Genomic DNA, 144,179 nt, shown 5'->3' with positions numbered 1-144,179 from the left:
CTCCTCAGATCAGCACGAAGTCTTTTCTTTACTCTCGCTGGAACGAGGGACGGACGACGACAATTTCATGGGGACTTCCTAATGAATCGCTTTGGGGCGCTTGCTCTATGGATCGAGCGCCTGTGGATCGGATCTCTACCCGTTTTCTGTGGATTACAAACCATCAGATGCAACCTGTCATGGAGGAGAGCGAGGGCTTGACCACCTTTCATCGCGGCAACCCAGGAATCCATTGAACGCGATTCCTGGACTCCTCGTATTTTCGGGTGATGCTCCCAAGGAACCACCGCGGCACAGCACTGGGGCCCGTCCAAAGGACACCGGACTAAACCTGGAATTGGGAGGGGTATCCGTGCACATCAGCTTCCCAATCGAACCCCCCTGATCCCGGCCAGCGACCGTACGACCTGAGGTGCCTCTCGGGAGCCACCGGTGGCTCACGGGCGCGGCTCTACGGTGTCTCGACGTCCTCCGGCTTCCAGACGACGCATCAAGAGTCCGAAGAAAGCCTGCACTCCCCAGCCGGATCTGTTGTTCCCTCTCTCCATCCGAAGGAGACCTGGGATGAGGAAGTGGGGCATGACTTGCGAGATGCCGCAAGAAGCATGGACCCGCGGAACGCCAGCTATGGGAGGAGGAACGAGGCACAAAGCTACAGTTGCAGCAAGAAGCTGGCGAAAACTCTGCAGAGGGACCGAGAACGGCAACGCAAAGAAGTCCAGCCTCGAGGTTGGACCGCAAGCTAAGAGACGGCTTCCAATCGACAATATGCCTGCAGAATCTGTCAGTCCATGATAAAGTCCTGGGAACACTCCAGACTGGATTTACAACGGCAAACGCCAAAAGCTGTTGCCCAAAGGCTCTCTTGGCAGCAATAAAGTGAGAGCTTCTACTGGAAGCCCTTTAAACGGGATCGAACTGGCTAAATCAGTGGACCGAGAAAAAGCTGCTTTGCATGCGCATTCAGGATGCATTGACCTCGCATAAAGGAGAGTGGAGCTGGCTGCGTTGGAGAGGGAACTAAGGAGGCAGCAGACCAGGAAGCCCCAAGTTGGAGTCTATGCTGTTACTGATCTACGCCCGGTGCCAGGGGGGGCCATGCCGCATCTGGGTCCTAAGCCACCCAAACGCCAGCTGCACCGGCCAGCGCCCTGATTCCGGCCCCCCCCCGTTACAACAGCTGCCTGCCCAACCTGCTCAACCTGCGTGCAACCACCTTCCCAGCAGGCTTAAGATGCCGTTGAACGGGCGCTACATCGCCGCCCGATACCAGCCCTCCGTTTTGATGGGACTTGGCTTCCAAACCTTCCCTTTACCGCTTCATTTTGCAACTCAATGCCCACTTGGAAGACTAAGTGATGATTTATACCGGTCTGAGCGCCGAAAAAATACGTCGATGGACATCGGCTCAGTCCTGAATTGAGGGGCAGCAGCCGACTGGTTCGATGGACTCTTTTTGGATTTGCAGGATGAAGACTCTACGCACAGTGCCCGTGATTCCTCCAAGCCTTAAGAGCGCTTTCCAAGATCCAGGCGCAGAATGAAGCTTATCCGCATCCATCAAAACCATCCAGCAAGGCAACCGCCTGCTTGCAAGAATTTGCCCGTTCAGAATTTTGCGTAGCAGCGGCGCTGCTGCTCGACTTCCTCCTGAGTGGCCTGAACGCGATGAGGAAAATGCGAATAGCACTTCTCTCGGATGCTGTGGACGGCAAGCTACGTGGAAACGGTGTTTTCAGTTCGACCGTTCCTGCTGTATCTATTGCAGATTGGATCCAGTTGCAGGGTCCCAAGTGGCGCCTCGCTTGGAATAATGCGCTTCGTGCCGGAGGCCGCCCACAGCCAAAAAAAAAAACCACTTACTGTGTCCACCAAGTCGCTTCCCAGCCGCCCCTACCGAAACCTACCTCTGAACATGCCGTCGCCGAGGCTGGGATTGTGGGTCTTTACCATGCGGAGGGCCAGAGTCATCTAGCCGCCTAACTGTCCCAAGAAACAAAACCAACCGCTCCAGCTCCGGCCACAAGACTCCGTCCCCTCGCTTTTCAAAACCCACCATCGCAGGTCAGGGCCGCCTCTGCTACAGGCTCGTCTAAAGCGGGGTCATCGAAGGCGACCCAGAGGAGGGGAAGCAGCTGTTTGCCTTTCTTCAGCCCCTCTATGGACATGTGGGCCCGACTCCTGACGCTGGGTGAGTGAAGGCAGCGCTCCCATTACTGTTCAAGCATTTCTGGCCAACCCGCTAAACACACTGCATTATAGGCCTCGGCCCTTGTGGATCTTCCGGCTGCTCCCCACTGCTTGTCATGCGGCCCCAGGTGGTGCAGAGGAGCCAGGGTCTGGGACCAAATTCCCCTGGCTAAGCCCATACCATTCACCCAAATGGGACCAGCCGGCCTTCGGGAAGCGAAGGACCGGCCCAGTACAAAAACACAGCCGGTTCTCCTCCTCATTGCGCCGACTCATTGGGGAGAAAAATTAGATTTTATTTTACGCCAGTGGCCAAAGCACTCCATAGTTTTGGGCATGCGCCTTGGTTATTTGTTACATGAACCAAAGTTCATTTGGAAAGAACGGATCCTAGAATTCACTGAGCCCCTCCCCTGGGTGAACACACATGAATTGGGGAGAAAACCCAACGCCTCCTGACACACACCCCTCCCCTGAAAGCTTCAACTTCAGCGATTGCTCCGATCTCTATTGGCATCCCACCCGCATATCATGCCCAGTCTTAGCCAGAGTTTTTCAGGAGCGAGGAATGCGATCAGTTGCCACCCCACAGAGACACTGACTGTAAAATTGTTATACAACCAGGGGCGCTAACTACCCAAAGGTAGAATTCTACCGCGATGAGTCCCAATGAGGAGAAGGAACTTCGTGCCTCTCTTGGACAAAGAACCTTGCCACAGCGCGCTGGTTCTATACGGTATGGGCTACCACCAAACACACACACGCCAAGTCTCCCCGGGTTTTGTTTGTAAAAAAGAAAGATGGGTCTTTACGGCTTTGCACAGATTATCGAGGTCTCAATGCGGTCTCCCTGTCCAATAAATATCCTTTGCCTTTGATCAAGGACCTTTTAGATGCACTCGGCAAAGGACGCATTTTTACTAAAGTGGACTTGAGAGAAGCTTACTACAGAGTCAGAATTGCTGAAGGCTATGAACACCTGACTGCGTTTAACACAAAGTTTGGACAGTTTGAATACTTAATAATGCCATTCGGGTTAAGTGGGGCCCCCGGGGCTTTTATGGCCCTTATCAACGAAGTTCTCCATGATTTATTGTACAAGGGAGTTGTTGTATACTGTGCATTCCACAGCCCGGGCGATGGGCCAGCTTCTTCGGCGGAGACATTATCTTTGCGCGGGAGATGAGGACTCCGTTCCCATGGGAAGCAGGAAGGGGGGATGGGGTGAATGGTGTTATAACCTGTGCCTCTGGCGGGAAGAGTCATTCCTGCCACTACGTGTATGTGAGCTTTCTAAGATGTCTTAATAAACGGACTTTTACACCCAAAAAGCCTTTTATTTCTGCTTCTATGGAATTCCTTACAGTACACTTGTATACGGCTATGTGGCATATTGGATTTAGAAATGAAAATACTACCCAAGAAAATCCAGGCTGAACTAGCCTCAGGTTAAAGGAAGCTGGTTCTCATGAACTGTGAGAAGAAGCTAAATTAGTCTGACAAAAGAGGCAATTGTTGCTGAGGGTATCCAAAGAGATGAGCTTACACTCTTAACAGCATAGCTCATGGGGCAAGATGAAATCAATTAGCAGGAGAAAAGAAAAATCTGTTGTATTGTTAAGGAAAGAAAGGTCTCCCAGATCCTAGTCTGACACTTTAATCACTCTACTGAATTAAATGGATTCATTAGCCTGAATCACTATTTACAAAGCAAATCCTTATGCATTTAGAATTCTAGAGCTGAAAGGGGCTATACAGGCTATCTAGTCCAACCTCCTGTTCGATCCAGGATAGGCCTAGAGAATCCCTGACAAGTGTTTGTCCATCTGCTGCTTGAATTCAGTCAGCAAGGGGGAGTTCACTACCTCTCTAGGCAGATGATTCCACCGCTGAACTACTCTTTCTGTCAATCCTCCCATTTGGTACCTTTCTTCCTGTAATTGATACCAGTTACTGCTAGTGCTGTGCTCTGCTGCCAACAGGAACACCTCTGTGCTCTCCTCTAATTGATAGCCTTTCAAATACTGAAAGAGAGCAATCAGTTTGGGTAGTTCTGTATGTGTAGCTGAGTCCTCAAACAGCCTTGCTGTCTCTTCTTGTTCAGAGGCTGAGAGCAAGAGACACTTGGCTTTGACATACAATGTGTGGTTTTGGTTGCCAAGGCGTTGCCTTGGTGCTTTCAGAGTATTCTTTACTGAGCAAGTTGTTAAAGCTCAAGAAAGTGCACAGCAGGGAACACACTTCCAGAGGTTCTCGCTGTGAAATCTTATGGCAAACTAGAGTTGCCAGCAGGCTTGGAGAAAAACATCCTTTGTGCTGTTAAAGGCAATGTGTATGTGACATGTCTCTGAAGATGCTAGCCATTGATGCTGTTAAAATGTTAGGAGTGAAAACTACCAGACCACAGCCACGCAGCCTGAAAAATCCCACAACAGTACAAAAAAAAAAGTACCGTCTCTTTAATAGAAGATGAATGTGTAGACACTGGCAATTAAAGCTTTCCATGGCTTGGAGAGAAATAACATCACTGGGTAAATGACACCCCGTTAAACCTCTGTTAAAGGCAGAACATTTTTTCTCCAGGCTGTTGGCAACTTAATAGCAAATCAGTCTAGAGAGGAATACTATGAGTTCTTATCAGCTGTGGATCAAAGATGGCGGACCTTGCACAGAGCATGGAGCCAGACACTTAAACGACTGCCTCTCAATCCACTGCAGTGCACAAGCATTGCTCATGTTTTGGAGATGTATGTTAAAAAAAAAAATTCCCGGGTCATGCATAATGGCACTTTTTTGCTGGTTAATTAGCCATCTCTCAAGAGTGTTTTCCCATCTAATTGCTGCTCTTCACATGTCTGGCTCAAGATCAAGAATGCCTGCCAAGCCAAGCTGCTGAGAGGTAATAGCCAGTTTAAAGGCTCAATTATGCACAGACGCCTTTTATACCTTGGGCCTCGCTAAAGTCAATAGAGCACTATGAATCAGCCAAGTTTGCGAGATCAGACCCCTGCCTTGTCAAGTCTTCTCCTGAATGCAGCGCTCTACTGACATGCTGGTAGCCTCATTAGTTTCTAGGAAAAATCAAAAGGCAGCAGTTACAGAACTCCTTTCTAAAAGGACTCAGCAAAATGTCGCAAAACAGTAAGCCAAGCTCTGAAGTTCCACACCAGAGCGGATGCTCTGAACAGGGCAAGATTAAGACATGCAGAAGCCCTGAACTACATCAAATATAAGGAGCCCCAGAGCATTACCAAAAACAGCTATTAAGTAATTTTTAGTTAGGTTGTTTTTTTAACGTAGAGGTCCCTCATAACCTGAGGTTTTACACTGTAGCTCACTTTGATTGTATTTGACAATACAAGGCCGCACTGAAAGGGATGTGATGGCATTGGGACAATGCCGATTTCCCAACCATCCCCTCCCTGCACTGTCCAGCTGAATTGCAGCAGGCAGACAGCGGGCAACCTGGCAATTGGTGTGTAGATGTCATGTTGAGTGCAGACCTAACTGCCTTAGACGATGTCATGTTGAGTGCAAAATGGGCTTTTAGATGCACCAGAAGCTACAAGCAGAGCAGCAAAAGGGGATTTACCCTTTTGAAAATGTAAAACCTGGAACTTAAACTAGAGGTTTCCTGAAAACCAGGAGCAAACGTTGGTAGCCCATACATAAACATTAGGTGGGGCTGAGAGAGTTCTGAGAGAACTGTTACTGGCCCAAGGTCACCCAGCAGGCTTCATGTGTAGGACCAGGGCAACAAATCCAGTTCACCAGGTAAGAGTCCACCATGCATGTGGAGGAGTGGAAAATCAATTCACATTAGAGTCCGCTGCTCCTAACCGCTACACCAGGGGTAGGGAACCTTTAACACTCAAAGAGCCGTTTGGACCCGTTTTCCATGGGAAAAGAAAACACTTGGAGCCGCAAATAATTTTTGACATTTAAAATAAAGATAATACTGTATATATTGGGGTTTTTTTACCTTTTACTCCGCTCATTCTGAGAAGCGCATGGATGTGTCCGCCCTGCTGCCTGCAGGGCGGGCAAGGATGGGGCCAGTGGCTCGGCCTTGCCGGCCGGCGGGAAAGCACCCGCCCTGCTCCAATGGGGCGGGCGAGAGGGGAAGCCCGCAGTGCAACCCAGCCGGCTGCGGGCAGTTGGTGCGCGGGCAAGGATGGGGCCAGCGGCTCAGCTCGTGGAGCCGCAGTGCAAGGGCAGAAGAGCCGCATGCGGCTCTCGAGCCGCAGGTTCCCTACCCCTGCGCTACACCATGCTCACTACCACCTGGTTAGTATGAATGAAGCATTTACCAATTTGTTTTAAAATGTGCACATCCATTGAAAAGAATGAAATCCGCATGCTTAGACATGACCATAAAATGTGTCCTTTTGCATTTAACCTAAGCATGATCAACAATGGGCCAAGAAGGAAATAAAAAAGAATTTTGTTGTTCTGCTGCATCTGAAGCATGAATATACTTCAGCAAATGTAATGCTGTTATCTACATTCAAAAGTCCCACTGTTCTGCATTGGTAAACACTTGTATGATATAGTGGGGATGTGGAATAGTATGGCATAGCCCAATCTCACAGACTATGCAGGGTTGATACTTGGATATGAGACCACCAAGGAAGACCACAAAGGAAGGCAATGCCAAACCACCTCTGCTTCTCCCTTGTCTTGGATTGTCATTAAGTTGGTTGTGACTTGATGGTACACACATCCATACCTAGGACGTAGCTTCTTTATTGTGACAACCAAAACGACAGGCAGAAAATTAATCACAACTCACAACAATTCAGTTTTTTTTTACAATCCCATAGGACTAAAAATGTAAGCTAGCTAGTAATGACTAGCTGCTGTAATTATGATGGGAGTGTGGGAAGAGAAATGAATGGGATGAAACGTGTGTTAACGTGCAATTAGCGACCCTTCTGCTAAAATTGCTACTCTCAGATCATACCGGAAGGTTCAGCTTCATGTTCTGACAAGGATGTTGCTAATACCAAGATCTACACACATAAAAACACCCATCAAAATTATTGGTATGCTAAATTATAGCGTAAAAGACAGCAAAAGTTCCGCAACGTTATCCTAGCAGATGGGGGTGATTTATATGAAAGGATGTGAGACATAAAAAAACCTCCGAACAAGATGACTCTGCTTACAATGTTGTAATTTGTTTGCCACATACGTACAAGCGCCGTCCAAAGACATCCTCAGCAGGGTCTATGATGTGGCTTCTTAAGAAGCACTAAGTGGTCAGGCTCTGAAGAGATCTTTCCATAATATTATATACAGAGTGCTTAGTAAAACAAACAAAAATACATGAAGCCTAAAAATAGAGGCTCACTGGGGATTCCTTTCCACACATTTCAACTTGAGCAGGACACTAATTTTTATGGACCCGTTTCCCTGGGAGAGTCTCACACTCTGGGCACATGAAAGGTAGTATAAGGAAAAAAGGATTGTAAGATAAGAAAGGCTGTTGTGCTTTTCCATTTGTGACGATAGTGAATTATGATGATGGTGTCCTACCATATGTGGGGAGAAGGGTGGGAAGAAAGATATTGAGGCTGCTGGGGAAAAGAGATGGACCAAAAAGCACAAGCCAGGTGTTGAGTTGACTCTTCCACCATACACCACCTGTAGTAGGATAGCCAGTTCTGAATTGGGAAATTCCTGGAGGTTTGGGGGCAGAACTTGGGAAGGGCAGTGTATGGGGAGGGAAGGAAGGTTAGTAGAGATGTGATGATGTAGTGACCAATCTCAGAAGCAGTGATTCTTTTGGGGGAACTGATCTTTAGAGTTTAGAGATCAATTTTAATTCTAGGAGACCTCCAACTCCTCTGAAGATCCTCTGAAGATGCCAGCCACAGATGCAGATGAAACATCAGGAGAAAATGCTACTAGAACAGTGATGGCGAACCTTTTTGAGACCGAGTGCCCAAACTGCAACCCCAAACCCACTTATTTATTGCAAAGTGCCAATATGGCAATTTGACCCGAATACTTAGGTTTTAGTTTTGAAGAAATGGTTGGCTCCGAGGCATGTGTTACTCGGGAGTAAGCTTGGTGGTAGTCGGTGGCTTTGCTTTGAAGCGACTGTGCAACTCTTCCAATGGGTGAATCACGACCCTAGGAGGGTTTACTCAGAAGCAAGCCCCATTGCCAGCAACCGAGCTTACTCCCAGGTAAAGGATCACGCTTTAGTGCTTCGCATGAAAATCAGTGAGGTTTAACAGGGTTACCTACACTGCTTCCCCAAAACTAGGTCTTAGGTTTAATGCTAATAATCAAGCCCAGCAACCCACGCCAGCCTAGATGTGTGTGTGTGTGTGTGGGGGGGGGACTCTGTTTCCGCGTGCCCACAGAGAGGGCTCTGAGTGCCACCTCTGGCACCCATGCCATAGGTTCGCCACCACTGTACTAGAACATGGCCATACAGCCCGGAAACCACACAACACCCCAACTCCAAACTCCTTCCCCCCGCCCCCGTGTTAACATTAGCATATGACTAGGCAAGATACCAGGGTGCTTCAGAAGTGAAGCAGCCACCAGTACCAGCACCCCTCCGCCACAGGAGCCTATGCCAGCATGGGTGGGGCATTTCTGTGGGCATTTTGGGGGGAAGTTTCAGGCTGGGAAGATGTACACCTCCAAAAAGGACAGCATAAATCACATGCTGCTATGGGCTTCCCTGGGAAAGAAAGGAGTTTCTCCTTCTCCCATCAGTGCCTGTGGCATCAATTGCCTCTTTGGAGGTAGCACAGCAGTAACATCCCCAGATGCTGTTCTACAGCACTCCCCTTTTGGACTGGGTAGTAACTGTTATTGGTAGACTTTGGGGTAGATCCTGATTGGTGATGGGAAGCTGGGCTCTGATAGGCTGAAATATTCATCCTATCAAAAGAAGGGCACAAGCATATGTGTGAAAAGTGACCTAAGGCAGATGTTAAGATTGACAAAAATATGTTGATGTTATCAAAGAGAAGCAAAACACTCCTTCCTGGCTTGATCATAGAATTCCAGAAACCACAACACTAAAATCTGAAGAGGTTTGATTGTCTTGCAAAACCAGCGTTATTTATTTTTTTTGCAAAACTCCTGCTGTTGTCCCCAAGCAGTGAAACAACATCGTTTCCTCTCCTGTACAACTCAGGTTAGGCTATGAGGTTGACTGGTCGATGAAACCTAGCAAGTTTCCATGAGTAAATCCTAGCAAATCCAGAGTAAGGATTTGAATGTGAGGCTCCTGAATCTTAGTCTCTGACTAAGTATGCAGATGCAACTTTTTTGTTTCTTAATAAAACTAATTAAAATCCAAATGTTTTACATGTCCTGATTTTAATATGTTCTAAATAATGTGTTCTAACACATTTCTTTTCAATAGTAGTTATTTATTGTCAGTCAAAATGTACTAAAATACCTATAATTTCTGGAGAAAAATAGGGCAATTGCATTTAGACTCCTAAATCATCATCAGCTTGAGATAAAGGATTCCAGCCTGTGGTCTGATGGAAGTAGATCTAAGCCAGTCTGACAATTAAATATTTTAAACGGCTTCTTGATACAGGCTGTGAACATTGTTAATATCCCATGTTTATTACAGGAAACAAAACTTAACCACCTGTCCTTTCTGTTGTATTCTCCAGCAACACCAAGAGATGGCAGCATAGTCATATCTGACCCCAGAACCAACAGATTCCAAATTATTCATTTAAAACAGTTTGGGGTTTTTTCCATATTAATCACTTTTGGTCCCTGTAACACATAAATTCAACAGTGCATTACGCAGCCACAGAATACTGCATTAGTATATTGTAAATATCCCTCAAATAATAATCCTAGGGAGGGCTGATGCTTTTCCCATCCCCCCTTCCCCGCCACTATCTGCATAGTTTCTTCCCCAGGACCTTACCAAAGAAATTGGTGTTATCAATTACATAACTTTACAGCCCCATGACAATCAGTCATTTATTGCTGGTGATTCCTAATCCTTCCATCCACATACCTACCTAATTCTTGCAGAGAATAATAAATTAGTCACTGATTCTGCATTTACGTAGTTATTATCTCTTTGAAAGATGCCACGATTACTGGCAGAGCTTAAGGGAGCAGACTATTCAACAATGGATTCTGTTCTCTGCCTCATATCTTGTCAATACTGTGGACCCAATGGGTGGCTCTGTCACCCTGGGGAAGGGCTCCTTTCTCCGGTGGAAGATCTCTCACTTTGCACAATAGAACCATTTGGATCTACCATGTGCGCACAAGGCACTTCTTACTCAGGCGAGGGAGAGGCGTTCCTGCAGTTTCCATGTATTCCCAATTCACACTAGCCCCCCTGCTTTGCAGCTCTCGCTGCCTCTAAACTCAGTACCCTGATCCCCAGCAACAGGTCCCAGGACTGCACAAACACAGGGAAAGATGGCAGTGATTCTGTAGGCTCCACTCCATTTCTTATTCTTTGGATCCCACCTATTATTTTTTAATTTGTTTTATGACCATAAGCACCCAGTTCTCCAATAACTGTGATGCACTTTTTCATCCTAGCCAGTGTGGTGGAGGTGTTAGAAGGCTGGGCTGGGAGTTCTGGGTTCAAATCCCTACTCTGGCGTGAAACTCTCTAAGAGTTGTCTGGTCAGTCATTCTCTCTCCATCTGACCTATATTGCAGCATTGATGCAGATGGGGAATTGAGAATCAGGGATGCTGCCTGGAGCTCCTTGCTGGTAGAGCAGGATAAAAAATGTACCAGACGGATGAAACCAGATCTTAGGAAAGACTCTCCTAGGAAAGACTCTCTTATGAAAGGCTCTATTGGCTCCTGAGCTGGTGTGAATATGGGGCTCATGTTTGGAAAGTAATACATGTTCGATCACTAGGCCTATTTCAGTGTAAGTATATTTTTTCAGTGATCCTAAACTACTTCATTATCACAATAGCTATAACAGAATCACACCAGTTCTATTCACATTTTATGGAAGGGAAACGAAGGCTGAGCAAATATATCTGAAAAGCCATGGTGTAACCTCTGTCTTAAGAACAGCTACATTTAAGTCAAGTAGGGCTGTAGAGACCAACAGAATTATTGGGGTATGAGCTTCTGAGAATCAAAGCCCCCTTCATCTGATACCAGCTATGGCAAGCATTTAATATAATCTGAAAAGACTAAGTTTGACCAGTAGATGGCTCAAGGCACTGATTTGGGTTTTGACTGCTTAGGGAGATAAGAAACATTCTTCTGAACTGGAACTATTCAATTGAACAAGCTGCTAATTCCTTAAGAATATCTAATTCTTATCAGGAGTTTTTATCTGGGCTGCTCAGATTGCCTCTGATGACCACTGATTTTCCTCCTTGTACCTGTGTCTTAATTTTGTATGTATTTTCACCCTGCATTTGTTTAGTTAGCCCAGGCTAGTTTGATCTTATCAGATCTTGGAAGCTAAGTAAGGTTGGCCCTGGTCAGTATTTGAATGGGAAACCACCAAGGAATGCCAGGTTCCCCACGCAGAGGAAGGCAAGATCCCTTCCTCTGCAGGAAAGGACATCAATACAGTGAGGACTGTCTAGCACAGGGGTAGGGAACCTGCGGCTCTCCAGATGTTCAGGAACTACAATTCCCATCAGCCCCTACCAGCATGGCCAATTGGCCATGCTGGTAGGGGCTGATGGGAATTGTAGTTCCTGAACATCTGGAGAGCCGCAGGTTCCCTACCCCTGTTCTAATACCATGTGACTAGAGAAGAGGCCCCAGACAGACAGCAACATACCTTGCTCTCTAAGACTGTTTATTCCCTTGGGGTCTTTTCCTCAGTGAATGTACGTTCCATTCTCATCAGATTCTTGGGTGTGCACACATTTTTTCCATTCCACAGATCAGAGAATCCCCTCAGTTGCCAAAAGTGGGTAAAGTGGGATTTGCTTTCACAGAGAAAACAAAGGAGATGGGTTTTCTCGCTCCTTCCTGCCTTCCCCCACCCACCCAGCATCTCTTCCAGCCATGCTGTTCTTTTTATTTTCATGCTGCTGGTCTACCAGAAATTCAGTGGGCCAGTGAACGTGTCATGGTATTTTGAATTATCAATAGACTAATGATGGCTCCTCTCCTCAAAAAAAAAAAAAAGATGCATGCAACCACCCCAGAGAAAGGTTACACAGAAAAGAAGGGAAGCGGCAGGTGGGTAAAATGAAGGATTGGATTGGTGCTGCCATAAGCACTTGGCAGCAGGGGACTTCTCCTTTAAATGGAAAACCTTGGGAAAACACCTCTGCAAAGCATACAGCCATGCCACAAGCACTAAGTGCACAAAAGCCCTAAGCTAAGCTTCTGCTCTGGCCTTCTGCCTTCTCCACTTCTGCAGTTTCAGGCTGAAGGTGGTTGTGGGGTTCCTGGAAACAGCCAAATCTATTTTTGGGGTTCCTTGGTAGTCCCAGTCTCTGGCAGTGATTTCTACTCAGGGGTCACCTGTGCTTGTTGCCAGGCAGCCATAGCTGACTGCATGTCTCCTGACAGCTCCTGAGTGTTGGAGGGCCTAGGGACTTCAGGGTCTGCCAGGGGTTTGACCTCCAAGGGATCATCTACCACATAAAAGGTAAAATCAGAATCATGCCCATTATTTGCCTATGAAACACTACACTTGATCTTAGCCAAAAGGCCGAGAAGCAGCCTATGAAACACAACCTTCTATAATGACAGTGACAAACTCTCTTATATAGACACTAAAGAACACATATAGTGAACATACATAGAAAGGAGTGAGATCATGCCCATGATCACCCCTGTTTTGCCCCTCCAAGTGACTCTGTTGGAGGTGCCCTGTCCTCGGCTGGGACAGAAAGGGGGAGGCACAAGCCAGTTCAACAGTTCTTATTATGTCTTTATTAACAGAAAGAAACAAGACTCTAACTCCTCCCTGGTTCTAACTAATGGGAGTACTTGCTTGTCTTCAGGATGATAGAAGCTGCAGACTGTGTCCTTTTCTGGCTGCTTTCAGATGGATCACCATCTCTTGCTTCCTCACGGCTCTGTTGGTCTTGGTCTTTGCTCTAACTGCTACTAAACTTGGCTTGTTCTCTTTAAACCACCATATAGTCATATGGACTCCTCTTTGGACCACCATATGGACTTCAGGAATATTAACAGACTCCAGCTTCCCTTAGCACCTCATTGAGACTGACTGACTAAACTAAAACTGGGGTTGCTGGTAAGGAAAAGGAAATTGCCTACTGGGAAAAGTCTTAAAGGGGCAGGGACTAACTAAGGTGGGATTCAGGGGGTTCCGAAGGTTCTTTAGAACCTGTTGTTAAAATTTAAAATATCACTTTTTAATACTTAAAATATTTTTATTAAATATTAATATTTCAATACTTAAAATAAAAAGTGATACTAAAAATATTTTTAATACTTTTTAACAGTCATTATTTGAATCCCACCACCATCGGAACCTGTTGTTAAAATGTTTGAATCCCCCCACTGCCTCCCATAGAAGATTTAACAATAAGGCAAAACCACACTGACTGTGAGGAAACTAACTCTTAAAGGGGAAATAACCAAAGGCTCTGTGGGGGCATGACAACCCCTACTCTCTGATGTCCACAAATGGAGTCGTATGTCTGCTGAGAGCATTACCAACACTGACGCAGACACTTCCGTGTGACTATTAACACTGCAAATGAAGGGTTCTCATTTAACATACAGAACATACACAAAGTGTAGAATTTGTGTATGTAGGACTCTCTATGGATGTTCAGACGAATATGCAGATGTTGGGGATAGAACCAGCAGCAACAACCCTTCTCCTTGCTATGCAAGCACCGTGCATGTGCTTTTGAGTGTCTGCACAGCACTTAAATACTTTTCTAAAAAGTATCCATTCCTTGCTTTTGCTCCAGATGTTCATGTATTAAGTTTGGGTGAACAAATCTGGGGACAAAAGGGAGAGGGATGGTAGGAGCAAAAAAAAAGCAAATTGGGTCTTAGAAGGAAACGTTTATTCCTAAACAATGCTGATCCTCAACATATTGTTCTCTGCTGATACTTTCATAATCTGTCATTTGGTTTTATGATTTACTTATGCTAGACAAGCTACTGATTAATCATTCAACACCTCCTTAGGTGTGCATAATTTTTGTTGTCGTGAATTGTTGCCTGGAAACCCGGAATGAGTCAATGCCATTCAAAGAAGCTGGCAAAGCGGACACTCAGTCATGCTTGTGTAGGCCCACAGTGGGCGGCTCCAAGAAAACTCACCTTTAGTACTGGCAAGGGAACGAAGCTCCATCAATGAAGCTCCATCAATGGGGCAATAAGAGTTAGTCATAAAAATAAATTGCGCCCAGATGTGCAGAGGTTCCGTCTGGTGAATAACCACAGGACATGTCTTGGAATTAAAATGGGCCGCAGCCCTTTATTGAGGCAGCAGCTGGGCAAGCAAGAGGAGCGCATCTGTTTTGTGGCTGGTCAGCACCCCTGGCTGACCCCAGCATCACATCCCCAATCCATATTGGGGAGGACAGGAGGTACTGGGCGGTACTGGGAGGTATTGGGGAGGACAGGAGGTACTCAGCCACACCCGATCAGGGCGGGTGTGGATGAGCTGCACAGCCAGCCCAGGGCACACATGCTCACTTCTCCGGAGCTCACCATGTGCCCCCTGTCGCAAGTACAGCCCAGTTGATTCTGGGGCTGTTATATATGTAGGAAGGTCAAATTTAATCTTTCTCCATGGAAATCGGACTTTGACAGCTTTTCTCTCCACTGTCCAGAATCTGGCATGCTGTTTCTGTTTTGCTTTTTTGGTCCCCTTTACTAATAGTCATGGATAGACCTAAACTTCCTGACACTCCCACTCTCCTTCTCCATGTGATATGGGAACTTGTCAGGCTGTCTGTCTTGTGTGTATGTGTGTTTATGTTCACGTGTGTGTGTGTGCGTGTGCGTGTGTGTGTGTGTGTATGCAAACTTAAATAACAAAATTTCCATTTTCATTTTTTTTCCTTATTCCATGGGCTTGGACAAGGAACAGATGAGTGCATTAATTCTTAGGAACACTGCTGTATGCACAGAACATTAAAGAAAACAGAACACTCCAGATTGCATGTGTTAGAGCCCCTAGGACTATGGTGGCGAAACTTTGGATCTCCAGATGCTATGGACTACAATTCCCATCAGCCCCTGCCAGCATGGTCAATTGGCCATGCTGGCAGGGCTGATGGGAATTGTAGTCCATAACATCTGGAGTGGCAAAGGTTCGCCACCACTGCCCTAGGAGCACCCAAGGACCTTCTGCCTATCAGCGGTGATATAAATGATATTGCTGCTGAAGAACTGGACAGTGACTATCCAGTGCAACATAAGTTTATCAGGTGCCTGCTGGCCACCAGTAGGGAACAGGTGGGTAGAGTTGCCAGCTTCATGTTGGGAAACTCCTGGCAATTTTGGAGATGTGCAGTCAGGGGAGGACAGCAGAGGCGGAGCAAGGAAAAACTGCGCCCAGGGCGTGCATACACCCTGTGCCTCTGCCACAGCATCAGCCCCCATGCCCCCAGAATGCCCCCGCCATGCCCCCTTGATGGCCCGGCCATGCCTCCACCACTGCTCCACCCAGGGTGTCACACACACACACAAGTGGGCACTGCACCACTGGAGGACAGGGACCTCTGTGTGGTGCAATGCCATAGAGTCCACCTTCTGAAGCATTCATTTTCTCCAGGGGAGTTGATCTCTGTAGTCAGGAGATGAGCTGTAATTCCAGGGTCCCACATGGAGGCTGGCATCTCTCTTTTACAAAAGGTCCCAAGAAGCACCGAGCATCAGTTGAACTATAACAAGGCAGAACGTAAAGACACTGGCCATACTTTCGGGCAGTTTATCCAAGCTTAGACGATGCTGGACAAAAGAACAGGATCAAGTTATCCTCACCCAGAGACAGCCAAAATACCCTCCCTCTTGGCTGTTGCCATGTTCATCTGGTCCTGTCATTCCACACAAAGAGCTGGCCAGGAGCTTCTGCTGTTGATTTGGCTGCATGGATGCCATGCCACAGGCTCTGCCTATTTGATCCAAAACAGCTGTTTGGAGACTGCACATCTCCAAACCAATGAGTAAGAGGTTTCAAAGGAACTCCGTGGCCCTTTCCCCAGCAGCTGCATAAGCCTCTTCTGCAGGGAATGCCAATGGATCTAAAAGTTTTCCCTGTCCTTTTTTTAGTCTTCAGCACCAGCTTCTAGAGCCTCTCTAAACGTCACCATTGAGATGGCAGCGCAAGAGTTGGTGTACTGAGGAGGCAGAAGGGCTAGAGCCTGGTCTTTTGGCAATCTTGCCTAAAGTGCCTAAAGTTTCACTCTTCTTCCCAGAGCTCAGAGCAGCATACGGGGGTTTATGTCCATAGATGGGAATAAGCACTAACCTAAGCACTAACCAGACTACAAACATATGCTGTAGTCCATAAATATAAGGACATATCTGGTCACTTAAATGAGAACTGTCACTCAAATGATACCCAGAAGTTCCTGGGTGTGGCTCTGCCCTCAGAGACTACAGGGTTTCATTTGAAAAGGGAAGAAAAGTTGGTGCTACAGATATGCCCCTCAAGGATGAGCAGCAGTAATTAAGACTACAGGGACTAGAGAGGCTAAGCACAGAAACATAATACCAAACATATTACCTCATTTGTGAAGTTGCTATGGATTGAGTCAGATCATTGGCCTATCAAGGTAAGTGTTTCCTCCTCTGATCGACATCACTCTCCAGGGTTTCAAGCTGAGGTCTTTCTTATCACCTGCTACCTGGTCTTTTAAAACTGGAAATGCCAGAGATTGAACTTGGGACCCTCTGCATTCAAAGAGGCTGTGCTACTACTAAGCCATGTTCCGTCCCTCAATAAAGTTGCCTTGCAGTGGGTCAGACCCATTCATCTATCAAGGTCAGTGCTGTCTGTTCTGTCAGTGGCTTCCAAGGTCTCATTCGGAAGCCTTCCACATCTCTGGTAGAGCATCTGCTTGGCATGCAGAAAGTCCTTGGTTCAATCCCCGCCATCTCCAGTTAAACTGGGCAGGTAATGTAAAAGACCTCCACTTGAGACCCTGGAGAACTGCCGCCAGTCTCAGTGAACAGTATTGACCTTGGTGGACCAAGGTGTTCATGTGTGATTCTTTTAAGTTGAAGGACTGGACCCGGGACCGTGCAGATGCAGAGCAGATGCTCTCCCATTTAATCAACTCCCACTCCCAAAGTATATCCTGTTCTGACACACTTAACCACCACGACTTTCTGTTACATATAGCGTCCGCTTTACTTAATGCATACTTCACACTGATAATAGGATTCACTCCCTTCCTTATTTCCCACATTCTGCAGTAAATCTTATATCTTTATCCGCACCCATAATGCCTGACAAGCTTTATTCTATGATTTTCCAGGGGAGGGATTTCTTCAGGAATATGTAATTGCTCACATTTGCCTTAGTCATTCCTATCATTAGTTATCCTTCTTTTCCCTTCCCTCTCTCACACACATACGCACAGTCTCCCCCTTTCTGCTGTCTAAATTTAGGCAGAGGGGGGACAGAGGAAGAAAAAAAGAGAGAAGAAATTGTGTAATGGGGTGCTGTGTGGTTTCCGGGCTGTATGGCCGTGTTCTAGCAGCATTCTCTCCTGATATTTCGCCTGCATCTGTGGCTGGCATCTTCAGAGGATCCAGTGATTCCGGCCGTGAAAGGCTTCGACAATAAACTGTGCAATGTTTTGTATATTCATAGAAGAGGCCTCCCAGCTGTTAGCCCTCTTCTTCCATTAAAAGTGTAATTTCATCCATACTACACATTTGTTCTTAACTGAACTGGCACAATATATAGTGTGAAAATAATCTTTAGAAGGACTCTAAGTATAGTGCTAAAAAGACTGGCAGTTCTCGTTTGAGTGATCTCATAGATGTATGTCACATCGCCAAAGAACAGAAATGTCCTTGAATTTATGGTCTGCACTTTGTAGTCACACCTTTATCATGGAAGAACAATTGCCTTTCTCCCTTACCTCCTTATACATAGTATATGTGCAAAAATGAATTTTCCTTTGGATGTTTAAATAGACCAAAACCTTCATCTTGAGTTTTCAAACATTTTTCTCTTGCTTGGCAGAAAAAGAGAGAAGTCAATTGTTTACTAAGCTCACCCACCATTATTTTAGAAACGCAAATGATACGACCTACCTAAGTGCAACAAGATAGTCAAGTAACACCCATAGACACACATACCCTTCAGCTAGAAAGGCGACACTCAGCAGAGAACAGGGATCTGAAAGACTTAAGGTACTAGAAAAACTTCAGGGAAAAATTTGTAATAAGCCATAACTAGGGATAGCAAGAATAGCACAGGTTCCCTAGCTTACAGGTAAAGTTAACTTTCAAGCTTGCTGAGGCACTGGATGATGAAGAGAGTTTTTCTAAACCAGCCCTTTCACGTGCTTCTGCAGCTGTATGGGGTTGGGGTTTCTCTTGGCAGGAAGTAGCAACCATTAGGTCCTTAAGCCAAGGCAAGAGAGATAAGATACAATGCCTCCCAGCACAGTTTGATGTTCAGGCTAGGACAAGCGAAATAAAACAGAAGCTCGGTAGCACCTTAAAGATAAACAAAGCCCATGGTAGTGCTGATTGAATGGAGAGCCAGGGTGGGGCTGCCCAAAAAACTATTGGCAGCCATAGCAGATTACCTCATGGGAGTAACCCAAACTAAATTGGAGGGGAAATTCTGATTGATTGCCTCACTTAAAATATTACAAGAATGTCATGATCAAAAGCATATTCATTGTTAAGTGGTTCGTAACAACCTGATTAGTCCAAACCACAATGGATTTCAGAAGAGGTGTCAGAATTTTCAGATCAAAATACGTATGTGGCAGAACCACATTGTGACTGCATTTCCTTTTCAAACAGTGTCTGGGCAGCTCTTCCATCCTCCTCCATTTTGCATGTTAAGGCTGCCAACTCTGACTTGGGAAATTCCCGGAAATTTGGGGCTGTGCCCAAGGAGGGCAAAGTTTGAGGAGGGGAGGGAACTATGGAGCTCACCCTCCCAAGCTGCCGTTTCCTTCCAAGGAAGTGATCTCTGTAGACTGGAACTCCACTGTAATTCCAAAAGCCCTCCAAGCTTTGCATGGAAACTGGTAACCCTATTTGCTGTGCACAGGCCTTTTGTGACACAAGCAAAATCCTGGCAGAACAGTCTCCCTCCCTCTCTAGACAAGCCCTCTCTCAGGGCTGCTGTACCGCTCCAGTAGAAGCACAATGTGCGGAGGTGCTAATTGCTCAACTAATTGTCAGGTGGAGAGTCAAGAATAAAGATGATGTAAGGAAATGGTGCAGAGGAATGTAAACAATACCATTGTCACCTGAAGCAGGATAAAGCTGCTACTGCTGCCTATGAAGGTAACCTAAGGCCTGTAACACCTGAGAACAGGCTTAATTGCGATGGTGCTATGATCTCTGAAACAAAGGCCGTTTCCGCACGGCCATCGAGGCGCCTCCACACCGGCAAGAATTCTGCCGGCGTGGAGGCGGAGGCCGTTCGCATGCAAGCATGCGGACGGCCTCTGGAGAGGCCGGCAGGCGGCTCCGCATGGAGCCGCCTCTTCCCCCCTCCCCGTCCCATTTACCTCTCGTGTCGCCGTCCTGCGGGCCTCCTCAGCCCCGCCCACGCTGCCCTCCGACCTCCAGGGGTCGGAGGACAGCGAGGGAGGGACTTAGGAGGCCAGCAGGACGGCGACACGAGAGGTAAATGGGAAAGGGAAGGGGAAACAGCGTGTTCCCGGCGGTGCGGTTCGCACCGCGCCGCCGGGAAGACGCTTTCCCCTCAACAACAACCCTTTAAAGGGTTGTTGTTTAGGGCGGCCTGACGCCGCCCTGGGGGAGGGGGAGCGCAGTCAGGTCGGTGCTGCTGCGTTGCAGCAGCGCCGCCTGTGCGAACGGCGGCCTGGGGGCGGCGTTTTTACCGCCCCCAGGCCGTCGTTTTTGGCCCGTGCGGAAAGGGCCAAAGACTCAACTTTCTCCAATAAAATAGGGACATGTTTCAAAGGTTTGAGGTGCTGGCAAGCTTGTGAGGAAGTTTTTAGAACATCAGTTATTAAGTTCACCAGCTGATCACTGGCAACCGGCAGGAGGGGGAGCTATGAGGAGGTCGGGGGAGGAAGGGGTAATAATGCCATGCCAATCACACATTATCACATCATCGTCATCCTGTCAATATGTCACTCTAGAATTTGGGCAAAACTCTGTGGTAACCATGGAGTTTGGTCTGAATGCTAGAGTACTGCATTGATGTCTGGCTGGTAATATAACATGACATCGCTTCCAGGTATTTGCCAGAAGTGAAATCACACTCCTCATGCAACACCATTTTTAAAAACGTCCATTCATCAGGAATATAACCATTTTGTGTGCCTTTGGTTGATTCACATACTTTGTTGCAGTAAATCTTACAATAACCCTGTAAGGTAGGTCAGGCTGATTATCCCCATGGTGCAGAAGTGGGGTGAAGAAAGGGTTGCCAACTCTGTCTTCAGAAATTCCTGGAGATTTGGGAGTGGTGTTTGGGGATGGCAGAGAAGGATGGGAGCTCAAAGAGATGTGATGCTAGACCAGGGGTAGGGAACCTGCGGCTCTCCAGATGTTCAGGAACTACAATTCCCATCAGCCCCTACCAGCATGGCCAATTGGCCATGCTGACAGAGGCTGATGGGAATTGTAGTTCCTGAACATCTGGAGAGCCGCAGGTTCCCTACCCCTGTATTAGAAGATCAAGCTCCACCATGAGGTTCTTCAGGTTGCTGGACATGGTGCTGTTGCAAGTACCCGTAGACTTCAGTCCACTGCTACAGATGTTGGCTCCAGTTCTTGTAGATAACATCTGTTCAGCTCTGTCTGATATTTTTTCCACACCTTGCTCCTTGGTGCAACTGGGACAAACAGAAAGATGTTGAAGTCATATCCATCCTTGTGCATCATAAATGTCTGGGTAGGGGCAGGCACATAAGGGTGCCTAAGGAAACCAGACCCCATTACAAACCAATGGTAATGTTTCTTAATAATTGTAAATATATCTTTGATAGACTTTAATTGTTGGGAAATTTCTCTGTTGAAGCACCTTCAGGGCTTGGAGGAGATAACCCCTCTAGAGGAAGAGAAGAGGAAGAATTGAGTTTGCTGTTGCAGGCCAAGCCCAATCTATAGTAGCCCAACTGTAATAATCCATTGCTCCAATCTTGCAACAGTATGTTTTGTACATAGCGCTTATTGGGAGATTAAAGAGCTGGGTCTAATCTTTTTTTTCAATGTTCCGGTTTAAATTTCTCCAGTGTTTGTATGCCATTGTAGAATGAAGTGATAACTCTGGATTTCCTCCCCCCAACTATTATCTTTGGTTATGATGAAGTCTGTGGGACTTTCTCATAAGCCCCTTCACAATGGAGACTGGGGTGAAGATGGAGATATTGTGGGGGAGGGAGAAACATTGGCCAATGGCATGAAGTCACTTCTGGGAAATCCTGGAAGTGTCTATGAACTGGCTGAAACTCTATCGTAAAACAATAGACTTTTCAGTGACTACTGGAGAGGAAAACTATTTCCATGTTTTCCTAGCAGTGATGCCACACTGATGGCCATTATTTTATTTCATTTTTATTTTACTACCGCTTTAAGTGGTGGTAGGAAATGCTAGCTGATAACCCTGGGCTGACAACCCGGCAGCAGGTTGTTTTTACATACCTGCTAGCCAACTTTTTTGCCTGAAGAACACAACTAGTTGTTGGTGCTCATTTCATTGTGGAGCAGCACTCAAGCTAGACTTTCCATCACTGATTTACAACAACATCAATGAACATTTAGAGCAACACGAGGGCGGAAGTTTGTACAAACTTAATCTAGGACAGAAATTGGAAAGGCAAGGTCTGTGTGTGCGTGTGTGTGTGTTTAGGGTGTTTCTGCTTAAAACAGTATAAATATACAGCAAGAGAGAAAGTGTCATGCAGAAATATCATAAACAATAAATTTTATGTAAGAACACCAAATGAGAAAGACAAACTGAAAATACATATTTGGTCCCTACTTCATGTACTTTGGCCAATCGCCATGGCAGGCTTCCTTTTCCAGAGGTATGCTATGTGCAATTCTGAATGAGAACTAAAAAGAAAATTCCCTGATGTTTCCAAACCCAGAGGCTAAAGCGGAAACATGGATTTTGGGAAACATGTGTAGGGGAAGAGGGGAGGGAAGCCAAAATGTATGAACATTTTCAGATAAGGAACAGAACTATGCCATCATAAACAAAGTCAGTTTTGTATAGGGAGCAGTGATACATGCTATGAGAGCCAAAGCAATGTTTTGTTTAGAGAGACCTTCCCCCCAGTTTAGAACTGAGATCCTAATTTCACTGATTGGAATGATAAATGAAAATGTTACTTCACTGGGATCTGCCACAGAAATGTGGAAGCAATTTCAGTAAAGAAAAAAAAAGCATTTTGATGTTCCAATGGGCCTCAGCAAAGCAGAAAATCACAACAGATAAGTTTGCAGCAGGCATCAGCTGTGTGGCTGCTTGGCTGCTAAGTGGCATTGCTTGCAGATCAACAGGTCACTGCTGACTTTTGACCTGTTGCAGGAGGAAGGCGGGACACTACTTGTTCATATAGTACATATTCAATAAATCTAATTCTCAGTACAATACCACTGAGCAGCAGTGGCGTAGTGGTTAAGAGCAGGTGTACTCTAATCTGGAGGAACTGGGTTTGATTCCCAGGCTGCCACTTGAGCTGTGGAGGCTTATCTGGGGAATTCAGATTAGCCTGTACACTCCAACACATGCCAGCTGGGTGACCTTGGGCTAGTCTGACACAGCTCTACAGAGCTCTCTCAGCCCCATCTACCTCACAGGGAGTTAGTTGTGAAGGGGGAAGGGAAAGGAGTTTGTAAGCCCCTTTGGGCCTCCTACAGGAGAGAAAGGGGGGGGGGATATAAATCCAACTCTTCTTCTTAGGCTCATTCCGCACATGCAGAATAATGCACTTTCAAACTGCTTTCAATGCTCTTTGAAGCTGTGCGGAATGGCAAAATCCACTTGCAAACAGTTGTGAAAGTGGTTTGAAAACGCATTATTTTGCATGTGCGGAAGGGGCCTAACTCTTCATCTGTGGGTACTTATACCCCAAAATTGGAGCCAATGTACACATGTTTTTACAAACTTGAGAAAAGATCCAGAGTTGCAAAAAACCCTGAAATCTTTACCAAAAAATCCAAACAAAACATTTTATGGCTTAATTCCCCACCCCCCCACCAAATAATAGAATAGTTGGTGTAGTTTTACAAAATGCGGGAGACAGATGTTCCAAACCCCATTTTCATGTGAAGCTTAAAGGGCGACCTTATGCCGGTCACCTCTCACTCAGCCTAACCTATTTCACAAGGTTGCTGTAATTTTCAAATAGGCCTGCGAGCCTCAAGGTGGGGCCTGGAGAAATCCCAGAATTACAACTCGTCTCCAGACTAGAGATCAGTTCCCTTGGATTGTGGAGGTGAACTTTAAGCCATCACTGCCTGCTTACATCCCCACCCTACCTCTTCAAAACCTGCTTTCTTTAGGCTTCACCCTCAAATCAGGAATGTTCCAACCCACAGTTTATTTATTTTATTAGACGTCTATGCCACCCCTCCCCTTTTGGGCAGGCCTGAGCTCAAAAGAGGGAGGCAGTCCTGTGAATACAGTCCTGAGCTTCTTGGGTGAAGGGTAGGATTAAAATAAAATCCAATAGATATTGACTAGGCAAGAGTAGAGGACCAGATTCTCATCACTACAGGGCTGGTATTCATAGTGAATATGCAACATATGATCTACTGTGGGGCCCGGAAAGGGCTCTGAGCACAAGGAAGCAGGTTAGGCTCCCAGCCTCCGGCAAATAGTTCCTAGTAGTGCAAGTCTTGAGGCTGTGACACCCACCCAAAGGTGCCCAGCTGCCGATGCTGCAAAGTACTCAGTGGCTTGACTGTGAAAGTTTAATTACTGGGCTTATTTTCTCTATGAGCCACAGCCCTTTGTTAGGAAACATGGGGATCTAAAGGCTGTCTCATGTGTCAGGGCAAAGAAGATGCAAGACTTGGGTGTGAGGGGAGGTGGGAGGTTTCGGTCTCAGGCGGAAGCAAAGCTGTCAAGTGGTGTTATTTCCTTTAAAACATATGATTATTTCCCTAACCTGTGCAAGCCTGGTGCTGGTCTTTGAGTTCTATGGAGATAATGAATAGGTCTTCAAAAGGAGCCAATCCCCAAAGATCTTTTAAACATTTCAGGCTCTTGTATGCTCCGAAGATAAGCAAGCCAAGGCTTCTGTTAAGATGGTTCTCATTTGCTGATCTATCTTTCTTTCCCAGACTAGCTCTTGGAACAGGCAACATTTCAGGTTTCAGCAGAAACAGGCAAAGTCTTGCTTTTAGCCTACAACTGCTTTGAGTCTGTAACTAAAAATGTTCTAAATAAATAAACTCTCATCAAGGTCCATACATTATTCCATAGATTATTTCCATAGATTATTAGATTATCATGTTTAAAGGAGAGAAAATGTTGCCCACATTAAGTCTCAGTGAGAAAGGCAGACTATAAATTAAGTGTATATGTATATGTTTGTCTATCTGTCTGTCTGTTTCTGTTTCTGTCTCTGTCTCTGTCTCTATCTCTCTATCTCTATCATCTCTATCTCTATCTCTATATGTATGTATGTATATCTATATCTATAGATATACATAGACAGAGAGAGAGAGAGAGAGAGAGAGAGAGAGAGAGAGAGAGAGAGAGAGAGAATATCCTTTTACGTATTTGATCATGCTCATAACTAACCACAGCTATGTTACTGGCACAGGTTAATATTGCTTTTTTCCTTTTAAGCGAAGAGATTTGTACCCTTGGAATATAAGAACATAAGTTCATAAGAAAGAGCCTGCTGGATAGCAGAATCCGTCTAGTCCAGCGCTCTGCTACTCGCAGTGGGCCACCAGATGCCTTTGGGAGCTCACATGCAGGATGTGAAAGCAACGGCCTTCTGCTGCTGCTGCTCCTGAGCGCCTGGTCTGCTAAGGCATTTGCAATCTCAGATCAAAGAGGATCAAGATTGGTAGCCATAGATCAACTTCTCTTCCATATATCTGTCCAAGCCCCTTTTAAAGCTTTCCAGGTTACTGGCCAATACCACCTCCTGTGGCAGCATATTCCAAACACCAATCACACGTTAAGAAATGTTTTATTAATCGAATTCTCCTCTCTAGTTCTAGTATTGTGAGAAAGAGAGAAAATTTTCTCTGTCGACATTTTCTACCCCATGCATAATTTCATAGACTTCAATCATATCCGCCCTCAGACATCTCCTCTCCAAACTAAAGAGTCCGAGCCTCTCCCCATAAGGAAAGGGGCTCCAGTCCCTCAATCATCCTCATTGCCCTGCTCTGCACTTTTTCTATCTCTTCGATATCCTTTTTGAGATGTGGTGACCAGAACTGAACACAGTACTCCAAGTGCGGTTGCACCACTGCTTTATATAAGGGCATGGCAATCTTTGCTGTTTTATTATCAGTTCCTTTCCTAATTATCCCCAGCATAGAGTTTGCCTTTTTTATAGCTGCAATGCATTGAGTTATTTCCATGGAACTATCAACTAAGACGCCCATAGCAACTACATAGTACATACATAGCACCTACTTAGAACAATTATTTTCAAGCTTTGATCATATGAAATGGTCCATTTAACACACTATCATTGACTTTGACTCTCCAGGACCTCCTGTATTCCTAGGAAGCTTAAGGTTCCTTAGAAAGTCATTAAGATGTCCTCTAGTTTTTGTATTATGGTGGATTCAGTTGGTATACTGGGCGAGAACCTTGCCCTCTAATATGGTCTTCCCATGAAATGTGCTGTGTACTCTAGGATGTATTCTCAAGTCATTCAGGGCAACCATGAGACTCAATTGGTTGAGGCAGGGTTCTGTGTTGCTCTCCTTTTGTTTGTACAATGCACAGGTCTGCCCAGTTTAGGAAGAGGGCTGGGAAGAAGAAGAAGAGGAAGAAGAAGAGTTTGGATTTATATCCCCCCTTTCTCTCCTGTAGGAGACTCAAAGGGGCTTACAATCTCCTTGCCCTTCCCCCCTCACAACAAACACCCTGTGAGGTAGGTGGGGCTGAGAGAGCTCCGAGAAGCTGTGACTAGCCCAAGGTCACCCAGCTGGCGTGTGCGGGAGTGTACAGGCTAATCTGAATTCCCCAGAGAAGCCTCCACAACTCAAGCGGCAGAGCTGGGAATCAAACCCGGTTCCTCCCAATCAGAGTGCACCTGCTGTTAGCCACTGCTCTTAGCCACTACGCCACTGCTGCTCCAGGAAGAGGATGAAGAGAGGGCAAGCATGGTGCAGTAGTTAGAAGTTCAGATGAGGATCCAGGAGACTGATATTTGAGTGGCTCACTTTGCTATAGAATCATAGAATCATAGAGTTGGAAGAGACCACATGGGCCATCAAGTCCAACCCCTGCAATGCCGTGGAAGTTTGCTAGGTGACCCCGGGGCTGTCATTCTGCTCCAGCCAAAATTTCCTCACAGAACTGTTGCAAGGATCCAATGGAGGAGGCAAGAACAATGTAATCCACTTCGGGTCTCTGTTGATGAGAAAAGTGAGGTTCAAATGACGTAAATAAAATTAAAAGATTATCTCTAGATTTTATTCAAAGAGCACGGGATACAGGGTACAGGGGAATCAAATAATGTGTTGCTTGGGTTGACAAAATATCTTGAAGCAGCCCTGAGCTTCCCTCCATGCCCAGAACCAGACAAAGAGGTTCTCTGGAGAACTAGAAATATATGAACAAAAAAGTGTCTTTGCATGTATGTTGTGAATGATTCCCCCCCACCCCCCACCCCCCAACCACACATACTTTTGAAGTGATGTATGTCCTGAGCAGGCATTTACCATTTGAAAAAATATGTACCAGAAACAAGCAACCTTATAAAGAATTACTGTTTAAAAATGCAGTTATAAGTTCTGAAAATCAAAGTTGATGAGAATAAGATTTGGCTTTCAAAAAAAGAAACAGGATTCTCAGCTCTATCATGGGCCTCCCGTGGACATTTGACACTAATTCCTAACCCTGTGGAATTTGTTTAAAATGAAAAATAAAAGAAAGAAAGCCCATACCAGGGGTAGCCTTCTATTATCAGAACCTGTTTCTTTTGCATCAGACAAAACTTTAAAGAAAAAGTTGTTTCCCGCATACTGATATTAAACTATCTGCATTAACATATTTACCCTGTTGTGCTCTGATGGGGATGATGCTCCCAGATAGACTGCAAATCACCTCACACACCTCCAGCAGCTTTGACAAGAGATGAGAATGGGAGCTCAGTGGGAGGCTTCAGTTGCAATCTGTAGGCATTTGCAAGACTTTAAGAGAGATTAATGGCTGTCAGTAATAAAATTCCTTCATGATACCCAGCCATCATATTTAATAACATATCAAACCATCAAAAAAATCTCCTTTTTCTCCAGCCAGTTAAGAAATGTGTTAAATTTGCCTTTCATCACAGAACAGATTTGTAAGGTGAAGCTGAGGGGTAAGAGAAAATAAAGCCAATGAAGAAGCAACATAACCAAGGAAAAGATGTTCTTGTTTTTTCTGGGCTCACAGGACGCCATGTTTGTCCACAATTTATGCCAACTATCTGAATACAAGGTCTCTTGTAATCTGCAGGATTACGATTTCAACCAAAATAAGTATATCCACTATTGAGCAAAAGAATTAAAGTTAACAATGAAGAATATAAACTGAGAGCGTTTGTGCATGAGGTAGCAATAACTTTGCAATGTCCAATAGACAGAAAAAGGTAATTATTAAAACTCCTAGATGGATTTCTCCACAAGAGGTGGTCACTTTGTGCAGGCTGGGGTGGCAGGACTCAGGGGTGCAGACCGACTTTCAAAAGCACGGGTTGTGTGGGGTCATGCGGTGGGGGGGGGTATGGGAGTGGTGCCCGGAGAAGAAGTTGTCTCCGAGCGCCATTTCCCCCTGATACACCTCTGCCAACAGCAAGTGAATGGCTGCAGCAGGGGATAGTTGGATTAGGCAGGCTCCATCAGCAAGCTGGCTAGCACATGAGGATAATCCTCCTCCTGAGGGGAATCCTCCACCAGACAGCTTACAGCTCACATCTGTTTCCAAGCTCTGTCTGTTAACTTCTCTTTCAGTCAACTGTCAGTTCTTAAATGTCAGAGTTCTAATTACTGCTCTCAGAATTCTGTTTGAAGTTCCTGCCAATCAAAAGGGGGAATTCTATTACCAGGACAACTTTTTAGAATCCAGCTGTCCATCACCTGCCCTTAAGCAATAAAAAACGCCATCCTTTATAATACAGAGTACAGCACAGTGTACAACTTAACCGCTAGAAAAATAGTAGCACTAATAAAAACCCACACATAATAAGCCAGAGCCCTAAGCAAAATGTTCAAGGAACAAATGTTGTTTAGCAGCAAACCCATTTTGCAGCCCTGCCAGGTATTGCTTCCCACTCAGCCTCTGACAATGCTGGCATATAAAGTCTGTCATGATCATTACAATGTCCAGGTAGGATACCAGAGGAGGAATTCCTTCTTATGCCCTGATTTGAGACTATTTAGGGCTTCTCAAACAATTTAGGACAGTTTAATGTTGACTATCCAATGGCAGGTCAGTCAGCGGACTTTGGGGGGAATCTTTGATATTTCTCCACTACAGTTTCTTTCCTACCCTTTCGCCGAAGTCTGAAATTATGCCTCCGCTTATCAGCCAAACACATATCCAAATATTTGAAACTGCAGGAACTGGACATTATGAGGATTGTATGTGGTTCCCTACCTCTGGTTTCCCTTGTAACAATAATCTGGGGTTGGAGGAGGAGAAAACTGCAAGGAAGAATTGTTCAGGGGAAGGGGAAAGGTCAATTAGTTTCCAACCTGCTGGTTGGTTGCATCTCCTCCCTCCCCGGCGCCCCTATACTTTAAATAATTGTTTAATTCGCTGGGCTCTAAGAAAGAAGGTTAGCTCAGCTAAAGCACCACTGCCCAAAAAACCCAACTGGTGTAAGAGGAACTAATGTTTTCCATTAAAATGTTCATGCGTTTTCTATTAAAGAGACCAGACACTTTTCTCAAGGTCTGTTGGCAGCCTTACTAGGTGATCAGGAGAACCAAGCTAAGAAAATTTGTTGGTACTGTGATGAATGTTTTGAGAATATAATAGGACGGAGATGTGAGTGTGATGTTTTGCAGAAATTTACTAGACAACAAAATAAAGTTACACTAAATATAGGAACAGCAGACTCTATACTAGGCAAGCGCTCAGTATGGGTGTCTGTGTAGTCTGTGTGTGCCTGCCTCTTCTCTTTTGCTAGAAAAAGGAAACAGAGATCTTTCCAGAAGCTCATGTAATTCTAGGCATGTGAATTCAGTACTCTATCTACATGACTACAATTAACTCTTCTTGAGTGAATGAAGCCGGCACTTGTACCATCCTAACAAAATTGGCTCACAACCACATTGGTTCTGAATGCTGCAAAGTTTCTTCCCCCCCCCCCCCCCCACACACAAATCAGGTCTTTCCCAGAAAATGAATGGATGGTGCCTATGTGATTTCAGAAAAAAAAACTTGAAGGTCACCTAATCCCTAATGAACCTACCAAAACATTACAGTCATCTTCAGAGACTCTGCTTTGCAAGCCCCTTTCTTCAGAGATCAGGCTTGCAGCAATACAGGAGAGGGCCTTCTTGGTCATAGCACCGATGTTTTGGAACTCTATCCCAAGTGGGATGCATCTGTCCCCTTCTATTGCCATCTTCCACCAGCAGCCGAAGACTTTTCTGTTTCATTTGGCATTCCCTTGCTCCTTCTTAACCAATATTTATTGGTTTATATGAATCACAACTGTTTTGGATATATTTTTAACTTTGGGGGAAAACGTGATTTTAATGGTTTATTATGCAATGGTACCATGGGTGTTTTGAATTGTTAGCTGCCTTGGTGGTCCTGGTAAGGATGGAAAGGCAGGATACAAACTTTGTTTTAAAAAACACTTAAATACAAGAATGAACTGCCCTTCCTCTTCTTGGAATGTTCCCTTGCTGCTCACCTCAGTTTTTACCCACAAAGAAGAGAAGATTTGCTTGTGAGTAATCTTGTATTGTGCCTGAGGTAATGAAGCTTCACAACAAGCATGCATCATCTCAGGAGGCAGAGGAGTGGGAGAAAACACTACTCCTTGGCTACCTTCACTCTTGTCAGGAAAACTGTCAGGTTCCTGCATTTTTTCCAAGTGGGACAAAGATGTGTCTTGTTTTGACATCTCTGTACTTCTGTATACCATGTTGTAAAGATCTTATCATTCGTATTTCCCATTTATGTTTACAATTTCATACTTAAAAGGTGGCTTTATATACCTCTATGCATTAATTGTGCTGTTGTGCTTTCCCCCACCCCCCTTTTTTGCATTTGTGGTTTCAGGGCAGTGAAGGTCGTCCCACAGACTTGCATGTATTACTCTCATTACAGATGACAATCTCTTTGCTACACTATCAATAGGCATGGCCTCTATTTTGGCAGCTAAGCAGACACCACTCCTACAAGCTGACCTCTAGCACCAGTTGGTTCGCCGGAGGCTGTTACCTCCCTCTTTTAATTAGAGCGCTGAGAAGTTGCTGTGGTTTCTATGGGATGGCGTACATTGCAAACATGTGCACACTTAAGCCCATGTCTAGGTTTGGCACACTTTAAGGAGGGACAGCACATTTCATAGAGAAAAAAAAAATCTCTTTCCAAGATTCTCACAGTTGTTAACTGTCGTTCAGTGCCACCTCTCTGAGTATCTCAGTTTCTTTCTTTGACAATCTCATTTTCAGCACTCTTTCATTTAGTTTTTCTTGGTCCTTAAACCCCATTGATTATGGTGAACCACTTTAAAATTTCTGGTGCTCTCCAAGGCTTCTAAAATGGGTGGTCCTGACCTCACGCTTGCAAGAATAAAAGTTCATAAAGGGAGCGGTTTAGTGGGGCCTCCTGGCATGCTCTTAGCACAAGACCTGAGGCGAGTTTAATCGGGCAGTATGATCAAGACAATCATATAATGATTTATTTATTTATTTATTATTTATATTTATATACCGCCCTCCACGAAGGTTCAGGGCGGTGTCCATCAACACTAAAACAGTTTAAAACATCAAATACATAATTTACAATAAAATAATATATAAAATACTAAAACTACAGATGGCTTCAGCCCCTCCTTCCCCCTTTATGTACCCACGGGAGGCCAGATGTTCTTATGGCGGAGTTCTTATGGCGGATCCCAAGATATTTCCTTCTTCTTAGCCTGGAATTAAGGGGATGGACACTCAAACATGATCTGAGGCCACCTGTCCATTTTTCACACCCACACACCCACACAACCCGCATCATACCGCCATTAACAGCAACCTGACCTGCAGCAATTGTGGTGGTGGCATGTCATCAAGTTGAAGTTGACTTATGGCAACCCCATAGGGTTTTCAAAACAAGACACGAATTGGGATGGTTTTCATCACTGCCAGTCAGTTTTGCAGTAACAATCTCATCCATTGCTTAACCTCTCAAATTAGTTTCCCCTATCAAAATAATACCTTTAAGAAAGCTAGCTAGGAAAGGGTAGGAAAAGGTGCTCATGAAAACCCGGAGCTGTTTCCTCCTTGACAGAGCTTGTCTTTACCTATCTAATTCATCCGGCTTGGACTGAATTGTAATTCTTTACCATTCCTTTTGTTTATAATGAGGTGAAAGATTACGACAACTGAGGTGTGGATGGATAATTATTTATGCCTTCACAAGGGATTCAGCTTGATGAACACCTTTTCCCAAGCGTCAAGGAGAGAGAGAGAGAGAGAGAGGTGTCATATAAGCAAAGTCACATGTCTATCCAGCCCAACTGAAAGCCTAGGGAAAACTCCTTCCCTTTGTGGTTATGAGTCAGAACCTTGAGAGAAACTCATTAGCCAGTAGAAAGGATACTCAGGTCCCTTTGTCAATCTCAAACAAAGTGAATGAGGAGTATTGCAGACGTAAAGAAAACAACTGAGTCCTACTGAATGTACTGTAAGTACAGTTTCCCTGAATAGTGCCGTTTGTGTTAAATGTGTGTGCGATAATTGCTTATCTGAAATGCGAGCTTGTCTGTACATTTGTCGGCAAATCTTAGCAATATTTGCAAGGTTGTGTAGGAGAGCATCCTGAGTTCAGCGCCATCCTAAGCAGAGTTCCACCCTTCTTAGTCCATTGACTGCCATGAACTTAGCTGCAACTCTGCATAGGATGGTAGCCAGCCAGTGGCAAAGATAATGCAGATAATGTGATAAAAAGGTGTAAGATCACAGGGGATGTTTTCAACTGTCAAAATGTACAAAGGTAGAGTGAGAAAATGAGAAACCCCAAAACAGAGGGGGAGTGAGACATGCACTGACTCGAAGAGCAATTGAAACACAGAAGCTGTGATTGCAGATTATTAGGCAACACTTCAGTGGTGATTTTTGCAGCAGAGGTCAGAGGGGTTGTGCAAGTTCATGGGCAAAAAGGAACCAGAATTTAGCTCTGCCATATTTTTCTACTTTTCCTCAGAAGCTCCTAAAGCAGGATACAAAGCTGCTTTGTTTTTCTCCTCATGGGAGGATGAGATAGGTTTTAGCCGATGGTGACTGTCCCGCAGTCCCCTCAGCTTTAAAGCTGGTAAAGAATGAAACCCCAGATCTCCTCAGTCCTAATCTGAAATAACACCACACTGGCTCTCTTGATGCAGTCAGATAGAAATCAGAAAGAATCCAAAAGAGCATCACTAGAAAAGTAAATGGCTCCCACAGGGATGTCTGATGGAGACAGACATAGCGAGTTTCAGAGAAAGTTGAGTGTGGAAGGATACAGTGACAGTTTTCTAAGATATTAGATGGCCGAAAGGAAAAGAAATCATACCCACACATGGTAAGATAGGAAGTCATGAGTTTAAGTAATTAAAAGCTGAAGCGAAGGATAAATGTTTGTTTCCGAATTAGAGGGTTGGACTAGGATCTGAGATGGCTGGATTTGAATACTTCACTTGACCACGGATCCTGCCTACAGGTGGAAATCCTCCAGAATTACACTTCATCTCCAGACTGATCACTCCCAGTGGAAAACAATTGATGTTTTTTTGGGGGGTGGGGTGGACTGAATGGCAATGTATGCCATTGAGGTCTCTGTCCTCCCCAGGCTTCCCCACAAATCTGCAGGAGCTTCCCAACCTGGATCTGGAAGCCCTACCACACATGCTGAGAGCCAGTGTGGTGTAGCGGTTAAAAGTGGTGGACTCTGATCTGGAGAACGGGGTTTGATTCCGCACTCCTCCACATGAGCAGCAGACTCTTATCTGGGGAACTGAATTTGTTTTCCCATTCCTACACAAGAGGCCCTGCTGGGCGACCTTGGGCTAGTCACAGTTCTTTAAGAACTCTCTCAGCCCCCCTCCCCCAACCTCACAGGGCATCTGTTGTTGGAAAGGGAAGGGAGGGGAAGGAGTTTGTAAACCTCTTGCAGTCTCTTACAGGAGGCAAAGGGGTTTATACATCCAAACTCCTTCCATTCCCTACCAGTGTCCTGGGGAGTCCCGGCAACTATACTGCCAGGTGACCTTATGCCCATCACAATCTTTCAGTCTGATAGGGTTGCTGTTATGAGGATTAAACGGTGGAGGGGGGAACTGTTGTATTTCTATGGAGGTAAAGGGTTAATGCTGGAAGCAGTAGTGGTTGTAAGAACTGTGTTTATTAGAACACAACAGCCAGCTAACTGAGCAGGCCACAGCTAGCCTCAGTAACTCTAACTCCTCCTCTAGTTATGGTTGCAAAACCTGAGCCTCTCATTTCTAGAGAGCCTTTGGAAGTTGTCATTAAAGCAACATTAGTAATATATTACAGGAACCAGGTGAAATGCCATTTGAATCCATGACCAAGGAGCAAAAAAGGTAAAGGCTGGGTCATCACTGACCTTTTGAGTGATGGCACATCACAGTGTTTAAGTTTCTGGGCCAGTCAGAACCTTATCTCAAAGGCTTGCTATTGTGAGAACAAATGGTGGGCTGGAGACTATGTTATAAACCACTTTGTGTGCTGTTTGGGGAGAAAAGCTGGGTATATATATATATATAAATAAATTAAGGTAATGTTGTGTAAAACAGGTAGGGAACAAATAAGGTTGATAGAGCCTTTGATATATATTTATAAAAGCTCTAAAAAGCATTTAACTCAAGCCCATCTTCCAAATAATACACAAGGGTATCATGCTTGGACATTGATCAATACACAACTTAGCTAGTGACTTCGTTGAATATCCTTTTCTGGATCTTTCTTACATAAAAAGGGTGCCTTTAAAGCCAGTAGTATCCTGTCTGTGGACAATGGATTAGATGTGTAAGATGTTAGAAGAACACTGAGAAATTGGAAATGAGGACAATGGGAATAGTGGGATTTCTGCTGCTGGACCATAAACATAATAATCCTAGATTTATCCTTGCATTTTGGTGGTGCTGTCTTGGGTAAAGCACACTGTCTCTACCGCTCAAACTCGTGTGATTGGACTTAATTGCCACTTTTACAGCTCCCATTGTTTATAATAAGTTTGCTGATTGTGAAAGTTTCTCGAGGCATAGGTTGTTTATTAGTCACCGTGATGTAATTTCTGCATGGCAAGCATACCTTCAAGTTTCTTTAAAAATTCCAGCAAGTATGTTGTGCAAAGGGTTGCTTGAGCTGCTACATATACTTCTCAGTTTGTTTGGGATGAGATGCTGCATTGTAGAGCTAATTTGAACAACTTTATATTTGCATTCATAGGGCAACTTTTACACTGTGAGGCAACATTTTAGGCTGTTTGGGTTGTATCACACTTTATTACTTTTTCAACTACCATTTTCACGGTTGTACTTTTTGGTGTTATTTTATTTGTTTCCACTGTTTTTACTTGTTATTGTTTCTGGGGTTTTAGTATACTGGATGGTATTTAATTTTACTTATTTATTCTTGGCATACATTTATTTACTACCTGACTGGCATTGTATTCATGATGGTTTATGAGAAATGACTGCCAGCTATGTAATATGAATGCAAGAGGAAACAGAGAAAGGAAAAAAAGCAAATGAATTCTTAGATAACCTATCAATCACATTTCTAGCCTTCCACAGGTGCCAGATCTCCCACCCCCCTGCTGGCACCCCCTACCATGGCACAGCTGGGCAATGGTGGTAGTGGAAATTCTGGAAGAAATGGGGGCGGGATTGGCATCTCAGCCAATGCAATGATGTCACTTCTGGTGTGACATGAAATGACATAAACATAATGGTAATGCTCCACCATTTGTCTCAAAATTTATGATTAAACTATAGAGTTCTGGACAAATATTATACCCCTACCAAATGACATTACTTCTGGGTCAGTGACATCACAGTTTCACTGGATAGCACCCCATGGAGGTCTGCTGGCAACCCCATAAACTGGGGCATTATATTTGGTTTTGCACACATCATTGCTGCTTTCCTCCAGTTTATCCTAAAACAACACAGTAAACCTGGTTATTCTGAGAGAGTGTGACTGGCTCAAAGTCACCTAGAAAACTTTGTACAGGTGTTTCCAGGCCTATTTTGACAGCTTAACCACTATGGTGTTGACAAGTGCAATCAAGTCCCAATTGGAATTGCCTTATGACAACTCATATGGTTTTCAAGGCAAGAGACTAGCTAGGATGGTTACCTTCCTTGATGGCCTCTTATCCAAACCTGGTTTAGTTTTTGCTACCTGACAAGAACAACTGGACTGGGCCATTACACACATATAATGTTACAGCAGTTCTATAATGATCAGATGAAATGTCTGCTACAGTAAATGCTTCTGGGAGTAGGAAGCCAGACTATGGTTGATGTAAGGAAGCATGTGTGATGGAGCAGACCCGCTGATTTAAACACTGAAGAAAACCCCTGGCTGAGACTGTGGTGCCCACGACATACAAAAGTCCAACATGAGTTCTGGGCTCTTTTCAATTCCTGTACTGTAGTAGTGCACTGCCGACCCAGCAGTGCCGTAGTAGAACGTTGGGACGCCAACGGACCCCGCGGCGTGTCTTTGCCGTCGTGATCGCGACTTCTAATTCCTCATCCCCCCTATGAGTCAATGGTCATGACCAGTTCGGCTCAATTCCACTGGCGAGGGGACAATGTGGTCTTGCTCCCTCAGGTGAGGATGAATCAGACGCTGTGACGCCTTCCTCTCCGATCGTGAAGCTAGATGAGATCATGCATCACATGGATGATCTCCCCGCTGGTTCTCCGCCTCCCGAACTCCTCCCCGTCCTCCCTCCTACACTCTGCTAAATAGGAGCACAATACAAAGGTGCCAGGAACCCGCGATTGAGCACTCATTAGGAACACTTTGACTCTGCCCGGGTTCGCTGGCGACTCTCCACTAGATGTTATCTCCGCTGGCTCCTCGTCTTTCGTTCTCTTACGCTGACCAAGGTAATCGACCATAAGGCTGGTGCCAAACCCGAATCTCGAACCTTCCAATTCCTGCTCAATTGGCCGCTTGAAGGGCTACATAATACCGGAAGTCCGGGCTGGATCGGCTATTCCAGGGGCACTTTCAGCTGCATCGCATTTCGTCCCTTCTGGATCGGCGCGATCCAGAGGTATCATCGCCATTCTAGTACACTCCTCATTCGACGGAACACTTCTAGAGTATGGAGCTTTTGCAAAAGCAGGGCTTTGGTGACAAGCACGCTTGATCTAACTGAAAGCTGCTTAGCGAAATGGCGGCAGGTAGTCCCCTTTAGAAGAGAAGGCTGGAGCTGCGCGCAAATTATTATAGAGGATTGAAGCCTCAGTGTCCATGGTACCCAGAGGGGATATTGAATCTTAAGGGACTGGGGCACGATCACGACTCTTCGCGACAGATGTTCGCTTCCGATGTCGCCTAGCTACTGACGTGGAGACAAATGCTCGTTGCATACCAGCCTGCAGGTGACCTACGGCCCCTTGCTGTAGGCCGCCCTCCTTCGATCTTTCACCTTCTTCAATTCCAACCCCCCGAATTTTCCTATCCACTAAATTGGACGCCTTGGTCCTCCTTCTGCCCCGCTACCTTCACCCAATTCAAACCCTTCCCACAAGCTCAGCCCATCTCTTGCCTCACCTTTGTCTTCGGGAAGCTAATTGTGACCTCCGGCTAGCTTTATCAGAATGGATGCTGGTTTCTAAAACCTCTCAGAGAACGCATAGCCAATTTATCTGTAGAAGAGCTGAAACTCTGAATGGAAGATGACGGCGTCAGAGTATTCTTGCACAGTGCCCCAACCACTTGGCACAGATACTGAGAGGGGAGGATGGCGCCCTCCGCGGGCGCTGCTCCAAAGTACCGCCCCCTAAGCTATAAATATCCTTTACTGTAGCCCGTAGCGAATGCGACGAGGGAGTCACTTCAGCCCTCGTATTTGAGAGGTACGCTGGAGGCTAATGCGAAGAAACTCACCTAATGGTCTCCAGTGATAAGACTGGAAGACCACCTTCGTGATGCTCCTGAGCCCTGCGCTACTTCAGTGGTCTGGGAAAGTGAGTTCCACTCAGCAGCTTCAAGCTCAACAGAAAGCAGCCACCTCTGGCGGCGCCACACCGCCAGCTTCAGCTTTTACGGCTTCGATGCTTTGCGGCTAATCCTAACGGTCAGATTGTCCTGCCTGAGGCCACTCCTTACGGTCGCCTCTGAGTGTCTGGTTAAGGCACGGTCAAAGTCCCCTGCAAATGGCCGCCAGCCAACCTAGAGTTTCTTCCTCCATCCGCAAAAGTTCCCAAGAGCCCTATGCCGATCTTCCAGGGAATAGGTCCCAGAAGCGCCAAGAGGCAGGTAGATAGCCAGGAGGCTCCAAACGAGCTCCTCTGGCCGCAAAGAGAACGCTTCCAATGGAGAGCCGAGCAATCACGGGCTGGGCAAAAAATCCTGAACTGGCCGCATATGCTTAAGGCTTGGCCAGGATATCGGGTCCCTCCTCGGGCCACTAAGCTAGCCTCGCCAGAGCACTTCCACCGGGCGGAGACAGTCTCAGGATGACTGCTTTAATCATGCAGACCCGACACTGACTCCGGGCGGGCGTAGGTAGCCCGCGGGGCCTTACAACCCCGGCGCGGAGGAGGGTCCCCAAGAGGAGAAGGCACACCTAAACCCGGGTGCCCATCGCTAGCTGCCAGAAGGGTTTCCATTGGAGAAACGACTCGCCTGGCTGAAACTCCCCTCGCCTCGGCTGTTCTTGGTGACCAAGGAGGAGAGTACTAGAGCTCCACCTAAACGCTGCGCCCCTGCCAAAACCATCACTCTTCCGTGGCATCTCGGGCCAAGCATGCAATTCCAGCCCATCTCCTTTAAGTCTCCCCACGCAGGTTCTTGTCGCCTCTAAATTCCAGTATGACGCAGCCCATCCCTACCGACAATTCGCTAGTGCTGCCAAAGGCCTTCTTGCCATGAACAGGGACTGTCTATCGGCCCCCGGAGCGATCAACTCTAATGCACCAAGCGACCCATCCACCTCCAGGTCTGGGACAACATCCCACAGGAGCTGCCTCGCTGGAGCCAGCTGCGCTTTGCCGCTGATTCTTCTTGCCCCATGCTTCGCCCGCTGCCGCACTTTGCAATAAAGGCTTTAAGCTCCCTGTGCAGCCAACATGGCGCATTTCCTTTACACCAATCACGCAGCGTGGAGACGCTTTCTATCGGGAGCCTCCCAGCCCATTCCTGGAGCTTCCGCCATATAGAAGGGATGTAAGTTCAAGGGCTCTGGTGGACACCGCGCGCTGATGTTAGCCAAGGCTGTCACCAGAGCAGCCGAAAGTGGGTCTCACCCAGTGGCCGTAATCGCAGTGGCTTCTTCAGCCCGCGCACATCTGGGGTGGGGGAAGATAAAACCACAGGACGGAGGCCCCGTGCCCGCTCACGGTCAACAGCCCAGGACTCGAAGCGTAGCTCCACAGTCCGCCCCATCACTTTGGACATCCATGTCAATCTCTGGGGAAGGGACTCATATGAGTCAGGCTGGGTCAAAACGACTTCTGGTTTGGGATCGCAGCCGCTACAGGTCGCTGATCCTGTAATCTTGCCCTTCGGGAAATTATTTTCTAATTCCTCGCGAGAAAATCTTGTTTCCTCTCCTCCTCTTTTCCTTCTGTTTTTCTCGACTAGTAGCAAGGGAGGGCCACCTGGCTGACTGGGTCTCTCCCTTGGATTAGTAATCTGGGCCTGTCTCTGATACCGTAGGCATCATGCTCGTGACAGGCCCTCTAGTTTAAAAAAGGGGCTGCCGCCATTATGCCCCCTAATACCTACAAGTGCCAAGCGTAGCCCACAGATCCTTCCTTATGATTTGGGTGGGTGGTGTTTGCTCACGCTGCCGCCAAGCCGCCTCTTTAAGGAGCGGTCTCAGCGGGCGCATGCACCCCCCCGATAATTCGGATCACAAAAATCCTAGCACCATCCCGCCTCCTGCATTAGGGCCACCATGTGTCACGTAAGTGCAACTCCCCTTGCAAAGAAACCCTCCCTTCCTTTTCCTTTTGTGTGTAGTGAGGAAATTTGCCTCTAATTGCCGGATTGTTTCATTCCCTGGATGCACCTATCCCCCCCCAAAAAGGTATTTTCCAAAGCCCCTTTGTGTTGCTGATTAAGCATGCATACCCACAATCCCCAGGACTCGGGCTTCTGTTCCTCTCTCGCAGGCTCTGGACTCCTTCGACGCGACCCTTGACACGCCAATTCTGAAGCCACACCCTTACCAGGGTCGCCACCTCCTGCCCTCCCTAGTCAAACAACAACTAAAGAAAGAGGGAAAGGAAGCGCCCCTTGGTGAGGGTTGTATTGTGCAACCTTTCACAGGCTGCAAAATGCCTTCTTCCTTCCCATATTAAATTCCAAACACTACCCTCGATCCCAATCTCGGCCCATCCGGGCTTCTAGAACTGAGCCTTGGCGTGGATTCGCCCGCCTCAGAATCCCAAAGGGTGTGTGCTCTCTCAGTCCTCTTTCCTACAGGTAGTTCCCGTGAATTCCGGGACATTCACCATAACAGGTACAACCCATGGAATGGCTACTTGTGAGGAAACTAACCCCTATCCCGGAGATGGAACGATGATCTCCTCTAGAGGATCCCGGGCCCCAGCTTATCTCAATAGGAACGGCGGCACGCCAACGCCTAAAAGACCTCAATGACCTTGGGATACCGCCAAGGCGCACTCACCAGCCAGGTTCTGAGCGCCACAAGCGCGCCAGCAAGACTCACCCCGAGACACCGGTGAACCTCTGTGCCGCCTCTTTGGCGTATCACCACCAACTTCAGCCTGGCCACTTCACCATCCTTTGCCTGCTCTAAGGCTGCCTCCTGTCAGATGGCGATCGCCACCCCTGGCAAGCTTTCACCAGACCAACATCTGGGAGCAGCCTTGCCGCCGCTGCCAACGCCTTCATCTTTCTGCCTGGGCCAGTACCTAGAGTCGGAGCCTGCTAAGCCTTCCTTTGCCTGCTCCCCTGCCTTCCGTAGCACCCGAGACTCCTAGCGGAGTCTGCTGGAGCCTCCTCTCATGAATGCCTTCTATCCATCAGATATTCTTATGAGCCGCCGACTGGGGACTCCACCGTCTAAACCTCTCGCTGGCGCCTTCCTTTGGTTTCCAAGACTGTCGCTAACCACACGAAGTCTAACACTCATGCCTCGTGATCACCGGGCGCAGAGCTGAACGGGAACCGGACCTGGCCTATCTACGGCCGTTCGGCTAGTTGGAACTGCACAATTACATGGAGGATATCTCCCCATGTTCGAAACATCCTGCTCCCCAGGGGCTGGTTCTTGGACTCATGGGAGAGGACGCTTAACTACATTCCCCGCCTCGACTTCTGCTCGGAACTCTTTGCTGCCTCAGTCGCTTCACCATTGTCCTACCCTCAGGCTCCACCCCGGGAGCTCGGACGCCGCCGCCGGGCCCGCTTCTGCTCTTCGGACTCCCTCCTGTCGGAGCTGCACGCACGCTTCTCCGCCAGCGAGTTCGCCTCCCTCGCAACTTCCCTAGTGGGAGCCCCCGGACTCGCCTCCTACAATGCTAAGCACTATTGGCCGGGCTGGCTCTGTGCCCTTTAAGTCCATCAACTCCTACCTCCACCACCGGGCTTCCGATGCCCTGGCCTCCGAAAGCAGCACAGGATCCTGGCTCAAGCCGCACTTCTAGACAATCGTGGCCAGCTATTGATTACTTGTTGTTGCGCCATACACCACCAAGGTTGTGAGAATGTACATATTATGTGTGTTGTTTTAATCTTTCTGATAATTCCCAATTGATTCCACATGAAAGTGCGTGGGAGCTGCAAGAAGCTGTATCTAATCTGAAGTACATGATGTTTTGCCTCTATTGCGGTCAGCCCCTCTGGAGCTGGCTTCGCCGGAGGATGTATCGAGCTGGTATTGTACAGTCCTGTACTGGTTTAATTGTGTGCCTTTATTATCGGATCTCTCGTTTCGCTTCAACGCGGTCTCACATTGCCTGTAACGCGGTGTAAGAAGCCCCTCGACTCTCTTTACCCTCGCAATCCAAGTTCTAATGTTAAGCATGGGCAACTTCTGGTCAAATGGACTAAACGGGCGGAGGAGTACAAGCCGCCCCTTTAAATCGCCTCTCTACGCTTCGCCCCCCCCCGCTTTCTGCAAAATGTAAAAAAGGAGGAGATGTAGTAGGCGTACTGCCGCACTCCAGCAGCCGTAGTAGAACGTTAGACGCTTAACGACCTTAAGTGCCTTGCCGGTCGTGATCGCACTTCTAATCACCTTCATCCCCCCCCCATGAGTCACGGTCATGTAACTGTTCAATGGCTCAATCACCGGGCGCAGGGACAAATGGTCTAAGTGCCTCTGTGGGTGAGGGATTTTCAGGCTCAGACGCTGCATCGCCCTTCTCCTCGCGACGTAGCCAGATGAGCATCATGCATGACCATGGATGATCTCCTCACCTCCCGCTTCTCCGAATTCTCGTCCCTCTCCTACACGCCTCTGGCAATAGGATAATACGTGCTGTGCCAGGAACCGGGCAGACGTAGACTCGCTTAGTGAACATCGGACCTCCTCGGGTTCCCGGGCCAGTTGGCGACCATCTCCACCAGATGTTATCTCCGCGTCTCGTCTCGTTCTTACGCTGACCGCGTGGGTCGACTACACTGTACATGTGGTGCTTGACGTGGATAGTGGTAGTTCTACTGGTGGAGAAGAAGGTTTATTCTTACCTATCACACGATTTTCTTGATGCGAAATGGTCCTGGAGTGTGTGATTTGGTCACCTGGGGAAGCCTGTGTTCCCTAGGACATGCAAATTTCCCCCGAAGACCAAATAGAGCCTTCCTAGGGTTATTTCAGGTGCTAGATACATGGAAATTGTGAAGTGCTCATAATGCCTGTCTGCTGCATAGGGTGGAGATTTCAGACACAACCCCCATGTGTATGTGTGAATCAGGACCTATCACCATCCCTCCAAAGCAGTTAATGTATTATATTGTTTTATGAAGAGAACAGACAATAAATATTTTAAGCAATCTATCAATCATTAAGTATGCAACCAATAGATAGATTGATTTTAAAAATCTGAAGTTCATGAATACTAGAAAGTGAAAAAGGTAAAGAGCCATGGAAATAAATGGATCCATGGATTGTGCCTCACCAAAGGCCAGACTAGTCAGGGCCATGACAAATCCATATATGTATATCTGAATTTTCCCCAATCATTTGAAACATATGGGTAATGCCTGGTGTAAAAGACAAAAGAAGAGCACAGGGAGAATGGACAACTCTCCCCAAATCTGTCTCCAAGATTATTTCCCCCTCTGCTTGGCTGATGCCAGAAGTCACCTTGGCCGGTGTATTGGAATACACTGGTTCTAGTGAAACCCAACTTAAATCAGTTGATTTACCTAGATTTTAGTACAGGGTAACCTTAGAAGAGAAGAAGAAGAAGAGTTTCGATTTATACCCCACCTTTCTCTCCTTTAAGGAAACTCAAGGTGGCTTACAAACTCCTTTCCCTTCCTATCCCCACAACAAACACCTTGGCTGTTTCTACACAGGCGGAAAACAGCACCCTAGGGATGGTAAAAACACCATCCCTGTGGCGCTGTTTGCACAGCAGATGTTGCTGAATTGCAGCAGCACCATGCTCGCCCCCCCCAAGTGGCGCGAAGATGCTGCTTTTAACCCTTGCTGGGGGGGTTTGAGTTTTTTTTAAAATGCCGGCTTCCATTCAGTGCCAAGTGAATGGCACCGGGTGGAAGCCTGTGTTTTTCCCATGGCCTTCCCAAATGGCTCTTACCTCCTGTCACCTTCCATTGCGTTGTGAAGGCCAGGGGACATGCCTCCTTGCCTCTGACCCCAGAGCCATCGCTCTGGCCTTGGGGGCGTGTCCCCTGGCCTCCATGACGCAACGGAAGGTGACAGGAGGTAAGAGCCATTTGGGAGCAGTGTAGCCTGTGCAAAGGCTGTGCCGTCAGCTGTGCACCCAGCGGGACCGCCCATGCGAACGGTCCTGGGGGGTGCATTGCATAAACTATACCAATACACCTCCACTCAGCTGGCTGTGCAGAAATGGCCCTTGTGAGGTAGGTGGGGCTGAGAGAGTTCTGAGAGAACTGTGACTTGCCCAAGGTCAACCAGCAGGAATGTAGGAGTGCAGAAACACATCTGGTTTACCAGATAAGCTTCTGCCACTCAGGTGGAGGAGTGGGGAATTCAACCTGGTTCTCCAGATTAGAATCCACCTGCTCTTAACCACTACACCAAGAAGGAAGGAGATTTTGAAAGAAACTTATTTGTTTCCTACTTGGATCCGGTGAAGTGAACTTTAACTCTCAAGATTGCTTATACTTCAAAAATCTTGCTGGTCTCTAAGATAATACTGGATTTGAATCTGAATGTTCTACTACAGACCAACGCAGCTGTTCTCTAAAGCACTGGCTCTAGTAGCTCACAGTTTGAAACAGTTCCTTTTTGTGTACATTTAAGCATGCATAACTGATGTGTTTTTCTTTGTTATTGTTTCTTAGGGAGAAAAATGAAGCCCATTATTCTTCTGTTCATCTTTGTAATTGGGGTCCTAGCTAACAATGCTTTCCCTCCCAATGCTGGAAATCAATACTACGATAACAATTGTGACGACCTTCCACATGCCCTAGACAGGAACCATCCAAACCAACCCAATCTAGGAAGAAGCCAAACACCAAATGAGATTGTTGGCCGCACTAATTCCAACTTTGCATTCAAGTTCTTGAAGATAGCTGCTTCCAATGGAGACCAGAGGGACAATTCAGGCAAGAAGAATCTAGTCTTCTCTCCCATGTGTATCTCGTCTGCATTTGCCATGCTGGCTTTGGGAGCCAGGTCAGAAACTTTAGATCAGATCCTCACAGGACTGAACTTTAAACCAACAGAGATTGCAGAACAAAACATACATGAAGGTTTCCATGATCTTATCTACATGTTAAACAATGGGAGCTCTGGCCTCCACATAGAAATGGGGAGTTGCCTGTTTGTACAAAACAAGCTGCACCCACAACCAAATTTCTTGTATGGCCTCAGAAATATCTACAGAGGAGATATCTACATGGAAAATTTTAGGAACGCAGCAGAAACTATACAACATGTCAACAGTTATGTTGAAAAGAAAACCCATGGGAAGATTTCTAAGCTTGTCGATCGAGTTGATCCAGTTACTGAAATACTAATGGTTAGTTTTTTCTACATGAAAGGTAAGAGATGAGACTGAGACTTCAATCTCATTTGTTGTGTCCTAAGTGGAAATAATTTTAGATTTCTGTTGCAAGCCAGTTACTGAAATTTTTATTCAAAATATATCTTTTCACAACATTTATTATTCATGGTAAACAGAAACTGATTGACCCATTATTCTGATCTGAACATTCCCATTTCAATTTCACTCCTTCCTTGCATGAACCGAGCATTTCTAAGGATCTGTAATCTTTTCTTTTTGTGCCATTACTTCTTTCCTTGCACCAAAACGTCCCCCTGAAATGTACTGAACTGTCAGTGTTTTTGCGTGTCAGTATATCAACACTGTACATGTGTATTATTCATATACATGATATATACTTTGTCTGTGGATGTGTGTGCTATCAAGTCACAGATTACTTATGGAGACCCTGTAGGGTTTTCAAGGCAAGAGACTTCAGATATATATATATATATATATAAAACACAGTATAATTGTTTATGAAAACCGTAATGGTTGTAAAAAATGTCAACAAGTCTACAAAACCCACAGTGGAAACTGAAACTGTTAACAAAAATATATACCCCAAAATAGTCCTACCACAGCGCACCTCTTTTTTTCTGTTTGGATAGTCCATTGATTTTATTCCCAGTAATATCATGACTGCAATATTTCAGTAGAAATGCTAAAGAAGTGGACTTCTAGAGTTAGCAATCCCTTTACTCATAATTAGCAACAAGCAAATAAATGTTTAGAAACACCATGAACATAAATTCCTTGAGAAACTTGCATAATTTCTCTGTTCTTGTCTTTGCAATCCCTCAGTGCAAGTTCTATACCTGAACTGCAGCCTAGCTCACCTGAACTTTTGCTGAAAAACAGTTGTTTTTACAGAAAATAAAAGAAGTACTGTATTGAGATTTGGGCTTAAGGTGATGAGGTTTTTTTGTAAACGTAGCCTGTCCTCTTAAGTTAAGATAACTTGTGAGATTCCCTTATATTTCACAAAAGTGATTGGAATTCTCTCAAATAAGACTTGCAAAGCAAGTATAGCAGTTTCTTGTTTCAGTCAACTCAAAGAGGTGAATAAAGTCTTTAAATTTTTTTAAAAAATATGAACATCAGACAAATTGGCACCAACCACATTTTTTCACCCAGTCTTATGCAGTTTCCAGCTTACTACAGTCCACATTCTACATAGCTTATGTACAGCGATCCTAAGCATGACATAGGGCTTTTCATGCAGTTTCATGTTTCTCCTGTCTAATGTCCCGTTTCTTCAGGATGGACAATTCAGTTCCACATGAGTTTTGCTCCCTCTGGTGGTCAATACAACATCACACAGCTTTTAATAGAGCATAAAAAAACCCCTTCCATTTAAATCTCCGGGAAGATACACTTCATTTAAAGCAGTGTGATGCCAAATTACTTCTAGAGGGACCAAAACAAATACAGTACTGAACCCGTGACCTCCAAAGAAACAGGAAGTTAGACATGAGGAACATGAAAATTCAGGAAAGCCCTTGTTTATTGGCCTGTGCAGAGTGGGCCCAACACTCTAACCACCATACCACACTGGCCATTTTTCTTACTGTAATTAGGGATACTCAAACACCCACCAATTTAGCTCACATATCCTGACCACCAGTTGTGAACAGGCAACCAATTTTTAATGGTCTGTACATCTATTTGTCAATGTGTTCACAGCAGTTCAGAGGGCTGGTTCACACACTTCCTTCCTAATAGTGCAGAGCAGTCAGATTGAGTTGTGTTCCCTCTGTCTTTTTTGAATCACTGCTCTGCTTGAAAGCCAATTGTTTAAAATCAGCCACAAATCATATAAACCACCTACAAAAATAGTGTATATTTAAAATTATTTAGCATTTGTTTAAGTATTTGTTAGCAACAGTAATTGCTACTGATCTGTTTTGGTTGGCAGCATTTTCATCCATGTATAGCTTTTTTTCTGGGTGTGGGGGAGACTGAGTTATTCTGTGCCAAACTAAACAGCCTTTGGAATATTCTGTGCCAAGCCAAACACACCCAGCTCTCCTCTATTGACATCCGATCAACGCAGTCAACAGTCAAACATTTTTGATGCAAAATTCACAGTGTTGCTAACTGGGATTAGGGTGAGAGGGGAAATCACATTTTAATATAAAAAAAACCCTGCACATTTCTATGTCTGAAATGCTATAGATCAATCTACTGTGTTATTTTTTTACTTACATGACATTACTTATAAAGAGAAACTTATTATTTATTTAATGCATTTTTTAACCTTTTTCCAAAGTGACATACATTGTTTTTCTTTCCTTATTTTCATTCTCACAACAACCCTTGGGTTAAGTTCAGCTGAAAGGTAATCCCCTGAGTTGCTTGGGAACACAGGGATTTGAATATGGGTTTTTCCCAGTCCCAACACTGGCAACCCGTGGGCGGCAGTTGGGAACAGGGCAGCGGTGGGATTCAAAAATTTTAGTAACAGGTTCCGATGGTGGTGGGATTCAAACAGTGGCATAGCGCCAATGGGGCTGGGTGTGGCATGACGGGGGTGTGGCCAGGCATTTTGGGGGCGGGGCATTCCTGGGCGGGACAGTGGCAGGGACACAGGGCGTTCACGCCCCTGGTGCAGTTCCCCTTCGCCCCGCCTCTAGATTCAAATAATGACTGTTTAAAATATTTTAAAAGCAATATACCGAAAGGTACTGTATTATTTCTTTTTTTATATAATTATATTGATTGATTTTAAATAATAACATAGGGAGAGAAACCAAAAACTGTTTACAATTGTTAACATATTACAAACATATCTAATTTTCTATCTCTCTCAAACACCCCCCCCCCACTAAAACATCCTATATTGCAGTGATGGTGAACCTTTTCGAGACCGAGTGCCCAAACTGCAACCCAAAACCCACTTATTTATCACAAAGTGCCAACACAGCAATTGAACCTGAATACTGAGGTTTTAGTTTAGAAAAACCGTTTGGCTCCAAGGTGTGCGTTACTCGGGAGTAAGCTTGGTGGTAGTCGGTGGCTTTGCTTTGAAGCAACCGTGCAACTCTTCCCACGGGTAAATCAAGACCCTAGGAGGGTTTACTCAGAAGCAAGCCCCATTGCCAGCAACCGAGCTTACTCCCAGGTAAAGGATCACGCTTTAGTTCTTTGCATGAAAATCAGTGGGGTTTAACAGCGCTTAACAGGGTTACCTACACTGCTTCCCCAAAACTAGATCTTAGGTTTAATGCTAATAATCAAGCCCAGCGGCCCAGGCCAGCCTAGATGGGGAGGGGAGGCAACTCTGTTTGTGCGTGCCCACAGAGAGGGCTCTGAGTGCCACCTCTGGCACCCGTGCCATAGGTTCGCCATCACTGCTATATTGCCTCCCTCCTTCCCATATTTCGCTCCCTCCCTACTTTCTACTTCCCCTTCAGATTCCTATAACTACTTTATATATTCCACTTGAAAGAAAACTAACAGAGGGAGGGATCCAAAATCCTTAATCTAAAAGAGTAGTTTAAACTCCTCTCTTTCCAATATAAATTTCAAGGGAAAAAAAAGAAAATGAAAAATCTTTACCTGTAATACTTTCCCAACCTTTATACCAATGAACAAAAAAAATAGAATTACTATATATTGTATTATTTCATACAGTTCATACACACGTGAGGGGGGTGCCAGGGGGGCTGGGGGCTGCAGGGGGTCCTGGGGGGCAATTTTGCATTTCCCACTTGACGAGATTTGTTGTACCCAGGGACAGAGATTACCCCCTTGTCCCTAGTGGAGTTAATTATTAATAAATGGTTCTCCGAACTGAGAAAATTTTAGTAACCAGTTCTACCAAATAGGTGCGAATAGGCTGCATCCCACCTCTGGAACAGGGATATGGAAACTGCCAATGAAACGATGGCATGACATCACTTCTGGCACAAACCTGGAAGTGATGACATTGTGTCAGAATGATGTTTTAGTATTCTACTGAAACTCTGTGGTTTTACCATAAAGTTTTAGTGGAATACTAGAGCATTGCCCCAACTATGGCATCACAACTGCATTTATGCCAGAAGTGACAGCACACCATTGGAAAGATGGTAGTTTTCCCTACCCCATTTCCCCCCGATATCTTACCAAGTGGCAGTGGGGGACTGAGGCTGCCTTGCTAGAGGTCTGCCACTGGAGTGGGAGCCTTGGGAATCCTAAATCCAATACAATGATCACTCTGGCTCTCAAAAACTTTGAAAAAATGTAACCCCTCCCCTGCAGTCTGAAGTGTACCATCCATTCTACTACCTCAGCACGTTGCTGCCTCATTCTGCTGCATGTGTTGACCAGGACTACATTTTGTTTGATAAAGTGATGCAAGAACGAGGCCTATGTGGAGACCTGTGAACAATTAACTGGATGGCTTAATAAATAGTTGAACAAATACCACTTCCTGTCCATTTCCGGTTTGCAAATTTGAATGGCACAGGGTTGGGAAAAAAAACAAACCTGAATTACATCCACGTGGCTCTGGGGTTGCCAGATCCAGGCTGAGAAACTCCTGAAGATTTTGGGATGGAGACTGGGGAGGTCAGGGCCCTCAGTGGGTATAATGCTATAGAGTCCACCTTTCAAAATATCCATTTTCTCCAAGGGAATTGATCTCTGTAGTCGGGAGATGAGCTATAATTCTGGGGGATCGCCAAGTCTCACCTGGAGGCTGCCATCCTTACATGTCTTTCATTTTTTTTAAATGGTAGTTAAATAGATGTATGTCACCTCCCACATTTTTGTCAACATCTCGATTCTTTTAGCTACCTCCCATTGTAACACAGGAGTGGAAATGATTCTGCTGGCTAGAGAGGGCAAGAAAGGCTTGGTACTTTGAACTTCTTTACATTGTTTGAATTATTATAGTCACAATGCAGCCACTTTGAAGTTCCAAAGTATTAATTATTTCCCAGGACACCTCCAGTCGGTAGGAAGGCATGGGTGACCCTGTATTACAGATGAGGAAACAAAGGGTGTATCATGGGATTAACCAGCTTGCCCAAGATTTTCCAGTGACTCATGGTGAGAACTGGGATCCAAGCTTGTGAGCCTACAGTTCTCCATTCAGGGATTAAACAATAACACTGGTTTCCTAACAGGCATGAGAGGATTGTTTTGTTGGCTAATTGTTATCTGTGTGTCTGGAGGTGTCTTGGATTTCCTTGGATTACCAGTGCCTAAATCTTTTCCCACTCTTCCTCATAGAATCATAGAGTTGGAAGAGACCACAAGGGCCATCAAGTCCAACCCCCTGCCATGCAGGAATACACAATCAAAGTACTCCTGAAAGATGGTCATCCAGCCTCTGTTTAAAAACCTCCAAAAGGAAACTCTATCACACTCTGAGGCAGTTTATGCCACTGTCGAACAGCCCTAACTGTCAGGAACTTCTTCCTAAGGTTTAGGTGGAATCTCTTTTCTTGCACCTTGAATCCATTACTCCTTGTCTTAGTCTCTGAGGCAACAGAAAACAAACTTGCTCCCTCTTCAACCTGCCATCCCTTCAACTATTTAAACATGGCTATCATGTCACCCCTTAAACTTCTCTTCTCCAGGCTAAACATACATCAGCATATGTAGTTACCTGCCTTGTCCATTTTGTCCTCTAAAATGGCCTGACTGAGAAATGGTGACTGATTGAAGGTAACACAGTGAGCTTTATAGCTAGGATAGGTTTTGAGGCCAGGTCTCCTTAGTAAAGAACTCTAACTCTGTACTGCACAACTATAATGAAAGTTAATCCCCTCTGACTTTTATACCACTGCTTATCAAAAAATCAACTCAGGGCCACCTACATCATGCAGTCTTAAACTGTCCACTTCTTCCAAGCAGTCACTCAATACTATACAAATACGCTCTGTCCCTGGCACATCTAAATTGAAAGCCTGTTATAATTCTTTCAATAGCATTTAGACTGGCAAAACAATCAAAACAAATGAATACCATAAAATGCTCATAACCACTAACAGAGAACTGTACACTTTTGACAGCCCATGAATATAATGGTTCCTTCTGAATGTAACAGCTGGAAGGGTTAACAAACAGTAAACAGACCCTTTGAGTCTAGGCTTCTCTGTCTGCTGTTAGGCCTGTTACCGTATCCAATTCTTTTTTCTTCCACAAAGAAAGCTTCACTTCTACATAACATTATGCTTGCACATTAACGTTATGCTTGAAAATAGTGAAAGTGCTCATTTTGCCAATTCACATCACTGTGGTGCAAAACCAAAAATGATATCATTGTACTGAGGAAACACTCTAGGATTTGGGGTGCTGTGTGGTTCCGGGCTGTATGGCCGTGTTCTAGCAGCATTCAGATCCTCTGAAGATGCCAGCCACAGATGCAGGCGAAACGTCAGGAGAGAATGCTGCTAGAACACAGAGAGAATGCTGCTAGAACACGGCTATACAGCCCGGAAACCACACAGCACCCCAGTGATTCCGGCCGTGAAAGCCTTCGACAATACTCTAGGATTTGTTCCAAACTGTATGGTTTAATCATAGAATTTTGGTGAATGTTACAGAAATGCCCTGATTTTCTGCTGGAAGTAGTGATATGTATCTCCAAGATGCTGGCAAACCTATCCCAGTGCCCCTATTTCTTCTCTGTTTCTCTCAGTGCGCTGGCAATTCTTTCTCAACATTATTCACTTTGGTCTAGGAACCATAATCAACCTCAAACTTAGGCCCTTTCCGCACACGTGCGGAAACAAGCCTCCACCAGCATAATTTATGCCGGTGGAGGCTCAGGGACCGTTCGCACGCTAGCGTGCGAGCGACCCCCAATTCCCCCCCAGCTGGAGAGGTGGCTCCGCACAGAGCCGCCTTTCAATCAGCCCCCTCCACTGACCATCATGTCCAGCATCGCTCTGGAGGGCTGCAGGGACCCACCCATGCTGCCCTCCAGCCTCCAGGGGTTGAAGGACAGCGTGCACAGGTCTCTGCAGCCCTCCAGAGTGGTGCTGGACATGATGGTCAATGGAGGCGACAGGGAAAGTGGTGTCTTCCCAGCGGTGCGGTTCACACCGCGCCGATGGGAAGACACCACTTTGCAAAAACCTTGCTCGTTGAGCGAGATTAAAAGCAGTGGCTTTACGCCGCTCCTGTGTGGCCAGGACGCCACTGCTGCAATGCAGCAGCGGCTCCTGTGCGAACAGCAGCCCAGGGATGGGGTTTTTGCCGTCCCTGAGCCGCTGTATATCGCCTGTGTGGAAAGGACCTCTGTACAGTGGCTCCTTGAAGGAAAGGTGGGATAAAATGTACTAAATAAATCAATATTATCACTATAGCCTGATTAATTCTGTATCAGGGATGCAACATTGTCTCAGATTGCAGTTTGAGCACACAATTACTTGCATGTAGGAAAAAAATCAGAGTTCTCCTCTGTCATTCAACCTTTCTGTGTGCAGGGCTTTTTTGTGTGTGAGAGGGAATATAAAGTAGCATTCAGCCATGTGAGCTTGCCTTGCAGTCTTAGGCCTGTCAACATTTGGCAGGCATCCCTTTAATTATAAAGAGACTCAGGAGCATAGAAATATTTTTGGGATTCAATGAACTATGCTTAAATAAACAGCTACATTAAGCAGAACAAATTGTCCAAGACAGTATTTAAGGAACCAATTCAGTTCTCAGTTCTTTTTTAATTCCTAGAAAAAAAATTAGTTCCTCATGTTCTTTAATTGCTAGGTAAGGTATTCATGTGTGTGCAAATTTTCAAAGTTTGTGAAGGAAGTCAAGGGATCCTTCATCTGTATTTTCGCCTGTGTTTTTCTTTCTTTTTCTGCTATGTTAGAGTCAGACCCTGTTGAGAAATGGAAGAGAAAGTTTATTCCATTTGGCTGTGAACAGGACAGAAAATATAGCTTGGTCTGCTTCTATGTAAATATAATATATGTTCAGGACAACACGAGCAGCTGCTACCCACATTAAAACAAAAAAATAGCTGAAAGTGTGATTCTTGAAAAACTCAGATGTGTGTGTGTGGGGGGGAAATGCGGAGTGAACTGGGGTTAGCAGCAGGAGCCATGCGAAGTCCCCCCCCCCCAACACGGTTTTTTTCCGTGTTGGGTTTATTGGCCCATGTGGAAAGGGCCTATATGTTGCTGTTTTTAAGGAGTTGAGTTTAGGTTTGCCAGCTGGCTTTGGGCAATACTGGAGATTTTGGGGTTTGAGACTGAGGAGGATGGGGTTTGGAGAGGGGAACGGCTTCAGTGGATATAATGCCACACAGTCTGCATTCCAAAGCGGCCATTTTCTTCAGGTGAACTGATCTCTGTAGCCTGGAGATCAGCTGTAATCCTAGGAGAGTTTCAGTCACAACCCTGAAGCTGGCAACCCTAGTTGGGTCTGGGTTCTCTGCAGCCACACAGCAGCTGTGGGAAACGGTTTCTAAAAAGGGGGGGGGAGCGGGAGGATCCCAAACAGTCTCAGAATGGTACTATGGAAGGAATGGAAGGAACCCCGTTTCTCCCTCAAGATGTATTTCCATGAGAAAATTACACAGGGTTGGGGGAGTTACTTCACCTATTTTGCTGCTCAGTTGCTCCACATGGAACAGCAGAGTCAATGGAAAATCTCTCTCCAGCGTGGATTTCACATGAGAAAACAGCCAGGGGGAGTTTGGAGTCCTTTCTCTCTCTACTCCCCACCCCCGCAGCATGATACTGACCCCATTTGGCCTCTCCTTTTTTAAAAGAAGCTGTTTCCCAAAGCTGCTGCATGCTTGCAGAAAAGCTCAGCTAGGTCTGTGCAATCCAAACTCTACTCTTTCAAAGCAGTGATGTATAGTCTGGTCCTAAGACCCCAGCTTTTGGAAGGTTCTAGAAAGACTACATTTGGGTTGTGGAGCAGCAGCATGCTTCTGGGAGAGGAAGGGTCTATTTATACTTGTACCCGAACCCATTTTTAAAAATCTGAAATCAACAATATGCATTCACTCAGATGTGGTTTTTAACGCCTAGTGTAGCAGCTACTGTGAGTGATTTTCTATCCCTTACGCTCCTGACTCAAGCAATCTTACAGTTCTTTTCTGGCCAAGTTCAGTGATGGGTAAACCATCTACTGACAATGTTCTGGCTCAGGAGAAGGGTGTGAGGCATGAGTAGTTAGTAAAATGTGAAAGCACCAGGTCATTACTGACTCATGTAGTAATGTCACATCCCAATGTTTCCTAGGCAGATTATGTTTACGGGGTGACTCGGTAGCTGTTTGCCCAATAGGGCCTCCGATTGACTGTGCATATTAAAAGGCTCCTGTTAAAGAGAGCTTCTGCCTGAGTGAGATCCGGGCCTGCAAGACCTATTAAACTTTCTCAGGGTCTTCAAGACAGAGCTGCTCTGCAAAGCCCATGGTTGGCATCTCCAATGGTATCAGATTGGTTGGCTTCCACTTCCCTTTTCCCCTTTCCCATCCTCCTTTCCTTTTCCTTGTCTTTCTCTTTTGCTTTACTTTATGCTTAGTTTAGTAGTCTTATTCATATTGTTAATTCATCCGCCCCTGCTGAATTATTAAGGTACTGGGACTTTGAATGGCAAATGTTGTTTTTAACGGTTGTAAGCCTCTCCGAACCTGTCTAACTGGGAAGGATGGCCTATGAGATGGGATCTGGAGTTTTCCCAGAATTACAAATGACAAATATCTGTCCACCTGGAGCAAATGGCTGTTCTGGAGGGTTGACTTTATGGTATTACATCCAGCTGAGGGCTTTTCCTCCACCCCTCCCCAAATATCACCTTCCTCAGACTTCACAACAAAATCTCCACAAATGTCCCAACCCTAGTCAGTCCTGACCCCAATGAGTCCTCCCTAAATGGTCAAAATAACATGCATGTCCATCCCGGAAACCCCCGCCCCCGGTGGTTGACTAACAGTAGCCACTCAAGGAGTCAGTTGTTTAAAGCTACCAAGACTCCATTATTATTTGGTTTTTTAAACCCCCAATGTATTTTTTTAGATTCTACATTTTTCTGATAACCTGGGGCCCTTTTCAGGTTTGCAGAAAGATCTGTCTTGCCCATTCACAGCTCCAATCACTGGATTTAAGTAACCAAAGATTTGGGCAACTTAAATATCAATATATAGATGACCTAACCTTTCTCCCTGGCATTTTTTGGCTGGGTCTATCTCCTATGACATTTTGGGGTTGTTTGCACCACCCTTTGTCAGAATTCCATGGGAGCCCGCAGCCATGAAAATGTTGGGGATCTCTGCTGTAGGGACCTCTGCTGTAGGCTAACAATGATTCTCTGAATTAATGTATATAAGAATAGGGTTGGAAGGGAAGGCTGCATTACATAGGCATCTTCCACACATGCAGAATAAAGCACTTTCAATCCACTTTCAATGCACTTTGCAGCTGGATTTTACTGTGCGGAATTGCAAAATCCACTTGCAAACAGTTGTGAAAGTGGATTGAAAGTGCATTATTCTGCATGTGCGGAAGTGGCCATAGTCCGATCTTATCGGATCTCAAAAGTTAAGCAGGGTCAGTAACTGGAAGGGAAACCTTGCTGGGGTTTCCATAAGTCAGCTGTGACTTGACAGAACATTATATACACATACTCAAGAATAGGGTTGTTTTCATTAATATCATTTGGCTATGCCTTCTTAAAATCTTCACTAATGATTTCTTTCTTCTGCAAGGCAACTGGAAGAAGCCTTTTAATCCAAAGTACACTGAGCTGCGTGAGTTCTACGTTGATCCTTACACTGTTATGAAAGTGCCAACAATGTTCCAGATGGGCATGTTTGAAAACGGCCGTGATGACCAGAGGGCTTGCACCATTTTGAAAATGCCCTACGAAGGACATGCTGATGCATATATTATCCTGCCTGACAAAGGACAAATGGACAGGGTGGTCAGGAGCTTGTCAAATGAAGCTGTGCAAGCTTGGAAGCGCATACTCCACAAGAGGTAAAAAAAGATTTTTTTTAGATGCTTTGGTGTGAAGCAACTTAATTGCACAACACCGGGGAACCTGGGGAATGAACCTCTGAAGGACAAGGATTTACTTTATCAGATGTACAAAGTGAACAGACACGCATTTGTAAAGGCCTGTTCCTTAATAAATATATTGCTCTTTTTGGAGTTTCTGTACATAGAACTTCCATTTAACATTTCAGGACTAACCATTCTTCATAGACCTATCTGTAGTGAATGTGTCTAATCACCATATTTAATCGAATAGTAAATAAAAGTCACATGACAGGGTCACTGACAGACAAGGCGGGAGTCTATAAATATTTACCCGATTTGCAAAACATTTTAAATGAATAAAAAAGAAGAAAAGGAGGAACCTCCAAAAAAAATACTCAATGAGAACTGAAAATGCTCCAGAAGGGATAGAATGTTGACAGCAACTGAACATCATTTAAAGGGGGAGTGTGGGAAGAAAAATTAGCCTTGTCAAGGGCCACCTACAGGCAAGAGAAGGGTCTGGGGTTATTATAGGAAGAAAGCAGATGCACTCTCCTAGTACCTCATCCCCTTTCAGTCGCTGTCCAGGGTCAGAGTGTGCATCCTGCTCATTTATTTAACCATAGGGTTCCCTGGGAAAGAGAAAGAGGAAAATCCCAATGTGAATTAGTCCTCTGACTGGAATCAAGGCTGGTTGTTCTCTTTCTGGGGTTAGACCAACACATTATTACAAATTTAAATTTCCTTTGTAAATATTTTTGAGATTTTTATTACCATCCAAACATTCATTTCCCTGAAGGTCTTGATGCACTCTGAAGACAGGAATACGCCACCTGGTCAATGCCTGTTGAAGTGTGTACTGTTGAAGTTTGTACTGTATACTGTGTTTCAATGTGTTTGTATTGTATTTAAGCCAACCACTGTTATATTCGTGACCTGAAATTACCAAACTTCTCATCAGTGGCATATAAGACTGGTTAGCAGAAGTGGGGAGAGGATAGTTCCTTTTCTCCAGTGCTCTCCCGTCATCCAGTCTGTAACTATCTACCAAATTGTAGTATTTATTTATTTGGATATTTTTAGCCTGCTTTCCCTTTGCTGAGCATGGACTCAAAACATATGACAAAACAATAACGAACCATACAACGTCTACCAGTCACCAAGAGACTAATCTGAGGCAGCGAAGAAAGTAGCAAAAGCTGTGTCCTTGATGCCACACTCTCTCCCCCAAACTTTGTTCCTTCCAGCAGGCAGCTTCTCTTTCATCTTCCAGAGGCTGATGAGAAGGAGAAGAGCAGGTGATAAAAGCTCTGCCCCTGGAGGCAATAGTTTATCTCCAGGCACTTGGGAAGTGATGCCGGTTAAAGTAGGATTGTCTGCACTATGGTGATATTAGGGGAAATCAGCAGGAAGTCTGAGATGCTGCAAAGTTTCCAGAATGGATCATCAGAAGAATCTGACCTGCAGATGATTTCTCAGTTGGGAGTCAGCTCCTGATTCCCTCCCCCCACAAAAAAATCCTTTTTTGGGGTACAGAGTAATATTTCCCCAGCAGAATGTTAGAAGCTGATTCCCAACTCATCCCTCCAGCTGGGAATCAGTTTCTGCTGTCTGCAAACAATCAAATAGCCTTTCTGTTAACTGGCTGCCTACTCATCTCTGGTGAACACAATGTGACCTGAACTCACGTTTGTGCAAGCAACCCTCATTTATACTTCCCCCAGAATGAGATGGGGAGAAGATAGTCAAATGCTGAGGTGACGGAACAGTACTAGAGTGAGAGAGGTGCTGTTTGATTGCTAGACCACGTTTTCAAAAGTCCTGCAAATGGAAAACTGAGGTTCTGACCTGTCTTTAACCCGCTGTGCTATTTCCTATATGTTTAAATATGTTGGGAAACATCAAAAATATGACCTGCATTTCAAAGTAGTGCAACCTATTCAATCATCTCCTTCTGTTGTCTGCACAGACAAAGTCTGATGAACGTTATACTTCTAGAGGACTAACACATCCTTTTCTCTCTTCCAAATAGCTCTGTAGATGTGTATATGCCAAAATCTAAAGTTTATGGGGAGCTGAATCTGAAAGACATAATGTATTCCATCGGTATAGTAGATGTCTTCACTGAAAAAGCAGATCTGTCTGGAATCACAGGGCAGCCACAGCACAGGGTTAATGGCGTAAGTGATGTCATTTTTTTTCTTGTGCAGAAGAATTTGTGTGCATATGTTTTTATAATACATATTAACAGGTTCTAAACAAATGACAATTTGCCCTTGTTGGAAAGTGTTATCAAAGTGCATATCTCTGTTCTGGCCTTCTGCTGGCTTCATGCCCTCATCGTCTTCTCTAAAAGAATCCCTTAGCCATTTCTAGTTGTTCCCAGGAATTCCTGGAGGGAGAGAAATGACCATTCAACCATTTTAATGTAGCTATGGACAATGCTAAATGTATTCTTGAAAAGTAAATGGCTCTAAAGGTAGGCATATAGGTGCACCGTTTTGGTATGAATGGGAAGATATGCCTACCTTCTGCAGAAATGCACATCTGACTGCACAACTCAGAGCCAGCATGGTTAGTGGCTTGAGAATCAGTTAAGGATTTGGGAGAGCCAGGTTCGAATCTCCACTCTGCCATGGAAGCTTGTCGGGTAATCTTGGGCCAGTCACATACTCTTGGACTAAGATGCTTCACAGGGTTGTAGATTCCTGGAGATGTTGAGGGAGAGTAGGATTTGGGCAGGGGAGGGACCTCAGTGCCATAGAGTCCATTTTCCAAAGTTGCAATTTTCTCTGGAAGAACTGAGCTCTATTGCCTAGAGATCAGTTGTCATCCCAGGAGATCTCCAGCCACTATCTGGAGATTGGCACCCCTAGGTTGTGTGAGTATATATTGGAGGAGGGGAGAATGTTGTAAGCATTCAGTAGGTTCGCACCACTTTGGCAGAACCAGTTGTTAAAATGGTGCTTGTAAACAACCACTTGCTAAATTATTTGAATCCCACCACCGGAACCAGTTGTTAAATTATTTAAATCCCACCACTGTGTAAGCCTCTTTGGGTTCCCCATGAGGGAGAAAGGGGGGGCATAAATGAGGTAAACAGAAACATTGGCACATCAAAAAAAGCTCAGCCTCATGTAAAAGTAGTAGCTGGATGCATGTTACATGCACATCCAGAAGAACTAAGGTCTGTGTGAAATAGCAAACCTTGAAACTATATAATGAACCATATAAGTAAGTGAACCATATAAGCAAGTGCTTTTCAGACCACCAAGAATGATCAATATCCTACTTTTTCACTGTTTTGCAAGTTGCAGGAGTCCCTTGAGAACTGGCAGACCTGCACAGATTGGGCTGCAGGTTATGTTTCTCTTATTGCTTTGCATATTTTTTTTTTCTGGCATGGACATGCTTGTTATATCCACATTGGCAAAATCTGAAAATGATAACGTATGCATCAGAAATGGTCTACTTGTTCAGTGAAACACCAGGACACAACTCCCTTTTCAGATGTTATATATATGCATATAGTGACCGTCTCACCCCATATGTCCCGGGTCGTACCCTCCGCTCCGCGGAGGCGAACTTGCTGGTGGTCCCCTGCCCCTCTATGATGCGGCTGGCCTCCACACGGGCCAGGGCGTTTACTGCCCTGCCCCCTGCCTGGTGGAACGCTCTTCCTCCAGCAGTTAGGGCCAGTGGTGGGATTCAAAAATTTTAACAACAGGTTCCGATGGTGGTGGGATTCAAACAGTCGCGGTGAGTGCCAAACCCGGAGACAGGGGTGTGGGGCACAACATGGCGAGGGCATGGTCTGGGCGTTCTGGGGGAAGGGATTTCCAGAGCAGGGTCTGCAGCAGGGGCACTGGGCAAAATCTCCCACTCCACCTCCCCAATGCCACCTAGTGTAGACAGACAGTTTTGCAGTAAAACGGAGCCAAGCACTGAGCAAAAAAAACTCCTCTCCCCATCCCCATGCTTTTCACCAGGGTAGAAAAAAAGATTTGCCCACAGGAAACCAAGCACTGGCCAAATTCTGCACTTTCCCATTCCCATGCCACCAGGGTGGTGAAAACACGGCTCCACAGAAAACCAAGCACTGGCCAAATTCTGCACTCTCTCCATTCCCATGCCACCAGGGTAGAAAAATTTTGCCCACAGAAACCAAGCACCCGGCCAATTCTCTGCAATCTCCGACCTCGCCACTGGTAGAAAGATTTCGCTCCACAGAAACCACCTGCACCTCTCCATTCCTGCCAATGGGTAGAAAGATTTGCCCACGAAAACCAAGCACTGGCTAAATTCCTGCACTCCCCATCCCCATGCCACCAGGGTAGAAAGATTTTGCCCACAGAAAGCAAACACAGGCCAAATTCTGCCCTCCCCATCCCCATGCCACCAGGATAGAAAGACGGTCTACAGGTGAAACCAAACCACGGCCAAATTCCGCCCTCCCCATCCCCACGCCACTGCAGAACGCGAACGTGCTGGCCACTTTACCTACCGAGGAACGGCTGAATCTGTTCCCGTGATCCACCGGCAGGAACCCGGCCCCGCCGGAGCCGCGGCGGCCTCCGCCACCGTTCTCATGGTTCGAGCCGAGCCGGCTGCCCCAGCAGGAAGTGGCGGGAAGACCACGGGCCGCTGGCTGCCGCACCTCCTGCCCGTCTCACGTTTGCGGGCGGCGCCGGCCGGCCAGGACGCAGCCGGCCGACCACCTGCCCCGGTCGCCAGCCAGGTCGGGATCCACCCTCGCCACGACCTCTTCGGCCTCAGGAACTGGCGTCGCCAGGCCGCCGGCTTCCTCCCCGGCTCCCCACCAGGTCCCGGCGGCCGGCCAGCCACCCCCATTCGGCCTTGCAGGGCGTGACCTCGCCTGTCGCCGGCCGGCGCCGTGGCGCCACCTGCCCGATCCCGGCCCCGGCGGCCGGCCAGGCCGAGCCGGGCGCCACCTCGGGCCGCAGGCGGGCGGGCCCGCTGCCGGCCAGGGCCGTGGCCTGGCCGCCCCGGCGTCCGCCTGGCGGGCAAGCCCCATGGTCAGCTGGCCGATCCCATCTCATCTTTGTTCACTGCAGGACCCCATGATCCTCACTCCATGCTGACAAGTCCTGTCTGGCAGCTGGCTGAAGGCTGGTTTGCTCTGATTTTGTTCATTAGGTATGATCTGCCCAGAAGCTGAGCTGAATCCTGGATGAGCCATGAGCCTAGTCTGAGCCGACGAGCCCACGAGTGAGCTCCCACGAGCCCCATGAGCCCAAGATGAGCTGATGATGAGCCGAGCCGAGGCCGAGGACGACCAAGGAGGAGGAAAGGAGGAAGGAAGGAAGAAAGGAAGGAGGAGGAAAGGAGAAGGAGGAGTGAAAGAGGAAAGGAGGAAAAGAGGAAAGGAAAGGAGGAAGGAAAGGAGGAAAGGACAGGACAGGAGGAGGAAAGGAGGATGAGGAAAGGAAAGGAGGAAAGGAAGGAAAGAAGGAAGGAGGAAAAGGAAAGGAAAGGAGGAAGGAAAGATGAAGGAAGGAGGAAAAGGAGGAAAGGAAGAAGGAGAGGAGGAAGGAAAGGAGGAAGAAAAGGAAAGGAAGGAAAGGAGGAAAGGAAGGAGAGGAAGGAAAGGAAAGGAAAGGAAGGAGGAAGGAAAGAGGAAAGGAAAGGAAAGGAGGAGGAGGAAGGAGGAAAGAGGAAGGAGTGGAGGAAGGAAAGGAAAGGAAAGGAGGAGGAAAGGAAGGAAGGAAGGAAGGAAAGGAAGGAAAGGAAGGGAAAGGAAAGGAGCGGATGCCACTTGCCTGCCCGCCGCTTCCCCACTTGTTTCCTCTCACTCTGCTCACCGGCTTCCGCTCGCCACCCGCTTACTCCTCGCTTCTTTAATTTCCGGAAGGGGCAGCCACGCAGGGGAGCCCTGCACGTTAGGCCGCTGGAAGAGCAGCTTTCTGCGCTAGCCATGAGCCAGCTGGTTCCCGCACTTCTGGCTAGGCCGTGCCGCGGTCTTTACTCTTTCCTGTCCCTGCTCTCCTGCTGCTTGCGGGCGGGAGCGCTCTCCTGGCGGCTGGCTAGGACCGGAAAGCCAGAGCTGGCTCCATCTTCGGGCCAAATTGCCGTTCTGCAGGAAGCTGGGCAGATTTGCTCCACAGAAACCAAACACTGGCCAAATTCTAGCACTCCCCATCCCCATGCCACAAGGGTAGAACGCTTTAACAAAGCAGGGTGGGGCGCATCTGCTAAGTGGAGGGAGGGGATTAATCTCATTAACAGACTTTGCTGGGTCAGTTGGAAGTTGAAGTTAATCATTAACCGGGCAGTTTGCAGGAACTGAGGAAGTATTTGGACTCAAAGGAGTTGGAAGTTAATTCTTTAACAAACTGCTCGGGCTTAACTGAAGACAATGTAATAAATCCTCGTTCTTAATCGAACCAAAAGTGCGTAACTGGCTGCATCCCACTTTCTGGTTAGGCCCCTGCGGGACCTTGGGGAGTCTCCAGAGGGCCTGTAAAAACTGGAGCTTGTTCCACCGGCTTTTGGGGGGACCCCGCCGCTTGATTCCGCGGCCCTTCTATTGGTTCCTGTTTACTGGCTGTGCACCTGACCACATCTTGACCATCTGCCAGCCCCCTCCCAGAATTCATCCACTCCCAGGTCTTGATCGCCAGGGTGTGATGCCAGACGCCCCTTATTATTAATTATTAATTATTTATTGTGGATTGCTGCTGCTATAGTTTTAAGATTTGTAATTTAACTGGGGTTATTCGATTTGTTTTATTATGGTTGTTCTTGTTTTGTTGTACACCGCCCTGAGCCCTTCGGGGGTAGGGCGGTTTATCAAATCGAATAAATAATAATAATAATAATAATAATAATAATAATAATAATAATAATAATAATAATAATAATAAGGAGACCAGAGTCATGGCAACAAACCTCATTCCAGACTTATGATTATTCACTATACTTCAGGCACAGTCCTGCAGTTCATATTCATTGTGTACACATACAGACTGTTTAATGCATTTGGGAACACATCCGTTTGACTTGCCGGAACGCTGGCCTTACAGAAGTCAGCTTTGACCAGCAGCAACTCTGGCTGAGGTCATTCACATCAACTCCTTCCCAATCTTTGAAACTGGAGATGCACATGCCTCTTTATTATTGATGGTGGAAATAAGAGTTTCCCCACCCCTTGCATAGAGCAAGCAATTTTTTTCACTAAATTAAGAGTCTGAAAGAGCGCTAAAGTGAAATCAAATCTGATGGGGGAGGAGATGACTTAAAGCATTTGAAGAGGCGATGCTTTGCTCTGATCTTCCTAATATGTTCTACATTCACTAATCAAACCATGAGTTTCTTTTTGCATATTTAGGAACTTCAACTTTTCAGATGCATACTGGCTTGAAAAGCTCCAAACTTGTTGATAATATTTCTTTTGATTTGGAAGCCTTCATACAGCTGAACAATTTGGCTATAAGACAATTGCATTCCTTTCACTACATTATTGCAACCCTCATTGTGCCAAATGAAGGACACTGTTTGAGTGGTTTTAAAATACTTTTTTCCATACAATGCGTTTTACTTTTAGCCATTTTATAATAACCAATCTGAGGGGAGCAATACAGTACACTGCAAGGGTTAGAGGCATATAGGGGGGAAATGGTGCCCGGAGACAACTCCTTCTCCAGATGCCCTCCCCTGCGCCCCTGCACTCGTGGGTTGGGGGCACTGTTGCAACCACATCTCCGTGCAGACAGCAGATAGAGGACCAGAGTTTTGAACTTCAGACAGCAAATAGAGGACCAGAGTTTTGAACAGTTCCTTATGCACAAAAATGCACTGTGCTTACGAAATCAGCCTGCGAGAACATGCTGACTTTGAACTTTTCCTTCTGTTCTCCCAGTTCTCTGACTTTTTAATCTCTCGGACCTGTTTACTTTTGTTATTGTTTCAAGCCAAACTAAGAGTTACTGCAGCAAATCCATGATCCAGTTTTTCGGAATTTTACAGGCAGTTCCTGAGGCCCCTGGTCCAGTTCAGAGTTGCGGTTCAGGGGGAAAGAGAATGTAATCCTTGCTCACCGTGCTGTTGTCCTCAAAGAAAATGGAGTCCAGCAGCACATTTAAGACCAATGAAGTTTTAATCCTAGTAAAAGCTCCCGAGTGCATACACAGTTCTTCAAACCCGTAAATACAAGGACAAGTCCCCATGTCAATCACAAACATATGCATGAACCTCAGAGATCATCCCCTTCCCCAAATAAGCAGGTGATTTACTTCAGGCATATGGCCAGGGAAAGAATGAGCCCATCCCATTGCCCCAGTTCAGGTCACAACCCCAGATAGTTGTTTCAAGCATTTGAAAAAAATGTAGGAGATTCACGGAGCCACTGACTTCACTGAAGTCAATGTTTGTTTGTTTGATTTATTCCAGTCAACTAACCCAGAGAAGCAACAGTGTACAAGTTACAAGTGCAGTACAAAATTAATGAACTAAATAATAAAATAAGTTTGATAAAGTAGTAAAATGAATAAACTGTTAAAGCAAGAAGTCAGCCCCTAAGGTTCTCTGGTTTTTATTTCTGAATACCTCTGTCAAAAGTTGTGCTATTGCCAATGTGATCCTGAAGGTTTTTTTTTAATCTTCAAACAGATAGCAAATGCAAGACTGTACTGAACTTCCTGCTAGATTTTTCAAACAGGGGAGAATCCTTTGTTGCCGCTTGCAATAGTAAAAACTTGCAAAATAAAATAATGTGCTGCAGGATTCCCATGTCCTGGAAATTGCAGGAACACAGTCTAAGAGAATAAACCTATATCCTCACCACAAAGATTTTTTTAAATGGGAATACGTTTAACCTTGCTTTTGTAAACAGCATAGGGCAATGAAAAACAGTCAAGGTCTTCAGATAATTAGCACAGCAAAAATGAGACTCATCGTTTATATGAAAAAACTCCAGTTACAAGGAGGGACTTCTGCTTAGGATAGCACTGCCCATCCCAGATCTCCTGCAGCCATGACTTATGTGGTCCTTACCTGTTCTGCCCCCGCAAGTAACTCTGTTGGAGGTGCCCTGTTATCTGCTGGGACAGAAAGGTCAAGACACAAGCCAGTCTTAACAGTTCTAATAATGGCTTTATTAACAGAGAAAAACAAGACTCCTCCCTGGCTCTAACTAACGGGAGTACTTGCTTGTCTTCAGGATGATAGGAGCTGCAGACTGTCCTTTTCTGGCTGCTTACAGATGGATCACTGTCTCTTGCTTCCTCACAGCTCTGTTGGTCTTGGTCTTTGCTCTAGCTGCTGATTAACTTGGCTTGCCCTCTTTAGACCACCATATGAACTTATGGACTCCTCTTTGGACCACCATATGGACACATGAACGTCAAGAATTTTAACGGACCCCAGCTTCCCTTAGCACCTCTTTGAGACTGACTGACTAACTAAAAACAGGCAATGCTGGGTAAAAAGAGGAAATGGCATACTGGGAAAAGTCTTAAAGGGGCAGGGACTAACTAAAATACCCTCCCATGGAGACTTAACAATAAGCAAAACCATACTGACTGTGGAGAAACTAAATCTTAAAGGGGAAATAACCAAAGGCTCTGTGGGGGCATGACATTACCAATGAAGGAGTCAAAGACAAGCAATGATCCATGTCAGCTAGGGTTGCTAACCTGGTGGCTGGAGATCTCTTGCTATTACAAGTGATCTCCGGGCAACAGAGATTGGTTCACCTGGAGAAAATGGCCACTTTGGAAGGTGGCCTCTGTGGTATCATACTCTTCTGAGGTCCCTCCTCTTGTTAAACCCCACCCTCCTCAGGCGCCACACTCCAAATCTCTATGTATTTTCCAACCCAGAGCTGGCAACCGTAACCAACCTACTTTCTCATGCCTTTTTGTTCTTATTACCATATCTCTTTTAGGGACATTATAGATGTGATTTAGATTCACAATCAAATGGACTCTTTCTTTTCTCTCTCGCTCTCTTTTTACAACTTGTGAAAGTGACTAGAAATTACTGGCGGTAAGCCCTTTCTTCTCAAGGGGAACAGAAACCGAACTTCTTTTGTAAGCGTATAGACCGGCATGCTTACATTTCCGCCTCTTGTATATAGAATGACTGTTGAACTTTCTTTTTCATCCTAGGCCATTCATAAGGCTGTGATGGTGATAGATGAGAGGGGAACAGAAGCATCAGCAGCCTCTGCGATGGACTTGGTACCCATGTCTATGCCGATCAGATTTGAAGTCAACAGGCCTTTTTTGGCAATGATCGTTGAAAGAAAAACTGCCTGCATTATCTTCATGGGGAAGATCTCAAACCCTGCTGAGAACTGAATAAGCAAAAAGAAAATGCACATGACTATTCAGCTACAAGCTATTTCCTAATCGATTTGGCCTGATCCACACACACTGGATTGACTTTTCACCTTTTCTGCATAGCTTCCATGGTTAAACTATAGAATTGGATAGTATGAAAGAGGAAAGGGGTGGGGGAGTGAGCTGTGGGTAAAACTTGTTAAAAACTTGGAAGACTTCTCATTCATAATACTTCCTGGTGTAGTGGCAACAGGTCTGTTCTGGATACTGTTCATGTTTATTGCCTTTACTCAGCACATTGCTCAGTGCAGTGGCAGAGCTGCAAGGGGATGGGGCTGGGTGCGCGGTGCACTGGGCGCATGCCTGGGGGCGGAAAATCACCCCAGGCCCCTCTCCCTTCCCCCTGCTCCCCCCACAGCGCCCCCTTGTGGCGCCCCCCTTCCCACATTTACCTTAGTTCCTTTCCTTTTCCTACAACTTTTTCAGCCTGAAAAAAGGCCTGTTCACAGTACAGGCTAAAAACAGCCTGAGGAACTACAGTTCCCAGGAGACCTTGGGGCTCACAAGGTCTCCTGGGAAGTATAGTTCCCATCAGGCCGTTTTTAAGCCTGAATTGTGAATAGGCCTTTTTTTTCAGGCTGAAAAAGTTGTAGGAAAAGGAAAGGAACTACGAATAAGGGGGGAAGGGGGGTGCCACAGGGGGCGGGGGGCCATGGGGGGCAGAAAATATAGACTGCGCACCGGGCGCAGTTTGGCTCATCTACACCTCTGGCTCAGTGCAAGGTTTGCCTCTAGCCAGATATCAAATGCTCCTGCTATTGACTTGTGTTGGCTTGGAGGTACACAACACTGTAGTGGTAATTTGTGCATAAAGCAGGCACACTGAGCTGTTGCCCTGGGGAGGAAATTTCAAGGCAAAGGCCATGCACAATATTGCCTTGAAGAATACCTTTTATACATCTGCACTGAATGTGTTTCCATAGCACTAGTCCCTGGCGCTAGATGTACTTCCTGCTGAATGTAAATAGCTGCTGAGTGAGATCTCTTTTTAGAATATTTATAAAATGTCTAAAGCTGCAATCCTGAGCACATTCACAAGTGAGTAATTCCCACTGAACTTACTGAGACTTACTTCTGAGTAAATCTGGTTCAGCTCACAGTGCACATTGTCTGCCTCCTTATTTAGTTTTCCTCTACTCTTCTTGATTGGTGTTTTGTTGCTCTTGGGTTTAGAAGCTAGCAGTAGGCCCCAGTCTCTGTTTTTGCCAGTCTTTCTACAAATGGGAACTGTGGATTATGGAATACAGCCTTTGTTTTTGAAGTCTGGCAGATACTAAATTAAGAAAAAGAGAACATTAATAAAGATTTAATTAATAGACCCTCAAAGTCCCTTACTTCCTAGTTTGACTCTTCAACCACTACCCCATGTTGGCTCTCTTTTATATATGTTGCTTGGTGATTAATTACAATGGTATAAACTCAAACAATTCAGACTGCTGAGGGAGAAAGCCAATGGCATCTGAATGAAACTGCCCAACCCCAACAAATGTTGGAGAAAACCAGGATACAACCAGGTGAGAAGACATGACAGTGTAACAGATTCTGAACTTGGTACATCTGTGACTTATTCTAAATCCTGAAGTTTTGTTTTCTGAATCCAAAAATAAACAAGCAAAGATTCATGCAGCAACTTTCTTGAGGGCCAACCAAAATGACACCCAAATACAAGGTATTACATAGATTTTGTTTTCTGTTTTCCAAATACCTGGAACGAAGCTATCTACCCTGACAGACACTCCAGTACTCAAGATTCTTGTTTGCTTGTGGTAATTATGTGGGCAGCGTGTCTGTTTATTATTATTATTATTATTATTATTATTATTATTATTATTATTAGTAGTAGTAGTAGTAGTAGTAGTAGTAGTAGTAGTAGTAGTATTAGTATTATTATTAGTATTAGTATTAGTATTAGTATTAGTATTTCAATTTCTATACCACCCGATCCCCAAAGGGCTCCGGGCGGTGAACAACATAATATATAAACAATAAGCAGGAGCAAATCCGGTAAAATACAAACATAGGCTCCGTCAATAAAACATCTTAAAATACATAAAAACAGCGGCTAACAATTAGCAAATTAAACAAGAGGCGTCCAGGCTCAATTTAAAAACCCACCCCAAGAAGGGGGGGACGGTAGGCCCCTCAATATGAGGAGCTCTGTTGTACCAGTGCCAAAGCAGGAGCAGTGGGTTCATATCAGCGGCTGGACACTCCAGCGTCCCGGTGGAACAACACAGTCTTATACAGGCTCTGGGCGGAACTCACTCGCTGTCCTGCAGGGCCCGGATGCTGGTGGGAGGGTGTTCCATTCGCGCTGTGGCCAGCGCTGTGCGGAAAGTCCTGGCCCGTGTGGAGGCTAGCCAGACCATTGAGGGGCCGGGGACCACTAGTAAATTGGCCTCTGCTGATCGCAGAGGCCGAAAGTAGGGACATAGGGTGATGCGCTGTCCCCGGCGTGTACAAGTGGTCCCAGACCGCTGTGAATGCTCCTTTAAAGGTCAGAATCCACACCTTGAAGATGATTCGGAATTCAAACGGGAGCCAAATGCAGCTGGCGCAACACAGGCTGGATATGCTCTCTAAAGGCGCCTCCCTGTGAGCAGGCGCGCAAGAGCTGCATTTTGGACCAGCTTTAGTTTCCCGAATCAAACGCGAAGCGGGAAGGCCCACAGAGCGAAGTTAGCCAATATGTCTAAAGCTCTGAGGTGACCGCTGTATTGGATCACGGTGGCTAGGTCCGCTTAGAGAGTGAAGGGGGCCAACCGGGCCGGGCCTGACGAAGATGGAAAAACGAGTCTGGGTTGTAAGCGGCCACCTGTCTCCCATTGAAAGAGACAAAATCCAGGTGGACCCCCCAGACTGTGGAGCCGAGGGAGGCCGGGCGCCTACGAGGCCCCTCCCACACTGGCGGGTTGGAAATCCCGAGCCTCTGCCTCACGGCCCAGCCATAGGATCTCAGTCTTCGATGGATTCAGTTTCAGCCTGCTCTGCTGCACAACCAACCAGCTACCGCTTCCAAACAATGCTGTAGAGCCGCAGGGGCAGCAACTGGCTCCCCTCTCCATCAACAGAATGAGCTGAGTGTCATCGGCATATTGATGACAGATCAGGCCCAAAACTCCGCACTCAGCTGAGCAAGTGGTCGCATATAGATGTTAAATAATAGCGGGGATAGTAGTGACTCCTGGGCACCCGGCAATAAAGTGGGCACTTCCGAGAGGCTTCATCCTCAAGCATCATTAATTCTGCTGGCTCTGGGGTCTGAGAAACGAGGCAATCCACTGAAGGTCAGTACCCCGTACTCCCGCAAACACGGCTAGGCGGTGGGTCAAAAGGTCGCGGATCGACCATATCAAACGCCATGTAAGATCTAATAAAACCAGCAGCGCTCGATCCGCCTCGGTCAAGCTGCATAATGGAGTGTATCTCCGTGATGGCGACAAGAGCAGTCTCCGCCCCGTGCCCAGCACGGAAGCCGGACTGGAAGGGGTCGAAGGCCGATGCGTCATCCAGGAAGCCCTGAAGCTGCTCCAACACCACTCTCTCAATTACCTTCCCCAGAAATGAAAGATTCGAAACGGGGCGGTAATTGGCCAGATCGCCAGGATCTAATGATGGTCTTTTCAAGAGTGGGCGGACCACTGCCTCCTTCAACTCATCCGGAAAGACTCCTTGCTCAAGGGGGCCATTGATGATGTTCAACAGATGGGGTCGTAGCTCCGCCTGGCAAGCTTTAATGAGCCAGGAGGGGCACGGATCCAGAGGACAGGTAGTAAGTCTAACAGCAGCCAAGGCCCTGTCGACAGCGGCTTCGGAGAGCAGGGAGAACTGGGCCAAACTTGAGACGAAGGCAGGAAGAGGTTTAGTTGTGAAGATAAAGTTACTTACCATGGCTGTAAAGGCTAAATCAAAAGGCTGTTCTGCTGACCGTATTGAAACCAGGCATGTGTGGCATGGCTTTGGCTCGAAAACTGCTCCTTAAGGGGTGGCTTCGGCCAGAGACGCCGGCCGCGGCTTTCTTTTTTGTTAGCCTGGGGTCCTTAATAGATTTAGAAGCGATGATAGTGCTTAAATTACAATGAGCCGCTCCCGGGCAGCTCTTTTAACCTAGGGCCCCGAAAGGGGGCCCGGTTTTTAATATGGGGGGGGGGCAGCCAGCCAACTGGCCCTCCCGCCTTTGGATGTTAAAAGGTAGAATTCACCTGAAAGGTCTAGCACCAATACCTGATATGCTGTGGGAATAAGATTGGGGTTAGGAAGACCACACTGCAAGGGGCCCATGGGTTGAATGCATGCATTTACTGCTCTCAAGTCCTGGAGAAGTCGCCAGCGACCACTCTTTTTCTAGATGACAAAAACGGGCATGTTCCATGGTGAGGTGGAAATTTCTATGTGGCCGGCTGCGGAAGGGAAGGGAAGGGAAGGGAAGGGAAGGGAAGGGAAGGGGGCCCGGCATCTGGACATGGCCCACCCACCCTAGCGGAGGGAGGGGAAGGGAAGGGAGGGGTGGCATGCAAGGGAGGGGAGGGAGTGAGGGATGGCATGCAAGGGAGGGAAGGGAAGGGGATGGGGCCCGGCATTGACAGGGTGGACAACAAGCTACTAGGAGATCTGTACACTTTCACCTAAACAAGTCAGGGGTGTTGCGGCTTAAATAGAGATTGCATTGTCTGAATATAAAACCGAACATGCCTCCATACTCTGTTGAAGTAAAGCATCTCGTAGCATTAAAGGCACATTTCATCAAAAACAATTTAACATATAAGACAGTATGGTGTACTGATTAGAGAAGGGTTTGACAATGAAATCCATATGGGCACCATGGCACCTGCCAGTACTTCCCCTAGCTCCCACTGTACTTTTTAGAAGGTGGTCAAGACCCCTGTGAGGAAGGGCTTCTAATGGGTTGCCCCCATTCAAGTAGGAATCACAACAATCAAGAGGACTGGTAAGTATGCAGACTTTTCTTTGTCAATGTAAGGGGCTTTCCTCACAGCAGAGGCAACCTAGGTTGGACTCGTGTCTGCGGAAATTGTTACCTGAGCTTGACTCTTCTGTTATTCCACACAGCACCCGGGTTGTCTCTCCGGACCCGAGTTCAGGGGGCGGGGTTACCTCCTCACATCTTTCGCTCCTCATTCCCAATTGGCTGCTGTTCTATGGTGGGAAATGTGTGTGTGCGTCCCTTTTCTTTTCGTTTTGCCACGTAGGAGCTACGTTTTGACAATGTCACAAAGCGCTGATTTCCCGCCTGTCACAAACTGGCGGGAATCTACATTTTTGCGAGCCTTCTCTGTTGGAGCAGAATGAGCAGAGCAGAGCCGTTGCTTCATGCACAAGAAGGTTTTTTTTTAAGGCGTGCTTTTCGCCGCCGTGAGTCTCCCGTTCTGTGCATGGCCAAAATAGTGCACTGTGATTGGCTGGCCGGGAGAGTCGAGGCAAGGGAGATTCCGCAATCTGGCTTCGGCTTGAGTGCAACCTGAGTTCAGCAAAAGTTGTACCTCCCAGTCGAGCTCAAAAATTTGACAGTGAAAGGGGGGGAGCAGAGACAGACACAAGTCAAACTCTACGGCTGTGCGGAGTACCCGGGTTGTACCTACGTCAAACTAAGGTCGAATCGTACAGTGCGGAAGGCCTCTAAGTTTCCATTACCCATTTTGGGTTTCCTTCTTTTATATTCTTCAGCCCCTTCTTTTTCTCTCTTCCTACCCCCAGGTTTTTCTTTGTTGCTTTTTATTGTCTGTGAAACAGAACAATTGCTTCATTAAGAGATTAATTTTTGAATTACAATGACAAGGAAAGCATTCAGACTCATTTGAGTGAGCTCCACCCACTTATCAGCTCAAAGGCAGATGTCATTCTGAGAGTGTCGTATTAGAATTAAACAAGGCGTGTCTCTCACTGTGTGCAATGAACCCAAGAGCATCATGGTGTTGTTTCCTAACAGTACACAACACAATCAGGATCCTTGCTACTGGGCCTCCCATCATGTTAGCAGTAGCTAGGATTACCAATATCATGTTGGGAAATTCCTGGAGATTTGGGGTTGGAGCCTGAGGAGGGGAGAGTTTTCAGAGGAGAGGGTATAATGCCATAGGATCCACCCTCCATTTTCTCTTAGGGGAACTGATATTTGTAGGCTGGAGATCACTTGTAAATCCAGGAGAACTCCAGGCCTCACCTGGAGGTTGGCAACCTGCACAGTACCTCTGAAGACAGTAACGTATGGAGATGATGGAGAGTTGTTGTTGGGCTGTTGTGCCTGTCTGCACCCCGATCACATTTTTTCTGTCCCTTGTGGAGGCAGTGGAAACAGATACGGATAAAATACCTCTGTGAGGGTATCAATTCCCAAAGACATTTGTTGTACAGATGCTAGACCAGGGGTAGGGAACCTGCGGCTCTCCAGATGTTCAGGAACTACAATTCCCATCAGCCCCTACCAGCATGGCCAATTGGCCATGCTGACAGAGGCTGATGGGAATTGTAGTTCCTGAACATCTGGAGAGCCGCAGGTTCCCTACCCCTGTGCTAGACAGTTACATGCACTCCGCTTGAGTCCCATTTCAACAGGACTGTAACCCACTCTGTGCATAGGCAGAAGGTGTGCTTATGAAACTATGGACATCAGGTGAGAAACCTTGACTGATATTTGTTATTTATCTTCTTGGATCAGTATTTACAATCTGTGTAATGTTTAACAAGGCCTGTCCTTTTAGCATCTTTTTAAAAGAGGCTTGGAGAGGGGCGGGCTCTGGGAGCATGCCCCTAAGGGCCTCTGCAGGTGAGCCTGACACCCCAGATGGATGGGCCTCAAATGAATGGGGCAGATGCCCCGTGGCCCAGGAACTCTGTCTCCCTAATAAATGGGGTGAAGACGGGATCAGCCAGGAAGGCTGGGCGAAGCTGGGCGATAAAGAGGAGTGCATCAACTCAGCCGATCAGCCAGGAAGGCTGATTGGCTGAGTTGATGCACTCCTCTTTATCGCCCAGCTTCGCTTTTAATAATTATGTAAATAAAAAGGGCTGCGGCCCTATTTTAATCCAAGCCATGTCTGTGATTATTTGAGCAGCCTCTGCACATCTGGCTGTAAATAATGTTCAGATGAGAGAATAATCTTGAAAACATGGGTACTAGCAATGGTGTGTCAGCACCTAGAGACTCCCTAAGATTTGTCCAAGGAAAGGTAGTTCATCCTAAATGAGAAGACAGCAAGGTTAAAGTTAACCAGAAGGAAATTCACAGCCAAGTGGAGAAAGTACTTTGGCTGCACCTGAAGCAGATGGAATGCACATTAAGAATGCATGCCATGTAGGAAAAGGAAGGAGAAGATCTTAGGAAAAAATATTTCAAAAATAGGAAAGTCCATCTCTCTTTCTGTTGGAGAAATAGAACCTATGGTGGATAAAATTTATCATGTAAGGTCAGCATCAGCTAAAAACAAGAATCTGGTCAAGATTATGGGTTGTATTTGACATTAAGATCACTTGAAGAGGAGATCCTCTGCATGTACTAAAAAGATGGAGTTTCAAGATCAGGATCTTGAAAGAATTGGTCTGAGAAATATTATTGAAAAGAAAGAAATACAAATTTCTTACAGATGCTTTGGATAGAAGATAATACCTTTTTGATGATTATTGACAGATTTCACTTTTAACAGGACCTACCAGATGATCATGGATATCCAAGATGCAAGAAAGTTCTTCAATAAGAAAAAAGGACTTCAGACAATCTGAAAGGAATACTTACTTCCTTTTCTTACTATCTTTTGTCAGAGCAGGAGAGAATAATAGAGCACCAAAGGATTAAATTGAGAATTAGGAAAGGTAGGAGGGTTAGTTAAAAAAGTAAGATAGATATTTAAGATTAAGGGATTTGGAATAATTATACATGCAGGAAAGGTTTGATAATGGTTTGATATAACACAGGGGCATCTTGGTTCTCCAAGAGAATTGGCCACATCTCTACCTAATTTCCTAGTGACATCTCCACATGGATAAAAAAATCTTCACAATGAGGCTACACAGAACTATAGTACAGTCCTTCTAGGGCAGTGGTGGCGAACCTTTGGCACTCCAGATGTTATGGACTACAACTCCCATCAGCTCCTGCCAACATGGCCAATTGTTCATGCTGGCAGGGGCTGATGGGAATTGTAGTCCATAACATCTGGAGTGCCAAAGGTTCGCCACCACGGTTCTAGGGCCTCCAATGATGTCTGCATGTCTATAGACCAGTGGTGGCGAACCTATGGCATGGGTGCCAGAGGTGGCACTCAGAGCCCTCTCTGTGGGCACTCACAGAGTGCCTCCCCCCCACATCTAGGCTGGCCTAGGCTGCTGGGCTCGATTATTAGCATTAAACCTAAGACCTAGTTTTGGGAAAGCAGTGTAGGTAACCCTGTTAAGCGCTGTTAAACCCCACTGATTTTCATGAGAAGAACTAAAGCGCGATCCTTTACCTGGGAGTAAGCTTGGTTGCTGGCAATGGGGATTGCTTCTGAGTAAACCCTCCTAGGGTCGTGATTCACCCATTTGAAGAGTTACACAGTTGCTTCACCAAGCTTACTCCCAAGTAATGTGCGCCTCGGAGCCAATCATTTTTTCTAAACTAAAACCTCAGTATTCAGGTGAAATTGCCATGTTGGCACTTTGCGATAATTAAGTGGGTTTTGGTTTGCAATTTGGGCACTCGGTCTCGAAAAGGTTCGCCATCACTGCTATAGACATAGGAGGAAAAAAACCTTTTGATACAAAAAGGGAGATGGAGATAAGTGCAAGGAGAAGCCAGGGTTGGGGGAGGGAGGGAAGCAGAAACTATAGGGCTATCTGAGCAAAAAAGGAGAGCCAATAGCATGATTGGGGCAAGTGACTAGGAGACTGGCTAAAGGGAACAAAGAAAGAGATCAGGAAGGTAAGTAATGGGATTGGAAACCATGGTGTCTGAGTGAAAAGTGAAGCAGCTCTGGATGAACTATAGGTATAGTCTAGCTAGTTGCTATTATGTTTCATGTTTTTGGTGAATGTTTTAGGCAGAATCGAAAAATTTGCCCGTATACCCATTCCCAATCAATATTTAAATAATTGCTTCAAAAGAGTTATCTTAGAATTGCTCCAAGGAGCAGCAGAATTGCTCTAAGGAGCAGCAGTGGCGTAGGAAGTTAAGAGCTCGTGTATCTAATCTGGAGGAACTGGGTTTGATTCCCCGCTCTGCCACCTGAGCTGTGGAGGCTTATCTGGGGAATTCAGATTAGCCTGTACACTCCCACACACGCCAGCTGGGTGACCTTGGGCTAGTCACAGCTTCTCGGAGCTCTCTCAGCCCCACCTACCTCACAGGGTGTTTGTTGTGAGGGGGGAAGGGCAAGGAGATTGTCAGCCCCTTTGAGTCTCCTGCAGGAGAGAAAGGGGGGATATAAATCCAAACTCCTCCTCCTCCTCTTCTTCTTCTTCTTCTTCTTCTTCTTCTTCTTCTTCTTCTTCTTCTTCTTCTTCTTCTTCTTCTTCTTCTTCTAAAATAACTTTATTTGCTTTTGGTGTTCATATCTACCACTGTTTTATTTCTTCTTCCTTTAGAACTTTGTGTTCTTTGCAGCCAGTGGAGATCAAAAAGTCCTCTTTTGCATCCCTTGGAATGCAAGGGGATATCGCCCACATGAGGAACTGCTGAATGGTAGGATAGATGGCAAAAAAACAAATAGCCTCTGCTTTTTGTTCGAAAGTCTGCCTGCCTTCCCTGTAAACTATGCTTCACAGAAACAAGCATAACGTTGTATAAGATTTTATAGTTTTCAAGGGCGAAGGGTGATGGAAACAGTAATCTGCTCTGCAATACCTGGGTGTTGATCATTTGGAAGTCCTGTAATGCAGGTGAAACAGAAAACAACTGGATTTCTTCAGAGATTATTTCTTTCAGCATTAACAGGAGAACCTGCAAAGACTGGGAAACAATTCAGACTGGTTTGAATGAGCGCCACCCACTTATAAGCTCCAATAAAGGTTTCACTTAAAATATTGTGCCATAACTCAATGATCCACTCCCTTTGTGACTGAGTGATCAACAAACTGAAGATTATTATGTCGTATCCTAGGAAAGCCCAACACAACATCCGTCTTTTAGGGTTAGGAGCCATGTGACTTCACCCCCCACCATGTTATCTGAAGAAGACATCGTTGATACACCCATCAGTTTGGCTCATGGTCTGTTTCACAGGTGTGAACAGGGAGCTGGTTCTTCATCAATCAGTCAGGTTGTTTGCGAGAACCATAAGCTTCTTTGTCAGGTTCCTTTTCATGCATTCAGACAGTACAATAATGCAATCAGCAGCATTTCAGCCATGCATGTTAGCCCAATTCTGCCCCCCACCGCACCCCACCCCATAGACCTGTTGTCACTGTACTTAGCAGCCAATCATATGAATAAATAGAGGGCAAATTAATCAGTTATCCAGCAGTTATACAAACTTTTTGAAAAGTCTTATTGCTTGGTATTTGTTGAAGTCTGCGTCATTGATGTTATTTTGTACATGCACATTTTTGCACAACTTTATGAGAGGTGTAGCTCCCCACCTGTCATTCAGTTAACTGATCCAGTGTCCCCAGAGGGAATCATTGATATCATCTATTGTGTTGACACAAAACCACCTACCGGTACTACTCAAGGGAATGAAATTCCACCACCACAGCTACTGCAAAACCACAAAGCTGATCGAAAGCTGTTTGACTCCGACAGCAGCAAGACAAGTAAAGTGACAACTGTATTGTCGAAGGCTTTCACAGCTGGAATCACTGGGGTGTTGTGTGGTTTCCGGGCTGTACAGCTGTGTTCTAGTAGCATTTTCTCCTGCTGTTTCACCTGCATCTGATCCTCTGAAGATGCCAGCCACAGTTGCAGGTGAAATGTCAGGAGAAAATGCTACTAGAACACGGCCATACAACCCAGAAACCACACAACACCCCAAAGTTACAACAGATGCTAGGTTTTATTTTTTATTTTATTATCATATTTATATACCGCCCCATCCCCTGAGGGCTCTGGGCAATGAACAACAAATTAATATTACATAAACAATAAATAATTAATATAAATAACATCAGTAAAACATAAAATTACAGCGTTTTACAAAAACCACTTGGCGTCCAGTATTAAAACTATCAATAAAACCCTCCCAAAGAGGGGGACGGTAGGTCTAGATGTCACAGCTCCCAGAGTGTTAAAAAGGGAGAGGCAAAGGGGGTGCTCACCATCGATGGCTGGCCTCCCCAAAAGCCCGGTGGAACAACTCGGTCTTACAGGCCCTGCGGAACTCTCCAAGATCCTGCAGGGCCCGGACAGTTGAAGGAAGAGTGTTCCACCAGGCAGGGGCCAGGGCCGTAAAAGCCCTGGCCCAGGTGGAGGCCAGCCGTATCATTGAGGGGCTGGGAACCACCAGTAAATTGGCCTCTGCTAAACGCAGAGGCCGTGTAGGGACATATGGGGTACGGCGGTCCCAAAGGTACGAGGTTCCCAATCCCCAATCAGGAAAGGGAAATTCCTCGCTTTACCGCCCCTCCCTCTGATGCCATTAAGCCAGCCTGCAGGGGAACTTACTAGAAGAAGACTTTTACATACTTCTCTGTCTTCAGCTATTTCGCAATGTGACTTCTGGCATGCACAGGAAGTGATATCACTGACAACCCAGAATTCTATGGTAAAAATGGTTTCATTATAGGGTTTTGCTCAAATACCAGAGCATTCTCACCGTTGTTGGGCGACATGATGATATCATTTCCTATGCATGCCAGAAATGATGTCACCATGTTTTTGATGAAAGAAAACTAGGCCTAAATTTACTGTCGGTATGTTCCTCTTCATACCTGCCCAGTTGCGATGGGGGCAGGACCATAGTGAGGGGGGCTCTTAGCCTTCATCCATCCCTAGAGAGACCACTCAGTACCTTTCTCCATCAGTGAACCATACATGTGGGGCTTCACAAAAAGGAAACCTAGTGAAGCCTCAACTTCTTTGGTTCCCAAGATAATTTAACTATTTCTTAAGCAGTATGGTTCTCATCATAGGCCACTAGATGCCAGTATAAGTCTGAGACAGTCATCTCTCTCTCACCTTTCTGTTTCTGAAAAGAAAGGATCTTGTTTCACTCACATAACCACACTTTTCTGGAATAGATCTTGTCCTCACACTGTATGCCATGGAGCGAATCACATCGTACTGTGATATACCTCTCAAGATGCTAGCCGTAGATGCAGGTGAAATGGTAGGAACTAAAACTACCAGCTCATGGCCACACAGACCAGAAAGCCCAAAACAGCCAACCGATTCCAGCCATGAAAGCCTCCAGTCATAACCTGATCTTGCCTCTGGTCTCCTTCTCATAACAGCTGTGACCCCAAGGGTAGATCCCATGCAAGAGAAAGCAGATAAGCAAATCTCGCTGCCTTAGCTCAGACTGCAATTGCTTTCATTATCCACCTTGATGTCACTTTGGTCCTGAAGAAAGGTAAGCCCGCTCCAGCCCAATCAGACTTTGCTCCTCCCCTACTTTTCCACAACTGAGGCAGAGAATGAGTGTTGCCACTTGCAACTCTCCTCTGCAAAGTATTCTTTGCAGGTCTCCCTTACAAGCACCAACCCTGCTTAGCTTTTAAGATGTGATGACCTGTGATTCTCCAGCAATCTCCAGAACTTTATAGTAAAACCATAAAGTTTGGTGGGGATTGCTACAGCATCACAGTGTCATGTGATTTCTTCTAAATAGAAGTGATCTTGCAGAATTGCTCTTAAAAGGTAACAGGAGCTCCCACCTGAGGGTGATTAATGCACACAACACACACAATTCTCATGCATCTATGTGCATTGCCATGGAATTACCATTCAGTTCCTTGATTGGCAAATTCTTCAGGGAAAGGTTTGCAACGAAGCACCTTCAGATGCCTCAAATGGTGTTGTTTAAGCTCATTGAAACCTATTAGCCAAATACCCGCTGTTTAAATGGTTTTTAATGGTTTTTAATGGATTTTAGTAAATATGGTCACTATTGTGACCTTTGTTACATATTGTATACAGATAGTTTTGTGCACCGCCCAGAGCCCCTCGGGGATGGGGCGGTCTATAAATTTAAATAATAAACAAACAAACAAACAAACAAACAAACAAACAAATAAATAAATAAATAAATGAGTTGGCATGGTTAATCTGTCATGCTGTGCAGAAAGGATGAGAAAGTATGGCAGCTACACCATAACTTTCCATGAAAGCCAGGGTGGTTAGTGTTTAGAGTAGGTAGACTCTAATATGGAGAGCTGGGTTTGATTCCCCACTTCTCCACCCGATCAGCAGAGTCTTATCTGGTGAACCAGATTAGTTTCCCCACTCCTACATTCCTGCTGGGTGACATTGGGCTAGTCACAGTTTGTTCAGAACTCTGTCAGCCCCACCTACCTCACAAAATGTCTTCTGTGAGGAGAGTAATGGAAAAGGAGTTTGTAAGCCCCTTTGAGTATCCTTATAGGAAAGAATAGGAGAAGGATATAAATCCACACTTTTCTTCTTTCTGTATCACTCAACTTTCCAGGCCTCCTGCCATGGAAAGATACCGCCTGCTGCTAAGCATCATTGTTTTCCAGGCAATTTAAAAAGCAACCACAACCCTCCCCCCCCCAAATGTCATTGCTGACATCGCCAACATCCCTGACATTAGCATGTCACTTCTGGGTAAAACCCGGTAATGACATAGGGCAGCTCTAGGAATTGCCAGAAACTCTTGAGGTTTTAGCATAGAGTTTCTGGTGATTCCTAGAGCTGCGAGTGATGTAGTGATGGTAACATTGCCGATGTTGCATGCACTGCCCCGTGTCCCCACCCCCGGCCAGATTCATCCCAGCAACTCTATGTATCATCCCTATCTGTGGCTTTTCTGTTCTTACATCATGAAAAGAATACGTGCTGTTTGATAATTGCAAAGTGCTGAATGATAGTAAATCTTACTATGTTTCCCACCACAGTAAGCCTGATAACTGTTTTGGCTCTTTAACATGCAGACCAGAATTTGGGGTGGGGTTCTGTTGCTACTATAATCAAATACCTTATTGAATTGTGAGGTTTCAATGAAATCTGTAGAACAGGGACATTTCAAGCAAATTCTTTGGGAGAAGAAAGCATTTTTGCTTGCTTTGTTTTCTTAAGGATGTTTTCAAGTTGGGTTGCCAACTCTGGGTTGGGAAATTCCTGGAGATTTGGGGGTGGAGCATAGGGAGGGAACTTATTCAGGTATAATGCCTTAGAGTCCACCCTCCAAAACAATCACTCTTCTTAAGTCTGGGGTTGTTATTATGGGAGTTCCCCAGACCCCATCTGGTTCTTGCCAGCCCTATTTTCAGGCAAATTCTCCTTCTTACTGAAGGGTAGTTACAATGGAGCAATTAAAATGGCTTCAGTGGAGATACGGCATAATAATTGTTTTATGAATTGCAACTTTATTATCTGATAGCTACCCTTGACACCAAATCACAAGAAAGGTAATTCTGATTTAGGACCAGACATGGAAATTGTAAGCGAAGCCTGATATATTTGCTCTGGGGGACAGCCAACAACGAACTTAGGACCCATGTTGTCCATGAAAAAAAAAAAGCTCTTGATCAATATTTGCTCTTTACCATTTAATGTTTAATGAAAAGCACACATTTCTCAACATGTCCCATCATATAAGTGACAGCTCTGCACAGATCTCTCCCTCCCCATCTTCAGACAGACACCTCTGCATATAATGTAAGTACTGAAAGATCGTTTTCTGATTTGGTATCTCAGATGTTTTCTGGTCAGAATGGTTTGCTCAAGAGCTGGATGGTTTCAAAGGGTGAATTTGCAGACATTTTTTTATTTTTCGGTCAAGACTATTTCACCGCATCCACATGCTTCCCCAAGTCATGAGTATATTGCCGGCCAGAGGAGAAATGTGGAGTGATTTCATATTGGCTTACCTGTGGTCTCAAGAGAGAAAAGCTATAGAAAACAGGGACAGGTGGATCATATAACTTACAGGGTAACTTTTGTTGGGCCACTGCCCTGGAGGGCTGCTGGTGGCCAAGCCTCAGTAACCCAGCTGGTGCCCCAGGGGCCACCTGGTTCAGACCCTACAGTGGTGTCAGCTGCCCATTTGTCCCCTCCTGCATTGCCACCATGTTGTTGGATATGAGGCAAAGGATGATGAGTCAGTCTCTATTGCTGGTGCCACTGAGTTCAGCAGCCCCTGAATTGCTGGCTGGTTGGGGCTGCCCAGCTGGGCAGGTCCCGCGGCCATTTTCACTTCCCAAATGACTTCTGATAGCAAAGCATCAAACTTTGCCTTGCAGGTTTTTGAACTTGGAGTGTGGCCTACCAATGTATGCAACAAACCAAGGAGAAAGAAGATAAGATTGTTTTAAATAGCTAGAGGCCCTCTAAACAATTGGTCTCACATCACATAATTTTACATGAGAGTAGTTCAGCAGTGGAATCAATAGTCTAAGGAGGTGGTGAGCTCCCCCTCACAGGCAGTCTTCAAAAAGCAGCTTGACAAACACTTCTCAGGGATGCTCTAGGCCCGTGGTGGGGAACGTATGGCACTCCAGATGTTCATGGACTACAATTCTCACCAATTGGCCATGCTGGCAGGGGCTGATAGGAATTGTAGTCTATGAACATCTGGAGTGCCATAGGTTCGCCACCACAGCTCTAGGCTGAGAGAGGTCTGAGAGAACTGTGACTAGCCCAAAGTCACCCAGCAGGCTTCATGTGGATGAATGGGAAAACAAATCCAGTTCACCAGGTTAGAGCTTACTGCTCATGTGGAAGAGTAGAGAATCAAATCTGGTTCTCCTGATTAGACTCCGCCATTCTTAACCACTCCACCACACTGACTCTTGTTTCACTTCTACCCTTTGTAAAAGCAGCTCAGGACATATTACATGGTTGTTCCTTCATTTTATTTTCACAACAACCCTGTGGTGTAGGTGAGGTGAGTTTGAGTAACAACCCCAAGGTCATACAGTGAGCTTCATTGTAAGTTTGAATTCAGCTTATCTAGAAGAAGAAGAAGAAGAAGAGTTTGGATTTATATCCCCCCTTTCTCTCCTGTAGGAGACTCAAAGGGGCTTACAATCTCCTTGCCCTTCCCCCCTCACAACAAACACCCTGTGAGGTAGGTGGGGCTGAGAGAGCTCCGAGAAGCTGTGACTAGTTCAAGGTCACCCAGCTGGCGTGTGTGGGAGCACACAGGCTAATCTGAATTCCCCAGATAAGCCTCCACAGCTCAGGCGGCAGAGCGGAGAATCAAACCCAACCATTACAGCATATGGAAATAGGGTAAAGGAGTGATTTACTGGCAGTTGATGTTTCCCAGCAGTCAAGCGTTATCCTGAATTTCTAATCTCTACTGTTTCAACCTTTTAAAAACCCCAACTCTTCACTTTTAGTTCACTTGTGCAAATCAACCTTTATTTTCACACTATTTTTGGTTCTCTCGCAATGATTTTTCCCCCAATATCTTGACATGATTTGTGAGTTCAGCACATCCACGTTCTACATTACACACACATCACACAAGGAAGCTACATGCATTGCAATTTCAGCACCATGTAACACAATACAAACACATCTCCAATATCAGCAGAAGAAAAGGACAGAACCAAACCCACAGCCAACAGCAAATGACAGGAGAAAAAAAACAAGGAACAAGGTACTCATGACAACATTTTTAGATACCCCTAAAAGCATGACACCATGCTTAGACAGCCCTGCTGTGCTTTATCTAGTAAGGCTGCTCCAAAGTTTCACTTTCTGGCAGATTTATCAACATAGACTCTGTGAATATGGTTCTTTACATAAGAACATAAGAACAAGCCTGCTGGACCAGACCAGAGTCCATCTAGTCCAGCACTCTGCACCTTGCAGTGGCCCACCAGATGCCTTTGGGAGCTCACATGCAGGATGTAAAAGCAATGGCCTTCTGCTGCTGCTGCTGCTGCCAAGCACATGGTCTTCTAAGGCATTTGCAATCTCAGATCAATGAGGATCAAGATTGGTAGCCAAAGATTGACTTCTCCTCCATAAATCTATCCAAGCCCCCTTTAAAGCTAATCTTTCCTTCTTTCAAACAGAACATCTCCAAAAGGGAACCATGCCTAATGTATACCTGTGCTTCTTGCTTGCTGGTCTCTGTATACTTGCCAGCTGTCATCATGTCCCTGGACATCAGGGTGGCCATGATGGGCACGAACATCCTCAGGATGACCAACAACCAGCTGAAAGCCATGAAGATCATTCGGCCTGTCACAAGATCGCCCGAAGCGGTGTCGAGTTTGCCACTAAAGTCTACCGCCTGATAGCTTCCGAGTCCGCTGGCAAAAATGTTTTCTTCTCTCCAGTCAGCATGGCTGCTGCTCTTATGCTTGTGGCCCGAGGAGCTAAAGGAATCACACGAGAGCAGATCGTTTCAGGGCTTGGCTTTAACCAGTCCGAGATCACCACAAAGGAATTTGATGAAGGTTTCCGCCACCTCCTACAATTGCTGAACACCCCCGACCCTCAATTTGAACTGAGCATTGGGAATGCCCTTTTCACGACGGAAAAATTCCCACTGCGGCAGGAGGTCCTGGATGAGGCTCGTGATTTCCTCCAAGCAAATATCGTGCCTGCTAATTTCGACCACCTTGAAGAAGCTAAGACCCAGATTAACAGCTACATTGAGGAGAAAACCCATGGGAAATTAGTGGATGTTATTGGGAGTCTGGACCCAGAAACTGTAATGGTTATTATAAACTATATTTTGATGAAAGGTAATGCACTTTGTTTTTCCAAATTATAGAATAGACATATTTTATTACAAAATGCAATCCATACGATTCCTATACTTAGCTATAGACTCCTTTTGCATGGTATTTATTCATAACTAGCGGGGCCCGGCCACGCGTTGCTGTGGCAATTGTCCTTCTCATCACAGTCGCAACCCACACAGATGTCCATGCAGGTCCGCAGCATAGCCTTTTGGGGTGGTCAAATGGAATCCCTCTTTTCCTTTTCAATGCACATCGTTATATGGTGCTGTCTTGTTTTTTTAGTATAAGGTAACCCTTTCCATTCCACAATGGAACTGTCCAGAGTGTGAATCCCACTGTACATGAGGCTGGTTGACACGCACAGTCCTGGCTTGGGTAAGGCATTTAAGAATGCACAGACGCTATGTCCCGAGTCGAGGCAGCAGAGGCAGGGTGGTGAGGTGCTTAGATCAAGGCCAGCTCCCTGGGTTCTTAAAGGGCCACGTGCAAAAGAGTGGAGCCAGTAGTGTTGGTTCGCCCCACCCATAGATTTTCTTCCAGAAGAAAAAGCCAAACTCCAGCGGCTTCGGCTTGTAGTAAAAGGCTGGCGGGCGAATATGGGTGAGGAAGTGGGTTGAAGTGGTACGGCGGTTGGATGTGAGGGAGGGGGCAGAGTAGAGGTGTGTGAGGATGACGCTGGATGTGTATGAGAGTATGTATGTGTTGTGTGCGTAGTGGCGCCAGTGGGTTGAAGGCACAGAGAGTAGAAAAGTTACCTGCGTGTGGGGGAACCCCACCTGATGTCTCACTTGGCGAAGAACGTGTATGTGTTTCACTTCCCTCATATTACCTACCAGTATTACCCTATTTACTGTTTTGCTGCTTTCATCTCTGCCCATCTACTTGCGAGCACATTCTAAGCCTCATACCAACCCCTCAGACCTACGGACAGACAGGCTGCGCGAACACATTCCTAAGGGTGACAGTTAAACACAGCTTCAGCTTTTACATGGCCTGGTGTTGCCAGGAAAAAAGAAGCGTTTACCACAAGCTCGGAATTATGGACTTTCGGCGATTTGAAGGTCTGATTACCTGCCCGCAACAGGGAGGCACGTCATGTGAAAAATTGGGGGCAATCCGTCCAGCCATTTCGGCATTAGGGCATGACTAACAAAGTCACTGTTAGCTTTTTATATATAGAGATGATAATTAGGTGCTGCTAAGTCCCAGCCAACATATCACAACTCTTCATGGGGTTTCCAAGAGAAGAGATGAGCAGAGCAAGTTTGCCTTCCCCTGCATAGCAACCCCTGTCTTCCTTGGTGTGGTCTCCCATCCAAATTCTGACTATGGCCAACCTGCTTAGCTTTCAAGCTGTAATGAGGTCAGCCTAGACTGGACTATTCAGGCACCTGCACTGAATCTGGATGTCCATTAGATTTCAGTCATGCAGATCAGTAGCCACTTTTTTGCCTGGTGGTGTCATCTGTCCACATTTAGTCTGTTTACAGTGTGTGCCCTACCTCCTCACAATAGCCCTTTCAATTGATACTTTCACATGTACTAGAAACCTGACTTTGTATGGATTTTAAGCTTTGGTACATAGGTACCAGAACTCTGAAGAATGAGGCGTTTGGCATACATGTTCTGAAGCTAGGGCTTGTGAGTGCGGTCCTTTTCAGACAAAATGGTACTCAAAATGGTACAAAATGTCATGCACATTCCTGATACACACCATAGAACATAATGACTGAAAGGCAGAGGTGGGATCCAGCAGGTTCTCACAGGTTCCCGAGAGTAGGTTACTAATTATTTGTGTGTGCCGAGGGGGGGTTACTAATTGGTGATTTTGCCACGTGATTTTTGCCTTAGTTACGCCCCTCCTCTCAGCAGTAGCGCGCAGAACTTGAAGCAGTCTAGCAGGAGGTGCACCGGTGTGCGTGGCAGCCTGCGCCTGCGTGCATTCGTTTCCCGCCCAAGGACCGGCGCAGCGGCTGTGTCCTTGCCACAGCCCCGCCCAGAAATGCCCCACCCCCAGAATGCCCCACCCAGCCCCATTGGCGCTACACCACAGTTTGAATCCCACCACCATGGGAACCTGTTACTAAAATTTTTGTATCCCACCACTGCGGAAAGGGCTTCTTTATTTATTGCACTCAGTCTCATTCTTCCATGATTGGGCAAACTGCTCTCTATTAACCAAATCTCCTGCTAGAAAGAAGGGGATGTGTGACACCCTTTTGGTTGCTACTTGCAGCAGCAAGGGAATGCTAATATGGCAAAGGCCCAGCAGAGCTTTTCCACTGATGGATCAAAGGGAGGTGCGTGTGTGTGTTGCCAACATATGTCCTTGTCAAGTATATCAGAACATCACACCAAACATATTGCTGCATATTTGAAGGAACAAGAGAGCTGAGGACTAAGGAATGTCTATCTCTTTCCCATCAGATGAAGCTGGAAAGAAATCTAACATAAGCATACACTGTGCACATGTAAATACCAGTGCTTTTAAAAAGAGGAGGGGAGTGGGGCTCTCATGCAATTTCTCCCAGTTTAAATCTGCTTATACTAATACTGATGTTTGTAAGTTTTGTTGTGAGTGGTCTCAAGCATGTCAGATTGAAGAGCATAAGACAGATAAAAAGGGTTACAGTTTTGTGTTTGGTTAGTTGGTCATTGACACTGACTCTGTCCATTTAGAGATGATTCTCTGTATAGTTTTTGCTGCTGGTATTTGCAGAGAAAACGGTGTCTCCACACCTACGCTTTGTCTGCACTTTCCTTGCCCCAGTCCTATGTTGCTGCCACAAATACGTCACCAAAGGATGGTTATTCCTATGCCCTTTAAAAATGGCAATAGCTATAGCATTACATAACATAAGAAAGAGGCTGCTGGATCAGATCAGAGTCCATCTAGTCCAGCACTCTGCTACTCGCAGTGGCCCACCAGATGCCTTTGGGAGCTCACATACAACATGTGAAAGCAATGGCCTTCTGCTACTGCTGCCCCTGAGCACCTGGTCTGCTAAGGCAATGTTATAATGGGGTGCTGTGCGGTTTCCAGGCTGTACGGCCGTGTTCTAGCAGCATTCTCTCCTGATGTTTTGCCTGCATCTGTGGATGGCATTTTCAGAGGATCTGATAGATCTCTTGAGCTTTCTTGTTCCTATCAGATCCTCTGAAGATGCAGCCACAGATGCAGGCAAAACTTCAGGAGAGAATGCTGCTGGAACACGGCCATACAGCCCGGAAACCACACAGCACCCCAGTGATTCCAGCCGTGAAAGCCTTCGACAATACAATGTTATAATGCTCTATTGTAATAATGTACCATTTCTTCATATATATATATATTGGCTAAACTTACCTTACAGGTTTGTTGTGATGATAAAATGGAGGCTAGAACCACACAAGCAGTTTGGGGTCCAATTCAGGAGAAAAGGGAGGTATGAATGGAGGAAAACATAATGAATCAATAATAATTTTGTTTGCAGAGTTATAAGAAGACATATGCAACCATTGCCTTTCCCCTTATAACTCTGCAACCAAAAGGGCTAGAGACTTAATTTTGAAAAGAAAGCTATAATATAATGCATACTTGCAATACATCACTATAATGTTATAATGCTATAGCAATATATATGTGTGATTTTGGCATCAAATTCCAGCTGACTCGTAGCAATCCAGTAGGATTATCAAGGCAAGAAATGTTCAGAGATGGTTTGCCATTGCCTGCCTTTGCATGTGCTGAGAGAGTTCTGAGAGAAATGTGGCTGGCTCAAGGTCACCCAGCAGGCTTCATGTGTAGGAGTGGGGAATCAAACCTGGTTCTCCAGTTTACAGTCTTTATAAAAGCATATCTAACAACAGAAGGATTGCAGCAAAGCAGGAGAAAGCCTAGAAACAGGAAGGCAGCATCATGTAGATGCTCCTCAAAACAGCTCTGCTATAAGAAAACCAAGGCCCTTTCCACACACAGGCGGAAACGCACCTCCACCGGCATAATTTATGCCGGCGGAGGCTCAGGGACCGTTCGCACGCTAGCGTGCGGGCAGCTCTGACATGGTGGTCCTCTCAGTGGTCCCCCTCCATTCACCTTCTTGTGCAATGTCCCTCTGGAGGAGGACTCCAGAGGTTGCAGGGCAGCGTGGGCAGGTCTCTGCAGCCCTCCAGAGGGACGCTGCATGAGAGGGTGAGTGGAGCCAACGGGGAAAGCAGCGGCTTCCCGGCTGTGCGGTTCGCACTGCGCCGCCGGGAAGACACTGTTTCTCAATAACCTCGCTTGTTTAGCGTGGTTTTCAGGGATGGCTTCATGCCGCCCAGGGAAAGCCAGGACGGCGCTGCTGCGCAGCAGCAACGCGTCCTCTGTGAACGGTCTCCAAGGGACAGCGTTTTTGCCATCCCTGGGACGCTGTATATGGCCCGTGTGGAAAGGGCCTATGATACAGCAAAATATGTGGAAACAGCCATTGTGGCCTTGAAATTTTCCATGTATATTTAACTCTCAACTATACTCTTAAATAAACACTAAAATTTTCTTTCTTTGGTGAGTACTGAAATGGTTCAGAATTCCAACTGGTCATATTCATATGTTTTTAAATTTGTGTGATATTTCAGTAAGAACAAATCTTCTGTTGCCCTGTAATATATTCCCTCTTCTTTCTCTTCTGAAGCACATTGGGAAAAGCCTTTCGATCCCCAGTCCACACGGAAGAGGGACTTCTTCATCAATAATGAAACTACAGTGCAAGTGGATATGATGCACAGAGATGGCCAATATGAAACCTATCATGATAAAGAGCTGGGCTGCGAGGTGGTGAGGATCCCTTACAAAGGCGATCTTGCAGTCCTCTTCATTCTGCCGAAGAGAGGAAAACTGGACCAGGTGGAACAGGCACTGAGCCTAGAACTTCTAGCAAAATGGAAGAATTCCTTAAAATTAGGGTAAGCTGGGGTGGTATAAGAGAGCATGCAATCTCGACTGGGGAGCATCTATATTAGGTGACTTAAGTAAATGAACAATCTCTCAACTTCACGGTTCCTTAACAGAGGTGTTGTTATTTCATGGGCTCCAACCATTCCTATTTACTAGAGACCTCCCCAGTTTCTGGTTCTTGCCTGGTTGTTCAGGGGCATATATCCCAGAGGGACATGGGGAATCACATGTCCCCAGGCACAAGCCATCTAATCATGTTGGGGGAGTGCCGGGCCCAACCGCACTCATCGGCTCCAGGCAGTAGACCTGGGTGCCTCGCCGGCTCCGGGCAGTAGACCTGGATGCCAGTGCCTGCTCCAAGAGGTAGATCTGAGTGCCTCACCAGCTCCAAGCGGTACACCTGGACACTGGGACTGACTCCAAGCGGTAGACCCGGACACTGGCTCTGGCTCTAAGTGGTAGACCTGGGCACCTTGCCGGCTCTGGTCAGTAGACCTGGGTGCCAGGGGACGGGGGAGGGTGGAAAATTCAGATTTCGCCCCCACGCTCCATTTTTCCTAGATACACGTCTGGTTGTAGTTCTTTAACTTTGCTTTTAATATTTCACTAGCTTCAAAGCCCAGTACAGGGGAAGATGAGTAAGCCCTAGCAAAGTGGTGAAGAGCAAGCGTCTTCCCCACAATGGGCTTTACTGGGGCTGCGTCCTCCCCCCACTCTTGGCGCAGTGCTTACCAGGCTCTGGATCTACGGCTCATGGGGGGGGGGAGAGGCTGGAGAGGTGTGACTTGGGGTAGGCTGGAAGCAAGGATAGAAAGAGAGTGAGGAGGGGTGGCTTGGGGTGGGGGGAGGGTAGAAAGGTGAGGCTTGGAGTGGGGAAGGGTCGAATTTGGATGGGTGGGGTGGGTAGGGGAGGCAGAAAGGTGTGGCCAGTGCCATTGAGCTGCTCTGCGGTCTGGCTGCCCAGCCATGGATCAGCTGTTCCGTGGCTGAGGTGACTTTTTTTGGGGGGGAGGTGGGAGGGCTTATGAGGGCCTGCTGTGCAGGCTGGGAACATATCAAATGTCCCGATGTCAAATCCTCCATTAATGGAGAAGAACGTGGGTTCGTTGTGACATTTCATTGCTTAGCATTTTATTGTTTATGATTGGTTTAATATACTGTCATTCTGCTTGGCTCTGCTCCCTGTTCAGATATCCTATAGGTATCCTATGGCTCTGCTCCCTGTTCAGGTGTCCCATTAAATTTCTGAACGGGGAATTGAAGGATGTGATTGGTCTTGATTGCTAAGTGTTGCACCTATTTAAATCCATCATAGCATCTAATTTCTGTGAGTCATGGGTCAGTATTAACATTTACAAATGATTCAAAAGAAACCAGCATTGGCTGTTGTGGGATTTCCAGGCTATGTGGCCATAATCTGGTAGTTTTTGCTGCTATAGTTTCATCTGCATCTATGGTTGGCATCTTCTAAAAATACCAGTTGCTTCCAGCTTTGAAAGCTTTTGATAATACACTAAAATCAGCATTTTCAACCAACAACATTGTGACTGTCATAGTATTTTAAAGCAGCATTTTCAAATGAAGACACTGTGACCGTGGCATAGCATTTTAAAACTTTTTTCAAAATCAATTTAGTCATCACGGTTCTTTATTAAGCCAAAATGAAAAAAAAAATTCTATTCATTTTGTCTTGTATTGTGTGTTTTCTTGAAGTGATACATCAACCAATCTCTGGCTCTTCTTTCAACAGGAGAATAGAGCTGTTACTTCCAAAGGTTTCACTGAGAACAAGCTATAATCTCAAAGAAACATTTCGAGGATTAGGTATTACTGAGGTATTTACAGACCAAGCGGATCTATCTGCATTTACTGGGCAGCCAAATCTGAAGGTTTCACAGGTATGTTTCTACAAAAGTATTGTGGGGATTCAGCTCTCCCCTGCTGTTATCAATACTTGTATCTTTGCCACAAGCGAGTAAAACAGCAGTCGTAAGGGGATGTTTTATGTGGGGAAAATCATACAGGAGAAAAACTGACCTTTCCCCATCTTGTCTTTGCCTACATTGTGGTGGCAATTAAGCCTGCATGTACCACAGGAAGTCTATCTCACACTAGGGTTGCAAATATCTTATATTGCTAGTTCCTCAGCTAATATAGGCTGATCTAAAGAACATCACTCACACCACAGGAAGAATTGTGTAGGTGTTCATGATACATAGCTTGCCCTTCACAACAGATTTTTTTTTAATTTCCACAATTCATATTTATACACCAGTGCGGTGTAGTGGTTAAGAACAGGTAGACTCTAATCTGGAGAACTGGGCTTGATTCCCTACACCTCCACATGAGTGGCGGACTCTTATCTAGTGAATCAGATTTATTTCCCCACTCCTACATTCTTGCTGGGTGACCTTGGGCTAGTCACAGTTCTCCAGAACTCTCTCAGCCCTACCTACTTCACAAGGTGTCTGTTGTGGGAAGAGGAAGCGAAAGGAGTTTGTAAGTTCCTTTGAGTTTCCTTACCGAAGAGAAAGGGGTGGGGGTATACATCCAAACTACTACTACTCCTGCTGCTGCTGTTGTTTATGGATGACCTGAAATTTCTGGGGGGAAAGGACCTCACAAACAAGTTCTCACCTTTCCCTAGGTTAACCCAACAATAGAGACTTGGAGCAAAGAAGGTCTCCCACAATTTTAAGCCCCTTCAACTCAATGGGTTTAGGATTGTAGTGCTGTCTATTATATTATTTCTATCACTGCTTCTCTAGAAACTGCTCAAAGTGGCTAACAATATAACAAAAATACAATTTTTAAGCAGGCCTCCAGTAAAGGTGACATAAAAATGTTCCAAAATAAATTGGTATAAATAAATAAATAAATAAATCTGAAGCATGCATAATTTAAAAAACAGTGCAATAAAATATATCTGTTTAAACAAAAAGACCACCTGATCTATACTGTCAAAAATCACAGTCAGTAAAACCAGCAGTGGAGTGATCATAAGTATAAAAAACAACAACATAAAGTAAGGACCATCTCCTTCCACATGTCCCTGTGGGCCAGCTGTGGTCTTCCAAGTAGTCATCTACTGGCTATCCTTCCACTTAGTGTGGTCTGTCTTGCATGGAGTAGACCTTTTTTCCCCATCATCACTCCTGTTCTGTGGAATGGGCTCCCTGAAGTCTAGAGTTTCCAACCTCCCAGTGGGAGCTGGAAATCTCCTGGAATTAAAACTAATTAAAACAGATATCAGTTACCCTGGAAGAAGAAGAAGAAGAAGAAGGAGAAGAAGAAGGAGAAGGAGAAGGAGAAGGAGAAGGAGAAGGAGAAGGAGAAGAAGAAGAAGAAGAAGAAGAAGAAGAAGAAGAAGAAGAAGAAGAAGAAGAAGAAGAAGAAGAAGAAGAAGAAGAAGAAGAAGAAGAAGAAGAAGAAGGAGGAGGAGGAGGAGCAGGAGCAGGAGCAGGAGCAGGAGCAGGAGCAGGAGCAGGAGCAGGAGCAGGAGCAGGAGCAGGAGCAGGAGCAGGAGGAGTTTGGATTTATATCCCCTCTTTCTCTCCTGTAGGAGACTCAAAGGGGTTTACAATCTCCTTGCCCTTCCTCCCTCACAACAAACACCCTGTGAGGGGGCTGGGGCTGAGAGAGCTCCGAAAGGCTGTGACTAGCCCAAGGTCACCCAGCTGGCATGTGTGGGAGTGTACAGGCTAATCTGAATTCCCCAGATAAGCCTCCACATCTCAAGTGGCAGAGCTAGGAATCAAACCTGGTTCCTCCAGATCAGAGTGCATCTGCTCTTAGCCACTGCTCTTAGCCACTACGCCACTGCTGCTCCTACCCAAAATGGAACAGGTAGATAAGTAAATAAAACCAGCACCAGATTTTACAGGAGATTTGGACAGCCACTTTGTGAATGAGCGTCATGAACATCCTATTTGTGACTCTATTATTGACCCGATAGCTTTTGGAAAGACTTCAGCAGACAGTCACAATCTCATAGCATGTGTTCCAGCCATTCAAATATACTAAAATGTTGACTTCATCCTGCAAAATAGTCCTTTGATCTAAATCTAGCATGAATGGCAGAGGGAGGTATGAGTCTTCTTGCAGGGGTTATTAATTCTTGCTTTTACTTTCCTTACAGGCTATTCATAAAGCTTATTTGAATATCCACGAGAATGGCACTGAAGCTGCTGCCGTCACTGTCATTGAAATGGTCCCTACTTCTCTCCCCCCTTGGGTTGAATTCAACAGCCCCTACCTAGTAGTGATTGGAGAGAGAAAATCCAAGTCCGTATTATTCCTTGGGAGAGTTATGAATCCTAATGAACACTAATCACACAGTTGGCATGCTCAGGAGGTTCACTTAATGCTCAAGTGGTGGTTTAATGCATGTGAAGAGATCAATGTTAGTTCATATTCTTGAGCAAATTAAAGAATGATGCAGAAACTTGGCATCTGTGAAAAACCAAACAACCTGGTTGTTCTTTCACCTATATAGAACTCTTTGTCTAGAATAGATTACATTGTTGTCAGTATGGGAGCTGATGCAGCGTAGTGGTCAAGATAATGAGCTACAAGCCACAGGGTCCCCCATGCAAATCTAACCTCCACCCCGACTCATTAGGTGACCTGAGGCAAACCATTGTCCCTCAGCCTTGGGCTGGCACCTGACATACGGGGCTCATTCCAGCTTGGACCACTGAAGGCTGAAATATAAATTTTCCAGATGAATCAATACTATCATAGAGTTACTGTATGCATCACAACAAGATTTTGGGTATGTGCAACACACTTCCATTCCTTCTAGAGAGACAGGGGCCCAAAAGGGGGGAAGGGCGTTGCGGGGGTGGATGTTTGATAGCTGCCTTTAGTCTAGGCATGCCCCACTCACGCACACACATAGCCCTTTAGGAAAAATTCCTGTCAGAAAAATATAGCTGCCACCAGTCCCATGGTAAAAATGGAACTTTGCAAAGCTTTTAACAGTTTCAAAAAAATTTAGATTTTATTTTACAAGCTTTCTTCTCTGTTGTTACAGAGAGGTTCTTAAGTATTTCTAGATCTTTAGGCAGATATTTACTTAGATGTTACAGATCAAATGCAGTTTTACTTAAATGGCTGTTGCAGTTACAAGATATAGCTTCATACACGCACTGGTGTCTCTGTTTCGGGTAAACCTTTCCCTCATGGTCCTGAACACTCACCTGAAACACCCATCCTTCACTCCAAAGAGAACTCACATTGTCTTGGGATAGATTAAGCTTTGGGGTTTCTCCAAACCCTCACTTAACTCTGACACTTAAGCTAATACATCCTCATGAACTCTCCAGTCCAGTATCTTGGTGTGGTCTCCTCATGGGACAATAGCCAAGCCCTCAGTTTGGTTATAGGAGTGTCCCCGTGAAATAAGCTTCCCTCTAGTCTTCCACGTTAAGGAAACTTAGCTTGAATAATGTCATACTATCTCCAATAAAACAACTATATATACTATGATAATCAATGTAGTCATATTAAGTCATATAACATTATCAGGGTCATGTATACAGGATCATAATCTCAAGTCCAAAAGTTCATAAAGACATCAAAAGACTCGTATGTAGATGTCCCGATATGAATTTCTTCCTGAAACGCAATTAAAAGTGAGCTCCGGAGTTCTTAAAGGGGTGGTTCCAGCTCCGGAATTCTTAAAGAGATAGTCTGATGTAGCTAACAACAATAAACTCTGAGTTCTTGTTAGGAGATATAAACTACAACAACTGTACGTATGCTTCTTTGATCATCAACCTTATATGAGGAACAATAGCAGGAACCCTTGATCAGGTATCAATACCTTAGATGGGGTAACTCCCTGCACCTCCAAAACACCCCACATGTTAAAAAGCACTTTCAAACTGGATTCTTCATCAGTGAACATAAATCCCCAATAAATATTTTTCACATAGCCATCCTGTAGTACTGGGATGATAAATATATGAATATTATAAATATAATAAATATTTTGTATATCTCCATAACGACCTAAGTATAAATATAATCGTGTTGTCTTTAAAAGCCTTTTTCACATTATATATATTTGACACAAAATTCCTGATATAAATATTAACAAATACTTAATAGAAAAATATATCATAGTGTTTTCCATGCTAATTTTTTTTAAAAAAATATTCATATAGTGAGTAAATATTAGTGCATATTATTTGGGAAATTATATATTTTATATTTTAAATATCTATTTTAATTCTGAATTAATTATATAGTGGAGGTACAAAATACATCATGATCATGCAATAATTTTATGAACCCATACGGCTTTGTCAGGTTGTATGCAACAACTGGAGTAATAACTGCAAAGTACTTATAATAATGGTAATGATCTACAACTGTAGCTTTAACAAGGTGCAATGTTCATTTTCATTTAAAGACATAAGCCTTACAGATTGGTCAGAGATTCTTATGAGTAACATGAGAAATCTAAGTCTTTATTCAGCCCATGTTGATGGCTTTTGAACTTACAGATCCACTTAGTTTCTTGTTGCAATAAATATTTATTAGTATCTCATCTATCCTGTCTATAGTCATTACAATGATTTAGTATCCCAAATCTGAAATCTTTTTCAGTGTGGTTGTGGTGGGTTTTCCAGACTGTGTGGCCATGGTCTGGTGGATCTTGTTCCTAATGTTTCGCCTGCATCTGTTGCTGGCATCTTCAGAGGTCTTCAGACTGGACACAGTGTATAACAGACTTCCCTCTGTGATACACCTCTGAAGGCGAAACATTAGGAACAAGATCCACCAGACCACAGCCATACAGCCTGGAAAACCCACCACAACCTGTTGAATCAGGCCATGAAAGCCTTCGACAATACATTTTTCAGTGTGATTTGCTTCCTGGAAATGTACTAGTGGGGCATCTTCCTTTTGGATCCTTATATTGCCTCTATGTTCTAAGAGTCAATTTTTCAAAGGTCTCATTGTTATTCCTATGTAGACTAAAATCACATTTGCAGATTATTATATATACACTTGTGGGAGTGTTGCAATTGAAGAATTGTGATAAATCCCATTTATATAATTTCCTGGGATATAATATGGCTCATATTTCTTCCTGACAAGCCTTCTTTAGCACTTGAGTGAGGTATGCCACATCCAGTGTTCCTGTCCCAGGTCCATGAAGGCATCAAGGTCTGAAGGTTACCCTTTCATTTTTCAAACAGATGCATCAGGGTGCTTACCTGAGTGGTACTGTGCACCAGCAACGAAACTGATAGGGAACCCAGCCAGGCCCCGTACCAGAAGCCAGAATGGTCAACAAATGTGTTGTCTGCCACATCTTTCTCTGTAGTTGGCATTCTTGTTTCCCGCTTAGCCAAACCTGGAAAAAAATAAAATAAAAGGTTTCACTGGTCCTTGACATAATCAGCCATACATAGGTACAGAATTCCTATCTGGAAATGGAAGAGTTAATAAGTACAGAATGACACTTATTGAGTGTTGCTTGCTGCCAGCAGGAGAGCCATTCTGCTCTCCTGATACAGTGATGGGAAAATAAACAAATCAGTCAACACACCTCTACTTATAATTACAATTGACACATGGATCACATGCGGTCCTTGTGAGGATTGCTTTCATGGGAAGCCCTGGCAAGTTGATGACTTGGTAGCTTCCACTGAGCTGCACCTCAAGAATCATGGTTAACGATCAAAGGAAACAAAGAAAATTTGTCAACCCATCATCCATGTCTCTACTCCCTGGGAAGTTGTAGTTGGCCAGGCTAGCATTACCTGGAACTACAGTGGCTTAAAGTTCAGCTAACCTCAGTGGTTTCTTCCGCACTGGCGGAATAATGCACTTTCAATCCACTTTCAAGCCACTTTGCAGCTGTGCAGAATAGCAAAATCCACTTGCAAACAATTGTGAAAGTGGATTGAAAGTGCGTTATTCTACATGTGCGGAAGGGGCCAGTCTGTTGGGTCAGAATCTATTGCAGAGCTTCCCCCCCAGTCCTAAATAGCCTGAGCACTTCCAACTGCTGTCAGTACCAACACCATAACCATGAGTTATGGGTGTTCTCTATTTAGAGAAGTAGTAGCATAACCATGAGTTGTGGGTATTATCTATCTAGAGTTGCCAGTCTGGGGCTCAAAAATACTTGGAGATTTGAGTGTGAAGCCTGGGAGAGTGGAGTCTAGGGAGAGAAGGGACTGGTGTAGGATATAATGTCATGCAGTCCACCTTTCGAAGCATCCATTTTCTTCAGGAGTAGTGGAATAAATATTTCCATGAAAGAAGTGATAAATAAAGTGATTTAGGTAGTTGGGAAATCAGTTGTAATGCTTGGAGGTCCCCAGCCCCCACCTGGAGTCTGGTGACCCTCACTCTATCCAGAGCCCATTGCTGGGAGCAGGTCACAGTGAACTGAGAATGACCAAAGCCATTTCTAGCATGCCCCTTATGTCCAGCACCCTCCTGCAGTGAGATAGCAATTCAAAAGCTTTCCCAGGCAATCAATGGGCACCCAAAAGGCCCCTCCAGCCTGCATTTTTCTCCCCACTCTGCTACAAGAAGAGATGAAATTAATGTCTGAGAAATTCTTGGTGGGAAGGAAGACTTCAGGGCCCAGTATGAATTCTGTGTTTACCCCAAGGCTTCCTGCTCTGTCATGGGGATTTCCTATGTTTTCAGATTAACGCAGCTACAGCGGTTGCTGTCTTTTTCGCACCCCTTAATTAAAAAAACTGTTATAATGTTCCGTTTTTGCTGTGATAGAATGCTATTTTTTTAAAGACACACCAAGACTGCTAACTGGTACTGGTTGCCAATTTGCTACTGAGCCTGATTCAAAGTGTTGAATCTGGCCTGAATGGCTGGGGCCTCTAAATTTCCCGCTTTGGAAATGTCAGGATTTTAATGGGTTTTTAGAGATTGTAAGGCACACTCCGCATGGGCAAAAACAGCAGTGTGGAAACAGTGTGAAAATGGTGTGAAAGGGTTTAAAACGATGTAAAAGGGTTTACACCGTTTTTACACCGCTGTTTTTGGCCCATGCAGAATCCGCCTCTTTTAGGAATTTGACAGACTTGTGGGAATTTTAAACAGGTTTTATTGTACACAGTTTATAATTGTTTTTAGTTAATTCTCATGTCTTACGTTGTAACCTACCCCGAGACCTTTGGGAATAGGGTGGGATAGAAATGTATATAAATAAATAAACAAAAACCCCACAAATAGTAAATAAATCCTCTAAAGATGCCAGCACAGATACAGGTAAAATGTCAGGAGAAAATGCTACTGCAACATGGCCATAGAACCCGCAAACCCCACAACATCCAAACAAACAAACAAACGAATGAATGAATAAATGCATACATACATACATACATACATACATACATACATACATACATACATACATAAAAACAGATTAAACTCTGAGTTTCCCAGTCCTCATGAAGTTTTATGACAGTGCAAGTTTACTCAGTGTATTACTAACTTGGATGCCAAATGTTGTTTTTGGTTTATTGCATGGGAAGCCAGTGACATGCAGAAGCATGCACTGAAGAAGTTGAGTGGTTGCTAGAGACAGTGACATGTCTCTCTGCTTAACAACGATGGTTCCTGCACCTATGGGTGAATTATGCTTTTCCCATAAAATCAATACCTAATAAGAAGAGCCTTGTTGAATCAGACCATCTATTTCAAATCTCAAACCTCAACCTTTATCGGCATACCAAAACATTAGGAGATAAAATTATCAGACTGCAGCCACACAGCCCAGAAAAACCACAGTGTGTGAAGCCTTTGGCTGGGATACTAAAAGCCAGTCTGCATGTAGGACTCAGGCCCCTTCCGCACATGCAGGATAATACACATTCAATCCACATTCAAAATTGTTTGAAAGTGGATTTTGCTATTCCGCACAGTAAAATCCAGCTTCAAAGTGCATTGAAAGTGGATTGAAAGTGCATTATTCTGCATGTGCAGAAGGGACCTCAGACTAGATCAGGGGTAGGGAACCTGCGGCTCTCCAGATGTTCAGGAACTACAATTCCCATCAGCCTCTGTCAGCATGGCCAATTGGCCATGCTGGTAGGGGCTGATGGGAATTGTAGTTCCTGAACATCTGGAGAGCCGCAGGTTCCCTACCCCTGGACTAGATGTTTCCAAAGGTGCACCCCTTTCTTGGCAGTCTCCCCTGCCCAAGGAACAGGATTTCTGAAGGCAGTTTGGATTGCTGTAGGTGGTGAGAAATGAGAAAATTGAATTCCCTGGGCATCCATGGAAATATTAGTTTGGATTCAGTCCAAAGGACACAAATAGTACAAGGGATATATCAATATACATCTAATATAAACCTCTTTATTGACATGGTATTCTTGTGTTTGCTTTTAGCGTGAGGAAAAGTTATGAGTGCAGAGTCTTCATTTTATCCAGACACATGCCTCACCCATGAGGAGAAGGTCTCAACTAGATGTTGTGTTTTCAGATTTAGCTGGTGGTAAGAACTGTCCAACTTAGGCACCATTCCAATGATGCTTTCTCTTGACAGCCAAAACCAATGCCAAAGCGTACAAAGCACAGCTCCAAATCCATTGCATCATATTTTGCTCTCCCTGCCTCTTAGATAATCTGTATTTGCTCTGTTTAATGGTTAATATTTTTACTGGATATTGTGCATGCCCAGTTTATAAATGACAAAGCCTGGAGACATCCACTCCAGACAAATTTCAGTAGACACTTCTGGGCATTTTGTAAGTATAAAACACCTTTTCTCTACCATTCTTCTGACATCCCAGTCTGTTCAGTTGAGCCTCTCCCATAGTGGCTTAAGGTCAGTAGGACCTAATCGAACTAAATGTAATGCTTGGGTTAAGTTGGGTGTATCACCCTGGCTGGATTTGTTGTTTTATTCCGCATAGTGCAAAATCAAAGATGAAGAATCTCTATGAGTAAATTTGCATAGGAATTTATCTTGCTCCCAGTACAGCACAGAAATGAGGGCTCAAGGTTTTCATCAAAGATGGTGTTATGCAGCACAGGAGGTCCTGGTACCAACATCACAGCATAAATTGTGTGGATGGGGCAGATGTTTCGGCTTCTCTTCTATGTTATGATAATAATGACTAACTCCATTCTCCTCTAGTAGCAATCAAACTCTAACAGAAGTCAGGGGTGTAACTATGACTATGATTGGTGGTTCAAAGCAGCCTTGCTTGTAATGATTTATTTATTATTTTAATTTTGTTTGCCAGTTCTTTAACTGTTTGTTGGCTTCTTATTATAGTCACCCAGCTGGCTGCAAAGAGCAGCCGCCTGAAAAAAGCAGCCTGGCTGGGCCCACTGTCCACCTTGTTTTTGATCTTCTCCAGAAACTGGGCATGGTATACCTGAAGGATTCTTTCTGCACTCCCTGTTTGGTTCTCTGGGCTTTCAGCAAATGTCTGTTCTTCACTTCAAACAATCTGTTCTTTACTTCAATCAATGTCTGTTCTTGACTTCTTGACTTTTATTCACATAATCACCCAGCACATGTTTCTCCACTTCCACTGTTTGCTTTACTAGCAGTAACCCTCTGGCACCAGATCTCCTGGTAATGTATAGTCTATTGGCATAGCTGTGTAGGTGTAAGGCAGAGTACATTGCCATAAGCTTCCAAGTTTTTCTAACCAATGAATCCAAATCAACCTGTGTCCAGTTTATCATTCCATGCCCTCTACTGGGTGACCTGCAGAAAACCAAAAAAGGGTTAAAAATGGAAGCGATGTCACATAGAAGATGCAGCACAGGATGAGAATTCATGGGTGGTATCAAGGGAAGACACATCAGATGGAACTCAGAGGCATATGGCCTAAAGGGTCACCCATGTCCCCTGACGTATGCCTTTTGGGGGTCCCCCATATGATGAAACAGTGTGTGCCCCAGCTGCACACCACAGAACCCCACCCCCGCCTCTCTGTAGGCTGACTTTCCCCCTGCCCAGGCCCTGGGGACAGCAGGAGCTGGCCTGCAGGGAGGCAGGCGGTAGGGCTTGGGGGCAGGCAGCTGTGGTGCCTCGGGGGCTGGCTGCCACTGCGCCCCACCCCAAGCCTCCGTGCAGGCCTGCTTTTGCCTTCTCCAGGCCCTGGAGGAATTTGCCAGGGGTTCTCCACACCCTATACTAGGTCAGGACTTCCAGAGAGGCCTTTCTAGGCATAGAGGAAGTGCCCAGATCCCTCCATGCCTGAGCCCCACCCCCAGCCTCCATGCAGGCCAGCTTTTGCTCTCCCCAGGCCCTGGGGGGCAGCAGGAACCTGCCTGCAAGGAGGGTGGGGGAGCAGGACTTGGGGTGAGGCCAACCCCTGAGACCTATCCCCAGCCCTGTCACAGAGCATGGGGGTCAGGGTGGGGCGCCTTTCTCCCCTGATATGCCTCTGATGGAGAAGGTGGTTTCCCTGGGTGCCTTTCCCCCTGCCTTTGACGGAACTAGCCCGGGCAGAAGCTCTTCCCTATACGGCATTGTTGTGGAGGAATTTGCCAGGGTTCCTCAATACTCTACACTAGGTCAGGACTTCCTGAGAGGCCTTTCTAGCGATAGAGGAAATGCCCAGATCCACAAGAGAGACCCTCAAGTTGGAAGCAGGTCTTACCATAGTACTTGTCTCTTTTACCTTTCTGTTTTACTAACCAACAGCAGAAGGGACACTTCCATGGCAATGCTGGCTATCTCTCCTGACACTTTGAAAGCCTGATGCCCACCAGAAGGCACTAAAAGGGGGGGGGAGCTGTCTGTGGGAGCAACCAAGGCTTTGATGGAACTAGCCAGGGCAGGATGTGAGTAGGGCTTCTGGAGAAATGTCTCCTCCCCTCCTTTTTTTCCCTCCCCTTCTCCCATCAGGTATCATAGATTTGGAGAACTTAAACAATGCCAGAGGGACAACAGGTACTTGACCTAGGGGGAAAATATATCTTGACCCAGCCTGACCTCAAAAGAGGGTGGGGTCTGGGATCTGATAAAACTCTGGGAAGAGAGGGGCGTGGTCTCTTATCTGTCTCTTTCTGCTGGGACACTGAAAGGTAACAAGAAGTTTATGTAGAGATTTTTAGAGGCTATAAAAACTCCAGATTTGGTTTTATTTCGTATTTCTTTGTCAAGCCAATCTGCAAAAAGAAGTATAATAGCACAAAATAAATAAATAACATTATAACATGTTTTAACTTTACATTTTTAAATGCTCTTCCATGAATACTTACTAGATTATGTCAATAGCCTGAAATAGAATAGTATTTCAAATGCATGCTCTTCTTCTGTAAAAGTGAAAATATTCAGTCAATATATCTTATCAATAAACCTAGACCTCATTCCTCATATACAAAAAAACATAAGTGATATACAAATATAAGGAAAAGTTAATTTACAAAGACCTTAAGCTGTTTTCTTATGTCAGCAGGTTCTATTCAGAGAGCAAAATGAAATTAACATACTAGCAGTTATGTACTTTCAAGTTAACTGAACACACTGTATTCACAGGAATAGTGAACAGTCAATATTGGAATTCAGTCCCCCTGGAGTTGTAGTATTCAATTCAAATATTAATCTTGTTTCTCTCTGTCTTAATTTTTTAAAAAATGCCCATGGTTGAATCAGAGTTGGATATTATTTCCACCACAGTATATCTTAAAAAGTCAGGGGAATGGTTCTTTTCCATAAAATGTTCCACCAGTGGAGTTCCTAGGACCTAGTTATGAATCCTTGAAATGTGTTCTCGTATTCCGATTCTAATTTCTCTTGATGTCTGCCCCACGTATAATAAATTACATTCACATTTGATAACATATACTGTATTTTTTTTGTTTTACATATGGAAAAAGGTTTAAATTCCTTGAACCAACCTCTATCTTGTACAACAAGTTCTTTGCATTCCCATGTGCATCATTTACATGCAAGACAATTCACACATTTAAAATGCCCTGTGGTGACTGATACATTGATTCTCCTCTCAGTGATGTCTTCTTTAATAAGGTGATTCCCCAATGTACATGTTTTTCTAAGTACAATCCTCAGATACATTTGGCAGCCTCGTAACTTCTGTAACAATGGCCAATATTTCAATATAATGTTCTTAATGGTTCCAATCATTTCTGTGTGTTCTAATGAGGTATGTATCCTCTGTTCCTGTTGCTATAATTTGGGCCTAAACAAGGTTCCCCTATGGATTCTATCAGCTCTGTCTCTCTGGCACTTTTAATTATATGCCATGGAAAGTTTCTGTTCAATAAGTTCACTTCTACCCTCCTTGCAGTTCTTTTATAATCTCCTATTCTTGTTGAATTCCTTTTAGCCCTTAAGAATATTCCATAAGGTAAGTTGGACTTTAAAAAATGTGGATGGAAAGAGTGTCAATGTAAATAAAATTTCTGTCTGTGAGTTTTTTGTACAACCCCACCTGAATATGCCTATGTTTGTCTACAGAAATTCCCAAGTCTAAGAAATTTACTTTATCTCTATTAATTATGCCTGATAATTTAATATTAGGATGTAAAATATTAAGCCTCACTTCCAGCAGCTCTCACTGCTCCCCAGGCTCCAGGCCATGGTCCTTACCATGGGCTGCTGCCAGCATTGCAGAGAGTGCCATTTTAGGGATGTTCCTCATGGGAGGAGGAAATGCCACCCCACTGTCCCCTACCATTCTGGGAATGGCACCCTGACCCCAGTTCCAAGGATGTCAGAACCCCAGCAAGCATATGGTGTGAAGCTGGCTCCTTGCCCAGGGAGGCAGAAGAACATGTCAGGCAGACAAGAAGACCACCAGATGGTTCCAGGAAAAAAAGTTTATTATTATAACAGTGGGAGAAATAGGTCTCATGTTCACTAGGCATTTCTCCAATGAGTCATTCTAAAAGCAAAGCATTTATGCACTTGTATAAGGGTGTGAGTATGCTATTCCACACAAGGTTATTCACAACTATGTCACAAACTCATTGGTTTTTGTCTCTCATATGCCGTTAACATTACTACACATGTCAGAGACTTTCTTCACCATGTTGCAGTTACCTCTTGCATATATCTGTGCACGTGACGGTCTCGCTTGACACTTATGGGCTGCTAGCAAGCAAAGGTCACAGAAGCTAACTGCTGATTATCCATTATTAGCCCATAAATAGGATCCACAAATGCCTGAAACAGGACAGCAGTGAGATGTGAAGAGCAGGCCATGCCTGCCCTGAAAATCATCTGCTTCTACTCAGGCAGGAGAAGGGCTTTTTCTAGAGTTTTAGCACCATCTTGGATTAGTTTGCTATGAAGTGTTACAGGCTGAATTGTTCATTGTTATTGATTGTATTGTTAGGATTTCTTTTTGGAAGCTGCCCTGAGCCCACAAGAGAAAGGGCAGCCTACAAGTAGAATGAATGAATGTTTCACAGTCTCTGGTGCATAATACAAAGTTCTTCCCAGGCCTAAAGCTGGTCAGAAAAGGAGGGGAGAAAGCTGATCATCTTCCCCCAGTACCAACAGGAACCACAGTGAAAGGCTTACACTTCACCCATGAAGAATGGGACACCTGCAAGAAAATAATGAAAGGAGAAAGGAAAAGGAAGGCAGGGGCAGGGCTGGAATCAAAGGGGGAGGGAGATAAAAGGGAATCAGAGAAAGTCTGCTGGGCAGGAAGAAGGCTACAACCTGCATGCCAGAGAGGAGGAAGTCAGGTGTGCGCCAAGCACTTAAGGGCCAAAATGAGCCCAGCTTCAGTTTTCCACTCAATTAAATGAGGCATCCAAGGCTGGAAGCCCCAGCACTGAGGAGGAGGAACTGGGAGAGGCGTGAGTGGGAGACGCAGAAATTGACATCCATGTTTGATTGTTTTTCCACAGAACAATTACAAACCCCGATGAAGGCCACAGTCTTCCTTTCGTTGTTTCTGATTGGTCTGCAGTTTCATTATTATCACTTCACAGGACCCAATGTTGTTCAAGGCACTTATCTAAATACTCAACAACAATCTACTTTGGACCAAGAATGTAACACTGGAGACAATGTCTGGCACAAGATAATCCCTTATAATGCTGATTTTGCATTCAGATTGTATAAAGAAATGTCTTCCACTATAGAAGACAAAAATATTTTCTTCTCTCCCATCAGCGTTTCCTCAGCCCTCGCTATGTTGTCCCTTGGAGCTAAATCTGAAACCCAAAGTCAGATATACAAAGGATTAGCTTTTAACCTTTCAGAGATTGAGCAGAAGGAGATACATAAAGGATTTTGTCAACTTATCCACAGGCTTAACAGTCGTAACCTGAAAACCTATGTGAAAACAGGGAATGCTTTGTTCTTAGATAAGTCATTGGAAGTTCTGCCTACATTTCTGGAAGACGTCAGAAATTTATATCATGCTGAAGACTTTTCTATAGACTTTCTGAATAACACAGGAGCTAAACAGCATATAAATGATTATGTAAAGAACAAAACTAATGGAACAATAATCAACGCAGTCAAGTATCTCAGTAAAAAGATACGCATGGTCCTTGTGAATTTCATTCTTTTCAAAGGTAAGTTGGAGATGTAGGGTGTTGTTTTTTAAATAAAGACAGAACAAATAGTTCAGGCAGCTAAAAAGAAGAAATTGTAGCAATGAAGAAGAGGGCAGATGGGGGGGGGCAAGCCACGTTGCCCTTGGATGCCATGGCATATGGCCCTGCTTTTGTGGGGATGAGGGAGACAGTGGCAGAAGAACCCCCTACATCTTGGTGATGGGAAAAGCACAGAGAAGACACTTAGGGCTATTGAACAAACAATTTGCACAAATACCCAACAAGGAGAATGAGGTTTACACTCTGTGGCTGACCTCTCTCCATTCCATATCTTGATAGTTATCCCACCTCCTCAGCCAGGACCCATAGGGGGCGGGGCAGCTGTGGACTGACAGAGAATCAGAGGCTCATTGCCCCAGCCTCCTTCCCCTTTTTAAAATTTATTTATTTATTTATTTATTTATTTATTTATTTATTTATTTATTTATTTATTTATTTATTTATTTCAGGATTTCTATACCGCCCATTCCCCAAAGGGCTCTGGGCGGTGTACAATAAAAAAAGAGGAAGAGCTTGGATTTATACCCCACCTTTCTTTCCTGCTTTGGAGACTCAACGTGACGTATAAACTCATTCCCTTCCTCTCCCCACAACAATCACCTTGTGAGGTTAGGTGGGGCTGAGAGAACGTGACTGGCCCAAGGTCACCCAGCAGGCTAGTAGGGAATGGGGAAATCTATCCAGTTCACCAGAGAGATTTTCCCTTACCAAGATAGAGAAGGGGGGAATCAAACCCGGCTCCCCGGATTAGAATCCGCCTGTTCTTAACCGCTACACCATGCTGGCTCTCTTTTCCCTTTGCTTATGGCTGGGAGCCACCCTTGCCTATGGCTGGAAGCCATCTGCTAGTGAAGAAGATAGTTCTCATCCTACTAACTGTCATACATCTTTGTGGACTGACCTAGAGACGATATGCTCTCAGATCCTGAATTATGTGGCCCCCGTCAATACCAGGTACCATGCATGGAGGGCCTTCATGGTGCAAAGAATACACCTTACAAAATTAGGTAGGGACTTTGGGACAGCTATTGAGGAGACCAACAAGGATGATCAGGGGCCTGGAGACCAAGCCCTACAAGGAAAGGCTGAGGGATTTGGATGTTCATTGTGGAGAAGAATAAATCAAGTGGTGACATAATTGCTCTCTCAAAGGAGACCCTTAGAGGAGGGAAGGGAGCTGTTCCTGTTGGCAGCAGAGGATAGGGATTTATGAATTTAAATTATGGGCAGAATTTAAATTATGGGCAATAATGAATTTAAATTATGGGCAATAATGAATTTAAATTATGGGCAATAATGAATTTAAATTATGGGCAGAAAGGTACCAGCTGGGTATTAGGAAAAATGTTTTACACTAATGATTGTTCAGAAGTGGAATCAGCTGCTTTGGGAGATGGTGAGTTCCCCCCTCTTCGGAAGTCTTCAAGCAGCACTGCATGAACACTTGTCAAGGATGGTTTGGGCTGATTCTGCATTGAGGAGGGGGTTGAACTAGATGGCCTATTGGCTTCCTTTCAACTCTATGGCGGATTCCGCATGGGCGAAAAACAGCAGTGTGAAAATGGTGTAAAATGGTTTAAAACAGTGTAAAAGGGTTTTTGGCCCATGCGGAATCTACCTGTGATTCAATTTTGATGATTCTTTTAGCTAGGTAGGAGTTTGTGATACTCTGTTTACTGTACAACTCAACCAGTGTCCCTCTACCAGACCAAGTTTCTGATTTCCACTAGTTATTGATGAAGTTGAGGATTTCTTTATATCTTCGCACTTGCATGATTACACAGGTGTAGCTATTGTATAGAGTTTGTGTTTTGCTGAATGGATATTTAAATAGTTCTGGTATCTCTCATTTTTTCCCTAAGATTACTGGGAACAAAGCTTCCATCCTGACTTAACCCTTGAAGGAGATTTTTGTGCATATGGAAACACAACTGTCAAATCAAATATGATGCATAAAGTGGCCTTCTACAAATTTGTCCGTGATGAAGAATTGTTTTGCTCAGTGGTGGAAGTGCCTTTTTCAGATGTTGCTGTAGCCTTGTTCATCCTGCCAGACCAAGGAAAACTAAAAGATTTAGAGAGTTCTCTTGTAAAAGAAGATCTGGATAAATGGAGAACATCTTTTCAGTACAAGTAAGCAGTTTCTCTGCTTTCTTTGCCAGGTCTGCTCTTGTACAATTCATTATATTTAATAGGAGGAAGGCATCTGATTCAAATTAATATTAATCACACTATACCAGGGGTCTGCAACCAATTGGTTATGCTGGCAGGGGCTGATGGGAATTGTAGTCCATGAACATCTGGAGAGCCGCAGGTTGCAGACCCCTGCACTATACTAATGCTATTTCGTTCTATTAGGCGTTATATGAAGTGTATTTTCTCTTATCTTAGTTACTGTCTATATCTGTAAGAAAATCTGAAAAAAGCAGAAACCCAATTGGGGTTTTGTGTGGCTGTTTTCTGAATATAAAAAAATGCAGGTTCATTAAAGTCAGTGGGAAAATGTTGTGGGGGGGAGGCTATTTTTCAAGGTAGAGGCACCACATTTGCACTGTCAGAAGGGCTTACCCTGTGACACAGCTGTGACTCAGGGCTACAGGGCTGTCTGCAGGGGAGTTACCTTTGCCCAGTAAGTGCGCCCAGCTCCCCATAAGGAAGCAGAGTCAGCTGCTGGGCCCTCTCACCAGTCCTGAGGCTGCATGAGGCCTGCTGTTGGACCAGGCATGATAGTCAACTCCAAACAGAATGCATACTATTTTAGTTATAAGTTATCAATGTTAAATAAAACTAACACAAACATCAAATAAGGAAACAATCTGATAATAAAACACAAAAGTGAGATATTGAAATAAATGTTTTAACAAAATCGTTTTGCAGTTTATGCACAACAAATTCAATTTACAATGTATATGTTGTTTAAATAAAATTGTCAAGTAATGTTTGTTTGGTGGTGGGGTTTTTTTGTGTTTTTCTTGACAGAAATATAGACTTGTGGATTCCAAAATTATCCACTTATGAATCCAATGATTTGAAACGCTATTTGCAGAGACTAGGCATAAGAAATGCTTTTAATCGACGTGCTGATTTATCTGGGATTACAGCAAAACACCATTTGAGAATTTCTGAGGTAAGTATAGGAATGAGATTGGTGCTAGACATTGAATAGCAATTGTATTTCATTGGGTGCCTATTAAACATCTCAGGAGCAGCAGTGGCGTAGGAGGTTAAGAGCTCGTGTATCTAATCTGGAGGAACAGGGTTTGATTCCCAGCTCTGCCGCCTGAGCTGTGGAGGCTTATCTGGGGAATTCAGATTAGCCTGTGCACTCCCACACACGCCAGCTGGGTGACCTTGGGCAAGTCACAGCTTCTCGGAGCTCTCTCAGCCCCACCTACCTCACAAGGTGTTTGTTGTGCGGGGGAAGGGCAAGGAGGTTGTAAGCCCCTTTGAGTCTCCTGCAGGAGAGAAAGGGGGGATATAAATCCAAACTCTTCTTCTTCTTCTTCATAAGGTACTGGCATATGATATAGGTATTGTTGAAGGTTTTCACAGCTGGAATCAGCTGGCTGTTGTGGGCTTTCCAGGCTGTGTGGCCATGGTCTAGTAGTTTTTGCTCCTAATGTTTCACCTGCATATCTGACTGGCATTCTAAGAGAGATATGGGTGAAATATTAGGAGCATAAACTACCAGACCACAGCCACACAGCCCGGAAAACCCACAATAGCCAAATGATATACACTTTGTACAAAAATAAATCACATAACCTGTAAACCTTGACTTGAATCAACTAATTAAATAAGAATTGATCAGGAAATAGGATCCAAGTGTGGTACTGGATTACTTTTCTCCATTTAAATAGTTTACATCCTGCCTTTCTGATAGTTTGGGTTATTTTAAAAACAGCTGAGAACAAACCTACATAATGTTTCAGTCATGTAATCCCCCCACAATGTCTGAAAAATCAGTCTGTTTGCAAAGTACATCTCATCCGAACCCCCAGTCAAATGGAACAGACTGAAGCCCAAAGGCTGAAAGGAATAAGGATAGAAGGAAATATTACATACCTTGATGTGCTTCTGGTGACTTAACCCTTTCAGTAGCATGACCCACAATTTCTCTGAAGTCTCAGCAGGTGACCATACAAGTTATATTTCAATAGCCTTGCTTCCGAGTTATATAATCATGATGATCATTGGTAGGATGTTTTTGGGAATTGAAGGAAAGAGTTACAAATTGCTATCAGAGTCAACATCCACTTCTTAAATCCACTAAAATGTAAGTTCCTAGTATGGTGCTTTATGTTGAATCACCCCAAAACTGTGAGATTTACAGTGCAATCCTAATCTGAGTTACAACCTTCTAAATTCATCCCAGTTAATGGACTTAGATATGTATGATCCAGACCTGACCAGATAGCTCTATGTTTGTACACCCAATAACTCTGACCATATCATTCCTATAATAAATTAATTAACATAGGTAAAAAACGTAATATATTAAGTAATTTTAATGGAGGTCTTGAATGTACTGAATATGCATATAGAGCTAAGAGGAAAATTGCCCTTTGTTAGCATGATTCACGTATGAAACCATGTATAGCTCTTGGGTTTTGTAATAAAAAGGCAATCATGTTGCCTTTCCCAAATTCTTTCTTCAGCCCTTTCCTTCTGGATATAAGCCTTTCCCTTTATGTCTCCACAACAAATCAGACTAGGAATTTCATTAAAAATAAAAAATTGAAATCTGATACTTCTGTGAATTTGATATGCTGAAATGTCGCTTGGTAATAAAAAGAGAGGGGGCAGAGGCCTAAGGGAGGAATGGCCACTTCTGAGGCCCAGCGCAAGGGAAATGCATGGAAACCAGCCATGTGAAATCCCCTTTACCGTTGTGCTGTACTGGCAACTGCAGCACTCACTGGGAATCACACAAATCCATCCGTACATGGAGAACACTGATCAGTTCCCCAGTTATCAGTTTCCAACTTCCCTGCACCTGAATATTCTGAATTCACAGCACTGCCCAATCAAAAAGAGTGCTAGGTCTGTAGCCCATACAATAACAAAGAAAGAGCAACTGTTTTTTGCAAGCCATCTCACTGAAACCCTCGTTCCAAATCAAATTGAAAGTTATTTACCCCTCACTAGATTTTTCCAAGGAAAACCATGATAATTCCTCCACCATCACTGCTTTAATACCAAATAAGTCAGTCTGTCACCAGAATCTCACTCATTTCAGGCATGGTGAAAAGCCAGTGTCGTGTAGTAGTTAAGCATGTCAGGCTCTAATCTGGAGTACAGGGTTTCATTTCCCCACTCCTCCACATGAATGGCGGACTGTTGCCTGGTGAACTAGGTTTTTTTTTTCTCCACTCCTATAAATGAAACTTGCTGGCTGACCTTGGGCTAGTCACAGTTCTCTCAGAACTCTCTCAGCCTCACCTACCTCACAAGGTGTCTATTGTGGGGAGAGGAAGGGAAGGGAGTTTGTAAGCTGCTTTGAGACTGCTTTGAGTGAAAAGTGGGGTATAAACCAAAACTCTTCTTCATCATTATCTGGAAATGCATAGGAAAACACATCTCTGTTGTACATATTAGATTTATCATCTTTCTCCCTACAGGTTCTTCATGAAGTGGTGCTAGTTGTTCATGAAAAGGGGGTTCTAGCAATTCCAGGTGTGTCACCACCATTTCGTGGTGGTCTCGGTTTTCTTCCCCCTATTCCTACTCCTCCTCTTCTGATGAAATTTGACCGACCCTACCTGGTGTTTGTCATTAATAGCTCAACAGGAACCATTTTGTTAATGGGGAAAATTGTGAACCCCAACTAGAGAATAAGTGTTACATCACCAATCAGATGAGGATAATTCCAGTCTGAAAGAGTGGTTGAAAAACAGGTGTTGATTTTTGCATTACTCTTGTGTGTGCATCAACTGAGCCCTAGGGCTTGTGTAATAAAATTATTTTAAGGCATTGCATTCTTGGAGACTGACTTTCTTTGTGTCTTGTTAAATGTGCCTAAACACTTAATTATCCCAGACTAGCATGCTCTCATCAGATGTCAGAAGAGAGGCTATAATTAGTACTTGTGTGGGAGACCACCAAGAAAGACTAGGGTTGATATGCAGAGCAAGGTCATGGCAAACTACCTCTGCTCATCTCCTGCATTTGTACTAATTTCCTACATCTCCTAGAAGATGAATACTGGAAGAAAAATGAAGGAGGTTCTCTAGAATGATCTCCAAAGGTTGGTCAAATGATCTGTAAATATTTTATTTCACATTGGAGAGTCAGCATGGTGTAGTGGTTAAGAGAAGTGGACTCTAATCTGGAGAAGCGGATTGGATTCCCCACCTTTCCATATGAGCAATGAACTTGATTTGTTTCTCCACTCCTCCACATAAAGCCTGCTGGATGACCTTGGGCTAGTCACATTTCTCTGAGAACTCTCTCGGTCCCACCTACCTCACAAGACACCTCTTATGAGGGTGGGACGAGAAGGCAATTAAGGTGGGCGCCACAGGTCAAGGGACAGTGCTGACCCTCAGGAGCCAGAGCCTGTGCCAGCACGCTGACTCAACCCCTTCTGCCCTGCCCAGTAGACCTGGGCCCCTTCTAGTCTTCCCAAGCAGTAGACCTGTCACCTTTGCCCCTTCTTGCCTGCCCAAGTGGTAGACCTGGGCCCAAAGTGCATTGAAAGTGGATTGAAAGTGCATTATTCTTCATGTGCAGAAGGGACCTCAGACTAGATGTTTCCAAAGGTGCACCCTTTCTTAGCAGTCTCCCCTGCCCAAGGAACAGGATTTCTGAAGGCAGTTTGGATTGCTGTAGGTGGTGAGAAATGAGAAAATTGGATTCCCTGGGCATCCATGGAAATATTAGTTTGGATTCAGTCCAAAGGACACAAATAGTACAAGGGATATATCAATATACATCTAATATAAACCTCTTTATTGACATGGTATTCTTGTGTTTGCTTTTATCTTGAAGAAAAGTTATGAGTACAGAGTCTTCATCTTATTCTCAACCAGGGTTCCGTGGTACCCTGGGGTGGCATGAGCATGTCCCAGGGGTGCCATGACAATGCTACCGCCTGCCCCCCCGAATCAAATGGATTTTGAAGGGGGGGTTGGGAGCCTCATGGACTCCCTTTAAACAACATTGAAAAACAGCACTGCTTTATTTGCCTAAATTCGGCGTGGATTGGGGGGGGTTAGATTTAAAGGGAACTCTCCCTTTAAATCCCCCCAATCCATGCCAAATTTAGGCAAACAAACAACATGGCTGTCAACGCTGCTTTCCTTCCCCTCCCCCTGCTTGCCACTCCCCCCACCTACAGGCCAAAAATGGAAAAAACCTTTAAAAATGCAAAAAAAAAATCAAACGAACCTCAAGGGTACCCTGGGATATGAAGAGTGAGGTCAAGGGTACCGCAACGTTGAAAAGGTTGGGAAACACTGATCTAGACACATGCCTCACCCATGAGAAGTTCTCAACTAAGTGCTGTGTTTTCAGATTTGATAAATAAATAAATTATTCAATAAATAACTCAATATAATCTATTAAAAACCTATCACCTGATGGTGGTTTTGGGCCTTGGCCTGCACGGGGTGCATTTTTAAAGCTAGCAGTACCAAAAGTTCAGGTTATCTTCAGGAGATTGTCCTGATGATACCACCCAAGTCTGGTGGCATTTGGTTCAGAGGGTCTAAAGTTATGGACCCCCAAAAAGGGTGAGTTATGAGTACAGAATCTTCATCTTATCTAGACACATGCCTCACCCGAGGAGAAGATCTCAACTAGATGTTGTGTTTTCAGATTTAGCTGGTGGGGGGAACTGTCCAACTTAGGCACCATTCCAATGATGCTTTCTCTTGACAGCCAAAACCAATGCCAAAGCGTACAAAGCGCAGCTCCAAATCCATTGCATCATATTTTGCTCTCCCTGCCTCTTAGATAATCTGTATTTGCTCTGTTTAATGGTTAATATTTTTCCTGGATATTGTGCATGCCCAGTTTATAAATGACAAAGCCTGCAGACATCCACTCCAGATCAATTTCAGTAGACACTTCTGGGCATTTTGTAAGTATAAAACACCTTTTCTCTACCATTCTTCTGACATCCCAGTCTGTTCAGTTGAGCCTCTCCCATAGTGGCTTAAGGTCAGTAGGACCTAATCGAACTAAATGTAATGCTTGGGTTAAGTTGGGTGTATCACCCTGGCTGGATTTGTTGTTTTATTCCACATAGTACAAAACCAAATATGAAGAATCTCTATGAGTAAATTTGAATAGGAATTTATCTTGCTCCCAGTACAGCACAGAAATGAGGGCTCAAGAGTTTCATCAAAGATGGTGATATGCAGCACAGGAGGTCCTGGTACCAACATCACAGCATAAATCGTGTGGATGGGGCAGATGTTTCGGTTTCTCTTCTATGGTATGATAATAACTCTCTCCATTCTCCTCTAGTAGCAATCAAACTCTAACAGAAGTCAGGGGTGTAACTATGACTATGATTGGTGGGTCAAAGCAGCCTTGCTTGTAATGATTTATTATTTATTTGTTATTTTAATGTTGTTTGTTAGTTCTTTAGCTGGTTGTTGGTGTTTATTACAATTTGAGCCTCATCCAGAGGCCTCGGCTGTTTAAGTGATTCATTAACTTTTTCAGAGTTCCAGTTGTTAACCACAGCCAGGCCTTTTCATTGTCCACCCTGCCCTTGATCTTCTCCAGAAATATGCCATGCAATGCTTTGTTGTGCCAACTTTCAGTCCCTCTTTTAATCAGTTTTTTTTTCTGTTTTCCCTTTTGGTTCTCAGGGTTTGCAGCAAATGTCTGTTCTTCACTTCAATCAATGCCTGTTCTTGACTTTCATATTACTACTACTACTACTACTACTACTACTACTACTACTACTACTACTACTACTACTACTACTATTTAATTTTGTTTAATATCACAGCTGCCAGTTCTTTAGCTGGTTGTTGGCCTTTCATTACAATTCGAGCCTCACCCAGAAGTCTAGAACAGTAATCTATCTTCATAGTATTCTTGCAGATCCCATCAGGGCTGTCTTCTGCATCTGACCAATGTTGATTTTGTTGATTTGAAGATGTTTCATGTGCTGCCCTAGTGTTTTTGGAATGGTGCCCAGGGTGCCGATTACCACTGGCACGGCCTGAGCTGGTTTGTGCCATAGTCTCTGCATCTCCATTTTCAAATCATGGCATTTTTAGTCATCTTCTCATGTTCTTTTTCAACAAACCTGCTGTTACTACAAACTATGTTGATGATTGTAACTTTCTTGGCCTCAATCACTGTGATGTCTGGTGTATTATGTGCCAATACTTTGTCTGTTTGGATTTAAAAGTCCCACAAGATCTTGACCTTATTTCCATGACTTTCTCTGGACAATGTTCCAACCAGTCTTTAGCTGTTCTAATGTTGTAATTCTTGCAAAATTCCTATGGATCATCTTGGCCACTGAGTTGTGCCTCTGTTTGTACTCAGTCTGGGTGATCTTTTTGTAGCAGCTGAGTACATGATTTACAGTTTCCTTGGCTTCCTTGCACAATCTTCACTTTGCATCATCTGAGGATTTTTCGATTCTGGCCTTGACTTTCTCTGGACAATGTTCCAACCAGTCTTTAGCTGTTCTAATGTTGTAATTCTTGCATAAATTCCTATGGATCTTCTTGGCCACTGAGTTATTATTATTATTATTATTTATTCGATTTGATAAACCGCCCTACCCCCGAAGGGCTCAGGGCGGTGAGTTGTGCCTCTGTACTCAGTCTGGGTGATCTGTTTGTAGCAGCTGAGTACATGATTTACAGTTTTGTTGGCTTCCTTGCACAATTTTCACTTTGCATCATCTGAGGATTTTTCGATTTTGGCCTTGATCATAATTTGTCCTAGTGGCCTTCTCTTGAGCAGCTAAAATCAGTGATTCAATTTCTTTTTTTCAGAGTTCCAGTTGTTAACCACAGCCAGGTCTTTTCACTGTCCACCTTGTTTTTGATCTTCTCCAGAAATAGGGCATGGTATACCTGAAGTATTCTTTCTACACTTCTATTTGGTTCTTTGGGCTTTCAGCAAATGTCTGTCCTTCATTTCAAATAATGTCTGTTCTTGACTTTCATTCACATAATTGGCCAGCACATGTTTCTCCTCTTCCACTGTTTGTTTTACTTGCAGTAACCCCCTGCCACCAGATCTCCCAGGAAGGTATAGTCTATGGGTATCAATGGGCAGAGCGAGGTGTAACTGCACCCAGTGCATGTTCGTGCGCTGCACCCCTGCCACACCATGCTACGCCACAACATGCCCCTGTCCCACCCCACAAATCAACCTGTGTCCAGTTTATGATTCCAGTGGTGTGCGTGAAGTAAGCTGCCCACCGATGATTACAATCCATCATGGAGGGAAATAACAGATTACGGACAACATAGTCCTGGGCAGCTTTGCAGGTTTGGCCATCCCATGCCCTCAACTGGGTGACCTGCAGCAAACCCAAAAAGTGCAAAGAATGAAAGTGAGACCACATTAGAAGATGAAGCAGACTTATTTCTTTTTCTAAAGTACAAGATGAGAATTCATGGGTGGTAATCAAGGGAAGACCCATCAGATGGAACTAGCCAGGGCAGAAGCTCTTCCCTGTATGGTGTTGTTGGGGAGGAATTTGTCAGGGTTCCTCCAACCTCTACATCAGGTCAGCACTTCCCAAGAGGCCTTTCCAGACATAGAGGAAGTACCCAGATACACAAGAGAGGTTCCCAAGTTGGAAGCAGGTCTTACAATAGTACTTGTCTCTTTTATCTTTCAGCTTTACTATCCAACAGAGATGTTTCCATGACAATGCCGGCTATCTCTCTTGACTCTTTGAAAGCCTGATGTCCACCAGATGGCATTCAGAAAAAAGGGGGGGAGGTTTGTCTGGAGTTGGCTATGGGAGCAACCAAGGCTTCAGACTTGGGGCAGGATGTGAGTAGGGCTCACCCCTTACTTTACCTCCATGTGCCAGGGAGGCAAATCCACACCACCTACCTCTTCCCATCTCTGGGAAAAAAAGAGGCCATCTTCCATGGCACTAATGTGGCTCACCTTCCCACCTCACATCCTCAGGGCAGGGAAGTGAGTTCAGGCCACCAGCTCTTGCTGCTCCCTCAGGCTCCAGGCCATGATCCTTACCATGGGCTGCTGACAATATTACGGAGAGGGCCATTTTAGGGATGCTCCTCATAGGAAGAGGAAATGCCACCCCACTGTCCCCTCCCATGCTGGGAACGGCACCCTGACCCCAGTTCCAAGGATGATAGAACCCCAGCAAGCACATGGTGCGAAGCTGGCTCCTTGCCCAGGGAGGCAGAAGAACAAGTGAAACAGACAAGAAGACCACCAGATGGTTCCAGGGTTTAAAGTTTATTATTATGCCGGTGGGAGAAATAGGCCTTAAGCCCACTAGGCATTTCTCCAATTAGTCATTCTAAAAGCAAAGCATTTATACACTTGTAAAAGGATATGAGTATGCTATTCCATATAAGGTTATTCACAACTGTGTCACAAACTCATTGGTTTTTGTCTCTCATATACTGTGAAAGTTACTACACATGTCAGTGACTTTCTTCACCATGTTGCAATTGCCTCTTGCATATATCTGTGTACGTGAAGGTCTCGCTTAACACTTATGGGTTGGTAGCAAGCAAAGGTTACAGAACCCAATTTCTGATTATCCATTTAGCCCTTATATATGATCCACAAATGCCAGAACCAGGGCAGCAGTGAGATAAGTAGTCCAGGCCATGCCTGTCCTGAAAATAATCTGGTACTCAAGCAGGGCAAGGGCTTTTTCAGCCCTGACCCAGCCTGGTGGAATGCTCTGTTAGTTGAGGCCCGGGCACTGCGGGACTTGACCCAATTTTGCAGGGCCTGTTAAACAGAATTGTTCCACCAGGCGTATGGATGAGTCAGAAACAATATTCCATCTTCCCTTTCCTTAATTCTGTTCTGTTTATTCCTTTTCCCCCATTACACCAGTATGGACAATGAGCATGGGGAAATTTATCTTTTTTAAACTATGTTAGAGTTTTAGCACCATCTTGGATTAGTTGACTAAGGAGCGTTACAGGCTGTATTGTTCATTGTTATTGATTTTATTGTTAGGATTTCATTTTGGAAGCTGCCCTGAGGCCACAAGAGAAAGGGCAGCCTATAAGTACAATGAATGAATGAATGAATGAATGAATGAATGAATGAATGAATGCTTCAACAGTCTCTGGTGTATATTAGGAAGTTCTGCCAAGGCCTGACACTGGCCAGAGAAGGAGGGGAGAAAGCTGATGGTCTTATCTTCCTGCAGTACCAACAGGAACCACAGTGAAAGGCTCACACTTCACCCATGAGGAATGGGACACCTGAATTGGCAGAAATTGACATCCATGTTTGATTGTTTTTTCCACAGAACAATTACAAACCACAATGAAGGCCACGATCTACCTTTCGTTGTTTCTGATTGGTCTGCAGTTTCATTATTATCACTTCACAGGACCCCATGTTGTTCAAGGCAGTTATCCAAATACTCAACAACGACAATCTACTTTGGACCAAGAATGTAACACTGAAGACAATTTCTGGCATAAGATAATCCCTTATAATGCTGATTTTGCATTCAGATTGTACAAAGAAATGTCTTCCACTATAGAAGACAAAAATATTCTCTTCTCTCCCATCAGCATTTCCTCAGCCCTCGCTATGTTGTCCCTTGGGGCTAAATCTGAAACCCAAAGTCAGATATATGAAGGATTAGCTTTTAACCTTTCAGAGATTGAGCAGAATGAGATACATAAAGGATTTTGTCAACTTATGTACAGACACACCGATACAACCCATGTGAAAACAGGGAGTGCTTTGTTCTTAGATAAGACATTGGAAGTTCTGCCTACATTTCTGGAAGACATCAGAAACTTATATCATGCTGAAGACTTTTCTATAGACTTTCTGAATACCAGAGGAGCTAAACAGCATATAAATGATTATATAGAAAACAAAACTAATGGAGCAATAATCAACGCAGTGAAATATCTCAGTAAAAACACACGCATGCTCCTTGTGAATTACATTCTCTATAAAGGTAAGTGGAGATTTAGGGTATTGTTTTGTTTAATTAAGGCAGTACAAATATTTCAGCCAGCTAAAAAGAAGATATTGTAGCAATGAAGAAGAGAGCAGAGGGGGGGGGGGGTGAGAGCCACTTTGCCCTTGAATGCCATGGCATATGGCCCTGCTTTTGTAGGGATGAGGGAGTCAGTGGGAGAAGAACCCCTTACATCTTGGTGCTGGGAAAAGCACAGAGAGGGCACTTAGTGCTATTGAGCAAACAATTTGCACAAATACCCAACAGAAAGAAAGAGGTTTACACTCTGTGGCTGACTTCTCTCCATTCTGAACCCTAACAGTTACCCCACCTCTTCAGCCAGGACCCATAAGGGGCGGGGCAGCTGTGGAAGCAGTGGACTGACAGAGAAGCAGAGGCTCATTCCCCCGACCTCCTTCCCCTTTTCCCTTTGCCTATGGCTGGGAGCCACCCCTGCAGTACCACCTCCTATACCCAAGCCCAAAATCCAACATGGGGGTGGGGGGATGGGCTGGAGCTCCAAGTGCCCCCACCATGACCCCTCACACAAGGAGTTGATTGTTCTGAAGCAGAGACTCAACAGATAGAACTGCAGCTCCAACTACTGACCCCTTGAGCCATGCTACACCTTGACCATTGAAGAGGCCTACAGTTGGAAGGCATCATTTTATACAGTGTGCATCCAACGTGGTGGAGGACCTCGTGGTTCTCCACCACATTTGAAGGCAGCCATACCCATTTTCCAAGAAGTTACATGGAGATGGATTCTGGTTTTCTCAGCTCCTTTCCCCCTGAAACTCTCCAATAAAGTGACTTCATTGGCCATAAATGTGTCTTTGCATGTGTATATATCTGGGTCTTGTTAGAGGGAAGGCAGGGAGGCAGGTGTGCACTACTGATGCTGCGATCTGCTAGTTCAGAAGATACTTCTCATCCTGTTACTGTCATGTATCTTCATGGACAGACCTAGAGGTGCTATGCTCTCAGTTCCTGAACCATGTGCTCCCAGTCAATACCAGGCACCATGCATGGAGGGCCTTCATGGTGCAAAGAATAGACCTCACAAAAGTAGCTAGAGTCTTGAGGACAGCAATTGAGGAGACCAACACGGATGATCAGGGGCCTGGAGACCAAGCCCTACAAGGAAAGGCTGAGAGACTTTGGATGTTCATTGAAGATAAGAGGAAATCAAGGGGTGACATGATTGCTCTCTAAGCATTTGAAGAGCTGGCACTTTTAGGAGGGAATGGAGCTTTTCCTGTTGGCAGCGGAGGACAGGATTTGCAATAATGGATTTAAATTTTGGGGAGAAAGGTACCAGCTGGCTATGAGGAAAAATGTTTTACACTAAGAATTGGTCAGCAATGGAATCAGTTGCTTAGGGAGGTGGTGAGCTCCCCCTCTTTGGCAGTCTACAAGCAGCACTGCATGAACACTCACCAAGGATGGTTTGGGCTGATCCTGAATTGAGGAGGCCTATTTGGCTCCTTTCAACTCTATGATTCGATGATGATGATTCTTTTAGCTAGGAGGTTGTGGTACTCTGTTCACTGCATAACTCAATCAGTGTCTCTCTACCAGGTCACCTCTCTAATTTCCTCTTATCTCTAATTTTTCTTCTAAGGTGAATGGGAAAGACGCTTCCTTCCCGACTTAACCCTTGAAGAAGATTTTTTTGCATATGGAAACACAACTGTCAAATTAAACATGATGCTTAATACGGCCTCATACAAATTTGTCCGTGATGAAGAATTGTTTTGCTCAGTGGTGGAAGTGCCTTTTTCAGATGTTGCTGTAGCCTTGTTCATCCTGCCAGAACAAGGAAAACTAAAAGATTTAGAGAGTTCTCTTGTAAAAGAAGATCTGGATAAATGGAGAACATCTTTTCAATACAAGTAAGCAGTTTCTCTGCTCTCTTTGCCAGGTCTGCTCCCGTACAATTCATTATGATTAATAGGATGAAGGCATCCAATTTAAATTAATATTAACCACACTGTACTAATGCTATTTCACTCTATTATATTTTATATGAAGTGTATTTTCTCTTACCTTAGTTACTGGGTGTTTCCCCACTTCAGAATTAAAGTGTAGGCAGACCGGGTTCATAAAAACCGGGTGTTCGTGACTGCAAGTTAATGTTCCCCACTGCAGTATGTCCACTGGGGGAACTCACCTTTCTGCTGCGTTTTTTTAGAAGCAGCACTCCCCACGGCCCCGCTGTCTGCAGTGATCAGCAGGGTGGGTCTCTGCTACGATTGGCTGGAGTCCCGTTTTGGAGGCTGAACCTTTCCTTATTTTTTTTAATTTCTCCTTCCTAGAATCAACGTTGAACCATCCCCACATGCACACGTCATCACAAAGCTGCCCAATCCAAGTTCCCTGCTTTTGGTGCAGGCTTTTGATTGGCAAGCATGCTGTGGTGCAAAAATTTGCTGAACTTCCTGGTTGTTCGTTTGTGGCTTCATGATAACGCTGGGGACATTGTGGGGATTCATTGTGGGGATTCATTGTGCTGTGTTTTGAGTGAACCTAAATAACAGTGGGACCGGTGCATCAGAATCCCGCTGCTTTCAGCCCAAATAGAAAAAAATATCAGCCCAAATTCCTTCGTAGACTTTTTTTTTTAAAAGAAAAGAAATAAGTCATCCCTGGTAGTAAATGTGCCCAGCTCCCCACCCCCATAAGGAAGCAGGGTCATCTGCTTGGCCCTCCCAACAGTCCTGAGGCTGCATGGGGTCTGCTGTTGGACCAGGTGTGTTAGTTGACTCCAGTCAGAATGCATACTATTTTAGTCATTTGTTATAAATGTTAAATAAAACTAACACAAACATCAAATAAGGAAACAATCTGACAATAAAACACAAAAGTGATATCACAAAAATAAATGATATCAAAATAAATGTTCTAACAAAATTGTTTTGCAACTTATGCACAACTATGTTTAACATTATCATGTAATGTTGGTTTGGTGGTGGGTTTTTTTTGCTATTTGTCTTGACAGAGATCTAAAATTATCAATTCCAAAATTCTCTGCTTATCCATCCTATGATGTCAAACGCTTTTTGCAGAGACTAGGCATGAGAAATGCCTTTAATCAACATGCTGATTTATCAGGCATATGATAGCAGCACAACTGGTGCAAGAATTTCTCAGGTAAGTATATGAATGAGGTTAGTGCTAGACATTGCATAGCAATTGGTGTGTGGCCATGGTCTGGAAGTTTTTGCTCCTAGTGTTTCCCCTGCATCTATGACTGGTGTCCTGAGAGAGATTTGGGTGAAACATTAGGAGCATAAACTATCAGACCACAGCCACAAAGCCTGGAAAACCACAACAGCCCAATGATAACTTGTAAGCCCTTGTGCAAAAATAAATCGCAAGATAACCTGTAAGCCTTGACTTGAATCAACTAATTAAATAAGAACTGATCAGGAGACAGGATCAAAGTGTGGTACTTGATTACTTTTTTCCCATTTAAATTGTTTACATTCTGCCATTCTGATAATAAGGATAGAAGGAACCCCTCCAGGGAAATACTGTATACCCTGATATGCTTCTGGTGACTTAACCCATTCAGTAGCATGACCCACAATTTCTCTGAAGTCTCAGCAGGTGACCATACAAGTTATACTTCAATAACTTTGCCTCAGAGTTACATAATAATGATGATCATTGCTAGGATGTTTGGGGACAAGAAAGAAAGGGTTGCAAATTGCTATCAGAGAGAGTTAACATCCACTTCTTAAATCCACTAAAATGTAAATTCCAAATATTGTGCTTTGTGTTGAATCACCCCAAAGCTGTGACATTTACAGTACAATTCTAATCTGACACCCTTTCTGCACACAGGCAAAAACGAGCCTCCACTGGCATAATTTATGCCGATGGAGGCTCTGGGACCATTCATACGCTAGCGTGCGAGCGGCCCCCATTCCCAACCCAGCCTCTCGGTCAGCCCCCTCCACTCTCTGTCATGTCTAATGTCACCCTGGAGGGCTGCAGGGACCCGCCCACACTGCCCTCCAACCTCCAGGGGCTGGAGGGCAGCATGGGCGGGTCCCTGCAGCTCCCTCAGAGGTCCTAGCAGGTGAGTGGGGGTGACAGAAGCAGCGTCTTCCCAGCCCAGTGGAAGCGGCTCATACCCAAAACCTCATTGTTTTTTGTGAGGTGAAAAGCAGCTGACTTCATGCCACTTTGTGGATAACCAGGGCGGGGCTGTTCGCGTGCAACAGTGCCTCCCTGTCTGAGAACAACCACATTTTAGATCCCTGGGCCACTGTATATAAGCCCATCTTGGTGTGATGAGTTACAGTCTTCTAAATTCATCTCAGTTGATGGACAAAAATGTATGATTTTGACCTGACTGGATAGATCTATGTTTGTACACCCAATAACTCTGACCATTCCTATAATAAATTAATAAACATAGGTAAAATGTTAATATATGAAGTAATTTTAATTGAGGTCTTGAATGTACTAAATACGCATGTAGAGGTAAGAGGAAATTGCAATTTGTTACCATAATTCACATATGAAACCATGTATGACTCTTGGGTTTTGTTATAAAAAACAATCATTATGCTTTTCCCAAATCATAGGAAAGTTTACCCCACCCCCCTCCACCCCATCCCTTTGTCCAGGAAAACCTCACTTCTTCTATTTGCCCCTCGCCCCAAGCCATTTTATGAAATTATGGGGTGTTTGCCTTGACTTAGAGCTATTAGGCAGTGTTTTGTTAATACACTTGCCCAAAGCATTGTGGTATTTCTTGGCATATCCCAAGTTTCCCCTGTCTTTCATGTGCTTTTGAAACTAACTCTTCTGTGATCTTATGGGAAAGATCTGCCAAGCAAGGATCTACCATGCAGCAGGACTGTCTGAATTTTCCCAGCTTTACCCACATTAGCAGCATTTTCCATACGCCAGTCCTCCATGACACCATTATACTCCCAACAAAAGGCTTTACAAAAACCAATGTGTGTAACCAGCTCTGTAACAGCATAACATCCAATCAAGTTCTCTGAATTCTAACTTTCTTCAGCCCTTCCCTTCTGGAGATATGCCTTTCCCTTCACACCTCCACAACAAATCAGACTAGGGATTTCATTAAAAATAAAAAGGGAAATCTGATAATTTAGTGAATTTGATATGCTGAAATATCAGTTGCTATTAAAAAAGTGGGGGAGGCCGAGGGGAGGAATGGCCACTTCTGAAGCCGAGCTGGGCAAGGAAAATGCTTGGAAACCAGCCACGTGAAATCCTCTTTGCCATAGTGCTGTACTGTTTCTCCACTCCTACAAATGAAACCTGCAGGCTGACCTTGGGCTAGTCACAGTTCTCTCAGAACTCTCTCAGCCTCACCTACCTCACAAGGTGTCTGTGGAGAGGAAGGGAAGGGAGTTTGTAAGCTGCTTTGAGACTGATTTGAGAGAAAAGTGGGGTATAAACCCAAACTCTTCTTCTTAATCAGATTCTCTTTGCTGATGATCCCGCTTTTTCCCCTACTCTCCCTCTTGTCATGAAATTTAACCACCCTTCCTAATGGTTTGTCATTGATAGCTCAACAGGAACCATTTTATTAATGGGTAGGGAAAATTGTGACCCCCAATTAGAGAATAAGTGTTACATCACCAATCAGATGATGATAATTACAGCCAGGCAATTAAAACAGATGTTGACTTTGTATTACCGCGGTGTGTGTATCAACTGAGCCCCAGGGCTTATGTAATAAAATTATTTTAAGGCATTGCATTTTGAATATTTGCTTTCTTTGTGTCTTGTTAAATGTGCCTAAGCACCTAATTATCCCAGACTAGCCTGCTCTCATCAGATGTCAGAAGAGAGGCTATGATTAGTACTTTCTGTGTGGAGACCACCAAGGAAGACTAGGTTGATATACAGCAAGGTACATGCAAGGAGCCAACTACCTCTGATCTCTGCAGTTCATCTGCCAGGTGTATCATCTTTCTCTACAGGTACTTCCCTGATGATGCTAGTTGTGAAGGGGGTTTGCTCTCTCAGCCACAGGCGTTTCCCACAATTCAGATGCTTTGCTGATAAAGTCACGTTTCTTCTCCCTCCCCTCTTGTGTGAAATTTAACCGACCCTTCCTAATGTTTTGTCATTGATGACTCAACTTGGGAACCATTTATTAATGGGGAAAATTGTGACCCCCAATTAGAGAATAAGTGTTACATCACCAATCAGATGATGATAATTACAGCTTGAAAGGGTAATTAAAAAACAGATGTTGACTTTTGCATTACTCGTGTGTGTGTATCAACTGAGCCCCAGGGCTTATGTAATAAAATTATTTTAAGGCATTGCATTTTGAATATTTGCTTTCTTTGTGTCTTGTTAAATGTGCCTAAGCACAGGTGTAGCAATGCACTGCTGACCCAGCAGCAACTGCAGTAGAACGCTGGGAACACCAACGGACTCTACGCCTTCTGGTCGACCGCACTCCCCACTCTCAACCCCGTATGAGTCACGGGCTGCGAACTATCTGGCTCTGGGTCACCGGGCGCCCCAGACAAAGGGACAATGATCTGCCCCCAGGTGAGGATTAGCCCAGACGCCACGCTTTCTCTCCGCAGACAGCAGCCAGGTGAGACATGCATCACATGATGATCTCTCCCGCCTCCGCCTCCCCGGCCTCTCCCGGACTCTCCCCACCTCGGGCCCCTCTACACTTCATTAGAATCATAATAAAAGGTGCTGGTGGAACCAGCATGCGGGAGATTCGCTTAGGAACACGGACCTCCAAGGCCCCGCTGCTGGCGATCTCCACTCAGATGTTATCTCCGCTGCCTGCCTCGCTCTTGCGCTGACCGCGCTGCACGCATCACAAGCTGGTGCCAAAACCCGGAATCCTCAACTCCACCCTGCTCTCACCGTCAGCCTGAAGGGGCCGCGATATCAAGTCCGGCTGATCATGCGAGATTCAGGGACCACTGCTTCGGTATCAGCCTGTCTTCTTGATCGGCGATCCAGAGACACGCCCTAGGACACTCGGTCCGGGACGGAACACCGGTGGAGTATGGAGCTTGCAAAGTAGGCTTATGACAAGCACGTTAACGAAGCTGGAAAGCTGCTAGCTGAAATGCTGCAGGGTCTCCTCAGAAGAGAGGGGAGCTAAAGAAACTGGTTGAGGAGATTGAAGCTCAGTGTCCATGGTACCTCGGCGGGGACATTGAATCTTATGGACTGGGAAAAACATCGGCGACTCTTCGCACAGAGCCTCGCACGATGTCACTGCTACTGACGTGGAGACAATGTTATGTCGCCATCAGCCTGCAGACCTATGGCTCCCTTTGCTGTAGCTCCTTTCTCGATCTTCACCTTCAATTTCAGCCCGAATTTTCTCTATCCGCTAAATTGGACGCCTGTCCTCCTTCTGCCCCTCGCTCCTCCCACCATTTCACTTCCCAAGGCTCCCGGCCGCCTCTTGTCTGGCTTTCATTTTCCTCAAGCACAGACTGGCTACGCCATCGGTGAATGGCGCTGGTTTCAAAACTCTCGTGAGAGCGTGATAGCCACGATCTGCTAAAGAAAGAAACCCTGACGGAAGACGCATGCTGATATCCCGCATTGTGCCCCGGCCCACTTCACAGATAGCCCAGTGGGGAGGATGGTATAGTTCCATCGGTTGTCGAAGTAACCGCTTCCCTTGAGCTATAATATCCTCACCGAAGTTCAAGAAGCCACAAGCGGGATCGTAGGGAATCACTAGCCCCACGCGGAGAGGCATGCGCCAGGTAATCGCGAGGGAATCACCTAATGGTTCCGGACGACTGGAAAACCACCTCGCGATGCTCCTGAGCCCTGCACAATTTCCAGGATCTGGGAAAGGAATTACCAGCAGTGCTTCAACAGGGCAGCCACCTCTATGGCGCCACACCGGCCAAGCAGCTTTACGGCTTCGATGCCTTCACCAACCCTAACGCATCAGGATTGTTCTGCCTGAGGCCACCTCATGGTCGCTCTTCTGGTGTCTCTATAAGGCGCTTATCAAGGTTCCCACGCCGCCAGCTAACCCAGAGTTTTCTCCACCATCCGCAAAACCCCAAGAGCCCTATGTCAATTTGTGAACAGGCTTCAGAAGCTCTCAAAAGGTGGTAGATAGCTTAAGAGGCTCCAGAATGAGCTCCCTTACATCAGATGTCAAAAGAGAGTGCTATGATTGAGTACTTGTGGCCAGGGAGAGAGTAATCAAGACTAGAGTTGATATACAGAACTGGCCAACATGCTTAAAGTTTGCAAACTACCTCTGCTCATCGGATCCTCCGCCACTGCTAAACTCCTTGTATTAATTTCCTACTCTCCTAGAACGGAGTCTTGTGTGCACTGCTGCTGACCCAACAGCACCGTGGTAGAAACGTTGGAACCTGCTTGGACCCTACTGACCTTCTGAGTCACCCGCACCCCACTCCTCAACCCGGTATGAGTCACCGGGTCATGAACTATCTGGCTCAGTCACGGGCACAGAGCACTTCCACCACCAGGGACAGCCCCAGGAGGATTGCTTTTAACTGCAGGCCAGGACACTTCCGGCGGGAGTGTGCAGCCCGGCTGGGGGGCCTACAACCTCATGGAGGAGGGTCCCCAGGAGGAGAAGGTCAGCCTAAGACCCGTGCCCACGATGCCAGAAGGGTTTACTGAGAAACGACTGCCCTGGAAACTCCCTACTCTGGTACTCTGCCCAGGACCAAGGGAGGAGAGCACTAGAGCAGACCCAAACACCAAGGCCCCCCACAAAACCACCCCTCTCATGGTATCTCACAGACAGTAATCTAGCCTATCTCCTCTTGTTCCCCCACGTAGGCTCTTTTGTCGCCTCAACCCAGTATGATTTCCAGCCCATCCTACCGGGACCATGGGCTAGTGCTGCCAGGCCTCTGCCGCTGAACAGGACTGTTCTGACGCCCCTCGAGTGATCGACTCCACACCAAAGGACTCCATCCATCTCCAGGTCTGGACAAACATCCAAGCAGGAGTTGCCTGCCGGATCTAGCTAAGGGCCAGTGTTGATTCTTCTTTCTGCCCTATGCTGCCTGCTACTGGCCCCACAAGCAAGCCCCAGTAGCCAACATGGCGAGCCCACACCACCTCGCGAGCGGTGGGAGACGCTTATCGGGAGCTCCTTCATACCTGGAGCTCAAGCTATAGAAGGCTGGGATGTAAGGTTCAAGGCTTGGTGGAATGCTGATGTTACATCAGAGCAGCCGAGGCACCACCCAGTGGCCGACCGAGGCTTGCCCGCACATCTGGGGGGTGGGAGACAAACCAGACGGGAGATCCGCCTGGCCACGGGTCAACAGCTCCAGGACTTGAGCTGCAGTTCACAGTCCCCATCGTTTTAGACATCCATGCCAATCTCTGGGGAAGGGACTCATGAGTCAGGGTCAAAACGACCCTGGTCTGGGATGGTAAAGCCATCACAGATCAATTTCCGGACAATGATTGTGCCTTCCCAAGGTGAGGATTGAGCCCAGGCGTGCATTTCTTCTCCGCCGCGTAGCAGCCAGGTGAGATCATGCATCACGCATGATGATCACCAGCTCTCCCTTCTCCCGCTCTCCGGACTCTCCGTCCCGCCCCTCTGCGCCCCATTAGAGATCACTTAATAAAGGTGCAGGAACCAGCATGCGGAGATTAAGCTAGGAACGGACCTCCAGCGCTCCGCTGCTGGTCTCCCGCAGATGTTATCTCGCGTCGTCTACGTTCTTAGCTGACTTCAGCGGCCGCGACTACAAGCTGAGATTGCGAAACCCGAGGAATCCTCCCACCTCCACCCTGCTCCGCGTCGCCTGGGGAAGGGCAGCGACCGAAGTCCGGCTGGATCGGCATTCAGGGGACCACCCGTTTGACCATCGCCTGTCCCTCTGAATAGGCGCATCAGAGACAGCGTCCTAGGACACTCTCGTCCGGCGGAACACCCGGTGAGTATAGGAGCTTGCAAAAGCAGAACTTATGACAAACTTGCGTTAACGAGCTGAAAGCGTTAATGCGGCAGGGTCTCCGTAAAGAGAGGGAGCTCGCGCAAACTGGTTGAGAGGTGAGCTCAGTGTCCATGGTACCCAGAGGGACGGTGAATCTGGGACTGGGGAAAACGCCGAGCGCTCTTACGCTGAAGCCTGCCGCCGATGTCGCTGCTACTGGCGTGGAGACAATGTTATGTCGCCAAAATGGCCTGAAGACCCTGCTCCTGCTGTAGGCCGCCTCTTCGATCTTTCACCTTCAATTTCAGCCGGGTGCCATATCCCTTCGGTGGGCGCCTGTCCTCCCTTCTACTGCTCCTCCGCCCATTTCAAATTCTCCAGCGGCTCCGCCGCCCCCTCTGCTCGCCTTCATTTTCCGAGCCACGCACCTCCGTCAGCGCCCATGGCGGAACAAACTCGCAGAAGCGTGTATACGATCTGCTGAAAGAAACCTGGCGGAAGAGCCGATGCTGGCTATCGCGTGTGCCCGTCCACTTCACAGATACCGAGGGAGGATGGCGCCAGTTGACGAGGTTGTCGGTACGCTATATTTCTCTGTATCCTCACGAGCTCCGCCAAAGCCATGCGGGGCGTAGGAATCACTAGCTACGGTGAGGCATGCTGGAGACAATCGCGAGGAATCACCTAGATTTTTCCGGACGACTGGAAACTGTTTCTCCTTCTCTTCTCCCTTCTGTTTTTCGATCAGTAAAGGCGGGAGGGGCTGACAGCTGACTGGGTCTCCCTGATTAAAATCTGGGCCCTCTGGTACCGCAGCACCAAGCAGGACAGGCCCCAGGTTAAAAGGGCTACCATTATGTCTCTAATACCCAAACATGCTTGGGTTGGGAGTCGCCTAGCCTGCAACTTTATCAATACCAATGCTAAAGGAAGCGCTTTTGTAGCCTAAACCGCCTTAAGGAACGGTTTCAAGTGGGCTGCAATTCCCTGCCACCTTTAATTCGCATGCTCCTAGGCCCTGCACAATTTGCGTCTGGGAAGCGGAGTTCGCCAACGGCAGTGCTTCAACAGGCAGCCACCTCTGGCGGCCTACGCCCAGCGCAGCACTACTGACCGATGCCTTCACCAACCCCAGCGATCAGATTGTCCTGCCTGAAGGCCACCCTTACGATTAAGCCTCTGAGTGCGCTCTATAAAGAGGCGTTTATCGAGACTCCCAATGTGCGGCCAAGCCAACCCAAGTTTCTCACTGTCGGCAAAAAACCCCAAGAGCCCTATGCGGAATTTGTGAACAGGCTCAGGAAGCTCTCAAAGGCAGGTAAGGTGGCGAAGAGGCCCAGAATGGAGCTCCTCATGCATACCAGCTAAAGCATGCCACTGAGTGCGCCAGAGCAATCCGCGGGCCTGAGCCAAGAATCAATCACCAGACTGGCCGACATGCTTAAAACCCGGGACATCCGGATCCTCCGCTCACCAAGCTAATCTCCTGGCCGCACTCTCACACCACCAGGGGACAGCCCAGGAGGATGGCAACTGCGCGGCAGGCCAGGACACTTCAGGAGGGTGCGAGGCAGCGCCAGCGGGGGGCCTACAACCCCGATGGAGGAGGGTCCTCCCAGGAGAGGCCGCCTAAGACCGGTGCCGCGATGCCAGAAGGGCTTCCCACTGGAGAAAGCGACTGCCCGATGGGGAAACTCCCGCTTCCCGGGCATCTCCCCAACAGGACCAGGAGGAGGTACTGGCGGGCCAAACACCAAGGCCCCTGCCAGGCCACTACCCCCCCTCTCATGGCATCTGGCTGCATGCACCCAGCCTATCTCCTTTAAGTTCCCCCGAGGGTTCCTTCCAGCCTACGACCCAGTATGGCCGAGCCCATCCCTACCGGGACTATTGGGCTAGATGCTGCCAAAGGCCTCTGCAGCTGAACAGGGACTGTTCGCCAGTGAGTGATGAGCTCCACACCAGGACCCATCCATCTCCAGGTCTGGACAAACATCGCAGGAGTTGCCTGCGGATCCAGCTGCGGCTCAGTTGATTCTCTTGCCCCGTAAAGCACTTGCTGCCGACCAATAAAGGCTACAACCCCAGCAGCCAACATGGCGCAGCCCGCACCACCCACCTACGCCCAGCCGGTGGAAGCGCCCTATCGAGTCCGCCCATACCTGGGCTTCGCTATAGAAGGATGTATGTTCAAGAGCCTGTTGGACGGCGCTGATGTTACCCGTCATCCAGAGCAGCCGGTGAAACCCGACCAGTGGCCGACAGGGCTTGCCGCTTTATCTGCAGGGGTGGGAGACAAACCGCGAGGGCAGGGCATCGCTCCACGGTCAACAGCCCAGGACTTGGCGGCAGCTCACAGTCCATATGCGTTTAGACATCCATGTCAATCTCTGGGGAAGGGACCTCATGAGTCGGGTCAAAGCGACCCTGGTCTGGGATGGGTAAAGCCATCACGAATCACTGATCTAATTATTGCCTTCCGAAATTCTGCTTCTGTTTCGTGAAACTGACTCCCCTCTCCCCTTCTTCTCCCTTCTGTTTTCGACCGGTAAAGGCGGGAGGGGCCGGGCCAGCTGTGGCCTCCCTGGATTAAAATCTGGAGCCCGTCCTGGTACAGCGCCAGGACGAGCCCCGGAATTAAAGGGCTGCCACCAGCCTTCCCTGCATCTAATACCCAAGGTCACGTAAGCTTGGGTCTTGATGTGGCTTGCCTAAGCCACTCCCACTGGCAACTTTATCACGCACGTTAAAAGGCCAGGCGGCAGCAGCTCACCCTTAAGGAGCGGTTTGTGGTCCCAGATAATTGATCCTGAAATTTGGCGCCACTCAGCCTTCCTGCATTAGCCGCAGGTCGCGGTAAGTGCTACTCCCTTGCAAAACCGCACGTGATGGGGAATGCTGCCTCTATTGCTGGTGCTTTATCCCCGGATGCACCCATCCCCAAAGGCACCAAAGCCCCTTTGTCGTGTAGTAAACTCTAAACTTAACGATCTTGATCTCCCCGGGCCATTCGGCTTAGAACCGATTAAGCATGCATGCCACAATCCCCAGGGCCTGTCCCCTCCCCTCGAGGCTCCGGACCCTGGCCTTGGCAGCACCCTGATGGCGCTCTGAAGCCAATTCCACCAGGGTCGCCTACCTCCTGCCCTCCTGCCAAACAGGTAAAGAAGAGGGTAGGCGGCCCCAGTAGGATTGCATTAAAAGCAACCTTCCGCGGGCTGCAAAGGCAAAACCTTCTTATAGTGAAACTCCCACAAACCCCAGCGATCTTGATCTCCGCCATTAGCTCTAGAATATCTTCAGGGACCGACCTCCATAACCTGGGGAAGGGGTGTGTTTTCAGTCCTTCTTCCTACAGGTTCCTGTGGACTCCGACTTCGCCATGACAGGCCAGCCCATGGAATGGCTGGGGCGAAATCCAACCCCATCCGGAGATGGAACTACACATCTCTAAAGGGATCCCGTAGCGGCCTCAACGAACGCCCGTGCATGGCGCTGAGGAGCCGAATGACCTGGGAGGCGTCGAAAGCAACGCCGTGAAGCTCAAGGCTGCTGCGTAAGCAAGGCCACCCTGAGACATCCGAGAACCTCTGTGCAGCTCTCTTTGCAATCATCACTGCCAACTCGGCGGCCACCATCCTTTTGCCTGCTCTGCTGCACTCCTGCCAGCGGCAATCGGCCACCCTGACGAGCTGTCACCAGACCAATGTAGAACCAATTTGCCGCTGCCAACGTCTTGTCCTTTTGCCTGGGCGGTACCTGGGAGTGAACTTTACTAAGCTCTGCCTGCTCCCCGTCTGCAAAGCCGGAGACTTCTAGCGGAGTCGGGTTAAACTGCTCGTAGATGCCTCCTGTGGGACTCCGGGACCGCCATGACAGGCCATCATGTACTCTATGGCGCCGAGGAAACCACCCCATCCCGAGATGGAACACATCTCTAAAGGGACCCAGCCGGCCTCAACAGGAACGCTGGCCGCTAACGCCTTCAAAGACCCAATGACCTGGGAGACGCCAGCAAATCAGCCAAGCTCAAGAGTTGCCAGCTACCCTGAGACATCCGAACCCTGTGCCGCCTTGCAATCATCACTGCCAACTCAGCGCCACCATCCTTGCTCGTTTGCTGCCTCCCCTGCCAACGCAATCGGCCACCCCTGACGAAGCCGTCACCAGACCAACATCTACAATTCTGTCAGCCAGCTGCCAACGCCTTGTCCTGTTGCCTGTCGTCCAAACCCTCCGGTAGAGCGCTCTCTCCCTCCTGCCTGCTCCAAGACTGTGCGCTGCACCGAAGCGCCTGAACACCTCGCCCGCGTCGCCGAGGCGCAATATGAGGGAACCGACCGGGCCCATTCACCGGCACCGACCAATTGGAACTACGCATGGAGGACATTCCCCGTGTTGAACATCCTGCTCCCCAGGGGCTGGTTCTGAACCTGGGGAGAGCGTTTAATTACATTCCGTGACTCTCTGCCAGAACTCTTTGTTGCCTCAATTAAGCCATCACCATCGTCCTACCCAGGCTCCACCCCAGGGGCCCGGGCTGGCATACGACGCTCGCTCACCTTTGATCCACTCCTGGCGGGCGGCGGTAGCCTCTCAAAGGGTTGCCGTACCCTTGCGACTTCCTTGGTAAAGTCCGGACTGCGCCTCCTGGCATGAACTATCGGCCGGCTGGCCTGTGCCCACTTCGAAGTCTATCAGCTCTACCTCTATGAGCTACCACTGGGGCCCGCTGCCCATCCCCGGGTTGGCGCCTCTCCCTTGTCACCAAGACTGTCGCTAACCACGTAATCTAACACCGGCGCCTCGCGACAAGCATCCAAACGGGGAACCGTAATTCGGGCCCATTCCAATCGCTCGCCAATTGGAACCGTACACACATGGAGGACATTCTCAGGTTCGAAACACGCTGCTCTAGGGCTGGTGCCTGACCTGCGCCTCGAGCAGCGAACGCGACCACATTCCCGCCGACTTCTGCTGGACTCTTTGTTGCTCTAGTCGGCTTCACTATCATTCTACTCCCAGGCTCCACCTCCTAGGGGCTCCGGATCGCCACGCCGCATCGCCCGGCTTCTGCCTTCGATCCCTCCTGTCGGAGCGACGCTGTAGCCCTCCCTCTCCAAAGCGGAGTTTGTCTCATGACTTCCTTAGTGGGAGTCCCCTCGGACTCGCCTCCTACAACGCTGTTAAGACTATCGGGCCGCTGGCTCTGCAGCTCCCTTGCTAAGTCTATCAATCCTGGCCTCCACCCCGCTTCTGGATGCCTGGAACAGCAGCAGGAACTTCGCTGCTGCATCTTAGATAATCGTGTCAGCTATTGATTACTTCGTTGTTGTTGCATCACCAAGGTTGTGAAATGTACATAATATGTGTTGCTTTAACCCTTCTGACAATTCCCAATTGATTCATAAGGAAAGTACGCGGAGTCGCAAGAAGTTGTATCTAATCTGAATATGATGTTTTGCTCCCATTGCGGTCAGCCCTCTGGAGCTGGCTGTCGGTCAAAGGGCGGCTTGTAATGCGATGCTGCTATTGTAGCTCTTGCTGTTTGCATCACCAAGGTTGTGAACCCATGTACATAGCTATGTGTTGCTTTAACCTCTCGGCAATTCCCAATTGATTCATATGAAGAGATACGTGAGCTGCAAGAAGTTGTATCTAATCTGATATGATGTTTTGCCCGTGGTGGTCAGCCCTGGAGCTGGCTGCGGGAGGATGGTTGGAATGCTATTATTGCGGCTCTGCATTGGTTTAATTATGCCTCGTTATCAGGATCTTGTTTACGTTCAGTGTGTCTGTATTGCCTGTAGCATTATTGTGAAGCCCTCAATTTCCTTACCCGCAACCAAGTTCTAATGTTACACAAGCTTAGCTTCGGTCAGCTTGACCAGGCAGTGGCGTCCCTTTAAATTACTAGCATTTGATTTATACAAAATGTAAGGAGGAGATGTAGTAATGCTGCTGACCAACAGCACACCGTGAGTGAAACGTTGGAACACCAACGGACCTCACGACCTTCTGAGTGCTTACCGCACCCCACTCCTCAACCCCGTATGGAGTCGGGTCATGAACTATCTGAAGCTCAGTCGCGAGTCCCAGACGGGGACAGTCTGCCCCAGGTGAGGATTAGGCCCAGGCGGCTTAGCTCTTCTCCGCGTAGCAGCCAGGTGAGATCATGCATGCATGATGATCTCCATCTCCCAGCTCTCCCGACTCTCCCGGACTCTCCGTTACGCCCTCTACCGCCCCCCCCATTAGAATCGCAATAAAGGTGCCAGGAACCAGCATGCGGGAGGTCGCTAGGAACCACGGACCTCAGCATCGCTGCTGGCGATCTCTGGAGAATGTTATCTCAGCCCTGCTATCGGATCTTGCTCTCTGTCTAGTGTGTCTATTATTGCCTGTAACGTAAGAAGCCCCTCAATTTCCCTTTACCCCTCAACCAAGCTCCCACGTTACACAAGCAGCTCGTCAGCTTGACCAGACGGGCGAGGAGACGAAAGGCCCCTTTGGGGCTACCCCTAGCATTTCGGGTCCCCCCTTCTAAATGTAAAAGGAGGAGATGTAGTAATGCACTGCTGACCCAGCAGCACTGCAGAACCAGTTGGAACACCAACGACCTAATGTAGTCTTCTGGTCGACTGGCACCCCACTTCTCAACCCCGTATGAGTCACTGGTCATGAACTATCTGGCTCAGTCACCATACCCGTGACAAGGGACAAATGATCTGCCCCCCAGGTGAGGATTAGGCTCAGACGCTTACGCTTCTCCTCAAGACGTAGCAGCTAGGTGAGATCATGTATCACATGATGATCTCCCCGCTTCTCCCGCCTCCGGGCTTCTCCCCGACTCCTCCTGTCCCCTCTACACTTCCCCATTAGGAATTACTATAATAGGCAGCAGGGAACCAGTATGCGGGAGATTCGCGAACATCGGACTCATGCCTCCCCGGCCAAGTTGTATGCATCTCCACCAGATGTTATCTCCGCGTCTCGTCTCGTTCTTGCGCTGACTGCGCGGCACGACTACAAGCGGGATCGGCACCCCGCGGCTCACGAGCCGCATGTCGCTCCTACCCGCTTATACTGTGGCTCCCGGCATGGCTGCCCCTTCCAGAGGCGTATCAGGTCCAAATAGTGCCCCCCGCGGAGCCCCGATTACTCACAAGCAAGCACAATGACTTACTTGCGCAGCACCGCCTCCTCAGCAGCCACCCCGGACTTACCCAGGCTGGCTCCAGGCTGCCGCTCCAGGCAGCCAGCTTCTGTGACTGTCTTAAAGGGGCAATTCCCCAAAAGATTTCTTAAAGGGGAAAGGAATCTTTAAGCAATCTTTGGAGAATTCCCCTTTTAAGAAAGTCACATAGAGGCTGGCTGCCAGAAGCTGAGCCTCAGAGCCTGCCGGAGGAGGGGGAGTGAGGGGGAGGAGGGGAATGATGGCTGGCCAGTGGGGGGGGGGCGGGCAGGAGCCTGCTGGGGTGGAGATACTTCCCCCTGTTCTGGAAGTGGGGGGGGAGAAGGTGCTCTGCCGTCAGCTGCAGATAGAGCTGTGGGGCTGGCTGGGCGTGGGGTTCCGCCATGGGGGCGAGGCTCCCTGGCTGTTGCCACCGGGTCCAAATGGCTCTTTGGGTGGCAAATGTTGCCAACCCCTGTCCTAGAAGATTAATACTGGAAGAAAAATGAAGGGAGTTCTCTAGAATGATCTCCAAAGATTGGTCAAATGATCTGTAAATATTTTACTTCACATTGGAGAGCCAGCATGGTGTAGTGGTTCAGAGAGGTGCACTCTAACCTGGAGAAGCAGATTGGATTCCCCACTTTTCCATATGAGCAATGAACTCGATTTGTTTCTCCACTCCTCCACAGGAAGCCTGCTGGATGATCTTGGGCAAGTCACATTTCTCTGAGAACTCTCTCGGTCCCACCTACCTCACAAGACCCATATTGTGAAGGTGGGGCGAGAAGGCAATTATAAGCCTCTTGAACACTTCTCAAAGGTAAAGAAAAAGCAAAGTATAAAAACCAACTCTTCATTTTCATTTCAGCATTTTGATATTTGGCACTCTACAATCGTAGACAGGCATCCAGTGTTTTTACAATATTATTACAATACTTTTCGGTACTGGTTAGCATGCAACGGTGTTCAGTGTTCATTGCTTAGGGTTAGGATTGGATCTGATATATGTAAAATTAAGTGGTAATCAGTACTGAATGAAACAGCATACATGCAATAGTATTTAGCATGGGACCTTATTTTATAGCTGACCCAGCTTCAGAGCTGTTATATTGGACTCCAATCAAAAGAAACCAAGTGGTCAAAATTTTCATAGTTCCTAGTTTTTAGGTACAATTTTTACGACAATTCCTAGAGATGGAAAATTTCTGAAAATTTAGAATCTGCTGAGACAGCACATCCAAAGAAGTATTTTATATACCTCCATTTAGTTCAGTGGAGAAAAGTCATGAGAGAGATTATATATGGCAGTGCCCCTGGGGGGTAGTTATACTCTTAGAGAGCAGATGTCTGAGTCTCTCACATCCCGCAGTACTGCTGGCATCTCATAAACCATGCAACTTTGTACAGGGGGACACTTGGACTTGAAGGGGTATTGTGTTGTGAGCCAGCTGATGGCATTGACTGGCCCGTTGGGGGGGGGGGCGCAAAGGAATCCTGGGTGTTTTCAAAGGTCCTGGAACTAAAACTGTAGGGGAGCTACTGATACCTGACCTTGAAATGATCCCCAGATTTTGAGAGGCAGTGTGTTGTAATGTGTCAGAGTTGGGAAAAACCAGTCCTGGAAACCTGCAACCCCAGCTCCTGGTATTCCTGAATAATCCTGAATATTTCTGGGGTCTTCAGGACCCATTTTTTAGAATCCCCCCAAAAAACCATTGCAACCCACACCATCCACAGTTAGAACCACTGGGCCAAGTAGACAGACACACAGGCAGTAGTGCATCAGGCATTTCACCACATCACTGTCATTTCCACCAACTTTATGGAGACATACAGAGAGCACAGCTAAGACAGGCATGGTCCAGTGGAGACATCATGGCCAGAGTTCCTGGTTCAGCCCAGTCAGGGCACAGGACACCTCCATATATACAATTGCTTTGGCTGTCAACTAGTACTACCAGGGCTGAGGCTATTTCCAGGAGTTAGTGCCAGTGGAGGATATTTTTTGGAATTAGTACCAGTGTCTGTAAGAATGGCTGTCCCACATCCTGTAAAAGCTCCCAGCAAAGCTTAGTCTTTTATAGTGGCCTTCATGGGAGGTGGGGTGGGGGAGAGAAGGACAGGCTCTGGGCAGCTAGCCATGCAGTCCACTGTCAGAGCTAACCTTCCACCTGGGCTTTCCACTTTCTTCACTTCTGGGGTTCTGTGAGTGACTGTGGGATCCCTGACAATAGGCAAATTTCCTCAGTGGGTTCATCAGCTCTTCCAGTCACTGAGCCTGGCTTCTACTCATAAACCACCTGGTAACCACTGCTGTAAGGATATGCCCCAATGGCCCTTGTGTTCCTCAAAGTGATGGAAAGTCTCTCCCCACATGTGACTAAATGACCTACTCCCAGGGACGTGACCAGTGGTGGGATTCAGCAGGTTCGCACCACTTCTGCAGAACCAGTTGTTAAAATGGTGCTTGTAAACAACCAGTTGTTATGTCGAAGGCTTTCAAGGCCAGATTCAACAGGTTGTGGTGGGTTTTCTGGGCTGTGTGGCCATGGTCTGGTGGACCAGACCACACCCACACAACCCATAAAACCCACCACAACCAGTTGTTACATTATTTGAATCCCACCACCGAAACTTGTTCTTGAATTATTTGAATCCCACCGCTGCATATGACCCCACATGTCCTCGTGGGTGGTATGCCATTGGGATATACACTGGGGTCAACACAAGCACATAATAAAATCAAAACAGCAGAACGCATACACACCTTCCTAGTATATATGCGTTTGTGAGGGAATCAGTCTGGAATAGATGAGGAATTCAGAGATATAGTCACCTGATCATGGAGGGTAATGAACAGAACTGAGTGACCAACACTGGCTCTAGAAGAACAACATGTTGTGGATCATTATCACAGATGGGCATCCAGAGATATTGAACATTAGCAACTGTGAGAGTGAACTTCTTAAAAGAAAAAAATGGACCCTCAAGGGTTATGCAATATGTTATTGCGTGCAGATGGTGAGACCCTTCTCCGCCAAAATAATGACACAACTACGACAGGCTGGAAAATGGATTGGGCCGCAGCCCAATTTATTAATATAACATGAATAATATCAAACTATATACAGAGAAGCTAGGGCAGCAAACGGGTCGCAACATCAACATTCCCCAATCTCCACTGGGGCCACTAGTGGGAAGGGGAGCCCCAGAGGTAACACTCCGGCTTCCACCCTTCCTGCTCCTGCTGAGGAGGCGGGCACCGGCTAAGCCCATGGCTGCCTACCGGCCCACCATCCTCTCCAAGCTTGCTGGGGTGTCGGGCACTGGCTAAGCCTCCCGGCCGCCTACCGGCTCGACCCTCCCCACTCCCTGGGGTGTCGGGCAGCGGCCCAGCCTACCGGCCTGCCAGCCTGCCCGCCCCACCCCCGGCCCTTCCACAGGGCACAAGCCTGGGAGAACCTGCCGGATGGCTCGTTTTCTCCCCAGATGTTGCGATTCCCGTTGCCAACCCACCAGGGCTGCGACAATATTAGACCAAGCAACAACCCCTTAACTCTTAGGGAGGGTGGGTGGGCCACGCCTTTCTGAGTCTCGCCGCCAGGAAGGGCGAGCTCTGGGTGTGGTGCCCTTTATATACTCAGGCTCCTCCCGCCTTTACCGGCCCGGAGCCAATCATTGCACCCTCCTGCAGCATGCCGTCCGGCTATGCTTTTGCAGGCTTATTTTGCCTCCTTAGCTCACCCCAGCAGCAATGGCTGCACCCGTTGATTCGGTTGCTGCTTTATCTTAATCTCCCAAGACCAAGAATGTTCTTGACTTTTTGGGGAAAGACAAGAGACAGACATAATGCTTAATGGTTGCATCGTTAACCTTAAGGGATAAGGTATCAGCCTGATGTTCCAGGCTAGGGAATGCCTCCCAGGGGGAAGTTAACTGATGAAATTACAGCTGTAAAACAATGACAGTATAAAAAAAGTAATAGTTGATGGTATTAGTCAGAGGAAGAAACATTAGTTAGTACAACACTGGGCAGGTAAGCACATTGAAAGATTTAGATTAGTAAGAAGATCCATGCATTAACTGTGAAAGAAAGATCTCGTATACTTTAGAAATAAAATGAAAGGATACTAGATGAGAAATATTGAACTTAAAAATACAAACTGTAATATAGATTTATTTTTGAAATTATTCTATGAGAAGATCAAAGAGAATGCATCGGAATTTATGAGATTGAACAGCTCCGATTGCCTACTGTATCAAAATATTTACAGAAGAGGGAAGATAAGCAGACCAGACACTGCTATGTTCAGCTATGCTGTGAAACTTGAGCTATTTGCAGAAGAGAAAGGAGTCTGAGAAAGGAGTAGAGGAGAAAGATAACCTCTGGCACCAATGTTGTATATCCTCCAGAAAAAGAAGGAAGAAAACGAATGATGGAGAACTAGCATACTGGACTGTGTAGATAAGAGACTGCCCAGCAGGGGGAGCTCTCCTCAGTGACTCAGTTCTGCGCAGCAATGGGGAACTTCTATGCACCAGGAAAATGTTATTGGGACCATTGAAGCCAAGTTATAGTATGAAAAAATATAATATAGTAACTATGGTAGCTCCAGGACCTTTAGAAGAAACACAACATCCAACAGGTATGAGACAGGAAGAGGTCCTTGACTGATCTCCTGAAAGCTAACTGTTTTTTTAATTCATTTTATTCAATTTGATGTCCAACTCCTTTGCCCAAGGTCGGGTTCAGGGCAGCTAACAATTAAAACCATTCCGTACAGACACAAATCAATACTTTCAATAAATAACTCAATATAATCTATGAAAAACCTATCACCTGAAATTTTTTTTGCATTTTTGGTGTTTTGGGGTCTTGACCTGCAGGGGGTGCATTTTTAAAGCTAGCAGCACCAAAAATTCAGGTTATCTTCCGGAGACTGTCCTGATGATACCACCCAAGTCTTGTGGCATTTGGTTCAGAGGGTCTAAAGTTATGGACCCCCAAAGGGGGTGAGTTATGAGTACAGAGTCTTCATCTTATCTAGACACATGCCTCACCCGAGGAGAAGGTCTCAACTAGATGTTGTGTTTTCAGATTTAGCTGGTGGGGGGAACTGTCCAACTTAGGCACCATTCCAATGATGCTTTCTCTTGACAGCCAAAACCAATGCCAAAGCGTACAAAGCACAGCTCCAAATCCATTGCATCATATTTTACTCTCCCTGCCTCTTAGATAATCTGTATTTGCTCGGTTTAATGGTTAATATCTTTACTGGATATTGTGCATGCCCAGTTTATAAATGACAAAGCCTGGAGACATCCACTCCAGATCAATTTCAGTAGACACTTCTGGGCATTTTGTAAGTATAAAACACCTTTTCTCTATCATTCTTCTGACACTCCAGTGTGTTCAGTTGAGCCTCTCCCATAGTGGCTTAAGGTCAGTAGGACCTAACTGAACTAAATGTTGTGCTTGAGTTAAGTTGGGTGTATCACCCTGGCTGGATTTGTTGTTTTATTCCACATAGTGCAAAATCAAAGGTGAAGAATCTCTGAGTAAATGTGCATACGAATTTATCTTGCTCCCAGTACAGCACAAAAATGAGGGCTCAATAGTTTCATCAAAGGTGGGGCCATGCAGCACAGGAGGTCCTGGTACCAATCTCATAGCATAAATCATGTGAATAGGACAGATATTTATGTTTCTCTTCGATGGTATAATAATAATAACTATCTCCATTGTCCTCTAGTAGCAATCAAACTTTAACAGAAGTCAGGGGTGTAACTATGACTATGATGGTGGTTCAAAGCAGGCTTGCTTGTAATGATTTATTTATTTATTTGTTATTTTAATTTTGTTTGTTAGCTTTTTAGCTGGTTGTTGGCATTTATTACAATTTGAGCCTCATCCAGAGGCCTCAACTGTTTAAGTGATTCATTAACTTTTTCAGAGTTCCAGTTGTTAACCACAGCCAGGTGTTTTCATTGTGCACCCTGCCCTTGATCTTCTCCAGAAATACGCCATGCAAGGCTTTGTTGTGCCAACTTTCAGTCCCTCTTTTAATCAGTTTTTTTTCTGTTTTCCCTTTTGGTTCTCAGGGCTTCCAGTACATGTCTGTTCTTCACTTCAATCCATGCCTGTTCTTGACTTTCATATTACTATTATTATTATCTAATTTTGTTTAATATCACAGCTGCCAGTTCTTTAGCTGCTTGTTGGCCTTTCATTACAATTCGAGCCTCACCCAGAAGTCTACAATCTATCTTCATAGTATTCTTGCAGATCCCATCAGGGCTGTCTTTTGCATCTGACCAATGATGATTTTGTTGATTTGAAGATGTTTCGCGTGCTGCCCTAGTGTTTTTGGAATGGTGCCCAGGGTGCCGATTACCACTGGCATGGCCTGAGCTGGTTTGTGCCATAGTCTCTGCATCTCCATTTTCAAATCATGGCATTTAGTCATCTTCTCATGTTCTTTTTCAACAAACCTGCTGTTACTACAAACTATGTTGATGACTGTAACTTTCTTGGCCTCAATCACTGTGATGTCTGGTGTATTATGTGCCAATACTTTGTCCGTTTGGATGTAAAAGTCCCACAAGATCTTGAACTTATTTTCTGTGACTTTCTCTGGACAACGTTCCAACCAGTTTCTAATCTGTTCTAATGTTGTAATTCTTGCATAAATTCATATGGATCATCGTGGCCACTGAGTTGTACCTCTGTTTGTACTCAGTGTGGGTGATCTTTTTGTAGCAGCTGAGTACATGATTTACAGTTTTTTTGGCTTCCTTGCACAATCTTCACTTTGCATCATCTGAGGATTTTTTGATTCTGGCCTTGATCATATTTGTCCTAGTGGCCTTCTCTTGAGCAGCTAAAATCAGTGATTCGATTTCTTTTTTCAGAGTTCCAGTTGTTAACCACAGCCAGGTCTTTTCACTGTCCACCTTGTTTTTGATCTTCTCCAGAAATCGGGCATGGTATATTTGAAGTATTCTTTCTGCACTCCTATTTGGTTCTTTGGGCTTTCAGCAAATGTCTGTCGTTCAGTTCAAACAATGTCTGTTCTTGACTTTCATTCACATAATTGGCCAGCACATGTTTCTCCTCTTCTGCTGTTTGTTTTACTTGCAGTAACCCCCTGCCACCAGATCTCGCGGGAAGGTATAGTCTATTGGTATCAACGGGCAGAGCGAGGGGGAACTGCACCCAGTGCATGTTCGTGCGCTGCACCCCTGCCACACCACGCCACACCCCTGTCCCACCCCACAAATCAACCTGTGTCCAGTTTATGATTCCAGTGGTGTACGTGAAGTAAGCTGCCCATCGATGATTACAATCCATCATGGAGGGAAAGAACAGATTACGGACAACTTAGTCCTGGGCAGAGTTGCAGGTTTGGCCATCCCATGCCTTCAACTGGGTGACCTGCAACAAACCCAAAAAGTTTAAAAATGAAAGAGAGACCACATAGAAAATGAAGCAGACTTATTTTTTTTCTAAAGTGCAAGATGAAATTCACGTGGTAATCAAGGGAAGACCCATCAGATGGAACTAGCCAGGGCAGAAGCTCTTCCCTGTATGGTGTTGTTGGGGAGGAATTTGTCAGGGTTCCTCCAACCTCTACATCAGGTCAGCAGTTCCCGATGAACTGTTATTGCAACCTAGCCAAAGAAAAGTGTCCCTACATTTTTCCAGGGGAAGGGATGGAATTAAGAACAGCTACTGTTGCACAATATGTATAGTTACCAATCTCCAGGTAGTGGCTGGAGATCTCCTGAGATTACAACTGATCTCCAGGTGACAGAGATCAGTTCACTTGCAGAAAATGTCTGCTTTGGAAAGTGGCCTCTTTGCCAGTATACTCCACTAAAGTCCCCACCTGCTCCAAACGCTGCCCCTGGGACTCCATTCTCCAAATCTCCTGGTATTTTCCAACCTGGGGCTGGCAACCATAAACACAGGGCAAATGCAACACTAAACTGGTTCCTTTCTCTCACACATGCTTTATTTATGGTGCTTTATGTTTTGGAAAAGCCAAACCAATAGGTGTGGAAGTTTGCTTGTCTCAAGTGGAGTTGAGGGCACTTTCTTGCTCAGCAAGGTAGATATGAACTGGACTTGCAGTTTCCACTGCAGACCTTGGAAAATCACCGTGGGGCAGACCGGGGCGGAGAGGGAGTCCGGGGAGGGCGTGGTTCCTGCACCCGGACAGGCAGGAAGCAGCTCACCTGGGAGGAGCAGCCA

At 45.8% G+C, this 144,179-nt stretch overlaps 4 protein-coding genes across 4 annotated transcripts; all 4 read left to right on the top strand.

The window, feature by feature from the left end:
- Positions 1-32,248: 32,248 nt before the first annotated feature.
- On the top strand, positions 32,249-66,661 carry LOC125427243 (serpin A12-like). The gene is made up of 5 exons (XM_048486424.1): positions 32,249-32,362; positions 44,389-45,090; positions 55,749-56,019; positions 58,055-58,202; positions 66,150-66,661. Exons 1-5 carry the CDS (start codon positions 32,356-32,358, stop codon positions 66,339-66,341), a joined length of 1,320 nt encoding a protein of 439 aa, XP_048342381.1. The 5' UTR covers positions 32,249-32,355; the 3' UTR covers positions 66,342-66,661.
- Positions 66,662-81,087: 14,426 nt separating this feature from the next.
- LOC125426880 (alpha-1-antiproteinase F-like) lies at positions 81,088-93,576 on the top strand. Its single transcript, XM_048485701.1, has 5 exons — positions 81,088-81,147; positions 83,517-84,194; positions 88,847-89,117; positions 90,860-91,007; positions 93,248-93,576. Exons 2-5 carry the CDS (start codon positions 83,537-83,539, stop codon positions 93,437-93,439), a joined length of 1,269 nt encoding a protein of 422 aa, XP_048341658.1. The 5' UTR covers positions 81,088-81,147; positions 83,517-83,536; the 3' UTR covers positions 93,440-93,576.
- Positions 93,577-104,972: 11,396 nt separating this feature from the next.
- LOC125426377 (alpha-1-antitrypsin-like) lies at positions 104,973-111,503 on the top strand. Its single transcript, XM_048484634.1, has 4 exons — positions 104,973-105,630; positions 107,535-107,805; positions 108,652-108,799; positions 111,294-111,503. Exons 1-4 carry the CDS (start codon positions 104,973-104,975, stop codon positions 111,501-111,503), a joined length of 1,287 nt encoding a protein of 428 aa, XP_048340591.1.
- Positions 111,504-114,098: 2,595 nt separating this feature from the next.
- Positions 114,099-121,929, top strand: LOC125427429 (serine protease inhibitor A3L-like). Its single transcript, XM_048486845.1, has 4 exons — positions 114,099-114,112; positions 118,136-118,804; positions 120,432-120,702; positions 121,809-121,929. Exons 2-4 carry the CDS (start codon positions 118,153-118,155, stop codon positions 121,927-121,929), a joined length of 1,044 nt encoding a protein of 347 aa, XP_048342802.1. The 5' UTR covers positions 114,099-114,112; positions 118,136-118,152.
- The last annotated feature ends 22,250 nt before the right edge of the window (positions 121,930-144,179 follow it).

This window comes from Sphaerodactylus townsendi, linkage group LG02, assembly GCF_021028975.2.
Source record: "Sphaerodactylus townsendi isolate TG3544 linkage group LG02, MPM_Stown_v2.3, whole genome shotgun sequence".
NCBI classification, from domain to species: Eukaryota; Metazoa; Chordata; class Lepidosauria; order Squamata; family Sphaerodactylidae; genus Sphaerodactylus; species Sphaerodactylus townsendi.
This window is presented reverse-complemented; position numbering and strand designations above follow the sequence as displayed.

Bases quoted from the DNA above. Each gene is read 5' to 3' on its own strand.
- LOC125427243 (XM_048486424.1), top strand. The intron at 56,020-58,054 runs GTAAAAAAAGAT...TCTTCCAAATAG, and splicing joins AAGCGCATACTCCACAAGAG to CTCTGTAGATGTGTATATGC. The intron at 58,203-66,149 runs GTAAGTGATGTC...TTTTCATCCTAG, and splicing joins CACAGCACAGGGTTAATGGC to GCCATTCATAAGGCTGTGAT.
- LOC125426880 (XM_048485701.1), top strand. From the start codon at position 83,537: ATGCCTAATGTATACCTGTGCTTCTTGCTTGCTGGTCTCTGTATACTT. The intron at 89,118-90,859 runs GTAAGCTGGGGT...TTCTTTCAACAG, and splicing joins AAGAATTCCTTAAAATTAGG to GAGAATAGAGCTGTTACTTC. The intron at 91,008-93,247 runs GTATGTTTCTAC...CTTTCCTTACAG, and splicing joins CAAATCTGAAGGTTTCACAG to GCTATTCATAAAGCTTATTT.
- LOC125426377 (XM_048484634.1), top strand. From the start codon at position 104,973: ATGAAGGCCACAGTCTTCCTTTCGTTGTTTCTGATTGGTCTGCAGTTT. The intron at 105,631-107,534 runs GTAAGTTGGAGA...TTTTTCCCTAAG, and splicing joins GAATTTCATTCTTTTCAAAG to ATTACTGGGAACAAAGCTTC. The intron at 108,800-111,293 runs GTAAGTATAGGA...TTCTCCCTACAG, and splicing joins ACCATTTGAGAATTTCTGAG to GTTCTTCATGAAGTGGTGCT.
- LOC125427429 (XM_048486845.1), top strand. From the start codon at position 118,153: ATGAAGGCCACGATCTACCTTTCGTTGTTTCTGATTGGTCTGCAGTTT. The intron at 118,805-120,431 runs GTAAGTGGAGAT...TTTTCTTCTAAG, and splicing joins GAATTACATTCTCTATAAAG to GTGAATGGGAAAGACGCTTC. The intron at 120,703-121,808 runs GTAAGCAGTTTC...TTGTCTTGACAG, and splicing joins AGAACATCTTTTCAATACAA to AGATCTAAAATTATCAATTC.